General features: G+C 39.4%; 4 protein-coding genes across 5 annotated transcripts; 1 reads left to right on the top strand and 3 right to left on the bottom strand.

Annotated features, from left to right (window-relative positions):
- Window positions 1-2936: 2936 nt before the first annotated feature.
- Window positions 2937-27397, bottom strand: SCG3 (secretogranin III; the record flags this gene model as incomplete). Of its 2 annotated transcripts, none has more annotated exons than XM_079541105.1 (12): window positions 2937-3055; window positions 7114-7194; window positions 9024-9152; window positions 9768-9851; window positions 20743-20859; window positions 22661-22838; window positions 23141-23302; window positions 24442-24584; window positions 25574-25789; window positions 25872-25917; window positions 26487-26539; window positions 27145-27397. In XM_079541105.1, 12 exons carry the CDS (start codon window positions 27227-27229, stop codon window positions 2937-2939), a joined length of 1413 nt encoding a protein of 470 aa, XP_079397231.1. The 2 variants fall into 2 exon arrangements, with proteins under 2 accessions (XP_079397231.1, XP_079397230.1); XM_079541104.1 differs by having other exon boundaries at window positions 7126-7194; window positions 27145-27229.
- Window positions 27398-30937: 3540 nt separating this feature from the next.
- On the top strand, window positions 30938-46935 carry AP4E1 (adaptor related protein complex 4 subunit epsilon 1; the record flags this gene model as incomplete). Its single annotated transcript, XM_079540886.1, has 21 exons — window positions 30938-31099; window positions 31543-31614; window positions 32138-32261; window positions 34048-34121; window positions 35445-35566; window positions 36410-36569; window positions 36975-37141; window positions 37678-37751; window positions 38833-38955; window positions 39043-39152; window positions 39432-39571; window positions 40169-40281; window positions 40403-40521; window positions 41866-42168; window positions 42750-42864; window positions 43735-43870; window positions 44071-44326; window positions 44746-45306; window positions 45678-45862; window positions 46277-46434; window positions 46775-46935. 21 exons carry the CDS (start codon window positions 30938-30940, stop codon window positions 46933-46935), a joined length of 3435 nt encoding a protein of 1144 aa, XP_079397012.1.
- Window positions 46936-52974: 6039 nt separating this feature from the next.
- Window positions 52975-92437, bottom strand: TNFAIP8L3 (TNF alpha induced protein 8 like 3; the record flags this gene model as incomplete). The annotated part of the gene is made up of 2 exons (XM_079540838.1): window positions 92236-92437; window positions 52975-53537 (listed from the first exon to the last, which is right to left on the bottom strand). Exons 1-2 carry the CDS (start codon window positions 92285-92287, stop codon window positions 52975-52977), a joined length of 615 nt encoding a protein of 204 aa, XP_079396964.1. The 5' UTR covers window positions 92288-92437.
- A 23975-nt stretch (window positions 92438-116412) lies between these two features.
- CYP19A1 (cytochrome P450 family 19 subfamily A member 1) lies at window positions 116413-128878 on the bottom strand (the record flags this gene model as incomplete). Its single annotated transcript, XM_079541126.1, has 9 exons — window positions 116413-116661; window positions 119272-119513; window positions 120816-120978; window positions 121586-121700; window positions 122652-122766; window positions 123434-123610; window positions 124820-124974; window positions 127431-127581; window positions 128737-128878. 9 exons carry the CDS (start codon window positions 128876-128878, stop codon window positions 116413-116415), a joined length of 1509 nt encoding a protein of 502 aa, XP_079397252.1.
- Window positions 128879-135969: the final 7091 nt, after the last annotated feature.

Here is a 135969-nt window from a genome sequence, read left to right as displayed (position 1 = left end):
TGCACAGTGCAGATTATATTCCTTGTTTTGCAGCTGCTCAACTGGACAAACCTGCACATCTGTAGCTTTGATAAATTTCTTGAGTTAAAGCCTGAGAAGTCTTGGGCAGATTTGAACTAAACGTTTTTAAAGAAATGCGGGACATACTTGATAAAACATTTTCATTTGAAATCCATTAGCAATGTGGCTGGAGCCTATTAAGCCCCTCTGTCCAACTGACTCAGCTATCAGGTTCCGCAGTTCCCCTCAGTGTTCTCAGAAAGGGCTTTCCCCTTCCTGCAGCCATTAGTGAGCAGCTCCTGTTGCTCTGTACTCGAGGCCTCATCCAAAGGCTGGGCACTGGATAGAAAAGATGCACTCTCCTTAACGCACAAAAGCAGCCTTATACTACTATGGCTTGTAGTAAAGTGTTTAATAAAGTACAATATCAGACACAGTAGTTTAATAGAAAAACTTAAAACGTGAATACCATATATGTTGTTACATTTTCAGTGATAATTTTGAGGCTGACGGTTTTCTGAAGGATCCGGCAGAGATACAAACAACATAGAAACTGTTTTTTCTCGTTTTAGAGCCAGGGTTGTGCAAGTATTGAACATACCTTTCTCACCAGGAAAAAGGAAAGCACTGACAGAATATGATTCATGGTTTATGTATTAAATACCCAACAGCAGATGTCCAGTGTTAGCATGCCTTCAAAATAAGGACTAATAAGGGCTGTAGTGCAAGCTGAAACTCAAGTCACTACATTTGATTTTATTTAGCGTAAATCAAAGCCTTTCAGAAATGCAAGGTGGTTTGTCAGGCTGGCTGTACATTTACTTTCCAGTTCTGAAAGGTGAGTAACTGATAGATATTCATTTGATGTACAATCAAACCAGTATTTGAGGCATTCAAATAACAAGTTAAATGTTTGGGGTTGGCAGAATGGGAAGTGAATCTTGTGTGAAGAACCACTGCTGGGATTGCTTACCTAAACATCAGAGGGCTTGATCAGTTCTCAGCTAGACACTGTGTTGGTGGAATCGTGTCTACATATGTTTTAAGTTTACAGAGCAGCAGGGTAAGCACTAAACAGGTTCAGGAATATGGATACTCTGAATTGGGATTGGTCATACACATTGTGTGGATTTTTTTTGGTAAATGATGTCATACGCATTTTGTTGAAGTTGTAACATTTGGCAAATTGAGAGGTTAAAAATATTGGGCCAGACTTTGTAGACACAAACAGTTTCATAATCACAGGTTGATGTTACATAACATCTTTCTGTTAGTTCCAGACTCCTGCATTGACGCCTCAGAGGCCAAAGAGAGAAACAAACTTCTAACAAAACTAAAATATTATACTACACATTATATCGATGGGAAAAGAAACCTTGCATTTTACAAACTATCCATAAGGTTGCTTTGGCTACACTTCTGAATACTGTTTTAACAAAAATATCACAGGTAGTGACTGATGCTATAATTTGGTGATCCATACCAAGATGTACTTTTTGGATGTTAGGAAGCGTTCATTAGCTTACATGCCATCTGCTCTCAAAGAGCTATGTTGTTTCGCCTCATTGCTATCACATTCATTCAATGTTTGTTACCAATAATGTTCTATTGATGATGCTCAGTTGATGATTTATGTTTTGCAAGGACGCCAAAGTTTACTTAAGTTGGCTGTGAAACGTTGTTCCAATCTTCCTCTCAGCCTCAGTGTCCAATTGTGCTGAGGGAATAGGAAAGGAACTGGTCTGCCTATTTAGTGCTTACTGAACGTTGTGCTATGCAGCAGTACTCTGTCTTCCTTCACTGCTCTTACTTTATGAGTTCTTCAGGAATAGAATCATCCATTCACTTAAATGTGAAAAGATTTCTTACGCCATTCTTCACAAACTCTGCAAGTTGAGGAAGAGTGGAATTCTTGTTTCCCTTTTTTACCCTTTGGGTACCAACTAATTGCCTAGTGACAGCAAGTATGTGACAAAATATAGTTTTTCAGCATGATAGGTACTACTAAAAACAGAGCCAAGTCAGTAAGCAGACCGTGGACTTGATATTCAGAGATGCTGAGATCTGATGGGTTCATCCAGTCCTTCAGAAAAACAGGGCTCATGTTTCTAAAAGCACCTCCAGTTGCAAACTACTTCCCTGCAAAATGGCTTTAATTGCTTTCCTTTTTTTTTTTTTTTTTTTTAAATAAGAAAGTAATGGTTATTTACACTTGTTATCAGACTACTGACATAGGAATCCAGCTAATGCATGCAAAGTGACAAAATGGTGCACTAAAGAGAACTTTAACACATGCTGAATGAAGCCACTGGGGAGAACAGAGCTCTTTAAAAAGAAAGGCAGTTGTAGGGTCAGAGATGAGTCCATTAGCTCATGACACTGTGCTCCAAGTTAGAGAATACTACACAAAAGAAACAAAAAAAGTCAACAAAAGATATGCTATTAGGATTTTAAAACAAGATCTCTGGATGTGAAATATTAAGATTGATAAAAACTTTAATAGGTAAATTATTTTCAAATATTTTATTTAAAGATCTATGAACTATTTCCTAATAATGCCCTTTACATAGTTGCATCTATAGAAAGCTAGGGAATGAGAGCAAAAAGGTGTAGCATTAAAAGACTTCTCCATCAGAAACGGTAGGCTTATCTACCAAGTAAACCAAACACAAATCAAAGAGAGCGTTACGTAAATATTTACCCTGTCAAATAGAAAGTCGGTGTCAGAAGTTGGTGTTTAGATTTGATTTGCTAGTGTAGGAAAATACAGTATGCAGTCAGTGTACAGAGCACTATAGCTCTCCTTTCCTAAAAAGTTATCAGTACAATGTAAAGGAATTTCTAATGATACCTTCAAAACAACAGACCATAAGTCATTGAGCTGGGACGGGGGAAAGCTACACTAGTTTTCTACATGGTGGGCAGCCACCAGCTTTTTACAGGCTGCCATATATGCGCTTAATTACATCCGCTTCTTCCTTGTCCAGGATGCCCTTGTCCACATATGCATCTGCTTGCTGATCAATGAAATCCCTCAGCTTTGAAAGATCATAATCTGAAAAATAAGAATTAATTTACACAATGTTATACCCATAATATTGCTCCACTTAAGAACAGTGCCATTGCAAAGTCAGTCCCACAAAGGCACTTATCTAACGCAAAGGGAATTCACCACAAGTACAACTTGTGAAGCAGTAAAAAAGAGAACCACCCACACAAAGTCTTCTTCCACCTCTTGGCGGTTTTACTACTCAAGAGTAATAGTCATCTCTTGCTCTTGCTTGTTTGATGGTAAATGCCCAAGTAAGAATATTTTCTGGTTCAGAGCTCTGGTGCTCTAGTGTGCATGTGAAAGCTGGTGTTAAAGCTCTATTATTTTCACAGTTGTCATGGATTCAATCAGAAGTATTACACGGACTGTTTCCAGTAAAATCCTCACTTATTGCAGACACCTGCACCAAATATGGGCTTTTTAGAAAACTCAGGAAATTAACTGCCTGAAACTAAATGGAAACAACATAAATATTTACATCGATACAGAATATACCATCCTGATTTGAAAAGTATTGCAGAGTAGACTTTACGACAGTGTTACTGTCAAAGAAGTCTTAGAGAGTCTGTATGTCAATCTGCAGTACAGCACAGGAAAATTCTTTCTGCTTTTCTGACAGATGGTTGCATCTGTGCAGCATGATTCAACATCTATACATCAAATGTGTTTTCCTATGGTAGAAAACATCCCTGTTTCCCGTGAACAGAATATAAAGCTTCATTTGTTAGAATCATAACTTAGTAGTCTGGAAAACATTGATGTCTTAGGGCTTTATACCAAGTTAAATGAATTAATATCTTTCACAAAACCAGATTCATCCTGAATATTTCAGTATATATTATGTTAGTACTGATTTTGTAATGCAACCCAGTGCATTTCACCGTATAACAATACATGGAAGGACTTGCTTTCAAACTCAGTGTTGTTATCAAAACAGAACATTATTTTTCTGACTTTTTATAGCTAAGTGGCCAAGAACGTGTAGAAGTAGAAAAATATTAAATAAGTGAATTTATGCTTGTGGTCTTTTTAAAAACAGCATAAGGCAATTACAAGTGACTAATTCAGAAAACACATTCAAAGCTCCCCATTGCTTCAGGGATATCTTCTCCATATCTGAGCTAGCAGGAATTGCGCCATTTGCTGTACTGAGGCCAGGATTTCACTTTCACTTTGTTATGGGCTTAAGAAAATTTAACTCATTTGTGACTTCATCTTATCTCAGTAATATGGCATGAAATAGCAATTTAGGAACAAGGTTGTGAGATTTGATCCAGGTTGATAAAATGAGACAGTAAAAAGCACCATAGAATTGTGGAATGGAAATGAATAGAATGACAAATACTGAATTAATATAACATCCAAATTACCCACATTACAATTCCTAGGCTTTTTTTTTTTCTATAGTAGTATTAACAACTCCATCATTAAAGAGATATACGAAGGTTGAATTTCAAATACAATCTGCATGAGATTACAACCATTAAGATACCAAATTCTGGCTAATTTGTGTATTTCATGGCAATTTAATCTGATTATTTTTTTTTAAGTCTGTTAATTTCTAACGCTTATTTACAGGCTATTAATGTGTGCAAGTCATTAGATAAATAACAACAGCTGCAGCATTACACTGAGTTGTTGAAACGGCTACAGTATATAAAGTGAGGTCTTATTTGCACATTCAAATCAAGCCGTTTGCTGTGCATCCTGCAATGAATTGCAGAGTTTACTTTTATTCCCATGGCGACTCTTAGTGTGGTGGAACTCCCTCAGTATTCTGTGAAAAACCCCATCGTGCTATGTGCACGAGTGAGGTGAGTCACAGCTGCGCTCTTTGGAGACAACCACGTAACAGCACACACAGCGGCCCACACCCAGCGCTGGGAGAGATGTTATTTCCACACCAGCGCGGAGCTGCGCTTTAAAGAGCACAGGTTTCACAGGTCAAGCTAGCTCTGGGAGACAGTAAGGACAAACCCAGAGCATCAGAGGGACAGGGTTCTGTTCTGTCTGTATATGCAGACAAACTCTGGACGCAAAAGACAGGCCAAAATTTGGGCCTGTGGCACATTTCTCTTTCACGCAGCCAGGCCACTGAAGATAACTTGATTTCTAATGAGACAACTGATGTTTTCAAACTGGGAAACTGCAAATAAATGTTTCCTAAGGTCATCAGCCATTGAATGAATTCTAACTTCCACTGAAATTCATGTAATGGTCTACTTGCCTGAAAAAAAACTAAACCTCTTTAAATATATGCAGGAAGTAAAACAATCCATGCGTAAAATAGAGAAGCGTGGCTCTTTTAATACATGAATTACTTTGTAAATCATTCTCCTGCCAGCTCCCAGATGGTAGATGGTAGTAGAGAAGTGATTGATGGGCACATAAATAACACCTAATCTTGTAATGAAGGAACACAACAATGCATGCACTGACTGTACTTCCCTTATCATCACTGCAGGAGAACTGAATTAGCATTTTACAAAAATGACAATTATGGAAAAAATACAATAACTATGATGTATGGGAAGACTAAGGAGTGCTTTCTGATTTGGTCATAACTTACACTCACTTTAAGGCTCATTTCCATTGCCAGAGGACAGTAGAGATATTTTAGTGTAGATGAAAATCCATTTACACAGAAAGCCATGCATTCAGCACTAACCCAATGGATCCATTTTCTGGAAGTATTAACATCATTTCCAAGCAGATAAAACGCTATCGATCTGCACAGCCATTTTCAGGCTGCAGCAGCACAAGATGAAAGGAAACTGACGAGCAGTGGTTAGGGGCTGCCCTGTCAGTACGTGTGATACAGAGAAATAATGACGTGTGACTGAGAGCTGATCATTATATTATCATTTTTTTAAAACAGACATATATATTTGAAGTGGCAGGAAATCTTGAGCAAAAAAGCACAACTGTAGTTGTTGCCATTGTGTGGAAATGGTTTTAAGATGGGAAAAAATAACTGTAGCCTTGAAAGAAAAAGTCCCTCCTAGTACAGAGTTTCTGTACAGGAAAATGAATGTGCTGGGCTGTAGGCATGCCCTTGTCTCTGAAATGTGATTTATATACACTATGGCTCACAGAGGGGGAGGCTAGATTACCCAGGGCTAATCTTATCTCAGATCCCCTTCTGCTCAGCTGGCACATGAAGGATTTTTTTCACCAGGCTCCGCTCATACCCGAGGGATGGATCCCTTAGCTAGGAACCGTCACTTACAGAGCGGGTGACAGCAGAAGTCCTGGCAACAGCAGAAAGAGAGGGTAAGAGGCTGGTTTCACAAAGGATCTTGAGGGAAAACATGATATAGATAAATAAAGGCCTATGAAAAATAAGCTAGAAATCCTGCTGCTGTTGGACTCCTCCCTCCAGCTCTCACACAGCCATGTCTCCAAGGAAGAGTCAAATGGTGGAGCAGCTGGTGAGCAGACCCTGTGCAGCTGCTTCAGCCAGTGCTCCCCTTCTACACAGCTTTGCATGTGAGAGACACAAGTCATTAGCTTAGATTTGGGCTGCAATCCAATGTAATACAGTGCTAGTGACATAGGTTTGTATTTTAACTATTTAATTCACAATTATAAATCAAATCTCACTGCTATTTGTGATGGCATGCACAGTGCTAGCCAGATGCACCAAGCTTTTCTAGACATATGCAGGCATTTAAACAGATGTTTATCTCCTGTACAAAGTCATAATTAAAAGATATGTTGAACTAACAAATGAAACGATGTAATTAACGTACTGTTGGCTGGTGACAGGTAGACAGCAGTATCTATCTGGGTGGTATGTGAATACCTTCCAGAGTAGTCACTGTACTTTTTGTGGGCAATGGCAGTTCAAGACAGTTTCCAAGAGTTTGCCTTAGTCTGCTATTTTCATTTATTGATATAAATAATACAGGTCATGTTATGAGTTAACTCGTAAGGTAACCCACTATCACTGCAGCAGACATGCAGTTTTATGTTACTATTATTTAACTGGTAATACAATGCTAAGTTATACAATTTAAGTTATATGTTTTGCAATGTACACGCTACATTTTACTTCATACCTTCTTTGTTACCTTGTTTGTTGTGCTTTTTTAGCCATTCTATGTTCTTCTTGATTGCTTCCAAATATGCCTCAGCTTTTCCTAGAGGAAAGGATAAGAGAAGTTAAGCACTTACTTCAATGATTGATGCACCCTGTTTAACTGAGTGAAGGTGGTTACAGCAAAGGCAGATTAAAACTATTCTTAGTTTCTGTTTAAAAGCTGTGTCCTGTCAACCTTAGTCACTGAGAATTCCCGCAGACGCTACGGGGTTTTATCTGGCCAAAATTAGTCACTAACAAACGTAGAATCAGGTCTTTTTTTTTCCTATCTCTATGCATAAGTTTTGGCGGCATCCCCAGCTATCATGTATGAGAATTGTAGGCAAGCTTTATCTTTTGGATCATAACAACTGTTCAGCAAAAATGAAGCTGTTAAGACAGTAGGGGTTGATTTAATAAGACTGAAAGCATTGGCTGTCTCTTGTATACAAAGTGTCAGAAATCTTCATTCATCAGTATTAACAGCATATCAGGGATATAACACTGTGAATGTTTTGGAAAGACAAGCTGAAATACAGCTACTTACACCTGCTGAGAGAAGGGAAGCACTAAAAGCATTAAAATGATCATAAGTCCTTTTTATAGCCAAAATTTTAAAGTATGGCTATTTTTGGACCAGAAAGCGCACACGATAGAATTAGTTCCAGGATTACCTAATAAAGCCCCTAAGGAAATATTCCAGCTAATGGATTTTGAATTCTTAACTTGGCTGGAGCTGCATTGATGTAATGCTCTAACATTCGTCAGGGAAAAAAACCTACTGTGATTAACCTGTAGAAAGTTACACCGTTAGTAACGGGGTACAGTACCAGATAGACTGCAAAATTTGAGCTGAGAGTGCAGAGCTAGTTTTATAGAAGTTATTCTATGAAAGAGCATAGAATATTGCATGAGACAAAGAACCAAATATTGATTTAACTTCAATGTCTAAAAAGGCTGGATTTTTTTTTTTCTGAAGGTAAAATAAAATAACCTGAACCAAACTGCACAGATAAATCTTCGATAGACAAGGTAAACATGTTATTTATCACTTCCCATGGGTACTGAGACAATTTCTCTTTACTGTGAAACTGGACAGCCACCTTCAGATATTTTTCTCTTCTGCTCATCTTCACCACTGTCAGAAAAAATGTTTTCTACCATCCGTGACTGGCTAATAATTTGTAAGTTTACACTGCCCATGGGGTGGAACCATGCAATGTGGACAATAATCTGTAGCCTTGAGAACTGTGATTCGTCACTGAACAACTTGCAGTGGAAACATGCAAACCATGAAAGGAGCAGTTCAAAGCAGGTTACACTGCTCTTTTGTTTTTAAACAAAAATAAATCTTGATGCTGGATACTTAGCAATAAGAACCCACTGAAAGGCCTCTGCCCTAACATACACAGCTCTTTCACAAGTTCAGCCTGACAAATCTCCTCTCTGTACTTCCCTTCTTAAGGAAGCCCTCCAAGTCTGGTCAATAAGTTTCTCATGAAGGTTTTTGAGTACATAAGCAAGAGCTTACTCTGTAGGTGCATCCAGACTATGGAACCCACCCTGTCAAAAGATACGGCTGAGTTTGAAGCTACACTCTGTACTTGCCAAACTAATTTCTCCAACTTCACCTTCCCTCAGTAAGCCCTTCATCCACACACAGACATAGAATGAACGACCTCTTTTCTTATAAGCTTACACACAAACCACTTCTAAAGATTATTTCTACTACATACTGAGAGAGACACAAAAAAAAGCATGTAGGTATTTGAGAGCTGTGCTGGATGCCACAGAAACTGAATATATTTTTAATGGAAAAGTAATACCAAAGATAAGAAAAGATTCCAATCACTTCAGGCACGTATAGCAAAAACAATGGCTATTTTGTACCTCTGGGCTCTTCACTGTTTCCTGCTGGGTTTTGTTCTTCATTTTTTGTGGAATCCTTTGAGATTTCATATTCCTTCTCCATTTTAGCTGCTTCTTCCTTCGTACTGTCTGCTTCTTCACTACTCTTGTCTAAGAAAACAAAAATAAGATTAATTTTGTATCCTACATTCCAAAAGCATTTCTACATTATGTCAGTATGATCTCTAGGAAGTAAAACATTATGACTGGTGATTGAGGAATAAATCTATTGGACACCGTCTCAAATCAGTTTCTAAAGATCAAATCTACCCCATCCCTCCAGAATGTCTGTGTCTGCTCTTAAAAAAGCAGCTGAATACAGGCAATTAAAATACAATAATATGTAGTTCATGAGGGCACATTCTTTGTGAATGAATGAAAAAAAAAGAAAATTTGTCATTCACCAGATCCAAAGTTGACAAAGAATTTTTTTTTACCTGACTCTTTAAAAGCATCGTATGGCTTGTTTTTGTATATGAGTAACATTTGGACTTCACTGAAGAAAAGGGAGTTCATGTGAATGTACTTCCCAAAGTGAACAATTAAGCAAAAACTCTTCTCTTCTTGTCTTTTAGACATCAACACTGTGGCTACAGGCCCTTGAGAGACAATATCTCTAATTAACAGTCTATATTCTGATGTAATTTACCAGTTTTTAATTGAATGGATTAAACAATGTGTTGTTAAACAGCAATTTTTCAGGAGAGAAAATTGTAGAATTAGTACCTGCTGGTTGCTTTGGTTTGCTTTTAGTGGAAGGATTCTCGAGTTTCTTCTTTGTCTGCACAGCTATCATTGTATCTAAGTTTTCTAGAAATGGAGGCAAAAGGAAACCAAACTCCAGTCATTTTTCATCAGATATGATACAGAAACTATACTATGTTCTCTACTACACCAGTTTGAATGGTGAGTAGAACTCCGTAAGAACAGTCTTCATTCTGTTCTCTGATGAATTAATGCAGAGCTGACACTAAATCTTGATTAATATTTAGCGAGGAAAAGTACTAAACCATGACAATAGGAGTACCAAATATGGCCAGTATGCATAAATAGAGTAAAAGTGTGGATATGAGTTACTTTTTAAATCACATCAGTCACAAAATGGATATAGCAATGTCTGTTAGCAATTTACTCAGGTAAAAGCAACGAAAGGGCTTAGCACCCAGACTGTGAAATATGTAGCTCATCCTGCTAGCATAATATTCTCCTATTCTCCCATACTGCATCTCTAATAAAAGGTTTAAAATGATATTTAGATTAAATAAATGCTTAAACTGAACTGATTTTCAGACTTCCCAAGGTCAAGCATTTAAGTGAAAACCCAGTGGATGGCAGTGGCCACATCCAAAATTTAGCAAATCTAAAAACCTAAAATCACCTAAAATCTAGCAAATATTTTTCTATGCTAGTTTTAGGGCTGAACTCAAGTAAAAGCGCTTTTCCATCAACATGTATTTTTCAGATACAATAATCAAATGCCTATGCAACACAATAAATATCCACAGTATGGATAACCTCACAACCTGTCATATTTTCTCAGTCAATATTCCCTTTATGTAAGTGGCTGAAGTATTCAGTATTAGATGTGGTAACAGAATAGATATTACAGGGGTAGTAAATATTTTAGATTGCCTTAGGTATTGGGCCAACCATTTTATCCATCAGCTAGAAATGGGTTTTTCTATCAGAGATTGCTCAGCACTGAAATGTAAGGATTTGTTTCCTCAGTAAGTACAGTTCTCATGGCAGCTCACCATGAGCAATTCTGCCTGGCATTTGATGAGAAGCAACATAATCCTGTCTGCCTGCATCATCTGTTTTGTTGTTTACATAAAACTGAAATGTAAGCAGTTTTTGCAGGCAAGCTGCCCAATTGCAACCTGTCAATTCTACATCACATTGGATTGGTGGTGGTTTTCTTTGTTTGTTTGTTTTTTTGTGTGTGTGCATGTGAAAACTATTTTGATCTGATTTGTGACCTTGTCTTATGACCTAAGCAGGTCTGGGCAGGGTTACAAACTGCCTCAGACACGGTGATAAAGAGAAAAAACAAACTGGTGTTATAGTGGTGGCACTGATGCCTTACTATCACTGGATCCAGAACTTATTGTGAAGGCTGTAAACATTTCTTTCAGCTGAACTTAAGATTCTGTTTATCAACTTGAATCAGTACCATACTAATATTCTGGCAGGAATATAAAGATTTCTCTGTTGCAAAAAGCACAGCTTTTAGGGTAAGATTACATAGCTAAGAACATTGTGCTTCATTAAAACATCTTAATGAAAGCAGAACATTAACCTGGTATTCATCTTGTAAATATATTCACTAAAAAGCCCTTTCTAAATCCAAATGAATACATTATTCTCCACTAATTCACACAACTGCATAAATGTCCAGCAAAATCTATCAAATCAGGCAAAATCTAGTAAATTAGGCTTACAAGTAGATGTTAAAATATGAAGGAGTATTCAAATGTTTAAAATGGCACACATATGTAAGCACACTGATTTGTGAATGCCTGTCAGGCTCTGTCCCCAGGGTAGTCACATTTGGGTGCTGATGCATTAAACCTGTGTTAGCAGGAAAAAAAGAACCACTTTCCACAACTAAAGTCACAGCGAGGCTCTACTACAAGAAGGATTTATAACCCACTTACATGTCTTCAAATATCTGCATAATGATAGTTTGATGATTGATGGACTATGGTGTCCACATCCAAGAGGTACTTCTGAAGGGAATGGGATTCATTTGATTACTCCTACAGACCCCACCAGAAATTCTACAGTTTCCCTGTGCTTTTTGATCTGGCTAACAATCTTCTTTTAGTTCAACATATGACTGCTAATATACAGGACTGTCTTGTCACGTACAGTAAGATGGCAATACGCATTGTGTTCCAGCCACATCCCTTGAACAGCTACATCTGTGTATGAAGTGTAATACAGCACTAATTGTCCAAGCTTTGTAACTGAAGCTGGACTGAATATGATAACAAAAGTATTATATTTACAAAGTTTCATGTTAACAGCAAAGGTATGGGCAGATTTATATGAACAGCCTTTTAATGAGGACTACATTTTACAGGAGAAATATTGAAGCTGTCCTACCAGCTGGATGGCACGCCAACCTCAATCTCAAGATCTCACAAGCAGCTGTATTTCCTGTGTAACAGCGTTCTCTCTGTAAGCCTGTTCATGTTTATGGAGATTTACATATATAATTAAGAAAATTTTACCAGATAATCCCAATTTTTCTTGAAGAGGATGTATTCCTATTTTTCCCCTTTAGAATTAGTGTCTTTTACAGCTGGTATTGCTCCAAAATGTGTTTGTACTTATCATATGGGGCTCGGCCATGGCTGAACAGTGTTTGCTCTCAGTTCCACTAATGGTGTGAGTCATCTTCTGAGCCAAGATGTGCCTGGCCAGCAGCTAAGCAACTGAATGCAGTGTCTGGAGGCCTAACAGGAACCGACTGATTAATTTTCTGGTATCATCTCCGTAGCAACGTAATTTTTACAGAGTAAAAGTTCAGAAAGGTAATGACCTTTCTATAGAGCCAGCCACTTACTTGAGATGGCACTAATTAAAACAACAGAACAATAACAACGGAGCTAATGGAAGCAAACTACGTCAGTAAATAGGTCACGGCTGCGGCGGCTGGCTTTCTGAGGAGCAGATCATCTCATCACTGGAACCAGACAGCAGCAGTCAGAAGATCTGGTTTCCGCCTCACCTCCCTTTCTGCCTGCTGCTTTGATCTCAAGTGACTCACTCAAGCATCCATTTTTCACGAGGGCTCCTATTTTGGGGAGGCACCGTGAGGCAGCTGAGGCCCAGTTTCTGGAGGCACTGCATGCCGACTGATCTCGGCTGAATCTGAAAATGCAAATACTCAGCGCTTTCAAAGCTCTGTGCTGAAGCTTTTCAAGTGGGGGATCCAAAAAATCTGGATCACATAAAAACAGAACGCTTAACTTTACTTTTACTCTGGGAGAATGTACTGTGACAACACCCTTCAAACCTGTTGAAAAAGATACTTTATGGAAAAAAAATAGTACAAATTAAATGACTTTTTTCCTCATTAGAGAGACAGAAATTGATGCACTAGTTTCTGAGTATTACCATTTGAGTATTTAATGGAATTGGTAATGGAACACTGACACAGACTCCTCTCTGCAGACAGATTCATGGTGTTTTCTGGACTACTGGTAATTTTCCAGCAGAGACTTTTTATCTGCATAATTTTCTTGTGCCCAGGAGGCAGTTTCACATTCTATCCTTGTCAAACTGACTGATGCTGAGACTTCAAGTCATTAGACTTGCACAGAAAGACCTGTTAAAAGGCTGTATTTATTAAAGGGCCAAAAAGGATGGCGGTGGAACCCAAGATCAATCTTAACGATAGCTACAAAATGAGTTTACTTGATGAGTTCACACACTGCAGCAGCTTCAGATGGAAAGCTTTGTGCTGATGACTGCTTATATATGAGATGCACATATTTCAGGCATCAATTCTGTCTCCTACAGTATGTGATCCTTGAGAGTCTGCCTTTTTTCAGCAGTGACGAAACTCAGGATATCAGTGTCTGCTTCTGACTGTTCCATGGCAAATAGCATACCAGCTTAATTCTGAGGCCAAATTCCCCTTTTACCATATGTGAGTGTTGGTACTGTCAATATCCGGCGGATTACCACTACTGTAGCAAAAAGCAATCCAACCTTCAATCATCTCCTGTCTTAATCCATCTCATGCCTAGTCAGAAAATAGGGGAGTTGCTGCACTGGATGAGGCCTACGGTTCATTTGATCAATATATTTTCATATGCCATGATGGCTCCTTACAGAATTGCTAAGAAGCACAGAAAGACAATCATATATCAAACCCTATAAATTTGTCTTGCAAACCTCCTGTTCTTTTCCAGCTTCATGCCTTACATGTCAAGATACGGCATTTTCATCTTGAATCCTTCCGTTTGACTGATTTGTCACAATGGTGTGCCTTAAGGAACAACATGCCAGATGACAATCCTCAGGTAACAGCATCACTTGTAAATGGATTACAGGAAGATGGTTGGAGTGATTAGAAATAAAACAGCAGCAGTATCACTTGAAAATCAGATGAAAGGCAATTTAAACAATGAAGCACAATATAGATAGGGATGTTTTGAAGTAAACAAAGCTCTGGCCAAGTCTTCTTAATTGTCCTCATTTATTTCCCTACTTTACAGACCATTTCTCAGATTTCTCTCTTCAGGATTCTAGAGACATTTCCTTTACGCTGCTTCAGGTCTCCTAGAGCTCTGTGGTACAGTCCTTCCTTAATCCTTTCCCCATCTGAGATTGCCACGAGACCTGTGCACCCTCCTTAAATGCTTTGATGTCACGCACTTTATAAACTTCATGGCTTGTGACTACAGCAGCTCACAGATGTCTGCATTGCAGGAGTGGGCTGGAGTTTAATTTCGAGAGTTCAGTGGCAACTTATTCACCATACACAAATATAATCATCTCAAATCATAACTTAAGGTCTCAATGATCAGCTGTCAAAGAGATAGTAAATGCAGAAATTAATTTTTAAAATGTAGATATTAAATACAGTAAGAAAAAAACCAAAGCTTCAACCTCTTTTCTTTAGAAACTGGGTGATACACTTACTTATCAACAGACATCACCAGGAAACCATGATTTCTAACAAAGCTGGAGAAGAACAGAGGATACAGTAAAGGGAAACAAAAGAAGCTGCAAAATATTCCCAGGAACTAATTGCAGATTTAAAGTGTGAGTATTGATTAAGAAAAGAAATGAACCATAATATACTATTTTTGGTTTGCAGACTTTTACACATGATTTGATAGTCATGCAATGCAGTGGGAGAAAAAAAAATCAGTAATATTAAAACTACTGAATATCCCTCAAAAAAGTGGCTGAGAAAATTTATATCCCTTGGATATTGGAAAGTCTCTGCTATCATGTATGTTGTCCTGCTTAAGTAATGCCCACAGTAACTTACTATAGTGACTAGTGGTCCCATCTATTAGTAACTCTGAGGTTAGCAGACTTTGCATATCATAGATGTCCTTTTTTTTTTTTCTATGCAGTCTGAATGAGGGAAAACAGGAGATGACCAAAACAACAGGGGCCAGAAAATCGTTCATGCTTTTGTGCAAATGCAGCAGTAGCACAGGAAAGATATGGATGAGGCATGGGATGAAGCTACAGAAAGAAAAGCTTTACAGCTGGAACGGTGTCTGTGGTCAACGTACTTGCTAGATTCCAGTCTTTTCAGAGACCTTTGCACACTCTTTCTACATTCATCTTGGGTTCAACTATTCACATATACTTTATATTACCACTGCTGCTGCTCAGTATTTGGCCCACTGCCCTCACCTGAGGTGCCCCTGATTTCTGTTTCTCAAATATGTGATGTCCTTGATTTTTCTAGGAACAGTACAGTGTGCTGAAATCACACAGTACAGTGTGCTGTCACTTCAGTGCGTCACAAAATAAATAGCAGAGAAAAGAGCTACCTGAAATTAAACGACTCCCACTAGTAGTTGTGTATGGGTAATCATATGATAAAGTCATACTGGGCAAGGAAAACCACCAAAGGGAAATTCAGATAAAGACAATAAATTAGGGGTTTAAATGCTTATAAAGAAAGCTTACGGTATGAACAAAGGTCTTTGATAAAAACGATATTACAAAAAAAGGAAGAAAAAAAAGGAAGAAAGTATGATTATGCATGGACCTGCACTTCATCTTCCATGTCAAATTGAAGGAAAGAACAGAAATTCCACCTGACACTGTCCATATATCAAGTGCACCCTCTGGCACTGGACTAGCCACACCTTCTTTCACCCCTTTCAAAATCACACACTCTGTATCAGGAAGCATTTGCTTTTGGAGACTGAGTAGGGGAGGCATGATGCCACAGATCTGCTCTTTGCCTCATACTCTTGGCTCAGTGCCTGATCTTGCCCAATTAAACAAATATCAGGATCAGACCTTTGGCCTGGAGCATCTGTGCTGATGAGAACTCCAGGGATTAGTCACAGTATTGAAATGAATACTCCCATCTCCCAGGAAAAGTCCAGAATGTGTCTGCTGTGCACTGCTCTACGCTGGAGAAACTGAGGAGCTGTGCCTTTCTCAGAGATGAAGCTGTGAAAGGTACCAGGCATGAATGTGAGACAGAACACCTATTCCATGCGCCTCAGCACAGAGGGGCAGGGGCATGTTAAATCAACATGGGGACTGTCTGTCTCTTCTATTTCCCTTAGAATTTTGTCACGCAGCCTCAGCCTGGCTGAAAGGGAGTATGCCTATGGAAAAATATCCCAACAGTATCTTTAAAAAAGGACCAAACTAATGAGTGCATGTATACCCAGGCAACAGCTCACCACTGAGCCTTCTCTCTGGCACTAGTGTGTCCTCTTCATTGTACTCTTCTTTTCAATTGCCCATGGAAAAATGGGTAGAAGAGGTAAACAGAGACATCTGTCCACGTCCATTTCTAACCAACACAATCTCCTACTCAGTGGTGGGGGAGAGAATGGCTCCTGACAGTGAATCAGAGCTCAGGGGAGGCAGACAAGAGGTGGCTTTGGTCTAGGGAAGGAGGCGGCTGTGACTCAAACACTGCGTACTGATGAGCTGCAGCACTTCCCAACCTAATTAAAGGGGATTTTGCTCCCAAACCAGTTTGCTGTGGTCCATGTGGTGCACACTGGCTACACTAAGCTAAACAAGGAGGTAAGAAGTGGGATCTCCCCTCAGAGACAGCAAATTTTCAGAATGCTTAAACTTAATTTCCTTCCCACAATATTTTTCAGTTGTAGATTTAGAAATTGGAAAAAAATCCAACCCAAAATGGCCAACATCAATCATAAGATGCAATAAAATATTCATTATATACAATATCACGGTGAAGCCTCAACATGCCTGTGAGACCATAAAGTACCAAGGGCAACAGTTTGTGCTACATGCACTAGTAAGTAAATGAGAACTCCACACAAGAATAAAAGGTTGCACACAGCTGATTTACATTTCTAGGGTAACAGTTCATTGGGTAATAAAACTTTCAATTGGAATGGGGTGGCAGTGGATAAACTTGCAGCAAACCTTGTAAGCAGTGTACAGCAGCACAATGTAATCACTGTACTGTGTAAAAAGAATTCATACATACCCACTGGTGCCTCTTAAGAATCTGTCTGTCATGTCTGAAAGACGTACTTTTGTTTTGATTTACCAGGGTCTAATATTGCCTACAATAGTTCTAAAGTTCACTCACTATTTTGGTCTGATCAGTGGGAGATGATTTACAGATGTATCTAAACAAATTGGCAGAAAACATTTGTTTCTGTTTCAAAGCTGACAACAATGTTATTAACATTAGTGTATTACAAAACTAGTTTACTTGATGCATTTAGAATAAATGGAGCTTTTACTAGGAGGGTAGTGGACTGATACAACTTCATTTTTAAAATCAGCCACAAAACAGCCTGGCATGAAGGAAAACTCAGCACACAAAGTTCCTCTTCTCTCTGCAGTGTAGATGGAGCATTTCATTAACACTTATCTGTCCGGGTATAATTCTGACAGGAAAGCTAGGAGTGAAGCTCCACCATGACACTAGTACAGAGTACAAAAACAAAGGAAAGTGCCATATTATTCACAAACTAATATTCTAACAGTGTAAGTATGCTTGCAGTGCATTTCTTACTCTGCTCTACTGAAATCCAAGAGAGTTTTCCTATTGGCTTGAGCAGCATTGCCTTTTCCCTCAAGGCACTCAGCACCATGAAGGATATAGATCTTCTCAGTTCTGCACGGGAAATTCAGCATCAGCCATTTATACAAAAGTAACAGCATGAACACCATAAATAGTGAAATAATTTATGCTATCAGTCAACTTCCCTGAGAGCTTCTTGCTGCTTTCTGCTGGTCATTATGTGGAGAGATTTCACCTCTTTCAGTCCATTCACTCCCTGCACCCTTGCCAACAACAATCATTGTTTCAGTAACTGACATCCTCTCAACCTGTGCAGCAATATCCTGTCCATCCAGCAGGTTGGGGCAAACTAGAAGGATTCAGCTGCTTGGGCAGTGTTTTCTCGATGCTGAGAAGCAGCCCAAGCATAAATAAATTGATTGGGTGTAATCTACAGGCTACCGGTGTAACTGTGATCCCATGTCATATGACCTTATAACTTCAGAACCAACTGTGTTTGTCCGCTTTTATTAATGCAAAAAGACTGTGAAGCAGATTTCAATCTTCAGAGGGAAGACAGGCTTTCTAGAAAGATTTATGAAACCCTCTGAATAGAGTAAAAACGTATCATGGGGCTTTCATTCCACAGACTTTGCTCCCAGTATATCAAAATATATCACCCAAACTTAAGAAAGTGATAGAAGGCATCAGCATTATGCCATCAGCAGGGCAGTTAACAAATGTGTGATGCAATTTGGCTGCATGTACAGTTTTGTCTGTTTGTTACAGTCTCTCTTTAATACTCCCAGAGCTATACTTTCTGAATACATGCTGTAAAAGACAAGTAGTATTTTTTCTCATTTCATATAAATTAATACTTTGGTTTCTGCTCTTTGGCTATATTTAGCATTTGGAAAGCTTTTAAATATGTATTACATGATACTGAGTGTGTATATTAAAACATCAGCTTCCTTTCCCTTACATTTGTATGAGTGCTTGCGTGTTTTTCTTGTGAACCACATTGCAGCTAGAGCCTTTGTAACTTGAAGCTAAACCTAGTAACATCATTCACTGCAGCAGCAAAATATTTTCCCTGTAGAGTAGGATACAATGATGATGACATAATGCTGTGGTTCCCAAATCTCAAGCCAGCTGTTACTAGTATATGCATTCAAATTCACTGTCCTCGTGTAAAAGGAACAAAAGCCTGGGACTTGATATATAATTCTGGGACTGAGCTTATGCATGGCTTCACCCATAGAGTGAGGAAATGTAATTCAGACAGTTTCCTACTGGAATGTAACTGAGAGTGTACTTCCACTCGCCCAGAAACAGTAGTTATTTTCTGCCAAGTAACATGGGATCTGCTAACTAATTTCGGACTGAAGGAGCAAATAACAGCTGCCAACTTTTGGTAATTACTTATTCTCCCTGTCAGATATTCATACTAATTCTTTCATCTGCTGCAGATGAACATAGCAGAGCATCACTCCCATAACCTAGACTGCACTGAGCAACACAGTACGTATACAAGTACTACTAGGTGTATTATATTGGGAATTGTAGATAAATAAGGGTAATAAAATGCTGAAATGCCTGCAGATCCTGCAAGAAGCTAAATTCCTTCTGTGTTTTCTTCTCATGAATATTTGAGAATATTAACTCAATAAATGAAGGTCAAAGTCATTTCTCAACATCAAGTTGAAAGCAAAGAATACCACAGAAGCAACTTGAGACCTACGAGAAAGCTTTTTCCTCTACAGTAAGTTGCTTTGATGGAGTACAAAATCCACCTCTCCTTAAATCACTAATTTGCAAGCCAGCATCTGTCTACATCAGTTGATAGCCTTGCTTTAAATCCAGACTAAGTCAGATCTCTCAAATTCTTAAACTAATCCCCACCTTCTGTATTATGTTATCGCAGCAATTTGATTCCACCGTTACAGTATTCATTTACCCAGAGCAAAGCTAAAGTGAATAAATATCCTGAATTTTAGCAGGCAAAAATACTTCCCCAGTGTAATGCCATTATCCTGATACATCAGGAATGAATTTAACCGACTAAAGTCTTGCACAACACTATCAGTGAAAGCAATATCTACTCAAGTTATGTTGTCTTCCTTTGTAGATTGACGTCACTTGTAATCAAGCATTTAATTATGTGCCACTTTCCTTAAGCATACAGGTAGGCAGAGAAATAAAGAAATGAACTGCAGAATAAAATGTCCAAATCTTTCAAAATTCAAGGACTTCTCAAAAAAATGAAGAGAAACTTGAATTCTTTAGAGGGGAGATACATCCTTGCATTGAACGTGAATCATGAATCACTGCATATGTTGCAGCCAATTGCTAATCAATCCATACAGTTAGAGTAACATCAAACAATCCTGCATCTGCAACCATCCATATGAAACAAGCCTACAGAAGTCATGAAAGATCATTGCCAGTCCTACTGCTGTGACAGGCTGATTTATTAAGCTTTGAAATTGCCTTGATGTAAACAAAAAATTTATCAGGCTAACCCAGAACAGGAATACCTTAGAAAAATAAAAGGGTTGTACAGAGCTTATGCAGATGTGCCCTTCTTCTGTAGCTCTGCTTCTTTGACTAGAAAGGCTACCAACAGTCACTATAGGCATTTGTAGAAGCCAGAAAGAGAGGTTGGTGAGAAAAAAAAACAATGAAAAAACAAACCACAGGCTATTCCAAAATGTATCTTTAGGAAATTACAACAATTCTATAAAGTCTGCTTAACCACAGACCCTATCAGATCCAGGAAAGCTCCTCCTATGCCAAGATGCTTTCCACACATGGAGGGAGTTTTACTTGGTACAATCTGGTCAATTATTTAGAAGTAGAGCTTTAACATTTTAAATGAATAAGTCTGAAACAACAATCATAAGAGCAAGGAAGATGACAATATAACGATTGTTGGTAGAATAAGAACATAGCATTAATAACGCTGCTGCAAAAAGTATGTACTCTCACCCAGATAGGAAACTCCTTCTTCTGGTGTGATTGTTCCATATTTAACCATCATCTTCACAAAATCAATCAGGGTTTTCATGATGGTTATTAAAGTCTCTTTCTCTTTTGTCTCTGTCTCTGCATGAGGGGATAAAGCAGAAGTAGTTCAGAAAGCAGGTGGGCAGATAAAAGCTACTTAGACTGGTCTGGCTCTGTATCACAAACAGTTCAGAGATCTTTTGGTTCACTAGCAAACATCTCAAATGACAGTGCACAAGATCATGACTAAGGTACTGGGAAAACAGGTAATATTACATGTTTGGGAAGACTGTGACTTCAGAATAGGACATAAACAACTTTTTACATGATAAAAATTGATGTTTGTTGAACATACTATTTCTGACTATCCTCCTGATCATAGATTCTTAGCTTTCTGTTTCTACTGCATCTGTTGAGCAACATTACTGCCATTTCTGCATTAGCAGCATAACACTCTCCCAACACATTGTTATACAAGCAGCTTCTGCATCTTAGGTTGTCACTGAAAGATCCAACAGAGCCAGGCGCTCTGTTAGACAGAGATAGTCAGAAACATACTCTCAGACTTGGCAGAGGACCAATTTCATTGGAGAGCTACTGAACAGGTCTTCATATTGGTCTCTGCAATTCAACACAAGTCTGTAGGTTGCAACTGAATCTCCTCACCTCCAGCTTGTTAAAAGTTGGCATGTGAATAGGATAAAGCAGGAGACAAGGCAGAGATGTGTAGTCAGTGGAACCCAGTTCTGTTTGCTTGATAACCTTTTAAACTCAACATGCCTTTCTGCTTTGTGAATAGAAAAAGGGGAAGGAAAAGCATGCAAAACTACTAAGGGAAAATAAAAAGAACAAGGAGAATATGAGGTTTCTAGACTGGATTTCAGCAAAATATGCCTTTGGGTTTTTCATTCTACTTCTCCATTCAAGCGTTTTTAGGGACAGTCTCAGGAAAGACTACTGACTGTGCCGAAGGTATGCTGGCTAAGAGAGTAAGGGCTGGTGTGTGGTGGAGCATGCTGACAAAGCGACTGTGGCAGAGTGCCACAATCTTGCCTGCACTAATTGGAAGGCAATAATGCCTAGCACCGGAATATGAAGAGACATGCAGAGCTTTCATCGCAATAAACATCAAACCTGTGGTTTGTGAAAAGGCTGGGAGGCTCAGACTTATTTACTGGTAGCATGACTGCAAGAATTCTACCCTGACTTGCTTGTATTTCTGTTGGCATAGAAGACAAGGGCATTACGGGAAAGATCAAAGGAGAAGACAGTTTTCCAGTTTTTCATCATGCCATTACAAGAATTGAAAGAGTTTAGGATTCCTGAATCGCATGTCTCAAGACAGGATGGAATACACAGGTATCTTGTCATGCAGTTTGAGTACTATTGCTCCTGATGTTTTGCCATACAAAACGAGTTTCTGGTATGTAACTTAGAGAACATTCTTAATAATGTGGTCTCTTGCAACTAGGGGAGTCGTGGATAATACAGGGTAGAAGTACAGGAGAAAACAGGAAATCTAAGCGTTCCAATGGGATGATAATAGTGGGGCGGCAAAGTCTTTAGCTACAGCAGATGAGAATGAGCTCAAATACAGCTGTCACAGATGCAGAAATGAAGGAAAAGACCTGCTTATCTTAGGTAGGCAGGGATTTCCAGCAAGAGAGGCTCTTGCTTCTAACGACAACCCTTAAATGTGGTGCGGGAAGGGGTGAATCCTGGCTGCACCCCTTCCAGTCATTCAGGTGCACTGAATTGCATGCACCTGAGTTCCCCTGGGTTGGCTCTTCTTTTCCACCAGGGGTTCAATCATTGGATCAAACTGTTTACGTAGCATTTCCACTACACTCAGTTTCCTAGTTTTTCCCCAGATATGACTGTAAACACATGACAAACTCACCTGAGTTAAGACTTTTTAATAGTGCATAGAAGTTTGGAAAGTACTGGAGGTCTTCAAAATCATCTTCAGAAGGCAGCTCATTTCTTCTCTCCAAGATATTGGATGATGACCATGTGTTATCCAGGGTATCATCAATTTCCCCATTGATGAAACTATCCTGATCAGATTTGCTTGATGTCTCCACAACACACATAAAAATAAATAAATCTGTAAGCACATTGCTTTAAGTGATAGAGTTAATGGAGTAATGAATAGCATCATAATTATATACTGACGTTTCCCAGGTGAAAATGAGATTTTTTTCCTCAAACTTATTTCAATTTGGGATTCGGCTTTACAATTCAATGTAATTCACTATTTGTTTTTGTCTCATATTATTTCTTTCTGAACATTCCGCTATTTATCGGCTAAAGCAAAGCAGTCTGTTGGACAATTTGTATTGTTTGGTGAGCGAGTCCATATTATTAGCTAAGTAATTACCAATTTTTCCTGTTGCTTTTCCTTTGAATCACTGTCTGCTCTGCTTGGAGGGTAATCAAAATCTTCAGGCTCATTCTCACGATCCTTTGCTTCATTTGCAATTAGCTGTTGTAAAACCTCTGCCACTTCATCTTCCAGAGTATAGGCCTGACTCTCCGTGATCTGTTAAAACATTTGTGCAGAGCACTTATAGAGCATTGCAGTTTTCTTAGAATTAAGGTCAACACGAAACCCGAACTTTTAAAACAAGTTGCCTTGAATCTGTTTGTTTCAAAGCTGAGCATAGCCAAATTAGGTGTAATAACTTCTCTGTTGTACATGTATGTATACATACATGCAATATAAAGGCATGGGCATATGCCTATATATAAACGTATCTATATGTATGCATACACAAACACATATCGAATATATGTGCATACATACAAACTCCTACCTACACATACAGCCTCCAAGAGGAAAACGTAACCCTATAGGAGTTAGAGCAGTGGAGTCCAGCTTGAAGAACTGCCTGTTTAGTATACCAAAGTATATACGTACAGAGCTCTGCAACTGAGTATGTATTTTTGAATAACAACAACAGAATATGGTAATATAGAAAGGAAAAATGCAAATAGCTTTCTAGGTCATCTTCAAAACGTTTTTTTTTCTGTGCTTTGTAACAGCTGTCACTTGAAAGACAACATTTTAATGTAGCTGTCCCTACATGCCTTCCTTTGTAATCAATAATCAGCAATAGCTGATTGCAGAATCTCATGCAGAAAGTATAAGAAAATATAAGTAGATTAAAATATAAGGATTTCATATCACAGTGGCTAAAACCATACAGACATCCAGAAATTAAAGTCAAAGTTAGCCTTGGTACAAATCAGCAACAATGAGAAATGTACCCTCAGCTAATCAGCATGGTCACATGTCCACTGATTGAAATAATTAGTAGGTGGGCAGGAATGAGCTCAGACCTTTCTCCATAAATATCCAAAAGTAACAGAAAATAATGAGAAGAGATATTTTACAAGGAAAACATTAGGGTGGATATGGGAGGAGTAGAACTGGTGTTTTCACCTCATCAGAAACATTCTGCAGTTTGGCATATTGTGTTGCAAAGCCAACCCAAGAATATCAGTGATGTTGCAGACATAAACTGATGTGCCCAAATAGTCAAAGAGCTTGCCTTGAGTCTAAACCTCATTAGTTTTCTCTCAGGTTCACAGGACACAGAGTTTGTGCCAACTGTTTTTTCAAAAGAGCACCAAAGCATCCCACAAGACAGCTACGTGAAACATGAACAAGACACTTACAAGCCCCAGATTGAGAAGTTTGGAAACGATCTTGTCAAACACTCCTCTATCGTTTTCCTCATAAATCCTTGTAGCAATTTTTTGAACAATGTCTTCAGCAGTCAAGGGAGTGCCATCTAATTGATGAAGGCCATCTGGATCATCTAAAAGGATTACAGTTTAACTGTGTGCTAACTGTCCTAACTCATTTGGATTAGACTTCTTTCAAAAATGTTTCCCTGTATTTTTTTTTCCTTCTTCAGAACAAAGCCATGTTCATTAAAACGCATTAGGAATACTCTTTGCTACACACTTTGCAATGCATTACATCAGTATTAAAGAAATGTTCAGTTCTATTTAGTACAGCTGGAAAGTACCTTTAAGACTGGCTCTTTTGAAAGAGCACAGAAAAAAGTCAGGAACAAACCATAAGAAAATTTGTAAGAATGAGAGAATACTGTTCACCCATAGATACCAAATAATATGCATAATAAGCAGCATATTACAGTCTTATTTGATTTAAGCAAGTTAAATTTTAATCATTTAATCATTACTTATGGAAAATAATATCATCATGACCACTGAGAAAGTGAATGCGATGAGTAAGCTTTGACCTGTGATTAACACACCTTGATATAATTAAAAACACTTGAACTAAACGCTTCTCCCAACTCTCAGAGGACTCACTTAAACTACAAGTTAATTATCTACTCCTATAGTAAAGGCACATTTCTTTGGCCTTCCCTAGCTGCTTTTAGCTATGTTGAGGAGAATCATTTAGCAGACTTAACATTTGTAATGAGTGTATACAGTTTAGCTCTATATAACAGTGGTTTTCCCTTTCAAACCAGAATAATTATATTTTCATTTAAAAATACGTCCCATTTTCCCCCCCATCAGATCTAAAGCTCTAAAAAATTTAATGTGAATTACATTTGGATTTGGAAGACTGTAATAATCAACAGTAGCAATTCTTTTGTATTGGGTTTCAAAGCTAAATTGCAATATGACAAGCTTCTACAACTGGAAATAACTGCAATTTCACTGCTGCAATGAATAGAACTTATAGTTAGTGATGAACACAATACCTCTGACTGTAATCAGTTTGCAAGAGAAATCTAACCAAAAAATTACTTAAAGATTTACAGAATACCTTGGAATTTATAATCCAGCCCACTTTTAGTAGAGTCGTAGTCATCCACGAGCCTGCGGTTCTTGGTGGAGTCTGCATCATCAATGGCCAATTGCTGTTCGTACAAAGAGCTTCTAATTGACTCCCTCTCTTTTTCATTCCTCTCTCTTTCTGCTACTGACTTTAGCAGGTTCAAGTCATCAACAAAGGAATAATTCCTGAACTCTGGCTTATTTTCTGGAAAATACATACAACATGGAATCTTATACCTCTTTGAATACCATTATGAAGAACAACAAAGGATAGAGAGGTGTTTTACCTGTGGGAGCTATCTTCCTATTCTTGTCTGCCTCGGCTTCAGCAATCTGATATTGAAAAAAAAAAAATAAATTAAAAAGCAGGCAGAAGGAGTCAAATAGACTAAAATGTATGATATCTTACTTTATCAATAGCAGCCAAAGCCTTAATGCCTGATCTTCATTCTTACTATGAATTTGGCTTAATGCATTGTACACATTTAAGCTCTCGGCATTTCTTAGCAGTACCAACACAGCCCCTGACTAGAATCAGATAAAGCAAGAGACTGCACAGACTTTCAACTTTAGGGCAAATACCAGTCATGTTTTCCATTTTTAACCCAAGCTCTGAGTGTGCTCCCCTAGCATTTGAACACCAGGGAGTTCCTCACATGTGAGCTGTTGGAGCTGATGACCTGCTTTTTATATATATACGTATATATTATTATTTCTTAAAATTCTCAAAAATTATTGAAAATCTAATTTGTACCTAAAATACAGCAGTGTTTACTGATGAATCTACTTGTTTGTCATTTGCTAAGCCAGCAGGATATTCATGCATATTTCATCTGAGTGCTCAAAAGGTTATGAGAATACAAAGAACATAAAACAATTAGAATATTTTTAATATTACATACCTGTTCCTCCAAAGGTCTTTCTACACTTAATTGCCTGTTGTGCATAGCTTTATCTAGAATAAACAAGTATATTCAGTTACATGATGCACATGAATACAAGGAGGCAGCACAGTTTTTTCTTGATTTCTACTTTTCTCACATGAAACCTGGTATGTTAAATACGATGCCAACTGCAAGTTCTCATAAAAATGTCTTGGAGAGCAAGAATAATAAAAGTCAAACATTTAAAGAAAGCATAATTGATTGGGGCAGAGGGAGAGGTTCTGAAAATGAGGTAACAGAAACACAGTAACCCCCTTCTGATGAGAAAACATAAGGAAACTGGGGGAGGAACGCAGTAAGAGATTGACTAAAATAGCAATAATCGGATTGGCACAAGCAAGAGCTTAGAAATCTGATAATCCAGAGCGTCGGGAGGACGGCGAGCGAGAGCTGGGCACAGCCGCGAGCAGAGCGCCTCAACTCCACGCCGCTCCACCTCTCTCCCCGCTTCGGTATCACACCGCAACTCCAGCGACACACTGCTTTGCGCCTCCAAAGATATTCCTTAGGATCTAACCGCTTTTAGACAGGCGAGGGGAAAGTTTCTGCTTTCCTCCACCGATACCCCGCAAAACTTTCCTCATCTCGGAGACAACGGGTTCGCAAAGAGGCTTACCTCTGCCCGCGGGCTTCGGGAAGCCGTGCGCCCGGCTCGCCAACAGCGACAGCACCTGCAGCGTGACCGCCAGCTTGAGGAGCATCCTGCAGCCGCCCAGCCCCGGGGCCAGCCCGGCTGGGGTCCCGCCCGCACCGCACCGCACCGCACCGCACCGCACCGCACCGCGCCGCACCGCACCGCCCAGCCCCGGCAGCCGCTCAGCGCCGCGGAGCCGCCGCTCTCCGGGCGCTGTCCAGCGCCGCGGTGCTGAAGCCGCAGGAGCCGCTCCGGCAGAACTCAGCCCCGCTTTCTCCTCGCCCCGCGCCCGCGGAAATGGTGGAGGCCGCCCCGCAGCCCGCCCGGCCGGGGGAGGAGACGGGGGAGGGCTGCGCCGGCGGAGCATGCGCGGCCCGCAACGCGCTTGGGGGGCGGCAGCCGCAGTCACTGGCTGCCCCTGCCCGCTGCTGGCGCGGGGTTGGAGGCCTCCGAGTGGGGCGGCGTGCCGAACACCGGGGTACGCGAGCCAGAGAATGGGGTGGGGTGGGGTGGCCTGCCCTGCCCGCCTTTTGAACAGTTGAAGGCTTCGGAACAGGCCACCGGCAAACCCGATCAGCTGGGCCACAGAGATGGGGAGGTTTTGATGTGTCAAACGGGAAATGCTGAGCTGCAAAGCATGAAAGGTAAACCTGGTCCTGTGCTGAAGGACAAGGAATCACATACATACCAACCCTTTCCAAGGGCTCAGCGGCAGAGAAAACGCACAGCCATCAATGAATCTTCACTACAAAGACAACATCAGAAGTTTAAATGTAGCACATCTAGTTCTGTCAAATTTAAAATTAAAAAAACAGATGGCAATAAGCACATAGGCTAATTCTGAACATTTCCATAAATGAAAATGTATCCCTCTGAGGCACAGAGGAGCAGCAAATCCCCAGAGACCTGGGGAAGACATTTTCCCATTTCACAGAACAAAGGATCACAGCGATGCTTTTTAGAACTGCAGGATCTGCTTCCAGCATGGAAGATAAACAACGGCAGTCTTCCTTTAAAAAAGATCTTTTCACTTTGTAGTCATAAAGGGGTCAGCTGAAAACATTTTAACTGAGGAATCTCAGAGTACCACAGTACTTAGTGCAGTGACTGCTAAAAAATAGCTAAAACTGGCTATGAGAAGACATGAAGGGGATCAGTGCACATATAACTGGAATCCAAGACCATTCAGTCTCTTATGATATTATCATAGTGTAAGCTGGGAAAAACAATGGTTAGGAGAATGACCAGTAGTTGTACAAAAGAAAAACAAAACAAAACAAAACAAAACTAGAAAACATTGCAATTTCTTTATTTTCCTGCTAGCAACCACTATGCTTAATACTCCTGTCTTTCCATATTTACATTAAATACTGGCAAGATCTGATGCTCTAGGTTATGTCAGGATTGCTTCATTAAATTGATGATCCACAGAGGAAAGAAAGTAACTTTCAATCCTCAACTATAATATAGCTTCTATCTGTGAAGCTGTTCCAGAGTTAGAAATTATAGGGAATTTTAGATAAAAACATTTCAAGCATGGTTGTATATAAAAATAATTTTAAAAAAGCCTAATGTAGACATTGCCTGACAACTTACAGGGAAAATTATTACATTAAACAGATTCTTTTTCTTCCTTTTAGGAGCACAGAACACAAGCAGAATCCAGAAGAAAGTAGTGTCTTCATACTCTGCCATCTTAATCATGTTTACATACATCAGCAGAAATCCTGAATAACTGAAAAATGAAAACATCATTTCTCATTTCTTTTAATGTGGTTTGACTTTCTATCTCAGCTTTGTATTAATTCAGTAGTTCATTGCCTATCAGATGGTCTCAAGAGTTTAAAAAAAAAAAAGAAAAAAAAAGTACTTTCTCTTCGTTTACTCTTTCTGACATTTATTTCTATCCCACTTCCAACATTTCCCACCACACATTGAAAATACACATCCATTTATAGGACCATAAACCTTCAGTCATTCAGAGAAACGTCACCATGCAATACCAAAGCAGTAAATGTACTTTAAATACACAGCAATCAAGATAGCTGTAAATACATGAAGTCAGAAAAGGAACTCTAGTTGATGATAATACTGCAAAAAACTTGGTGGTTAAAAATATACCTATTTGTGTCATATGTCTACAGTGACATGTCTATAGTGATATGTCCAAATGCATCTCAATGCATGTTTTACATTATACACTTCTGTTTATAAGATGTTTCTATTTCTATAATGTAGATTTTTTTTTAATGTTATCTCCCAATTCTACAATGTCTGTTATTTCCCTAGAGCTAAATCACCTTCTGCTTCACTGAGCCTCTCTAACAAGAACCAGTGCAGAACTCCGCAGCAGCTGAGAGTGACAGTGGGGTAGAGAAAGGAATTCCAAACCTGCCTTCATCGAAGCCAAGCCTAAGACTTGAGACACTCACTCATCATTTCTGCTTCAGCCAGGCAACACAGATGGTGCATAGAGGTGCACGCAGACATGCAAACACTGAGTGCATCTGCAATGCCATGCTCTACATTTGCATATTTGACTCCTTGCTAGTGCCTTGGTGAGCTTGTATGGCATGGGACAGCAAATGATCGCTGCTAATTACAAGAAAATGCATTTAATCATCATAGAAAAATGACAAGTTAAAAGTGCTATCTTTAACTCTCGCTATATTTCTGTTTTTATTTGGCATTTACATCACGTACTGTTACACACTCCACAGTGCAGAGAAAATCCAGTGAAGCACGTAAGCTCTTCTATTTTTTGGATTCTATTTTGGCTCAAGCGGAACCAGCTCATTTTCTACTCTAGATCTATTTATTTCCAGTAATGATTCATGAGCCAGAAAGAATACTACTTGCCTATCAGATGCCAAGGAGAAATTACAAGGAATGGCAATTAGAATGTTTTTATTGTGGTGAACACAGTTGATACAGAGCCTTGAGAAATAGCTGAAATGCAGCTGCTCAGTGCTATTTTTACTGTTGTTTTATAACCACACTTCAAGGCTTTCCATCTAGCTGATGAAAACAGAAAGGAGATGAAAGAAGAAAAAGCCAACAAGCACTGCCAGCCCACCTTGCCAACACGGTAATATTTCCATGCTTCAGTGGATGTGCTTTCTCTGCTTTATCTCATATTATGGCAAATGATGTTTCAAGGACTCTATTGCCCAAAAGAAAAAAAAAATGGAAAAGGGCTGCTGGTGATTTTTCTGCAAGGCATCAGGAAAATCTGTAACTTCTAACAGTAAGTCATGTATTTTGCACGATGTCTGCACTATGAATAGAAGGTTTTGTGTGGGAAAGGATATCCTCAGCCACCGCACTGCTTACAGGAGAAAAGCTTTACAAAATGCCAGCATTTCAGCTTCGCCTCGTGGTAATGCCAGCTTCCAGTATCTTCACATGTGCGGAGCTCTGTTTGTTCCCGTCTGGCTTTTTTCTGGCATGAAACCATCGTATGGCTTCTCACTCCAGCGTGACTTTCTGACCAGACGTGTTTTGGGAATAGCGAAACCGTTTTTACTTGCGAGAAAGACAAATCCCGTAGTTTCCCCGCCGGTTTTAGGAGGCACTGACACAACACCAGATCCCAGCTCGCACCGCTTCCACGCTACTGATTTCCACGTCCCATCCCGCCTCAGCGGCCGGCGCAGCGCCCCCTACTGGCCGGCGGCGGTGTCCCACTGCGGGCGCCCCGGAAATGCGCACTGAGGTGGGCGGGGCCGCGCCCTTCGCTTCCGGTTGGGGGCTCGCGGGCCGCGGCGGCGCTGCTATGAGCGACGTTGTGGAGCGCACGCTGGGCGCGCTGCCTGCGCTGCTGGGGCAGCACGAGCCGGGCGCGGGGCCGGGGGGTGCGGGCGGCCCCCACAGGCCGTCGGCTTCCTCTCGGCTCGGGAGCCTTATCCGGAACGTCACGGCGCTCACCTCCAAGCATGTACGGGCCTCTTGCTCCTCCCGGGGTCTGCGGGCCGGGCCTCTGTCTCTTTCTGAGAGCCCGAAGCGCCGCGGGCCGCTGAGGTGAGGCGGGGGGTCGCGCTGTTCGCCTCCCTCCCGCCAGACCGCCCCGGGGGCGCCTCAGGGAGAGGGGCGGGCGGTGCCCCGAGCCCGGGGCTGCGGAACCGCTGGTGACTCGGTGCAGCGAGTGCCCGGCGTCGTGCTGTTGCGTGGGGCACGGTGTGTGGGAGCGGGAACGTGGGCGATAAGAGCTGAGGCTGAAACGCCTTGTGTGGCGTTACTGCCGTGAATCAGATACGCGCTGTTTTTGAGAATATTGAGTCCTACTATGTGAATATGCGTCCTTTGACTTTATTTTTTTAAATCGTATCTTGTCTCAAAAGATTACACAGAATTAAGGCAAGTTTAATTCTTTTTTTCTAGGAGGAAGAAAAATTAATCCAGCAGGAAATAACCAGTTTGAAAGCAATGGTTTCTGCCCCCACAACCCCGCTTGTAAGTTGTGCCCGTGGTTGCTTTTGTCCCACTGTTTCCCCAGCCTCCTCTTATTGCCCAGTGGAGTGACAGTTTTTTACTGCATAGCTGCTCAGTTGTTGAGATGAGATAGGGCTGCTGTCTGGGTTTGCACTGTGGTTGAACATTTAGGGCACTGTGATTTTGTTCTTTTGCCTCAAGTATAATAATAACTTAAGTTGATGTAGTGAGTGGTTAAAAAATGTGTTAGTGAGATTGTCTAACGCTTCAGATAACTCAGTAACTAGTTTGGTGTTTGTTATATGGATGGCAGTCAAAACTAGATAACGTCTTTGAGGGAGTTATCTGGAGAATTCTGCTGTTGTGCTCAGAAATCAATGTTGAGTCACATAAATGCATTCATAATGGAAAAATGAGAAATAATCTGGTGTTAAGGAACTTACTGAAATGTTTGTATGTTCCTGTTGATGGCTTGAACATTGTTAGAGCAGCAACGTATGAAGCAAGACTGAAGATCTTCAATAATTTATTTTTGTTCTTTTAGAGACTGATGAAAGAATGTATGGTGAGGCTCATCTATTGTGAAATGCTGGGATATGAGTCTTCCTTTGGATATATCCATGCAATCAAGCTTGCACAGCAAGGGAATCTTTTGGAGAAAAGAGTTGGTATGTGTACATGGCTGTAGCCTTAATATTTTCAAATCATGTTGTGAAGATTTCTTAGAAGAATTTGTAATTCATGTAGAAAAACAACTTATTTAAAGTATTCTTTCGGCTTTGTTGCCTTGTTTCATAGTCTGTCCTCTTTCTGAAAGTAACTAAATCCCTGGTTTGTGAGTTTGGAGAGCAGGAGGCAAGAGAAATAACTTTCAGGCATCAGTTCTTTCAGTATTTTGAGTTGCAGCAGTAATAAACAAGTCATTTACCACAAATATGGTTAAAAACCAACTTCAAACTAAATACGAGTTTTTCTCAGGGTCTGCCTTTGTTTTTTTTAAGAATTCTAATAGAAAATAAGAGGAAAGCTGTGAATGGCACAATTTCCACAAACATGGTACTGCCTGCCCAGCATTTCAGTTACAGATAACTTTTTCGTTTTTATAAGGAGCTTGGGGCCTCTTTGCTAATGGCAGTAAGGTGTTCTATTGTCTGTTTATTGTCTGAGGATGGTATTCTGTACTTTAGAAACAGCTGTAGGAAATGAGTCAAGCTGGGAGATCCTTAGAATGTAGGTGCACAAGTTCATGAGGAAATCTGAAAGGCTATTTCAGATTTCTTTGAAACTTCCTGGGACTTGTTTCCTTGCCCTGCCAGTTTAGCTATAGAACTTCTTCCATTAGATGTTGTTTGAAGTAGCAGTCAGCCTGTCTTGCTGGAGAATTTTCTTGCAGTTGCTGATTCAGCTGCCTAGTGAAGACATTTCTTCTTGTTTGCAGAGAAAATGGTTTAACTCCAAGCAATGCTATGTCAGCATACACAGAAGGAAGGCAGTGTCTTGTGAGATATGCTTGTTTGATATCCTTTGTTTGAATTCGGTTGGTTGTTTATTTTATCCTGCAGTTAAATGTGATACATAAGGTTGCTCTTACCTGTTCTTGTTGCCATATGCCAAAGTCTTTATTGAAGAATCGTTGTCAGCTGATCCAATCAAGATACATTACTCTCTTTCCCTGTATTAGCCTGAATAAATTTCTACAGGGGTGCTGACCTGCTTGTGAAACTACACTTGATCAGATAGATTCAGGTATCTGATAGTCCAGACGGTGCAGTTTGGCCTAAGTTGCTCATTTTGATCTTTAAGTTCTAAATGAATCAAGCCCTGAACAAGACCCATCCCTGAGACAAATAGTTGCACTGTATTTCTGAGTAGTGGCATGCTCCTCAAGCCTCTGCTTTTACTCCTGTAGTTTAAAATGAAGAAGGATTTATTTTTCTGAAGAAAAGGTTTCTGGCATGTTTCTTATCTGGAGTTTGAAGTTTTTCTTCTGTATTGTTAAGTAACGAGGGAGTTTTGGCATAGGGAAGGAAAATAATTTTATATTCAACACTGAGTATTACATTTGAAACTCTAATTTTTGAAGAAAGAGAAACAAATGTAAGTGCATTTGCAGTGTAGGAACGTGATTTTATCAACAGAGAAGACATTCACTTTCCAGGAATTGCTTTCTCCTGAATTTCTTGGCTGCTCTTTAGCTCTTAACAGCATCGTATTTTTCACAGGGTGTGGTTTCTTGGCTATTATTTATTGAGCTTTATTGCAACTTAAAAATGTTTGCTTGGAAATAAAAGAAAGTCCTGATGTTTAAAACATGAGCTACTGTCATCCAGCAATGGCTTTGTTGTTTTTTTAAATTGTTTGAATTAACTCATCTTGTATTACAGACAAGATTCAGTTTTCTATCTTGAAGTTCCTTACTTATTGAGTAGTAATGGAGGCTGCTTTCTTTTATAGGTTACTTGGCAGTTTCTTTATTTCTCCATGAAAATCATGAACTGCTACTTCTGCTTGTGAACACAGTTGTGAAGGTACAGTGTTTTTGAAGGTTTGGGGGTAATCTAACCTTGGACCACTTTTTCCTAATTTATTTCATACAATATCTGAGCTGTGTACTCACGAGTTACATCTCAAGCTGTTAAAGTTCCTGTTTCTTTGGTTATATTAGAATTTGAAGTGGCTTTCCCCTAGCTTTTTTTGTTTAATTTCAGTGCCTCTTTTGTTGAAGCCATATTTTTTAAATTGTAAACAGGTGATACACCATAAAAAATCCACGTATAAGATATACTGCTTGTATATATTGTAAACTTCAAAAGGAACTATGCGTGCGTATTTCAGTGTAAAAGTTTGCTTTTAGCTGACAGCAGGTATCTGTTAGCTTTTTTGCGTTCTCTTAGAGTTCTTTTGATAGAAACTGGAAATATGCTTTGTGACACTGAGAATCTGTCACAAAGTGATGGTTCATACTTTTGTTACAGTGCTGCCTCTCAGTTATCAGTTCTGACTTTTTATGTAAGGATTACTTTTGTGTTGCAGTAAGCTCAACTGTAGACTGAAAATGGTGCTCATTCTACTGTTGTGGTAGAGAACTTTTATAATCTTAAAAATATAGTTTGAAACTGGTGTTGTGGGAGGAAGTGAGAAATGAGAGTCCACAAGGAGCTAAACCAAAATGAGCACCAGAACTATCTGTGGCAAACAGCCCAAATGAATAATGCTGTGAGCTGGACGTCTGAAATGTGTGTGCTTTGTTTTGAAAAAGGGTTCTGATCTTATTTCATGACTGTGTTTGTATGGTGTGGGTGTTTTTTTTTGGTGTTAGGTTACAATGAGCTGTACCTTCTGGTTTTAGTTGTACTGGGGACAGACTGTGAATTGGCATTCTCTTCTGAGGCGTAGATAATAAGTTAGTGTAAAAATATGTAACTGCCAATATAATTGGGCTTTTAAATTCTTTGAGCTAGATGAAAGGCAATGGACAGAATACTGTTGACTTCAGTATGAAGTGTGACTCATCTCACTGATTCAGGTGGGAGCTTGGCATAGTTTTGTAATGATCGGACTGTTTCAGCAAGCGAACGTTGATTGTAGTCTGTTGAAATCATGTACATTTAAAATATGAATGTAGCTTCATAAGGTGAGTGTGAGCAGCTCCTGATTTGTGTATGAAAGAAGAGCTTGGTTAGTTCAGTGAGAGCTGACATTTCTCAAACACAAATAGACAACAGGCTGGTTACCAGCAGGTTGCTTGCTGTGGTGGGCTAGATCCAGCCTGCTGGCAAAAGGGGGGGGGTGTCTGTGCAGAACTGAAGTCTACATGAAAAATGATGGTCTTATTTCAATGATTACAATAGGACTTACAGAGCACTAATCTAGTAGAGGTGAGCATGGCGTTAACCGTTGTCAGCCAGATCTTTCCACGGGAGATGATTCCAGCTGTTCTTCCCTTGATAGAAGACAAACTCCAGCATTCTAAGTACGTATATGTTTACAGAATTGCACGTGGCCTTGTAAGGTTGAATGACTTAATTTTGTAGGAGGTTTTTGTGAACTGATGTTTTTTTTCTCTAATTTGACCTTTTTAGTCATTACTTTCAGAAGTGGTTCCTCTCCATTTTTCTCTTTTATTCTTATCTCATTTATTTGTACTCTTTGCAGAGTACTGGACAAGTCATTTCTTTTATAACTGCTTTGAGTAGCTCAATGTAATTTAACTTGTCTGCTGGACTCCTTTTAGTAAATATGTCAGTGAAGACGTATTTGTAGAGTCTATGGAGAATCAGATGGGGATTCTTGTAGAACTTCAGTGTTGCTTCTTTTCTATGAAACTCTTTATTGAAGCTTTCTTGGTAAAAGAGTATCTGAAGAGTTCCAAAACCTTTATTTGAGTTATTTTTCATTCCCCGTACCCCGAAGATGGAACATTCTAAGCGTTGTACTAATTAGAGAGCTGTAAGAAACAACAGAGTCACTCAGTAACTCCTAGACTTTGGAGCTGCACGTGTGACCACAGGGGATTTGTAGTTGTGAATTTCACAGCTTATCGAGTGGCTGCTTTGGAGAATTGTCAATCTGACAGTAGACACCACTCAGTTCTTAAGTTAGCTGTGTCACTTCTTCGCTGAGGTGGTATTTACAGAGTCATTCGGTCACAAAACTGTAAAACAGGGATTCCCCTCTCTCCCTATGTCACGCTGTTCTGATGGCTGATCCTGTAATTTTACTTTGCTGTAGAAATGAGAACAAGTTTTCTATTTTTCTGAGTCAGGTTCCTGAAATACACAATGTCTTGGTTTGTAAAAATCTCTTTTTTCTTCAGGGAAATTATCCGAAGAAAAGCTGTTCAGGCTTTATACAAATTCTATCTCATTGCTCCTAACCAAGTACAGCATATTCATGATAAGTTCCGGAAAGCCTTATGTGACAGAGATGTTGGAGTCATGGCTGCTTCTTTGCATATTTATCTCGAAATGATTAAGGTAGGCAAGAGTCGTCTCTCGGAGCTACTTGTATCTTTTATTTTAAGCATTAGTGTACTGTAGCTGTGTAGCAAAATATTACTCCTAATTGTTAGAAGAGTTAACTTAGTGATGATGGATGTGTTATGTTTGCACTGGCATCCTTAGCTGGCAGCGAAGTTTATCTTCTACAGAACATTAAAGAATTCAGTATGATTTTTTCCCATTGCTTTGAAGTTACATCCACTCTTTGTTGCAAATGTACAAGAAACCAGCGTAGGTTTAAGGAAGAGATGCTGTGGGAAGAGTGTAGAAGTTGGATTTAAAGAAATGAAGTGGTGGCTGCTTTAACTGCATTCAGTCTGTAGATCGTGCTTTTGAGGTGCTGTATTTAAAGTATTTCTGTTGTGTTTCTTTATTACGCAGGAAAGCTCGTCTGGGTATAAAGACTTGACAGAGAGCTTTGTAATCATCCTAAAGCAGGTAGTGGGAGGGAAGCTCCCTATTGACTTCAATTATCACAGCGTGCCAGCACCATGGTTACAAATTCAGCTTTTAAGAATACTGGGGCTGTTAGGAAAAGATGATCCAAGGTAATCAGTTCTTTGTCTGTAATTAGTATTCTGAAAGTGCAAAGGATGCAGCTGTGACTGTTATCTCATGAACAGCTTGTCTGCCTTTTTTATAAGAGGATTTTAGAGTTGGACTTCTTATACATTTTTATTATCAACCAATACACTGAGCAGGTACCTTCTAAATTGAAAAATTAGGTTCTCAGCTTCTGAATTGTCTAGGCAATTAATGGAATTATGGAATATGCTTGAAATACGTTTTTGCTGGAGTTTCTGTTACTGGGTTACCAAACGACATGGTGAAAAGCCACATAAAGGAGTACCTAGTTGGTGTTTTTTCCTGCTTAGATGCTTTTATTCTTATGGCAGTTGTTTCTTCTGAAAGCCATAAACATTTAGATGTCATTTAGAGATGGACTGTTGAACTCTAGCATGTTAAATTGAATCTGTGGGTATGAATAATTTGTGTTAGGTTTTTTTGATATTGTTATGTAGATTGCTTGGAAATTTAGACTACATGCTGTAAATAAGAATTGTAAATATTTGTTGTTAAACAGGACAAGTGAGCTGATGTATGATGTTTTGGAGGAGTCTCTAAGAAGAGCAGAGATAAATCATAATATTACCTATGGTAGGTGAGAGTCTTTATCAGTATTTGGGAAGGCTGAGTGGGTGAGCATTTTATGCATGTGAAAATGTATATGCAGCACTTCTGAAAATCTAGCTGTGTTCTTAGGTGTCTGACTAGTAAATGGTGAAACAAGTGATATATTTCTGTACAGCAGTGTTTCCCCAAGCAGCCACGTCTGATTTCCTGGTGCCCTAAGAGCTGTTTCACAGTATGTTAAGGACATAGCCATCCTGTTATTTTATCTTTTAAAGACACATGGATGTTGCCAAATAACCTGTGCTAATGGAACAGAGGGGGAATTTAGGTTTGTTTTCAATGTTTTTATCCTTTGAAAAGGAACATGGTCCAGAGCTCTAGATCTGGTGTAATGCCTGCTTCTGCTTTCTAAAACATCGTGTAAGTTCTTCTCCCGCTGAAAAGGGAAGTTAGAGAGAGGCACTAACTTTCAGTAGTACATGAGGAAGTCTCTGCCAGATGTTCAGTTTATTCAGTTTAATTGCTTCTGTTAGACAGGAACAGCAACAAAAAATGAAGTCAACTTGCAACAGAACTGGTCCCCATGTACTTTTCTATTTTATCTTGTTCTCAGTTCATTCGTTTTTATGTTGAGCTGTGACAAATTGTCTCATTCCCTGCTGTAGTGCACTTTTGTGGCAGTATTTATCTGTACTGCGTTTTAAACCACCCGAACCAGAATAATCATAGTTTGTTCTTTCACATTTTTCCCATGATAATGGATGGTAACAAAAGGAGTGGTTCTGCTAGGCTGTGTAATTAAAGCTTTATCACAGTGGTAGCTGTATATTTCCAAGTTTCAATTGAATTGAATACCTTGAGGATATCATTTGTTTGCAAAAAGGAAATGTTTTTGTATACAAAATATCTGCTTGAAAGCCGAAATACAGATACTCAGCTCTTTAGAAGTAGATGCTTCAGTAGCAGGGTATAAGACTGCTTTGAAATATTAACTGAACAGTGTTCAGTCTCAGTTTTATCATACTAGCACGTATACTTGTGTGCTTGTTTAATTTTGCATAATATAATTATTTAATACCTACTTATTATGTTTCTTTTCTCCTAGCCATCTTGTTTGAGTGTGTCCAAACAATTTACACAATTTACCCCAAATCTGAGTTACTGGAAAAGGCTGCCAAGTGCATTGGAAAATTTGTTTTGTCACCCCAAATTAATTTGAAATACTTAGGTAAGGACACTGGATTTCATTAAAGACTTTTTAATTTTGTTGTATTGGCGCATACTCTTAGGTAACTTCCAATTGCTTATATTCTAGGTTTAAAGGCTCTGACCTGTGTTATTCAGCAGGATCCTAATCTGGCACTTGAGCACCAGATGACAATTATTGAGTGTCTGGACCATCCTGATCCCATTATTAAAAGAGAGGTCAGTGAATTTTTAAGCAGTGCAAATTAAGTTATTTTTAGAGTGGGTAGTAAGTTTTCTAAAATGAGAGTGTGAAAGGCATACAGTATCTCAGGTATTGAGAGAGTACAGTTATGAACAATAGTGACAGACTTTGTAGATAAGCAGAATGTTTCAATTAAGCCTCATTAAGTCAAGACAGTTGCTCTCACTCTGGTATCACCCTCAAGTGTTTCTATTTGCCTGATTGCTGTTTTGAGTCAGTAGAGCTGTTTACATGTACCTTGCTTTCCCTTTCAGACTTTAGAAATTCTTTATAGAATTACAAATGGACATAATGTGATTGTCATTGTTCAGAAGATGCTTGACTACTTAAAAGAAACCAAGGAAGAGTATGCTATCATCACCTTAGCTGGCAAAATAGCAGAACTAGCTGAAAAATATCCTTTTATTGTTCAGATGCCTTTTGGTACCTTTCGAAGCACCTTTCATAATCTTTTGAAATATGAAGTGTTACAGTTGTGCTTTTTGCTCTTTAAAATGCAAACAAGGAAGTGTGTATTCTTTTTTCTGTACTGTTGAAAGTGTCCATTCAGTAAAGTGCATTGTGATTTATTTGAGGAAAGGCAGAAACGAACGTTTTTCAATCCCCAGAGTTAGCAAAGGCTGTTCACATTTTATATATATGAAAACAACATTGCTTTCTCTTGAGTACTTAACAACAGTTGTTATTCTTTAGTAAAACAGCTGCAGAACTGCTGAAAAGAGCTGATCTATCATTCATTAAGTGAGGCTGGATGAACAGATTAAAAAGAATACACCAGATAGTTAGCATGGAGCAAGTGTGAGCTCCAAGTATTGTAAGCAGATTTCCAGATCGAAGTCTTGTGAACTGATCTCTTTCTATTGTGTGAAGCCTCATCAAAGCATTTTTTCACACTACCATTTGTGCATTCATTCACAGTTTAAAATGTAGTGATTAGCAAACTAAAAAGTGAAGTTAGGCCTTAGCACTTCATTCCTTAACGTGTGGACAGGTATGCTCCTAACAACGAGTGGTTCATCCAAACCATGAATGCAGTGTTTTCAGTTGGAGGCGACGTTTTGTATCCTGATATCCCTAACAACTTTCTGAGGCTTTTGGCTGAAGGTAACTCACCACGTGATTTGAATAATTAAACGTTATTTAATCATCTGGCTTTCTGAAAACGTGCTTTGATGCAGCGAGTGGCGTTTGTGTTACAAGTGAAGTATGCTTTTTTCCTTTCCAGGGTTTGATGATGGAAAAGAAGATAAACAGCTGCGAACGTATGCAGTGCGGTCTTATTTAGCATTACTTGAAGAGGAAAATGTGTTCTATCCACAGAAGTTCCTTCAAGTCATGAGTTGGGTAAGGTGGATGCATGGTCAAAATTGAAAACGCAGTTGTGAGTTTAGCAGCAGCATCGACCTGCCTGCGTGCTGAAAGCTTTTCCATCTTTATCAGTTAGGCCGGTTGTGGTTATTAAATGCAGTGTTAGCCTTGCTGGTAACTGCCCCTGTGCTGGTTGTGCTGCTTTTTTTAGCACCTAGTTGAGCTGCGATTACCATCTGAAGAAGAGGCTGTGGTTTAAGCAAATTGTGCTTTTGTAAGGCCTTAATTACTATGTGTAGCTTTCTTTTCAGACAACTCTTTGATTTTTGTAAAGCTAAGTTGGAATTTACAAAGACAAACAAGAAGATCATTTCAAGCATTTGCCAGGAAAAAATAATAAGTCTTGTTGAAGCACATTGGAAGTAGTTTAATTGCGTAGTTTTGGTAGAGCAGTCTTCCATCAGTAATACTGGGAATGCCTTCTTGATATGCAGTTGGATGTTCAGATTATTTTTCTGACATTCACGACTGCTTGTAGTACCTTCATACAGCATCAGTTAAACCAGCAGCATTTTGGAGCAGTTGGAGCCAGCACAGTGGTGCTGACTGTTGTAGCAGTTATTAGTTGGTTGGTCAGCTTTAAACTGAAAAAATTAAAAAAGCTGGAGCTCAAATCCAGTAGAGAGATGTTACTTCATACAGGATCTCTTCATTTTATTTGTGTGGAAGGTCCTTTCAAGAGGACCTATCTTAGTTTCAGCTGGAAGGAATTCTTCTCTTCAGTGTTCTGGTATGATGCTAGGAGGAAAACAATGTTGATAACTGATGTTTGTAACTGCTGCTAAGCAGTGCTGTACAGAGTCAAAGCCATTCTTAGCAAATGGCTCAGGAAGCTGAGAGGGATCAGAATTGGGACAGCTGAATTAAACTGGGCAAAGTGGTATTCCATACAGCATGGCATCATGCAGAAGGAATTCTGAAGGGGCTGGGAGTCCATCTCTTGTTCTCTTCCACTGCTGGATGGGCCAGCTGGGCACTTACTGAAGGGTGGTGAGCAATTACAACACGTGATTTTTTGTGTGTGTGTACATGTATTTGCCATAATAATTATCCTTTCCTTTATCTTAGTAAATAACTTCATCTCAACCCACAAGTTCTGCTTTGCTTTCCAATTCTCTTCCCACTGGGAAGAAGGGGAGTGAGCAAACGACTGTGTGGTGCTCAGCTGCCTTCCAGGTTAAACCACAACAGTTATTTAGCATCAGTGATGGTCTGCAGAATGCATTTAATTTTGTTACTATTTGATACTACACACTAATTTAAAAACTGAAAGCACTGCTATGTGTGACTGTGTGTATTTTCTCTGTTGCTTGTGCATAGGTTTTGGGGGAATATTCCAGCCTTGCTACAGATGTTGATCCAGAAATTATTTTGACAAGGCTGCACAACTTACTGAGGAAGACTTTTGTTACCTCTGAAACTAAAGCGTGGATTATGGCTGCAGTCACCAAGATAGCATCGCGTGCCTCTTTCTCTAAAACAGTTGACAAGTTAATCCAAGAATTCAGTAGCTCTCTAGATACCTGCATGAGACAACATACCTTTGAATTGAAGCATCTGTGTGAAGACAAAGTATTGATGAAGGGCTTGCTTCCGTTTGATGCTAGTTGTAATGACATGGTGGTAAGAAGTCTGCAGTGTGTGTTCTTGAACCTTCCTGTAGTTCTGAGAAGTTAAATATTTTGCTAAAAGACATCTCCAGAATGAATTATATTTGATAGTTCTGATTGGTGTCAGTCTTTAGTCTGCTTAAAGTGAGTTTTGAGGTGCACTTTTTCAGATTTGGCACATCCCCATGTTTATGATAAAGTGCCATGGTACCAAGTAAGCTGAAGTGGCTTTAACAAACTATGGATGGTATTCTTCAGATTTCTTTCCTTTGGTATTTTCATACAATTGCAGAATCCACTGCTTTAGGGAACATCCACTCTGCTTTTTGGTGTTCATATAAAAAAGTTAATATTGGAGGAGTCGATTTAAGTTACAAATCTGTAGCTCAAAGTTTGTTTCAGTGTACTTGAATAACAATTTCTGTATGTAAAACCATTTTAATGGATGTGAGGAATACAGCAGCCTTACCGATAGATATGGCGTATGAGACAAAAGATCCTAATCTTGCTGATAAGAGAAGATATTCTGATAATATCAGGCTTTTGAATAGAAATTGTATTTGTTACTTACTCATTTTCCTTAATTCTTTGTAGGTAGATGCTTCCTTATCTTTTCTGGATGAGTTTGTGGCTGAAGGACTTGGCCGGGGTGCAGCACCATATAAGCCCCATCACCAGAGACAAGAGGAAAAACTTTCTCAGGAAAAAGGTGACTACAGAACATCTATTTCACAGTCTAGTGAAATTTATTAATTTGAAGTGGTGTTTTTTTTTTTTTTTTTTTAGGTAACTGATTGTTATGTGGTTTGTGTTTGAATCTGAATATGACACAGGGTCTTTGAGAAACACCATCCATATTTAAAAAAAAAAAAAAAAAAAAAAAAAGACAAGAAGGAACAGACATTTTATTAGCTCTGTCTCCTCCTGCATCAGGAGGCCTCTTTCTTCTCAGATCTCCAGCACTTCTGTCCTCCGTCTTAGGAAGAAGAAAGCATAAGACTGAGTGGAAGTGAGAGAAAGGAGCTATACCCTGTATAGCTTCATGGCTGTAATGGAGTGTCTGTGCTCTGCTTCTTGCCCAACAATGACTGCTTTATGTTGAAGTACTGTCTAAAACAACTTTTAGTAGTTACTCAAACTACATCTTGTTTCAGAAACCATAGATAAGGTGGGTGGCCTGAATCCTGATTTGCCTGTCTTGTTGAAAATAAATTTATAGCCCAAAGTGTCAAGAATGTTCGTAAAGCAGATGGTGGTATATGGACATGTTGCTGTGAACTCAGAATGTGTTATGTAGGTGCATGAGCAAACAGAACAGCATAGATCTGATACAATATTTTGCTCTGCAGATATTAAGAATTGGCAGATATTTTAGTGATGCCCTATAAAATCATTTATGCTGTTTATCTTTCATGTCTAAATGAAACTTAAGTGGACAGATTTGCTTTTAATTCAGGATAGGATCCTGAATAGGATAGCATCAGAAGTGTTGTAATACAACATATTGATTTTTCAGAAAGAGTTCCTTCCTACTTGTTTGAGCCTTTACTGTAACTCTAAAAGGTTGTCTGTATTGCAGCTCTGAATTTTGAACCTTATGGATTGTCCTTTGCTTCAAGTGTGTCCTCGGCTGGTATGGCTGGCAGACAGTCTCCCACTGGCTTATCGTTTGGTTCTGATACGTCTGGTAACAGTGCTGAGATGGGGCATAAAGAGTGAGTTAATTTGTTTCTAAAATGAAGTATGTTCTTCATGAACTTCCACAGATTGGAAAGCATTCTCTTGTACTCCATTATTCACTATGTAAATTAAAGTGCCAAAGTGGCAAATGGTGTTTAAAGCAGAGTGTTGGCATGCTTTTATGAGCACGATGTTCACATAGCTTATCCTGTTTGGTTTTTTTCCCCTCTTTTAGGACAAATACTCTGAAACTGGAAGGAGTAAGGAAGCTCTGGGGCAAAGAAGGTTATCTTCCGAAAAAAGAAAGCAAAGTAGGGAAAGAAGATGAGCCACAGACTGTGTCGTGTAGCAGCTTATTAGCAGGACGGGTGGCTGAATGTCCCGTGTCACAGTCTGATCAAGTTTCCAGCCTCTCTGAGGAAGAAAAAGAAAAGCAACAGCTGGCATCAACGCTGTTTGTTGGGCTGGGATCAAACACTGGTGTCAGCCTGGTAAGTGGTTCTGCTGTGACTTGCCAGTTAAAAGTTTGTATATAACCTTATTTACAATTAGAAATATTTATATGGAAATGGAGAGCAAATGGACATTTTTTGGTAGAACTAGACAGATGACACTAGGACACTGGAAAACTATTGGAAGGTACCATTGTAGTCTGATATTTGTTAAGCATGAAACAGATTGGATATTGATCAAGCAATTTCAAAAGTAGATTCCATTCAGTAGAACTTCCTTCTTCTTACCTACTGTGTTTCAGGTTTTGTTACCAGTTTGTTACACTTCCCTAAGAGTTGTTCTTTGATTAATTTTGTTGGTCGTTACTTGTCCTTGTTCCTTCTGTTTCGGTGTTGACATTTACAGAGCTTATTGGTAGAAGCTCCTTCCATGTTCAATTTTCCTTCTTTCTTTTCAGATGGGGAAAGTGGATTTATCTACTCAGAAGTTCAAAAGAAAATCAAAGATAGATGAAACCCAAAGTAATGAGGAGGCATTGGATATGCAAAATAGGGCTGCCTCAGATTTTGGTCCCTTACTTGATACTGTCCCTGTTACTAAAGAAGAGTGTGATGGAGATAAACGCACAACATTAAGGAAACCTTCCCTTTGTTCTCCAGATACTGTGGAAGAAACTCTTCAGTCTGTAAAAAAGCATGGGCTGGATGACAAGCTTTCAGATAGTAGACTGTCCCCATTGTCTTTGTTTGCTGATAGTAATATTGAAATTCTTCAGCCTTCTCAGAGTTCTCAGTGTGAAAATGCCAATGAAACTGTGCTGCTCCCTTCCTTAGCAGAAGAACTGGAAGAACTCCCTCACTCTGAAGTAGCAGAACTTTGTCAGAGTGATGCCTTAGCCCTGTATTTATGTAAGGTGTGGAAAGCTGACTCTTTGCTGCTCGTTGTGTTTGTTTCAAATAAAAACACATCTGCACTTAAGGCTGTGAATGTAGTGTTTGAAAAAGAAGAACATTTTCAGGTAAGAAACTTTCCATCATGTTTCAGATTTACTTGCAAGTTTTTGTTTCATGTGCGTTTAAGTTTGTGGTATTTAGTTCAATATAGTAGACATTCTTTTTTCTCTAAGCATTTCCTTCAAGCCTGTGATATGACTATTAGGCTTCTAAAAGATAATGACAAATCTCTGTACTAAAGTTAAAATGTGAGTTGATATGTACATGTTGCATCTCATTTCTCTTATTCATCTTGATTTGATTTCCTGCTGTGTGCCTCTGTAAGAAATATGTATGAATTTTTCACTTCTGAATTCACTTTCTTCCTTTAATTTGAAAGTGAATGCAAGTCTAATCAGTGACACTGAGATTCTGTTTCTTTTGAAAAATGATGCAGATTCTGGAGAGCCCTGCCTGCCAGTTTTCTGTGATTGAAGCTCAGAGCATGGGATGTTGTCAGAGGTGTGTGTGCATGGACAAAGTCTGTACACAGGGAGTTATTTCTGGCTTTGTTAATTACCAGTCAGAAATGGAAACTCGCCTTGAATTTTCAGTACCTTTATCATTGCTGGATTTCATCAGGTAAGCAAAACTGCAGTTTTAAAGATGTGTATATTCAATTGAATACTGGACAGTGCAGGATTGTCTTAAGTATTGGTTGTGAAAGCACAAGGCTTCATCTTGAGTTGACTGGTTTTAATGTAATTGGACTTTTAATAATAGTAATTTGTTAATTTCATGCTTAAAAAGCAACAACAACAACAAAACTAGGGAGATCTTTTGCATAAATAGAATCTGTATTTTAATTTAGAAACCCAAAGCAAGATACAGAAGCTTTAATGATAAGTTGTGAAGAGCAGGGGTTTACTTAAACTACTCTGCACTTATTTGATGTTTGCTCTATTCAGAAAGTTTTGTATATAGAATCTTTTTTAGGACACCAGATTTATTCTGATTAATGTACCATATCCTACTGTGATCTGTGGTGAACTTTAGGCCAATGGAAATGACTACAGAAGACTTTGGGAAGCTGTGGTTGTCTCTTTCCAATGATGTGAAACAGAATATTAAAATTCCATCCTCTCAGGATTCCTTCTCAGCAGCTCTGAGTGTACTGCATCAAAAGCTGAAACTCCACATTGTTGATATTATAGGTGAGTGAAGGTATGCTGTAAGATTGTTTACTGACTTATTTTTCTAGAGAAATAAATACATGGAAACAGGTACCTTACACTTCAAAACTGAACATCTGGGAGCATGGTAAACACAGGGACATATAAGGATTTTATTGGCCTTACTCAGCTCTGTGCAAAGGTTGCTGTATAATTGTGAAACAAACAGTACATTTTATAAGGGGGCAAACTTGTGAGCATACTGAAGAGGTCTGGAAAGGATATAAATGTTTGTGGAAAAAAATCAGAGGTTTGTGAATGATGCCATAGCTGTATCTAATTCTTACTTCACTTTTTATCCTGTGGCTTCTGTTATTTTAAGGTAATGAGGGAATACTGGCATGCCAGCTGCTTCCATCTGTGCCATGTCTGCTGCACTGTCGTACTCACTCAGGGATGCTGGCTTTGTGGTTCAGATCACCTTGTTCTGCTCTTCCAGATGGTTTGCTCTATCAGTGTCAAAAGGTGATGGAAGAATCCTGATAACAATAGTACCTGCCTTAATCTATTTGGGGTGCAAAAAAGGAAGTGAAGGATTTATAGAGTTACGCTGGTAATTACCAAAGTGAATTTAAGGTATGCTTCTCAGAAGTATTCACAACTTTCTTCCAGCCGGCACTGGTCTTGGACTTGAGAGGAAAGGATGATGACCTAAAATATGCCTGCAAAAACGTGCTCAGGACTGTACAGTGACTACCAAATAATCCATAAAGTACTGTTATCTGTTCAACTGAAATGTAAATTTCTTTTGTTGTAAATGACTGAAAGTACTTACTTTCATTATGCGGCTTTTGTAGGTGTCAACAGTCATTCTTCGTAGCAATTACCTAAATATGGTTTTAAAGCAAACAGATCTCTTTTATGCACTCAGACTTGAACACTTGCCAGGTCCATTTGATTATCTTAAATTTTTCTAAAATTGTTTTATAAGCACTGCTGGTGGCAACGAGTCCCACATTGGTGGTTGTACAGAGTAACCTATGTAGCAACAAAAGCTATTAAATATTTTAAAAATGGGAGTTTTAATGAGTAATGCACCTGCCATGATCTTGGCTTAGCAGTGAAGTATGTAAGCGGAAACATCTTAGTAGGATCTTGGTAGGAGACAGGCATGTGAAATTGTGTTGAAAGCATCTCATGGGATGGGATGTAAGACTCTTCAGTGACTTCCTGTCTGCAGTTCTTTGTCCATGTTTCAGTCCCATTCCTTTTCCTTAGGGGTCAGCAGCACCCCAGTGTTTGAGCCACATCTGAGATGTTTCATGTGGATCAAGTCTGAGATCATGGAGGTGCCTTTCAGACACCTTATATTTAATATGGCTAGATTTTCTGTCCAAGAAAATTCATGTGATGAAAACTTCATTTACATTTTCTAATTATGAATAGCTTCAATATGACAGATGTGGCTGTACTGTGTGTGCGTGCCTGGGAGCTGCAGTAAGGCATACGAGCTCTGAGTTGGTCCAGTGTTTACGATGAATGTGTTTGTATCGCTTCCTCTTCTTCCAGTAATAACTTAACAGCCTTGAAAACCCAACATTCTCAATTTATATAGACAATATATGAAATCTTTAATACTATAAAAATTATATCTTCTGTGGTTTTATTTAAGAACACGAAAATTGTCTGGATGGCTCAGAAGTTATGTAAATGATGTCTGTGGTAGGATTCTCTCTTTCGTGAATGTTAATATGAAATTGAATATTAACAAGGAAGTTTTAACTTTTAGTTCTGTTGATTCTTACCCAATAAGCACTGGTTGGAAAGGAAAATAAAGCACTGTTTGCTGTGTTTTGGTAAATGTTTGTGAAATCACCGTAACAATGTCAATGTGCTGATGGTTCCTTTTTTTCTTTAAGTCATGCTGTTTGTATTGTCAAAGTGAAGCTCCTTCCCTTTTATATTGCTGTTTCAGTACCTTGTTGAGAAATCTAAGTGCACTGAACCTGTAAATATATTTAATGTTCTGCGTACTTTAATGTTTACTTGTCACTTCAAGGAAGTTTATATAGATGGAAATGGATTGATAGTGGGTTAATCTCCAGCAAATGATTTTTCTGCTGGTAAATCTGACTTCTGTTATGCAGTTGAACTTTTCTAATTATGTGAAATGTAATGAAAGTATGTTTTTGGCCTATGCATTTAAACCATGTCAGCATTTCAGTTATTTGGTCTAGTGTTTAAAAAAGAGAAAAAGCAATGCCTTCTATAACTTGTGTAAATGCTCTCTGACCTTTTCCACTGTATGATAATGTATGGTAAGCTATAAATATGCAGTTCTAAGAGAATTGTGCTTATATCACATAAAGGGTTTTGCAGAATTTGTACCTATTAGTCTTTATTTCTAGAATGCCCAGCTATAATTTTCTTAATCTCTCACAGTCTTTGTTTTTTGTAGTTTAATTAAGAAGTAATCAGTTTGTTTGGTGCCCTGCAAATATCACCAGAATGCAGCAGTGCGAAGCCTTGTTCATAGTTGAAGTGGTATTTTCTGTCCTTAACCTTCACCCCCAGTGCATGACTGGGCAAAGCAGTGATGCTGTCCACTTCTGGAGTTATTAATGATGGTAGGTGTGAAAAATGCAGGGATTTTTTACTTAGGGAGTGTGTGTGACTTGGTTTCCTTTCTTTCTTGAAGGATTAATGTGATTTCTGGGAAAGTGAAATAAGATGTGTAGAAGTGGGCTAGAAGGAACTGTGAGCTTGTGATCTAATTAGCATGAAGACTTTTACTTTCAAGGACAACTGGTGGCTGCTCTGAGTGTATTGACTTTCTGAACAGGTGGATTAACAGCATTTTGGAGAGCCTGAGGTACCAGGAGGTTTCACTGTTTCACTGTGGTGTGCTGCAGGCATCTTAGAGTTCAGGACATTTTTGGAGTCAACAGAGAAGTTGTATGGGAACAGTATTTTTCCTGTTTTTATCAGCTTCTCCTGTTGCTAAAGTATTTTCAAGTATTTTTAATGACAGAGTCAAAATTGGTGAAAGTACTTTGGTAGGTATTCCCAGCCCCTCCGGTGAGGAACTAGGATAAATTTGTGTAAGGAATAGCACTGTCTTCAGGGCCTTCTGTGTTTGCAAGTAGCTTGGAAATGATATTGCCTGATGTTTTTTACATATTGGGAAGATAGAAATTTCCTCCTAGTGAGTGCTGTCCATCCACCATCCAGCCCTCAGGCTGTATTATCTGTGTGACAAGGAGGTGTCTTTTTCTGGATCTGAGGTGTGTATCATAGCTGGTAAAAATAGAAGCAGGCCTGCTGAGGTCATGCAGGGTAAGGCTTGCTTTCGCAGTTCTCTTGCTGTGGTAGGAGGAAGTTGTGTTTTACCTCTTGGTCTTTTCAGGGTCAGTCATTTAATATGCTTTTCTATGAGAGTGTTTCTTCAACACAAATAAGATTTCACGTTCAGTGCAATGTCCTGTTCTGTGGTACATCTGCAACTTCATTAGGATGCCAAATGCAGTCACTCTTGAGGATTTCTTCAGTATTAATGTTTCTGTGTTATAAAGTTGGCAGTGATGAAGCAGAGAATATCGAGTCCTGCCATGGTATGACTAATAAAATTAACCTAAGAGCAGTGTTTTACTGGAATTTGAATTGTGCCAGGAATGTCTTCTAACTTAAATCACAGGTAGCTAAATAGGAACTAAATCAAATAATGAAACAGTTGCAAGGCACGCTTGCTAAAGAGCTAGGCCTTAGGCATGTTACAGCTGCTGTGGGCCTTGCACAGGGGTACCTTCTTGGCACCTTCAGGCTCTGACTGAGGAGAGGCTGGGCCCTGAAGGCAGGTCCTCCATGTGGTTTGCAGGGAGGTTCTTAGGCTGAAAGCCCCTGAGCCATACTGCAGAATGGATGGAGCAGTGTCATAGTTAGCTCAAGTGCTAACGATGTAGGAGTCTGAAAAATGGGGATTTCCTTTGTCCTGCTTTTCGGTTTTCTTTTAAACACCTAATTTGTCCATGTTCCTTCCTCCTACATTCACAAAATGTGGTCTTCAAAGAGTTGCAAACATTGAAGATGACAAGATTAAACTAATTCCTTCCTCTTAGGAAGGAACTAATTTCAATTTCAGTTTGCTTTGGGTAGTAGAACAAAGAAATCAAGTGAAAGAAAAAAGGGCAGTAATCACACATTTTTTAATCCACGAATATGATAATACATCATATACTTAAGATGACCATTGCCAGTATTTAGCAATGTTGTTACAGAGCAAGCTACTAGTACAAAAGTAAACAATGAATATACTGGATATGCAAGTATGATAAATACTAAAAAACATCTTCTTTCCTTAAGGCTACTCTGATTCATAAATAAGATGACAGGTGTTCAGCTGGCTCGTCTAAAATATCAGAATCTGGAACATCGGCACTTGCAACACACAGAAATAAAGTCACGTATACAGGATATCCCTTTTGCTTTGGACACCTTCAGTGTTGAATAATCTTTTGCTCTGGCTTAAAAAAAAAAAAATCCAAACAACCAACCAAACTTACATATTTGCTACAGGAGAAACAAACACACAGATGTGACCTGTGCACTGGAACAGGAGTTCTGGATATAATAACTGTGGTTCAGAAGCATTGGTTGACAGGTACGTGCTCTGAGAAAGAAAGCAGCTGATGGTGTGTGTAAATATGACTCTGCAAATGTTGAAACTTGCAACCTTGTAAGGCAAATCTTAATAGACTTTCAGTCCCAAAAGTTCATATCTCATTCCCATGCTGAGTTGTAAAGGAATAGTCTGTATTCACTGCTACTGAATATACTCTTCATAGTTGAAGGAAACATGACGGAGAATTACATCGATACCAAATTGCTCTAGTAATGTTTTGTGCTGCCATTTTCATTTGCTTCAAAATGCATTCTTTTGGGAATGGATGCTTCTAGCACAACTGCAGAGAATACACATAGTTGAGGTATGTGTATTCTCAGCTGTATGTAGGGAAGTACAGCAATTATTCTCAGAGTGAGAAAAGGCAGAAGAACAGAATTTACCTCTGTATTTAAGATTTTAAATGGGAAAACAATTTTTTTTGATGTTGTGAAGTAATAGGTGACAGTGCTTGGAAGTTCTCCTTAGGGAGGGATGGCTTTCAAATATATGGGAGTGTCTGCTGTGCCATGAGAATGGAGAAACCCCATGACACTGAATGTCTTGGCAGACTGAGGTGAGTCTGAGAGGTATGAGGCAGGGGGCTAGGAGAGATTTCTGCACATGCTTCCTTTACGTATGGTCAGCCAGCATCAACCCAGCTGTAAGATTCTGCAAGCAGCAAGCTGGCTTATCTGCTCTGGTTCTCTTCCTTAATGATAGCAAAACTTGACAGAAACCAGTATTTCTTTGCAAAACATCTTTTGTTTCAGGACAGCGGTGCGTTTTGCTTAAAAACAAAAAAAGCAGAACACTCTGAACCAATGGGTTGTTTACAAAGCTCACCAGAGTTAGTAGCGTTCTCTTCAAAGGGCTGTGGACATACTGCACTCAGATGGCACTGTGAGCAAAGCAGGTGGGGTTCTTTTTTTGTCATTGTTGGCACAAATTGATACTATGGACACATTAAAATGAGAGCTTTACTGAGGCTGAATGTTATCTATTGAGGATATGAGATGTCAATGTTGCTTTGTACAGCAAGTGGTTACTTAATTGTGTTCCTCTTCAAAAGTTAAAAATGTTCGCAAGGAATATTTTGCTCTGACAGAACAGTGTGAATGCAAAGAGCAGCAGCATCTCCAGCCTGAATTCATCCAATGTTATCAAATACGCAGCACCTGAGACTGGGAGAATTCAGGAACTACTTTATATGTTTTTTCTTGATTGCCTTTGAGCTTCAATCACTGAGCTGTTCTTCAAAATTCATATGAAGCTTTTTTTGAGTATAAGTCAAAAATTTCTAATGGAAATATTGTTTCATAGAGCAGCTCTTAAAATTTTATTCTGATTTACTTGTTTGTATTATTTATTATCCCTAAATAGACTTAAATACCATGTGAATTCAGAGATGCAGTCTCACACTGATTCCTGATCATTTTAAAAGGAAAGAGCTTAACGCATCATAGCCTTACCTTCTAAGCCTTTTCACTTGCTGTTGGAATAGTAAAAACGCACACACCAAGGGCAGTCTGGGTAAATTCCATGCATTGCTCTTTTGCCATCACCTATTTTAACACAGCCATGCTTTTGAGCTTACTTTCTTTTCATGTGTTCAGCCTTGACCACAAAGCTAGTAAGATCATGATGTACAGCAATCTATTTCTGAACAATATATATCAGCAGTTTTTTTTTTTCATGCCACACCTTGGAAAAGACTCGGTTATCTGTGAACAAAACATTAAAACTGATAGCTTTCTGGTTTAGGTTTTTCCCTTCATCGTGTGCCAAGTGAGCACCTTCTGGCTCCTGCTGGAGACTGCAGTAAGAAGAGCAGGAAGGATGCTCTCATGCTCACCGTGGCTCATGAAGGGTGGCCAGTTCTAGGCAGAAGTTTTTTGGCTGGTTTCTTGCTTCCGAGCACAGTTTCAGAGGATCTTCTCATCAAGTAGTTTGTTGATGCCATCGCAGATCTTTTTGAGGTATGGCCGACAATCCCCATCCAGGCTGTACAGGGCAGTTAGAAATTCCACATCTGCAAAGTGATTGAAGACGTGGTTGATGCGCCCGTGGGATTTCGGTGTCAGGTGCCGATCTACCAGTTCATGCACAAGGTCTTTACACTCATTCAGGAGTTCTGCAAGAACATTTCTGTCAAAAGTGTATTCTACCTCATAGAAACTGACAATTGTCATGGCAGTTTGATTCAGCTTCTTCCTGAACTTGTCTACAATTTCCATCTCTTCGTGGTTGAACTGATTATTTCGATAGAGGATCCCAATTTTTATCGCCACTTTAATCAGGTCTTTCATAATTTTATGGGCTTCCTTTTTGTTTCTGGTGTGTTCCTTTGTTACCTTGTACAGCTCATCAAAGATTTCACTGCTTGTGTCATCGATGAGCATGTTAGCCATGGTTTTGGTTGCCATTTTACTCAGGATCTTTTTCTGGGCTTGCAGTGCAAGATTCTTGGAACTGAAACAATCGGGACCTGTTTCAGGATAGCAGAAAAGAGGGAAAATGTTAATTTTACTTGGTGAATTGTTTTTACCATCAGGTAAGAAAAGCAGTGCCCGTGTGTTTAAGTGTTAACCATGTTTCAGGTCTTGCTGTCAGTGAAGTTTTTTTCTTACGAATGGAGGACTGGATGTCCTGGTGGGGGATCCCCAGGCCAGGTCATTGCTAGCCACTGGTTCACTAGCAGCAGAGCTTTTTCTGGTCAGTAGTTCTGTGTTAAAGCTTTCTTGGTAGAGAGATCTCTTGATGTGCCTATATATGTAAATAAGAAAAACAAAATATTTGCAAATATTTACTCAAACTTGAAGGAATTATACCTCTTGCCATTGGGAGGCACTGTTGCTCCGCGGTCAGTCTGAGCACCCTCAGTGCGGGCTACTACAGCAGTCATAGATGTGCTTTTATTTTGCTTCGTCTCCAGTAACTATGCCTTTCTCATTTGCTATCGGCTTGCAAAACTCTAGGATACGGTTTCGTTTGCCTCAATACATGTGATTCTGCTAGCTGAAAATACCTCAGCTACTTTCTGTACATTCATCAATAAATACAAATATCTTGCATTTTTCTTTTACCTGTCTGTGCAGGTTTCACTCAGGACAGTGTCAGAGCATGCAGTTCATGTGCAGCACGTGGCTATTGCTGTTGGACTTGATCCAGTAAAGGGGAGGGGAGGACCACAAGCACAACCCAGAGGGCTGGAGCACCTCTCCTACAGAGACAGGCTGAGGGAGCTGGGCTCAGTCCAGAGAAGAGAAGGTTCTGAGGAGACCTGAGAGTGGCCCTCCAGTATTTAAAGGGAGCTCATAAACAGGAGGGAAACCAACCTTTAACATGGGTAGGTAGTGGCTTTAAACTACAGGAGAGGAGATCTAGAATAGCTGTTGGAGAAGTTTTTCATGGTGAGGCTGTGGATGCCCCATCCCTACAGCTGTTCAAGGCTGAGCTGGGTGGGGCTATGGGCAACCTGATCTAGTGCTGATCTGGTGTTAGCAACCCTCCCCATACAGGGGTTGGAACTAGATGATACTTGACGTTCCTTCTAATCTAAGCCATCCTATGATAACTACTGGTAGTGATTAATTTTACCTTCCTCTGCTTTTCACCTTAAAGTTGTTTGTTTTTCATGGACTTTGTGTGGACAAAATAAAGGAAATGGAAAGATTTCATCTGAAATGGGCTCCAGTTTAGAACTATGTAGCAGGATCCCCATTGGCTCCAAGGGTACTTCGTCACCGATGAGCATGTGTGCAGCTTGGGGACCCTGGTGTGAAGTGAGGAACAGAGCACTTGGGCCCTTTGCCAGCTGCTGGGGAACCTAAATGCTAAGAGATTTTTAAAAAGTCCCAGTGCTGATTTGATTTTGGAGCCTGAGTGGGTTTTTGGCTGAGCTCATTAGGCCTTTTCCAGCCATTAGCATATAAATAGTGCCTGCAACAGCCTGCTGTAATTCAGTTGTGCAGCAGGGATCTGTCAGTGGCTGGGGGTGCAGATTTCTATATCTCTGTACCGTGTTCCACATGGCCTTCGCTCACAACTGTTGTGCTTCACCACAGCCTCTTGGTGCTTTCTTCTTTATTCCACGAGGCAGCAGTAGATACGGGAATTTGAGTCACAGAATTATCTGAGTTGGAAGGGACCCGCAGAGACCATCCAGCTCAACTCCCCTGCAATGAACAGGGACACCTACAGCTGATAAAGTCCTTCCAGCCTGATGTGGGCTGTCTCCAGGGCCGGGGCACCCACCACCTCTCTGGGCAACCTGTGCCACCTCCTCACCACTCTTATTGTAGAAGACTTCTTCCTTATATCCAATGTAAATCTCCACTCTCTTAGTTTGAAACCGTTCCCCCTTATCTTAGCCCCTTATCCTTCTGTTTAAATTGTTTTCCAAGTTCTCTAGAATGTCACATTGAAGTTGTCATCATTCCTTGTGCACTATAGCTGTACTAGTGAGCTGTACAAAAGAATGCCCTTTAATTTCAGCTGAGCCACCACCTGGAAAACATGATTCAATGCGCTTAAAAGAATTGGCTGTCATTGGGAGAGCAAACTGTGGGCCTGGTCTGCTGACTGGAAGGAATAGAAAAACGGTGATTTAATCTAGAAATGATAAAACCAGGATGAGAGCATTCTTTCACTTTGCAGTGTGTTGGAATATAAATAGTACCTGTGATGAATAATTATGTGCATTTGACAAAGGAAAATGGAAGATGAATATTAGTGTCTGTTTCTGTAATAAGCCTTTGCTATTAATTAAGTGGATGTGTGTGCTCAGTATCTGTTTTCATCAGAACTTGCAAATAATTGGAGGGGAGTTCTGGGATATTAATTTACTTGCATTATGACAATCCCACTGCTCTGTTGTCTCTACTGGCTGCCAGTCCAGTCATCTGTCCCTGTGCTGACAAGGACATAAAACTGTTTGAGAGTGGCCAAAGAGCTAGGAGAACGTTTAAGGTCTGAGGGCGTGCTGTGTGAGCAGTGGCTGAGTCCCTGGGTTTGCTCAGCCCAGAGCCGAGGAGCTGAGGGGAGGCCTCTGGAGGCTGCAGCTCCTGCCAGGGAGCTCTGCTGTCCAGGGCAGCAACAGGGCCTGAGGGAACAGCGTGGAGCTGTGCTGCAGAGGGGTGGGTGGAGGGGAGGGAAGGTCTGCACCAGAGGCTGGTGGGCACGGAACAGCTCCCCAGGGCAGTGAGCACGGCCCTGAGCTGCTGGAGCTCGAGGAGAATTTGGACGCTGCTCTTTGCACAACATGAGGTGAGCCGCGTGAAATTCTGGCTCTTCTGATCACGGCAGGTTTACAGTGGAAGTCTTCCTGCAATATATTTCTCTTTAAACATCTTCGCCTCCTACAGCCAGCGCTTCTATTTTCTGCTTTCTTTCACACAGCAAAACAAATCAGAAACAGCGTTACAGAAGCTATTAGCATTCAACAATGTTACACCAAACCTAAAAAAGAAAACCCAACCTCCCAGCACAGTGCTTTGCAAGGTAATGGTTAGTCCCCGTTATAGAAATTCAGATGTCTTAGTTTTCATTGAAGTACAGACCAGTTCTGCCTCAAGTCTTTTTTCCTCTCTTTAAGTCACCCAATGAGTCGTGCATGATGAAAACTCTTCCAAAAGGCTGTGCAAAGGCATTTGACCCCTCAGCACCATTCTGCATAGCTCCACAGACCTCGTATTTTCATGGTGGGGTCACCACAGCCTGACCAGTGCTAGTCTGGGGACTGCCTGCATCCAGCTCTGCAGAGCAGTGCTGAGCACAACTTGCCACCTCACCATCTGCCCCTTGCAGCAATGCCTCGTATGCACGAACCCTAATAACAGGGATGCTGGATAACAGGACTGCCTCATGACAGAAGTGTGAAAAGAGTTCGGCAGCTCTAGGGAGGGGAAATAAGATTTTTGTAAGAATTTTAGGAGTTTTTTGAGCCTAAAAGGCAAGAGCATCTGTAATATTCTCAAAATAATATGATTCCAGATGGCTGTACCAAGTACAAAATGGCTAGAATCAAATGCTCAGTGACTGCATTTTTTGGTAAATATCCATTCAATCGTTACATAAGTGACAGCAGACGTAGTACATGCCCCCACTATGCATGGGAGAGAACATAACTGACTTTCTGGAAATAAGGACGTGGAAACAACCACCCTGAGCAGATGAATCCAATTAGCCACTTAGCCAAAGCCTTAATAAAGTTTTGCAGCTAAGATATTTTCACCGCTGGCAAAAGGCTCAAGTGGCATTTCCTTGAACTCTGAAGGGAGTGTTCATTTGCAGGTAAAAATGTATGGAGTAGAGCTGGTCTGCAGAAGTGGAGTTTGCCAAGTGCTATTTAAAAAATTATGTTGGCTTGCTTGAAGAGAAGGGATATGAAGCAATCAATCTGGTTTTGCCCCACCTGTGAAGATCAGATTGGGTATCTGACGCTGGGAGCTGTTACTATAGTGCCTGTTAGAGCTTTTGTGCTAATCCATCAATTAGCTGAATGCCTCCTCTGCCTCACCTGAGGCAATGCCACCTGCAGCTGTGTGTTACCTCTCTTTGAAACTGAGAGTACCTGAATCTGAGCTAAAATGCTGGCTGCCCTGTGCTGCGCTGCTCTGTGCTGCTGGATCCCTGCTGAGCCCACACCAGCCCCATAGAGGTGAGCAGGGCTCTGAAGGTACTGAGGTCTGCAGGGCTGGGAGATGATGCGAGTCCAGACGGGTCCTTGCAGCTGTGCTGCATGTTACTGAAGGGCTGCATCTTGAACTGAAAAAGAGGGAAGTGTGCAGGAGAATGAAGATGATGAGGAAGCTAAATTATTTTTAATACTCCTGAATCCTCATTTTTTTAAATGCAGTGCAGCCTCTGCAGCAAGAGGCAGCCTTCAAGGAGTCAGCAAAGCTGCCGGAAATGTGGGCACCCATCCAGCGGCTGGCAGTGCTCCCATCTGGAGGAGGGGGACAGAGCCAAGGGACAGGCATGTCCTCTCATCTGCCACTGTCTGAGAGCTGCACCGCGGAAAGTGCTCTGGGGTTGGGCACTGCTGCGCACAAAAGGAATTTACTGTTTTCATGACTTTAATGCTTCATGTGCAATCTATATATATTCGTGTTGTATTGTGCACCTGCCCCAGAAGCTGTAGAGTTTGGGTATGAACAAACGGGGCAGTAGCACCAAAAGCTGTGCCATTGCATGGAGTGTATCAGAAGTTGTGGCACGATGGGATGTGGCTCAGTGATTCATTAGGTCAGGATGACGGTTGGACTTTTGCAGCCTGGATGGCTCCATAATGCTCCTACCAGGAGTTAAATAAGCAGCAGGTATCTATATGGCTGCTCAAACCTGCTGCTGTTGTCGACAGCTCGGGCTGACAGCTTGTTTTGGTACAACACGGCTAACCGTAATGTCTCTTTATCTTGAGATAAATAGCTTATAAAGCATAAGTAACCTCTGATGAAAATAAGAGTAGGATTCATTAAGCTTCTATGGACAAGAAAAAGCTAGCACGGATTTAGAAAGGAGAACGTGTAAAAACAGCAAAAAAACTCAGTTGCTTAATTTGCAGCCATCATAAAAAAAGTTTAGTGATATAAAATGGTAGCTAGAGGCAAATGCATGTATTGCACTTCTCCTTCGTGTATCATTCACGCTATGGAACAGATGAGCAGAAGTGAAGGCAGAACTCAGGATTTCAAAATAGCTCTCAGGCCAGGCAGAAAAAAATGTGGGAGAAGAAGTTCTCTCACAGCACTTTGGTACGGAGCGACCCGCGAGCTGCTGTAAGCACACACACACACACACACACACACACACTGCTCCTGGACAGCCGCAGGATCGCTGCAGGAGAAACATCCCGTGCTTCCAGTGACTTTAAGCCAAGAAATCCAATAGACCAGATGGAATATATCAGCATTCAGGGAGGGCCAATTTAAACACGTGTAAGCACAGGGGGCCCGGCACTCAAACTTTTAACACTTCCAAATGGTTACTGTGTACATAAGAAGGCTGCTCATTTCTGCAGGGGGAACTGGAGGTGGGGGACTGGTAATTGCACAACCCCAGGGGGAAGTACTGGTGTCCAAACCTCAGAAGTCAGGCTGAAAATGGCAGCAACAGCTCCAGCCAGAGGGAACGTGACTGAATGGAGGGGAAAAAAAAACAAAACAACTCTACTTTTTCATCTTGATACATCATGCAAGCAGCAATCACTGCAAAGAAACACTTTCTGGGAGCCTAGGGATTGGAGATGCCCAAAGATGATCTTATTTCAGCAGCTGGCTTATATTTTGAAAATACTTCTTTAACCCAAAGTTGCAACAGTGCCTTCAGCACCTGGCATAGGAGCTGAGGAGCTCCTTCAGTGGATTAGAGCTGCTGCAGTGCCCCAGCCCTGCTCCCAGCTGCAGCTGGGGAGGAGCAGCTCAGCTGCTGCTTCCTTCAACTGTTTATAAGGATAGGCAGTGATAGGACAAGGGGGAATGGTTTTCAGCTCAGGGAGAGAAGGTTTAGATTGGGTGTCAGGGGAAGTTCTTCACAGAGAGCGGTGAGGTGCTGGAACACTCTGCCCAGAGAGGTGGGTGCTCTGTCCCTGGAGGTATTCAAGACCAGGCAGGATGGGGCCCTGGGACACCTGGTGTAGAACTGGATCTGGAGGTTGGTGGCCCTGCATGGGATAAGGGGGTTGGAACTCGATGATCCTGCGGATCCCTTCCAACCCAAGCCATTCTATGATCAGCTCTGACAGCACTGCTGAGCACTCCTCCTGCTGCCCTCATAGGGTGTGAACTGAAACACGTCCTGTGTCTAAAAACAGCTGGCAAAGGAAGTCCTTTCTGTGTGTGTGGGTGACCAGGTCACAGCTCTGAAAGCAGCCACCTGAATTTTGTTAATCTGGTAACCTGCATCAGAAGCAAGGTCTAGGACTGGCTGCTAACATCTAGTTGCCACATCAGTATCCTTGTAGACTGGCTTTCAGATGCTTAGTTTAAATTTTGTACCTCCTGTTTTGTAACATGCTCACAGCTGTGCCGAAGTAGCAAACACCTGGCTGGCTTCTGGCAGTTGGTGTAAGCAAGGCAGAGTGCTCATGCAGCACCACTGCTACACAAACAGGCAGCAAACACGGCTCTCCTCTTATCTAGAATTGCTCAGGTCTTGTGCTGATGAGTAAGTCTGTCTGCCAGCAGCGATAATAAAGTATTGGTTTTTAAGAACCAATTTTGCTATACAACTGAAAAAGGTTTTGATACATCAATCACTGTATTTTATAAACAGACTTCAAGTCTTCCAGTGTTACTGCTGTTTGATAGCAAGTGCAAAATACATCAAAAGTAGTGAACATCATTACCCAAGAAAATGCCCCTGTAACTCTGGCTGATGCTGTGAGACAAAACGCTCGCACAGTGACTGCGAGCTGAGCCAGGGGAGGTATTTGCAGTAGCAGGAGCCATAATAGCCCATACATTTGTTACTGGGAATGAGCTTCAGGCAGTGAGACTGCAGGGGGAGGCTCTCTTTAATGTGAAACTACAGCCCTGCACGCAAGCAGCTCAAGTCTAGCTGTGTAATGCTGTGGGAAATGTGGCAGCTGGCAACTGCTCTTGATGCTGTCCCTGCATTTTGAGATGGAAATAGTTTATAATTCTAATAGCTGTGTTTCTCTTTAAATTGTAAGTTTGATCAAGAAAACCTTCTAGATAAGAAAGGTGTGCTGATATATGTACAGCATTACAGCAGGAGCTGTGGTATATATGGGCAGTTCATAGAAACAAGTGAGGAGCCCTGTGCAGGCAAATGGGGACATCTTAAATTGCTTATGAACCAATTCTTTTGCCTTCAAACTGTTAGTGATTTTTCAGTGTGCTTTACAGCAAATCCTGGGCATTAACTCAGAGTTTAATTTCAGTCTTTGAAATATTTTGTTCTTAACTTCCTTTGTCTTCTCCACGTTCATCACACTTCTTACACCTTCTCCCTAAAGATGAGGAACCTTTACAAGTAAGGTATTTTGGTGACTGTGTAACAGTCCAGTTACACAAATCATTATCTCTATAGAAAATTATTCTTGTTTGCATGTTAAGCTGTGTGATTTTCCCAACAGGACAGTGGTAAGTTCTTTGATACACGCTAAGTAACTGCCTTATGCATAGGCAGAATATAGGCACGCAATGAACAGCAAGTCGATTTTCTTGTGAGGGGGAAAAATGTCTCATCCTTCATAAGGATGCAACCCTCATATTCTTCTACACATGTCATTATTATCAAGAAAGGAAGATTTTCTTGCCAAGGTATTTGTCATAGAATTTCACAAGCCCTGACAAACCTCGCAAGGTCTCCTAGCTCTCCAGTTTTTACACAGACACAATTACTGTAGCAGTGTCTTGCAGATGACCTGCAGAACTTGCTGTTGGTGCTGCTTCGTGAGCAGTTTCCAAGCTGGTAGACTCTGTTTTGTGCAAAAACAGGGAAAGCTGTAATTGTGAGCACTGCCTGTATTCCATAGGGAATACAGCCAGGCACCCTGACATGCAACAGGCAGAACCACCTCACTGACAGCTGTTGCAGTTTTCTGTTCAGTGCACACCATCATTCCTGCTGCCCCTTCCACACAAATTACATGTGCGTCCACAGGGGGGGAAAGAAAACAAATCCAAAAATGAAAAGAAGCAGCAGAGCCTGGATGGTGGCAGGTGCTTCGTGCCCCACAGGCCTGTGCTTTGAGCAGCTGCTTGCAAATGCCCAGAAATGGATCTGCTGGTCCAATCTGTGCCTGCTCTCGTGTGGGTTTGGAGCCAGGGAACAGCTACACCCTGCTCCCATGTCTGAGTGCTTGCAGCAGGTCTTAGGGGACCTCACTCCCATTTCAGGAATTGTTTAGATTCTTTCCCTTTGCACACCCTGCTGTTAGTGAATGGGAAGATGAGGGCTGTGGAGGTATTTGGGCTTTTGTGAGATCTGTGCTTAGTAATTACCGCATTTATAACTCCTGGCTAATGGGAGGCATAAGTCTTGCTGTGCATCCGTGGCTCAGATGCTTTGTAGTCCTTCCCCAGCAGTCGCACAGAAGCCAGCAATTCTCAGTAGGAGTATGGTCATATGTTGTAGAGCAAGGCTTGGCAGTATCATCACTAAGTATAAACATGGCCTCCGTGCAGCACATGTGTGCTTCACTTCTGATACTGGTTCATTGATTTCTCTTTTTCCCTCTTTCTTATGCACTCAGGAAGAAAATTCTGTATGTTTATTTCAGAGCTTGAAGTTTTCTTCTTGCAGTAACTGCTCCTTCTCCAGAGATGCACCCCTCTGCCTTTTACATAGAGTACTTCTATTTCTGACTGTGATATATTGAGATTAGCATGAAAAATAACCACATCCATGCTCTGGGGATGTACAAAATTCCGTGAGAAAGCAAGGAGTTGGGACAGCTGGTCCAAGGATGCCATGAAACTAAAGATGGCATTACTCTGCAGCACAGTACAAGGCCGAAGGAAAGTGTGGGGGAGGGAAAGCATTTTTGCTAAACAAGGTCAAGGTGAACAAAGATCCAAGAACAATGAGCTGTGAGTGCAGAAGGTGGGGGGCTGCTGCTGACCAGCTGGGCTCCCTGGGGAGAGGACTGAACCAGCAGTTCCGTCCTCCACCACACCATTCAGATCTGCAGTTTATCCTATGGCTTTTCATTTAGAAAAAGTACTTCTCATACAGAAGACTCTGCAGGTGTGTAAGTCAGTTATGTCAGAAATATTCTTTTAAACCTTCATCTCCAGCAATGCTTAGTGATAACACTTTCTATGCTTCAGAGCTGCTGCTTATAAGGTGTGTGGGTGCTGCTTATGCCTGTGTATTTACTAAAGCTTTCCAACAGGAACATGAAGGCCTAAGTTTGTTAAAGCACCTAAGCACAGTCCAGAACTTTTATTCCTAGTGTGGGAATACTCAAGTTCAGAGGTTAATTTGCCCATTCCCACGTGCAGGACCCCTTTGCTCTCTGCCGTTTCCCAGGACGCAGCACTCACAGCACGCTCCCATGCTGCCTGCACGACGCGGTGCTTTGCTCCGCTCCTCCAACCTTTACCATAATAGGTGACAGGACATCAGCCCCTGCTCTGCCCTCATAAACAGCATGGAACTTCATTGCCATTTGAAGCAGAAAGTTTTATTTCGCTCAGCTCCAGTAAGCTGGGGTTCTGTGCTGTAGCTTTTTAACACAGGCACAACACCAGATGGGAATGTTGCCTTTGCGAGTCCTCGAGGCCTGAGGGCGTCCTTCCTTTCCAAGTAAGAACTGCTGATATTATCAGTGTCTGAATGGGGCCTGGTTTGCTTTATTGTAACTCATTTTAAGTGCTTTTTTTTCTCCCTTCCACTGAAAGTTTAAGGATTCCTCGAGAGATTTGTGCCACACAGCCCCCTGTGAAGAAACCAAACCTATTTGCTGTTTAATTATGATCTCAGTACTGGTAGCACAGGGTCCATCTTTAATGAGTTAGTTCAGTGGAACAGTGACAAATGAACCAATGGGCTTGCAGTTAAAAAAAAAAAAAAAAGAGAAGTCCTCTGCTTATCCCAGCTGAGGAGCCCATGGGTGAATTCCTTTTAGCTCAGTTTTCTTCCTCAGCTGAGAGCAGATGAAGGCCATAACACTGAAGCAGCTGCCCACGCACACACTGCCTCTATGTATACCTTTACGTGCAAAATCCAAACTGAATACGTCAGTGCTGTCAATCCAGGGATAAAGCAATGGCTTGTTCTCAGGCTGAAAGTGCTAGAGAAGTATTTAACAGCAAAGCTGAAATTGAAAAGGCGGAAGATGTGAGTACTTAAAAAAGGAAAGAGAAGCTTTTTCCCAAAGGAGAGCAATGAAACTAGAAGATTCTCCATCTACTCAGGGTTTAAAACAATGCTCTACTGTTTGCCTGGTTGTATTAAATAAGAAAAAAATAAAGATTTTACAGTTACAGAACGTTAGGCTGTGCGAAAGCCTTTATTTCTTTTTAAGATGTCTCTGGAGGAGACCAGCTACTGGGGAGATGGCCAACCCAGATTCTGGATGGAAAACTCCTGCCTGAAGGAAAAAATGAATGCTGGTCAGCACTGCACAGCTGGGATTCATCACGCTCCCCATTTCTTACAAGTCTTTGTGCATCTGATCGGGGGCTTACTGGTGGGAAGAAGCACATGTTGCTGCATGCCTCAGATGTGATCTATGACTCCTTTCCTTTAAGATGAAGCCTGATCTGGACTTCAGTGTGTCCTCTGGGCGATCTGCTCTGCACGGCTCACCTGTGGCATGAGGCCAAGCACCCAGGCAGGATGTGCACAGCACTAAAATGGTACAGGAGATGGAAAAAAGACGTATGCTGTTAGGCATCCATCCACGTGAACAGGGCCACCTGCTGAGTTCCCTGAAATGCTGTCATAACAAGTGACCAGTGTTTATCCAGCCTTTTCTTTAACCTAGAGAATTGTTATATCACAAAGCCATCAGTGTACCCTAGTAAAAATTAATGAAAATATGTGCCAAATCTCACAACAAGGAGAGCAAAAGAAGACAATTTTTTGTGGAAATATACAGAGTCTAACCAGGTGGATTTTTACTTTGATTCTCTTTCTCCTCGGTATGAGATCTGCATGAATATTACCTGCCAAAAGTCAGTGTCCTGCTATCCTGTACTAATGAGAGAAAAGTCCTGAAGATGTTCTGGAAAGAAAGGGAGGAGAGCCTAGATTAAGCACGATGTTTTTCTTGTTCTAGCCTTAAACTGAAAGGATAAGCATGACAATAAGCATGTAATGCTTTCACAGCGATGTAAATCACTCAAGAAACACACAGGGTGCCTTTACAATCAGAGCTCCTTTAGGGGATAATGCTAAAGGCGATCATCTGGTTTCATGCTTTTATCTCATTCGTTGTCTCTATGTATTGTGAAATTTATCATATCAAGAGGAACATCCTGATTAAGGGGACGCTTCCTCTGTCACGAAGGTGTCCGTCATACAAGTTTAAGGGCAGTAGCAATGACTGCCTGTAGTGGAGAAGTTCACTCCAAGTGCAACCTTTTATTTCAGGAAAGCAGAAATGGAAAAGAGGTTGGAAAAAATCTTGCAGTGGTCAAGATGGTTCTCAGGAGGTCTGTTTTATTATTCTGGCGAAGGATGCGAGTAACAGTGATGATTTCCTTCTATGTACCCTTATACAAAAACACAGCCATTTGGATTCAGAACTGAATTTGGAGAGGGAAAAATGGAAAAATCCCCTGACTATATGCAACCCGAAGAAAATCCATGGATAAGCTTCAGTGATAAACACAGATATGCAGAATGTGCCGTCCTCGTGAGGCTTCAGGCCTGTGAAATCTGAATACACGTGTCCAGAGCTTATTCCTGCTGATACCTACGCACGTAATACAGGCATCCAGCTGAATGTTGGTATAATGCAGAAATGTTACCTCTGAGTACAGCAGTCATAACAGTCTCTAGAGAGACTCCACACAGCCTGAATCAGGCCCAGCTTAATAATAAGATTAAAACGTGCGCAGCCCCCGTGCTGTTCTCATCTCGCTGTTTCAGATGCCAGCAGAGCTGCTGCCTCTGTATCTGTTAAGCAATGGCAATTGAATAAAAGACAATTTCAGCTCTCCTGAAAGTATTTGTGCTTACTGAAATAATGAATTCCACCAAAACAACTGCTGCCTCTAGAGCTATTTGCTCTGTTTTGCTGTTTCTAATCTCAGGCATGAATTTTTAGTGCCTCCAGTACATGCTAAATAACAGAGCCCAGGATGCACTGCTTTTGCTTTGGAGGCAATTCTATGAGGAGAGCCTGGCAGTCTGCAAGATATGCTTGTCTAGAGAAAGAAGAATACCAGGCTCATGTGTCCTTATATGTTTCAGATTTTCCTGAAACAGCATCTATCTGTATTCTTGCACTTGCCATGCAATGATCCAGGGCCATTCAACTCTAATGATATAAACAAGGAGCAGAAGGCAGTGACTGCCACAAGAAGCCCTCAATCAAACCATGTTTTTGTATTCTTTTTAGTGATGACAGGAGCATGAAGAAGGAGTGACCGTATGCTTGTCATTCTTTAGCAGTAACTTTTATACCAAAATAATCTCAAGTGTTTGCTAGAGGTTTGCACCACAAAGCCTAATAAACACAATAAACCAGTATTTGTGCTCCAAATACAAATATTGCTATGCTGCTCACAGAGAATGGAATATTAGCAATAACATTTAGATTATTATCACCTAGTAGTCTGGCTCCGTGATATTCTGAAATAGATCTAAATCATTTACCTTAGTTAACAGTCATCATTTAATGAAACTTCCTGGAATGACTTAGACCAAAAGACAGAAAGTTTGCAGCCTTGCTCGTGCAGGCATCGCACATCATATATTCAACATTATGAATTAACTGTCCTTTTTCAGATCTGGAATAGGAACCTTTCTGTTTATTCTCCTTGCTTCATTTCAATTACTGCTAATTTGAGCTGCTGATGTTGTTATTGAGCCCTGCACTGCCATAGATTCGAAACTTCCTTTGGCAAAGCACTGCACAGAATGTAACTCAGCTCCATGACAGGGAGGTCAGCTACACTTGCTGCCAAACTTGCTGCTGGCATGGTTTATTATTACTCCACCCCCTCCAAGTCTATTCAATGGTTCTTTTCTGTAGCAATCTGTTCTCTTCCTCTGAGCCTGATGGTGCCATTGGGGATCTCTGCCTTTGCGGTGGGCAAAGATCCTCAGCTGCTGGCAGTGCTGGACCCTTCCTAGCTCCAGGCATCTCCATGACCTATGGAGGAGTGATGCTACCAGCATCTCCTCATCATCTGGGGAGCCTGTCTACCCTTTCTTCAAACCTAAAGCCTGAAACTGATTTACACTACCTGCTTTCAATGCCCTGTCCTCAAATATTAAATATTCTCATTCTCACAGACAAAGTGCAAGCTTTCTGACTGCTTTACCCTTCCAGCATGCCTAATAGCCAGTCCTTCTATGAGAAAGATGATAAAATCACATTTTCTTCCAGCAATGGGCACCCCGGTGAGCCTCTCAGCCCAGCTCCCTGCTTTGTGAGCTCATTAAACGCAGCCCAGTGGTGCTGGTATAATGTTGCATCAGATGACACTTATTTGATTTTAATATACATGGAAATCACTTGTGGAAAGCTTTTATTAAAAAAATAAAACTCAGTGCCACAACCTGATCTTATATAGAGAGACACTGCCTAGAAATGTGAGCAGTGTGTGAGAGCATGTGTGATTTCTGACAAATGGAGGCAGTGGGTGAAGAACCTAACAAATGTCATCTGTCATTGCCAACGTTTTGGCCTCATCTTTGTGCTCAGAATCAGCTAAGACTTCTTTTTTTCCCCCCTGTGAATTGCATGTAGGATCCGAATCTCTCTGCAGTTGCTGTCTTAGAATGTAGCCAGTGAGTTCTGGGTAACAGAATATCAGTGCTGTTAGAGTGAATCTTTAGATGTGACTCTGCACAAGAAGTTATTCAGGGCAGCACTGGCTATGTTACCAACATACAGGGTGTGCTTGAGAATTCTAGAGCTGTGTATTTCATCCCAGAATAAAACACAGACCAAAAATTGTTAAAGTAATTTGGCATATTTCAGTATTGCAGGAATATACAGCTGAATTGCAGAGTTTGCATATGGCTGTATGACTGTGTTGTTTCATTACTTTCCTCTTCTACGTTTACCTGTTTAGGATCATATATTTAAAAACAAAAGCAGCATTATCTATTAGCTGTATATTGATAAACAAAGAAACTGTGTGTGCCTTGAAGTGGTTCACTCTTTCACTTCCCATATAAAGACAACTACAGAAATGTGACTAGATGGCCAAGATATGGTAAGAAAAGGTTGTCCCTATGCCTGCCTAGCACAGAAGGAAAAATGTTTAAAGAAAACGTTTGCTCTTACTCTCTTTACGGAGTTCCTTTGTACCCTAGGCAGTACTTATGCGGTTCTATTTATTTATTTGTATACATGTATGCATTTTGAAAGCAGAGTACCATGTTTCATTGGCTCTGTACAGGATGTTTGGTGATAGCACTCTAATTTCCTGCTGCGGATGGAGGACAACCATGCATTGCACGGTGGCTGTGGCCTGAAACAATGTCCTGAATTCCAAAATCTTGTCATTGTCATCTTCAAGGTCTGATCTTCTAAGTAAGTGCAGAAGAATACTTTCTGGTTTCTTTTAGTTATGTTTATTTTTTACTATGACAACTTGACAAACAGAGCAAGTTTGAATCTTACCAGGTCTGTTTTTGCTTAATTCCTCCTTGCTTTAATAAAATAATAAGTGATTTATATTTCTGTATTCCAGATGAATTGTGTTATGTCAATGGCTGCATTAGGAGTGACTTTCAGTACTGTTATCCTTGCTTTAGTTTTAAAAGTGGAAGGACAAAAGGAGACCTGTGGGTCATGAAAGCAGCAGATGAACAGCTTCAGAGATAGGAATGATGAAATGTGTGCAGTGGATCATGTTCTAAAAACCACAACCAACCAATCAAAGCACAAAATGAAAAGAATCCACCCAGCCAACCAAACCAACAACATTCTGAAGTGCTGTATCTAATTCTGCCAAGCTCTTATGACTTATAAGATCTCTGGAACTCTTAGTTCTGTGTCATTTGTTGGCTGTCATTCTTACTCCATATGCTAGCTCATGTGTTTTAGTTAAATATGGGCAACTATAATCACATTCTGTTCTTAAAGTGTGCAATCTCCTCCTCTCTGTTATAAAAGAAAAATGGACTTTCCTTTACCAAAAAGTGCCCAAACCAGTTTAGACTTCTGACAGTGTCTGCATTTCCAAATGATAAGGACATATTTCTATGAAATGCAGTATTTTGCTGGGATTTAAATGTGACATTAAATTTTCCCCATTGATTGTAGGACCACAAAGTTATTTATCTGAGTATCTACTCAAATAGATATGATCTGGGAAATGTATAACACATCCCTACTTGGATGAGGAAAGACCAGACAGAGTACTGAACGATATCCAGTGCGTCAGCTTGCTTGTTGTTTAACAGACATTCTGTATTGCATTAATAGCAGCATGGGAAAAAGCAGGTTTACAGCTGCAGCCTCCACCCTCGGGATAACGAAAGTACAGTGCTGAATTTGGAAGGGTCATCACTTCCCTTCTTCCCTTTTTGTTCCTTGTCAAGTACAGAGTGTATGACGCTTTCTCTCAGAACTGTTTTGTAATTCTAACAATTCCAAAAGTGTGTATTACCTCTTGTTCTGGCCTTCTGCTGTATTTCTGGAGTTACAGTTTAAGATGGCCACTGTTGCCTGAGTGCGTCAGGCTTGGTGCTAACTTGGGGAGGGGAAAACAGTTCAGTTTTATGGTAACAGATGTATTTGCACAGAGCTTTTATAGGATTCAGTGGAAAAAGTCTCCTCTCTGAATCCTTGCAGAATGTGCAGCACTGGGTAGCAGCACGTAGCTAATGAATGAGTTCCGCAGAGTAAAGCTGTTTGGCTTGCTTTTCCTAATTGAGATGTGCAGCACTGAATGGCATGAGCTAAGTGGTGAGTGGAACGGCCCAAAGCCCCGATAGCTGCAAGACGTTACGAACACTAGCAATGCCGCCTCCACTTGAAAATACACAATCCTCATCCTTGTACAATAACAAACCTGTTCTGCTCTGCCAGTCCCCATAACCCCACTGCAGTGAGAAGAAAAAGAAAGAAGGCACTGCAATTTCCTTGTGCAGTGCCAGAGAGCACTCAGAGCAGCGCTGTGCCTGGGAAGGCTCAGGGGAGGCCAGCTTGCCAGCCCTGGCACCTCGTAGATTCTCAGCACTATTTGTTGCTTTTTTTAACTGAAAGTGAGTTGAAACTAATCAAAACTCGCTACTTTGGCAGCCAGGGATTTCACAGCCAAGCCCTGCTTAAACTTACTGCATAGCTTTGTTACAGGACACTTTCTGAGTAAACTGAGTGGAATTTAGTGTAAAAACAGAGTAAAGAATCTTGATTTTTTTCCCCTATATTTTCTGATGCATCCTAATTTTTTGCCTGTACAAAGATAACCCTGTTCATGCAAACTATTGTTTAATGGCCATATTGAATAATAGCCCAATGATGAGTCAGAGCCTTGCTGAAAGTTGTGCTAAAGCTGTAGGAGAACATAAACGTTGAACTAAAATGGAATTGCAGCCTTTTCTCCTCCTGCCCTGAGGTACAGTTTCAGCCTCTGAAACTCTTGTTTGCTCTTTCTAAAATATGAAGCCAAATTCTCTGGTGTGAAATGCTGTACTTGCACATATGCTGATAAACCAGTGTGGTTCTGCAGCAAGAGAAGGAGCTCTGACCTCATCACTGCTTTTTTTTTCATAGATGATTGACTGAAAAACAGTATTTACTCTGGTCTGAAAGGGCCTTCAGACTGGTTATAGCTGTATTCACTTCTTCAACTGTGGAGAGGGAAATTCATGAATTATAAGAAATACCAATCTTTAATATATGCTGAGAGCTTTCTTATTAAACTGCTTTGATTGAAAATGTTGAAGGGCTGAAATATTATTTGAAATGCATTTATTTTTGATAAAATTCCATAGGATTTCTTGTCAATATTTCAAGCTGTCAGACAGCTCTTACTTCCTGCGTTTATTGTTTCCATTAGTTTGTTGCATACAATATTGCTTGAAAAACTGAGTTTGTGCTGTGCAATAGCAAATCCAGCTTTTTGCTCCTCTTCAGACTAATAGAGCTGATACTGGTGTCCATTTTGTAGACTCAACATCCCTTCTACACACAAAAGATGTGTGTACATATACATATGTGTGTGCATAGCACCATTAGATTTTGCTTATTTTTGAGAAATGAGACTTTGCCTTTTAACCAGGTCTCATCTAGCAAACACTCATGTAGGTTTCCACAATGAAATTCTGTAATTTCATCTCTGTGACTCCACAGGACAGTAATAATTGCTTCAGGTTTTATTATCTTCTGTCTAAGGCCTTTGTCATTTCACAGGCTACCACGTGCATTTATTGGGATATCCCGCTTCTAAGATAAACAGTGGTTAAATCTTGTTATCATAAAGTGTAAATGGCTGAAATGAAGCGAGCAGTCCTATTTCTCAAACACTGCAGGATGAAATCACATACATTGGGGAACTGCTGCTTATTGAGAAATTATTTATGAGTTGAATTATATCACTTCCAAATACATAAAGAGTTGGGCTGGCTTCCAACAATTACTAAAGAAGTGAGCCAAGTGATGGTTTCCAATTAAATCAGATGGGCTTTTTTTCATTAAGTTCTGAGTGTTTTGTGTTTGTTCTTCTGCTGCTCATGATTTGAGCAGATAACGCATTAACCTTGTACAACAGAAGTCTCACACATCCCCTCTTTGGTATCCTTTCATGCAGTGGTGATCCGTAGGAGTCTCTGTAGGTGCTTTCTACATGAAAGGTTTCTTTCTTGTCCGTCTAAATGCTGCTGGTGATGCTTAAGCTCTTGCTTTTTTTTTAGGACGAGTTGTTATACGGAGCTTCAAAGCTTCTGACTTCTGATGGCTCATTTAGATCTCTATAGTTTAGTCTTTGATAATGGCTGTGATCAAAAAATTGCAGAAAACAGAGCAGTGCAGCAAACACTGACCTCTGCAGTAGTGCATACACTGCCTAGGCTATGGAAGGAAATAGGCATAACTCCCTGACTTCATGTATTAGAAGGGGAATAAAGATGAATTAATTAAAAACAAAAGTGCTAAAGAAAAGACAAATCCATCAAACCACAAAGCACTCACTTTCCCACTTGTACTGGAAGAAATTCAGAAGCTTACAGAGAGTTTATGAACCACCTATGCACTACAGTTCAGTGTATAGCACTTGTACCAGCTCTCTATAGAGTGAAAAAATGTCACAACACTCAACAGACGTTAGGCTCTATTTTCAAGGTAAAAATCTTATAGAAAGTTACTGGTTTAGGCTGAATCCTAGGCTGTGTAGACCTGAATGGACATAATCAGACCAAAGCAGCTCATGACCTTTTTTCAAAGTATCGATTAAAAAGGTAATTAAGAAAACTTAGTCAATTAACTATAAGCTTAAATTTACTATAAAAATGCTCTCAACTGAAGAAATGTGAACTAATCTACAAAGTGAAGCAAAACAGTGAAAGTTGCTGCAGTAACTACTGGAGTGTGAGAGGTCAGTCTTCCCATTGCTGCCTACATTCATTGCTGCTGCAGAGTTGCCTTTGTTCCATGATGAAGGAGTTTTTTTCCTCTGGAGTTCATACGGATTGTCATGATTGTGAGGTTTGCCTATTTTACCTATTTGAAGTTTGCCACTCAAAAAAGAATATTTTTTCCCCAGTACTTTGGAGTAGACAGCAGGCTCCTGTGTCTCTGGCAGATCTACTTAGCTGTGTTACTGGTTCATCTAGTCACTGATTGATCTTTCACAAGATTAAAATAAAGGTTTCTCCTCCACTTAGCTGGAAAATGAAACCAGATTGTGTTACTTGGAAAAACGATTTAAAATGATGGAAACAATTCTTGTACAAGAAAGACAGAAATAACTCATCACAAGGGTATTCCTCAGTTGCCCATTGAAACAGCAACTTATTGTGCTTTGCTTTTCACTGACGCACTTCTGGAGCAGTTCTCTAAAAAGAATCTACAGTTGGTGGGTCTGAACTGCTGCTTTCTGTCTGGAAATGGAGCGGCTATTCCATAGCCTTTATCCAAAAGCTCCTTTTGAAAGATGAAACACTGGACCACAGAGATCTGCCAGAAAACGCCAGTGGGAATGTAGGAAGGCGGTCCTTCGGTCCTTGCCTAGTGTCTGTACATCCTGCCAGCTCCTCCCTTCCTGTATGACAATTCATATGCTGTAATAGTGGCTATCATTGCTCACACCACATATAGGAGCTTCAGCCAGTGGATTCATGAAGCCAAATCCATCTGTCACACTTCCACACCTCCACCAGCCTTCATGAGAACTTCCCTGAAACAATGTTCAGCAGTTACTCAGGCTTGCAGGCAGAACACAGCTTTACCCAAACTGCTCTCCTTCCTACAGAATGGAATTATCCATGGGATCATATAACTGAACAATCTACAGTTTTCAATAAAACCTTTTTTAGAACCTCAAGTTTTCAGGGCACAGAACTACCGTCTAAACGGATGCTTCTACAGGTTTGCAGCTGTCTTCCTGGGAGATGGTACATCCTTACAGAGACAGACAGAATTAAGATAATGAGTGATGCACCTTTAGCAGGGGGAGGACAGTTTCTGGCCATGTGAAAAGTATCTCTGCTTTTCCTTTATGTTGTATATGGATAGCAAAAACTGTGTCTGTTCCCCATGGTTACGCCTGTCAGTCCCTTAGATAATATTGCTTACAATCAAACGGTACTTTAAATCAGATCAGGAACAAAATCCACCATCCTGGAGTTACACACCTCCCTACATCTTCACAATGACATTCAGAGGGCAGTAGCACATAAAAATACATCTTTCTGTACTTTAAACACATGCCCTTGAACAAATTTTTATGGAATATCTGCTTGCACTCTCACAAGCCATTAACTTCTTTAGAACACTTACCAAACAAGACCAGCCATGAACAGTCATTTACAGGCAGAATTTAAGGTGATTTTTTTTTTTTTAAATGCTGTATTATCTGGGGTAGTGGAACATATAGAGAATTGCTACAAGGCCAATGTAAAACCTTACAAGCATATGGACCATAGGTCCTTACTGAAGTATATCAAATGGAGAAATTTTTTACCAGAGCTGGAATAGGATAGAGGAAGGAGTGGGAGAAGGCAAAGCCTTATCCCCCTCTCACCCACAGTTCAGCTCAATCCATTCGTTCTGTTATGTTACTGGAGCTGTGCAGTGTGTGCTCCTCTCCCAGATCAGGACTGCAGCCACCCCTCCTAATCGTAAAGTTTAACCTTCTCAGCCCCTTTAGCAGCAGCTCACATCCAAAATAGCACTTAGCTGCTCCAAAAATTATCATAGCTTCTCTTTTTGAGTCACTGCCAATGCAGATTCTGTCAAATTGGTTATTTACAATACATCCTAAGAGCCCTTTGACATCCCAATCAGTAGCAAAATGAAATAATCATTGATTTCTTACAAGATGTATCAATCTTTATGCCTTTATGGAGAGGAAAGAAAACAGAGGCTTCAGAGATAATCAGAGTAATAATAATTTATAAATCCCCATCTGCAAATAGCAACACATACTTGCATACATTCAACGAATAAGGATTTTAAACGTTTTCTACATTTTATAATTTGAAAGCTCTCCTCTTAAATCATACTGAACCACAGAATGGTTTGGGTTGGAAGAAACATCAAAGATGATTTAGCTTCAACCCTTCTGATATCGGTAGAGATGCCACAACTGAAAGACTTATTTTCAATTCCCAGTTGTAGAATAAGTCTCACTTAACGAGCCATCACCATGTAGTGTGTTGCTACTAGTAAACAGCCATTAAAATGAAGGCTACCTGACAGAGTGCAGCCCTAGCCAGTTATTAATGATAACACTTAGCACCTAGCTGATCTAAGAGTCTCTTTCTGCTCAATGAGAACTGAGAAGTCTATTGCATTTGTGCCAGAAATGTCATTCTGCAACATTCCTGTTTGGGAATGGAAAGTGAAAAGAAACAGATGCATATCCCACCCCTTCCCTTCCAGGCAGGAGTTAGGAAAATCATATCAAATTGTATAGAGAAGAATTTCTTGGTTGAAAAGAAAAGGTTGAAAGTAGAAAGCTGGGATTAGAACTACCTGCCTCTTCAATATTGCAATTTCTTAATCATTGAAAAGGTAATGTCCTCACTGAAATATTTCCTGTAGGACAGTGCTTACATAACATCTAAGATGAAGAGGCTCAGCCCTATATTTGGACTCCTACCACATTCAATTTAGAAAGTATCTGAGAGAGTAATCTGTCTCTGTGTAACCTAAACATTTGTATCCTCATATAGTTAGTACAAAATTCCTTTTTTAACTTCCATACAAAAATGTTACCTTCAAATCTTCTGAAAAAATACCAGCAGTATCTTCTTCTCTTAAACTGCAAATATCTTTGTCCATTTATGCTATCCACCTCAGAGAACACCACCATTATTTTTTAATTTATCCAATCACCTAATCCTTGTCCTTGTAGCCAGCAGATTTCACACTCAAGCTGAGAATTTTCATTAAGGTTTGAAAAAGGAGAGATTTTGGGACACAGCTGATCATGATTCCTTTATTACACACAAGTATTAAAAAGCATTTTGGTAAATGTGAACTTTCCAAAGCTTTATGCCATTTGAAACCGTGTACTTAGCATGAAACCTTGGTTTTCCAGTTCTATTGTTTTCTGTATTTGAACGTAAACTTTGCTGTGCTGGGAAGCCAGCTTCACACATAGGCCAATTAACCATCATTCAGAATGGGGGAGGAAAGATTACTGTACTGGAATGCTGCTGTTTCTTAGCAACCATGAAAGACAGAGTGAAGGATATTCAAGAGAAACCCAAATAACATCTCCAGATTGAGAACTTCCACCTAGAATACCTGCTAGCATGGTAGTAAATTAATTTTAAATTTCCATTTTCCTACTCTGGTGCTATGTTCCTTGCAGGCTTGAAAAGCTTGACTTGCACAGTCTGAGATGGCATTTCAGCATTTAATTTCCACAGAGCTGATTTCTACCAGCTACTTGTTGCTACTTTGGAAAAACTGTAACATTTGATTAGAAAAATATTTTTCTGTTTCCTTCCAAAATAATGTCTGACTTACATCCATCTCCTCACCTTGTGGGTGTTTTACCAGTGTAAAGCTGCAAGGTTATGCCCTGTTCCAATGCTACACAAAAAAGGAACTGATTTTATTAATAGCAAGGTGGGAAATTATGATGATTCCTCATAATTCTAATCAAGTATTTTGAGCACTTAAATTACGGTGTTCTGAAGATGCTTATTTCACATTACCAATTTTACACTGCAAGACAAACAATAGAATTGCTGGTTTTCAACAATCTGAACAGAATCTAAAACACTCTGGCAGCTGAAAACTCCATTTATGTGGGAAACGCATCTGGCACAGAAAGGGAAGAACAGTGGGACCAATATATAACATTGGCACCCCCAGGCAGAGGGCTCCCTTTGAGCAGGGAGACCATCTTAAGAGGAAGCCTGCCCCACATGGCACAGGGTGCTCCTCAGCAGCCAATCAAGGGCATTGCTGAGCACCTGCACCTGGTGCTTGAAATGGAAGAGAGGTGGTGGGAAGGCATCTGCCTTGCTGCAGGGAGTACAGAGAAGAAGGTGCTTGTGGAAGGCTTGGGCACAACTTGTCAGGTGAGTGCTTGGTGCTACTGAGAGGTCTTGAAGCTGTTGGTTGTTGGAGGCTGCGTGAATTTTTCTCTGCTGGTATCGTAGTGTTCTTGTTTTTTCTGGTCCTGTGTGGCCATTTGTGGCTGAGCAGTGTGAGAGGTTGTGTTCTGGGCTGGAGGGAGCATTCATCTGTTTCAGGGCATACTTTGGGCAGCCCAAGTAGCTGTCTTGAAATGTCTACAAACAAAAGTGGTTTTTCACAGAGCTGTAGGAAGAAGCAAGCGTGTATAGGGTTTCTGCAGTCTGTGTTATCCTGGCTCTTGAGGATATGAAGGGAAGCTAAAAGCTACAGGTGAAGTTAGTGTTTGTCTGGGTGGTCGGTGTACTCTGGTCTGTTATCCCATGGAACTGAGAATGGATCTAAGTGGTAATGCAGGCTGATGCTTTTGCTGAAACAAAAAACAAAAAAAACTCTAAACATATAAATATCTGAAGCTGCAATTCTTCAGCCACAAATTGATAGTGGCATCTGGAAGGACGTTCTGCAGGGTCCCACGTGAACCAACACGTCATCTCTGCAGACATCGTGTGTGCTTGACAATCTATCAGATTATGTGTTTAAAGGACTCTCTAGCAACGGCAGGGAGGCGGGGAAAGAGAAGAACCAGTTGGGTTAATCAGTAGAAACAAGTATATGCTCCATGCTCAAGTGGTGCTTGCTGAAAGAGCATGGAGCCTTACCCTGTAAGCTAAAAGGTGCCCTGGAAATAATGTCATATTATAATTTAATTGCTTTCTGTTGAGGTACTTCATTTTAACGTAAAAGGTAGATGAATGTTTAACCATCCTAGTATTCAAATAAGTATCATCAAGGCTTGATTAGTTTATTTCTGGCAGCGGAATAGCTGAACATTATGCCGATTGCTTTCTGCAGTAGTCTTGTTCATGCATTGTATTTCAATAAGTGTTCTCTGATGAATTCATCTTGCACAGCCCAATTGACTTTGTAGCCTGCTGACTTTGGAAGAATAAATGCCTTTCTCTATGTTCACTTGTTGGTCAGGATGAGGCTGGCATTTGCAGCAGGACTCTGGAATGCTGCATCTGTTAAGGCTTAACCTAAAACCTACCAGACCTCCTTTCTTTCACCTGTTCTTGCACATATCAAAGCCTCATTTTAATGCCCTTTGGTCTGCTTAGACTTTTCTAGGGAAACTTATAGCACTATGACAAAGGATTAAGGCAACTCATAATTCTTAAGTTCTAACATTCCTTTTTGTTTGCCTGTTTGTAAAAAATCACATTTCTACAATAGACTAAACAGACCATCTATCTTGAGTCACTTTAGGAACAGTTCTACTTTTCTAAGACTTTTTCCTTCCATATATGGCTTTGTTGTAACAAGACAAAAACTGCAAAGACCCCAGATGTTTAATGTCTGACACGACATTCTCAGGTTTGCCAGAAAGTGGATCTGCTCCTCAGCAACTGCACTCGGTATTAATTTGCCTCTTGGCCTCACTGTAGTACTGAGCTGTAAAACAACATGTAATTGGTCTCTAGGCTTGGATGGTGTATTCCTAACTGCGCAGAAATTTGCCTTTTTCTTCTGCAGGTGTGATTTACACTCACAGCTTCTAGGCAATAGCCAGGTTTCATGTACGACTACCTACAGGAGATAGAGGTCTCACTTAAAAGCACATGTGTGTGTTCATTTAGCTGTCAGTAATAACTTGTGCTTGAGGCTACATAATATGAAAATACAAGATATGAGTGACAGACCTTCAGGTGCAGTTTGCTGATGACTTAGGCGATACTTTCAGAGCCAGCTGGCACAGAAGGTGGCTGCACCTGGCTTTCTGAAGGAACATGAGCTTCTGCACAGGTGAGAGCAGTCTGTGGGGCAGTACCTTCTGTATCTGCTATGGATCAGCAGTACCTGAGGTGTGCTGAGGGAGAGAAGGGGGAACAATTTGAACTGAGTCTAGTGAGGCAAGAAGGGGCTATGTATTTAAAAACCTCATGTAGCCTGATGGCATAAAATACAAGTGGTGCACACTTGATCTCAAAACATATTCTATAATCTTCCAGCTAGAAGCAGAGAAGTTTCTGATTTTGTTTTGGGGATAAGAATAATCAATACTGAGCTGTAGTTATATTTTGGAAATCAACGTGTTAATCACCAATTTGCAGGTGATTTTTAGGTAACTGACCGATCAACAAGGCTTGGAAGTTCTGAGGTTACAGCCAGTAAAGGTTGCTTGGCCGTTGCTGGGACTGGTGGGCTATCCATACAGATACTAACTGGGGTTGTGATCTTCCTTCATAAAGATTAAAGCTTGTCTCTAACAGTCTGTCTGTTTTGAAAATCGGAGAGAGTCAAGGATATATTTGGCAAAGGCTGTTCTGTTTGCTTGTATGGAAAGTGAAGTTAGAATAAGTTTGGTTCGGTGTCGAAAATCTTGCATTGTTGAACTATGCTTTAAATCACTGTGTCTTGAGTTTCAGTATCAATTTCAGATAATTTTTTTTAACCTCATATTTTTTATCTATCATCTAATGCATTCTTTTATGGGATAGGACAGGTAGGCTAGAGGAGGTGCTTCTTTTCTAAGACAGTATACCTTCAGAGCCTAATGCAGTGCTTGCAGCTCTTGCAGTTAGTCTGACAGTACAAAAAATCATTTCATGGGCTACAAATAAGTGGAGTGCTTCTTGTTCTGTCTCCAGCAGACATTAATCTCTGTGTGCCTTAGTGAGCTTTACAGAATCACAGGGTTGGAAGGGACCTCAAGGATCATGAATCTCCAACCCCCCTGCCACAGGCAGGGCCATCAACCTCTCCATTTAATACCAGACCAGGCTGCCCAAGGCCCCACGCAGTCTGGCCTTGAACACCTCCAAGGATGAGGCATCCACAACCTCTTTGGACAGCCTGTTCCAGCACCTCACCACTCTCTCTGTAAAGAATTTTAGCAGACTTCCAGTGTGGGGAGTGGGGAGGTTGTCCTGTTGTGATCTCATTTCTAAGTGAAACAAACAGACTGCGCAGTAAGAGAAGGAAGGTAACACTCACTAAAGCTGTTAAATAGCAAGATTTCAACTTAGGTTTATGTAAGTAAGACTACTGTTGCAGCTCTGTTAATATCTAAGATTAAAGAGGTTTTGGAGACTTCTATAGGTTAGGCTTCAGCATGCGTCCTAGAACAAGAGGTCTGGTGCCAGGTTACTAGAGCTTATCACCTTACATCGTCACTTATTATTCCTTCCACTAAGGCTTTATCTGAGTTTAAGAGACAGAAGGTAGACTGTTCTGAAGCACCTATCACACTATAGGAACCAGCTTCCTGCAGGGAAGTCTTACCAGACAGGTTCAGAAATCCTCTATATCTCCTGACCTGCATACTAGTGAGCTTGGCACCATGCAGACTGACTTGAGAAGACAGTGCTGTAGGGTTTCATATGGGAAGCCCACACAAACTGTTCACATGGAAATACAGAAACTCGAGTTATGAAGAAAACTGATGAATTCAGGTGGTCTGGGGAATGCTTGTCACTCCAATTTACAGTGGGCTTCTTGGGGACAATGTGGACTCAAGCCATGGTGCGTGCACTGCAGCCGTGGAAAGTAGCCTGCATCCCTCCACTGCTGACAGTGCTCTTTTCTGATTGATCCCACCCTGTGTTTTAAAAGACTTATAATGGAGATTATGCCAGCAGTCATGAGCACGTTAGTTCTGGCAGACTTCTTTTGTTCTCATAAATTCTGGGTGAAAGGCTTTCTTTATTTCAGTAAGCAGCTCATGTATTAAAGGGGAAGGAAAAAAAAACATACAAAAAACCCCTCCCAATAGAAACTGTAATTTGGAACTATTTTTGACACATGCTTTCACTGCCAGAGAGCTGGACAGCCTAAATCGGAAGCAAATGGAAAGATGGAGAAGCACGAGAGATTTTTTTTTTTCCCAGCTGAATTCCCAAAAACGTAGTAAAACATTTTCTACTTCTGTCTGTAACATTCCTTTATTGCCTCATGACAAGCAGTAGCACTAGTTAATTAAAACGAAGCTGCAGAGTCATCTGCTTAACGTAACAGAAAGCCAAGCGTGGCTAAGGAGCAAGTTCTCAACCTGCAGCCTTTTATGAGACTTCTGAAAGAGCATGAAATGCCACCAGTGTATTTTTCATTCTCCATATGAAGTCAGCTGCAGAGGTGTCCTCAGGGATTGAAGCTTTCTCAGACCTGTAAATGTACCTGCAGCAATGATGCACTGGTGTTAGTATTTATTGGTATCCTTACTGCACAGACTCACAGTGAAAGATATGACCTTAAAAGAGTAGAGGTGAATGGACAAAGCAGACCAGAAGTGGGAGGAGAAATAGACACAACTGAAATACTTGCTTAAGGCTGTGATTAAGACCCTGCTGTCAGTCCAGCACGTTATCCCTCAGATTGCACAGCCTCCCATGAGATCTTTTCAAGAAGAAATTGGGCTGTCTTCACAATGTGGTTAATACATGTCCTTAAATTTCAAGTCCTGTTCACTTTGAAATTCAGGAAAGCATTACTTAAAAAGACTAAAGCAGCAAATTTTGTTTTAGAAGATATACAGATGACAGTTACCTCCCCCAGTGTATAACAGTGATGGCCAAACAGTTACTATTTTCTCAAAGCACATGTTTAATATGAGTATGGTATCACTTGTTCACAACTACTGGAATATCACATGAGGAAAGGAATCCTGGCACAGTGCTGATGATGAAAACCAAAAATACGTATGGCACATGTGGGTGAATGTGTATTGTGAATGTGTATTGCAGAACCAGCCAATGTGCTTTGACTGGCTCAGGTAGTAATTTCCTGAGGTGAATTTTTTTTTTTAAGCTTGTAAAAAGCCTTGTTTTGGGCAAGGTGGCCCTTGATTACCTCTTCTCATTGCAGAAGATGTGTATACAGGTATTTCCTAAATGAAAGTAATTTCAAATAACAGTGTTGTATGTATGCATGCGTATATTTCTCGTGGATCTGCTTTAAAAACAAAGAAGGCATAACCACACCAAATACTGAGAGAAACCACTGCAACTCCTGGCACAATCTAGGCTCTCCAGCTCCGGAAAGTATTTGCAGAGGGTCGAGGTGCAGGATTTCTGCAGCACTGTGTGCAGTTCTCTCACGGCAGTTTCCCAGCCATGATGTTCCTTAGGGGCAAGAAAGGGAAGCAGGAAATCTCCAACAGCAGGCTGCAAATTGGATTGCATGAAATGGCCAGTAATGCTCTATTCCTCAGAGCTGCTGCTCTGCACTGCACCTCTTGAGATGAAGAGCCTCCCCTTAGTAAGGTCTTAAGACTGATGTGCCTGTCTACCAGGGTATGATCAGTACCAGAGTGGAAAAAATGTGAACCAACAGGTAATACCTTACATTGTCTTTAATTACTAAGCTGTTTCTGATGCTGTCTGTATTCTTATGAAGGAAGTCACTTCTTAATATTTTTTGCTGTAATTCTTTCTCTAGGCATTAATGCTTACAGAAAAACAAACCAAGTAACTGTTAAGTCTGAGTTGAAAGCATTTAGCTTCTCTTCTATATATAGTGTTTCCATAGCTGAAGAAAACTATTTTTATCTGCTCTTTTAGGGGAGGGGGGAAAGGTCTAGCTATATTCAGTCATATGCTGTTCATATAAAATGTTTTCAGCCTCAAAAAATTTTAGACCAAGCCAAGTTTCAAACCAAGTGAATTCAAGCAGATAGCTGTAAAGCTTTCAACAACCAAACTATTGAGAGTTTTGTGAGTTCTGTGATGTCATATGTGTTTTTATGGCTTTCATGGTAAAGAACTGCTTATGTAAGGATTCATTTCCAAACTCTTTAATAACATAGGATCTGTAGAGGAGGCAGAACTTATGTGTCACTGATAGTGACTAAGAATAAGTGTCAACTGTTCCTAAATTATAAGCCCTGTTAGAAAGCATAACTATTTCTTTAACCTCTACAGAAATGAGGGAAGAAACAAAGTATTCTAGTACTAGTTGTTTAATAGAACAGCACACATGCTATCTAAATTTCCTTCATATGTGGCTATGAGGAAAAAGGAACTCTATAAATGTAGAAGAGCTGTTTAAGGAACGAGTATGTAATTAAAAAAAAAAAAAAAAACCTCAAGTAATTGTGGCTGCCTGCATTGGTTTTTTGGTATGTCTAGCTGTGTTTAACAGTGTGCAGCCCAAAGTATTTCACGTGTAGCTTTCTACCTCCTTGTCACTGACTGTAGCAACTCTAAGGAAATTAAGCTCTAGTCAATACTGTTCATAATTTCATTGAACAGTGGTTCCTCAGACCCTCTAAACTCCCTTCCTGCACATCACTTGTCTCTGTCTTAACACTACTCAGCTGTTGCTAAGGCAGTGCATTCCTACAGAAGTTCTAAAAGGTGAATACACAGAGCTCTAAGCAAAGCAACAGCAACTGCTACTTCCCTTCCATATATGGACAGGCAACTGTGGACAAAACTCTTGTGGGGATGTGGAAGCTGAACAGATGAGTTGGCTGCAAAATCATAATAGATGTGTGTCATTTCTGTTGTGATGTGCATGAGAATGGAGGAGGGATGCTGTGTGGGGCTGTGCCTGGGCAGAGCTGTTATCTCCCTACCTGCTGGATGTCTACTCCAAATTCAGTTTCAATCAGGCAAGGCAAAACCACAAAGCTAAGGCAGTCTCTAAAAGAAAAGTGAGTTTCCTCTGATGAAAATAAAACCCAAGTGTCAGGGTGGCTGCTGGCCCTGCAAGGGGTGGATTTGCCTGTGGTGTTGGCTGGGTTCAGCTTAGCTGTGTCAGGGGGGCAGTGGCAAGGTGGGTGTACATGTTCACAGAATCACAGAATCACAGAATCACCCGGGTTGGAAGGGACCTCAAGGATCATGTAGTTCCAACCCCCCTGCCTAGCAGGGCCACCAAACATACACATTTAGATCAGGAATGATGTTCAGATGTTGAGTTGGTGTTGTGGGGAACCTGCAACTCCTTTGCTTCATGTTCTTTTCCTTCTGCCTCCTTTGTTCCTCTCTGCTCTCATCTTGCTGACATGAGTTTTGCTTCCACAAACATCTCTCACGTTCTTTGTTGTGGACGAAAGCTTCTGCTTGCTTTCCGGAGGCAATCCTGTGAATCCTACAGTGTCTTTTCATTCTGATTTATTAAAACGTTTAAGAACATATTGGCAAGCTTGGGAGGGGTTTTGCATACAGTGGTTCATCTGAACGCTCTTAAAGGGCCAGGCTCCATTTTCCTTTTAATTAAGCTATCTTTATATAAAGTAGTGTCCTCTTCTGATCTCATTTGATCAGTAATGGTCACATTACTGTTCAATATGTGGGTGCTGTCTGGAGAGAAATGCAATTTTGCCCCTGGACCTGCTGTTCAGACCCAAGGATTTTAACTTAGGAGGTGAGGATATGCTGTTTCTTCAAGCAGGTGTTCAGAAATGCACTCTGGAAATAAGAGAGAAGCTTCTGTTACCTGTAGAAGTAGCACATTCTCCTTTTGGGGCAGGTACCTGTTTTGGAGTTTGAAGATCGAACTTTCTTTTTTTAGATATGCCCTAATAACGAGGTTGACATCCTTCTCATCTGTAAACACGCTGTTGGGATTGTTTGTTTGCCAGGGTCTAATTCCTCTAAGATGACAGTATCTTACTCCCAAGTTTCCCTTTTGAAGGGAACAGCATTTGCTTTTCACAACAGTAGAAGTTGCAAACTCAAGAGTATTTGAAAAGAAATGAGTTAAGAACAAGAAATCAGACCAAGATTGAAAGAGTTGAGGCTTGCAAAAGAGTAGTGCAGGCTTGCCCAACCTATGGGCCATGTGCACCCAGCACAGTGCAGTGTGGCCCTGCCCTGTGCCACCATACAGCACTGAAACTCTTCCCCACCTCCCTGGGTGTGCACCCATCACTCAGCAACAACCAAACATCAGTGTGAGATCAGCATGATTTTCTTTTGACCTTGGGCTAGATACTAACTGGTTAGAAAGAACCCTAGTTCTGTTTGGAAATAGTCCTCAAAGCTGCAAGAGGTATCTTGGTCTGGAGGATAAACTGACACCGGCTGATGACCAGCCGTGAGCTGGGAGTGTTCTAAGTTCTCAGGAATCTTATTCAATCCAAAATGTAACATTTGAATCATGGAATTATGGTGAGCACTGGTATTCATCTGTCTTTAAAAAGATGATTTGTTCTTGGCTTTTCTTCAATTCTGTATGACTTGTGTAAAGGAAGTACTTTTTGTGGAGCAATACCAGCAGTGCTGTTTTTTTTTTTTTGTTTTTTTGTTTTGTTTTGTTTTTTAGTGGGGGAAAGCAGGGGATTGGCAAGAGTGAAACCTCAGCTGTGTCTGCTCTGGAGGTGCGAAGTGCTGTCATTTCTTTCTTATGCAGGATGGTGTCTGACACCAACCTTTAAGAACTGATGTGGGAATACACTCTTTAAGAACAAATACTCCTGGCTAGGAGTTCTCTCTGGCTAGACTTGCACCTTAAAAGTTAGCTTCTGATAGAGACCAGGTACAAACACTGATCAAAAATGGCTCTTATTTATCTTTAGTGTGTGCTAGTGAGCCTGATATATTTAAAGGTTATCCATTAGTACAAGTTGTTAAGAAGTGTCATACTGGCATTCTGTGAGGTCTTTACATTATTATTATTATACTTATGAACTGTTTTATTCCATTCCCAGATTTGTAACTGAAGTGTTTTTTCCTCATTCTTTCTTTACTTTCTAAGAAATCCAGCAGCTGTGAGTCATGACTGTACTGATAATTTTGGATCTATGGTTAAACATTTTCCTTAACGATGGAGATCATTAATGAAAAGATGCCTCACTATTTTGATACTTATAGCTGATGCATCAAAATAGTTATAACTTGCTTTGAAGTGAACATGAAGGTTGTTCTTGATACCTCTTTCCTATCTCCTTCTGCTTTGAGTGAAAGGGGAAGTCGTGCACAAATACACAAAGTTTAAAATTAAACATGAGTAAACAAAAAGCACTGACATGTGCCTGGCATAATGCTACGTGGTACCGAGTTTTTACTGGAAACGTCGTCTGAAAAATGGTTATGCTGAAATAAATAACCTCCTCAAAATCTTCACTTTTCAAAGTCCAGGAAACTTGGATTTCTTTGATCTGCATTTGTCATTGATTTGACAGTGTAAATTAAGTGCTCTGGAAGTAAACAGAAAACTCCTTGGAGAGGAAACAGTGACACAGTAATAGTGTTAATAAATCTCTTCAAAGAGAGGAAAACTTAAGCTGCTTGGATAAACAAAGTTAATGCCAGAAATAAAATGGTCATTGGTGGTAGAGGTGTTCTGAAACACAAATATTATAAATTAGCAGAAGATTACCTTTCATATTAAACTAGCACTGGCAAGAAGACCAAATGTCTTCATGGTGAAGTAATCTGCAATCTGTTATTCCGCTGGCAGATGTTAGTGAAACCTGTATCTATCCTGAGACCGCTCACTTGGCTTCTCTGTAGGAAGGAGAACTGTAGGCAGCACAGACTGACAACAGAATCTTCACTGGGAAGGAATTCATGGGAAGGACTGAGAAGTGACTTGCTGTTCCTCAGTCTTTTTCAGTAACGATGGCTTCTGTAAAGAGCAGAAAACCACTGACTACCGAGCAGCTCCTGAGCTCAGCTTGGCTTCTCAAGTGAAAGTTTGGGACTTGAGTATGAAATTGTGATTATTGCAGAAACTGTGTACCAGCTTTCCATACGGTTCCTAGAACTGGACTTCTGTCAGCTTATAAGATTCCCCTCTCATGAGCTAATTGGAACGAAATTTCTGCAGGTAAGCAGCAAAGAACTTCACTTTATTTGGGTAAGGCTCCAAACCCAGGTCTTGGCCCAGCGTAGCTGCTCTGAGTGCCGTAATATTGCCATCTGGATACAAACTGAATTTTTTCCCACACTCCAAATGTTGTTTAACTCACACAGGCCACTGTTATCCTCAGTCATGCCAGGACATTTTGTGGGAGGCTATCTTGCGTGGGCTCAAACAGTGCCAAAATAGATATTAATAGATAAACAGTTCAGTTACCGCTGCTAGGGCCCACAGCCAAGCTCTGTTTAGTTCATTAGAAAAAACAGTAAATGCTCTTAAGAATTTAAAAGGTTCTCTTACTTCATGAGATCGGGGAGGGCTGTCACACCAGGTGATACTGTAGGTAAAAGGAACATAGAAAAGGCTTCTCAAGCAGGCCAGGTCTTCAAGAACTTTCTCACTCAGCTGATGTAATCAGGAATCGAGCTGATTTACTGTTTTCCTTTTTACCTAAGGTTCGCGGCTTTATTCTTCCAACTTTCCTCTACCAAGAAAATTCAGGAGGCCTGCTTTTCCTGCTATGACTTCTTTAGTCTTTGGTGCAGATGTGAAGAAAGATTTTAAAAAACAAAAGCATTTATACAAAAAAAGGCATGACGGTTTTTGAGGGGAAGTGTGTGTAGCTTTATATAGGGCATATGCTGTGGCCAACATGTCATATCAAATGGTATCCACTGTCATTCCAGGCTTATGTAAGGCAGACAGAAATGATCACTGACTGTGACCAGTTGCAACTTTATATTCCTATGCATAAGCAGGCAAGGTTTGTCTTTATCCACGGATTTTTCTAAATTCTGATTAAGAATAGCAAATTTTTATGCACAACAATAAGCCTGCCCACTATCCCCACCTGAGAGTCAGAATCTGCTTCATCCATGATGACTAGCTCTTCAGAGACCACATGATTCAATATGCCATCCTCTCAACAGTGGATCCTCAACAGGGATCCTCAACAGGGAAGAAAATCTTGATGACATCTGCCTTTTATTTCTGATGTGTGCAGGAGGGATGTGTTTTACTACGGTACAAATTTCTTACTGGAGCGCATCAAAGCTGCTGAGAAAGGGTATTACTTCATAATAACTTCATATACTACCCACGATTGCTGCTCAGCAGTCTGGTCCGCAGATGCACAAACAGGCGGGCTTAGGTTTCAATCAACTGCTTTATGAACATTGTATTTCCACTTGATTTATATAAGAACAGAAGCCTGAACAGGTTGACCTGCTCAAACAAATAGTCTACTCAGCTTCACAAGGATGAGATTACTTATGGTCTGTACAACCAACACAGCATGACTGGGTTCTTGCCCTTCAGAGATTTACTTTTTTCAGTTGGATGAGGCTCCTAATCTGACAGTCCCTATGCTAAAGAGGGGTCTGTATGCCAGTCAGCAGCCCATGTGTTCTCTGGAGGGAAGAGTGAGGCGGTCCAAGAGAACTCACCCAGGCGGGCTCTCAGCTCATGGCCTGCCCTGCAGCTGCTGCCCTTTCATCTGAGGTGTCTTTCACCTGCTCTGTCCTGGCAGAGAACTTGGGTACATGCTTGCCACAGCCTGCGTTTTCACCCATGGAGCCCTGTAAGAGGGTTTGGAGTATGGGATTCTGAGACATGCTACTTCTTGTCTATCCTTCTCATTTAAACCAGCTTTCCTTTTTTTTTTGTTTGTTTTTCAGCAGAAGGGAGAGTACTATGTTAAAAAGGTATTAGTAAGCACTTAATTACAGAAGCATTTTGGTGAGTCTGCAGCTTCCATTAAAAATAGTCTTCTTTCCATGCTTACGGCATGCTATTACCTACTGCTTCTGCCTGCTTTCCTGAAGCCCAGCAGATATTGTTCCATATGTGACTTGTTTTTTTCCATGTAAAAGCAAAACGTTCTTTTCTTAAATTGAAACCCTTCCTATTCAAAGACACAGGAGTTCCCTGGGGCAAAGTATACTTTGTCATGATTTAATAAATATTTGTTCAAATGTCCAGCAGGATATTGCAAAAAAACTACAATGTGCCTGCTCAAGCATGTTACCAACGCCACCAATAATTTTGTATGTTGCTAAATATCTCACAGTACACTGTCAAATTAACTTTCTATTTACAAGACTATATTGGCTTTCAAACGGCACTGAGCTTTTTAAAACAATGTTAAAATATGCAAAAGGATCAAGAGATGAATATCACAAAAGTACAGGCAGTTCACACAGCGTGGTAAATAATTTTCAGGGAAAAAAAAATTGCTAAGCATTTGTGATTCAAATAACATTACAGCTCTGGAAAAAATATTCATGTCTGTCGGGGCTATTTTACAGCACTAAATAATGTTTAAATCTGTTGTTTTTACTAAGCACGTGTTTTTTCCTCAGGGTAGAGTTCAGAGAAATTATCAAATATTTTAGAATGCATCGATGTTTTTGTGCCAGCAGTCACAGGGTGAGATCTTGGCCCTATTGAAGACTATAAGACTCCCACTGTCTTTATGGACGCGAGCCTGGCGTAAGGGTGTTTTCATCTTCTTCTCCTTGGCATCACACAAAGCTGTAGCCTTCACAGGGCTAATGTTCCAAGAAATCCTATCACCAATTTAAAGCTCTACTTGGAGCACAAGCTGCTCTCTTTCCTAGGCCAAATTTCTCTTGACTTCAGTGGGAGGAAAGCCGCAGAAGGCACCAGCAACAGTCTACTCTGCAGGATATGTTAAGCCTAATGAAAATAATCGGTATTGTTTCAAAGACCAAGCTTCTAGTTACCATATGTTAATGGTGTAGCGTAACAGTTCTATTAAACAAACACAGAAACCTCTGTTCTGACCTGGTAGCTTGTAGAAAGGCTTAAATCAATATTCTATTAAAAAAAACCTATTTGGCTGAATTCCTGCTGTTTCAGCTGAGGGACCTAGGGCGATGCGCACCAAATGAAGGTCTGCTGCCTTTCCCTTGCAAGGAAAATTCCTAAATCCACTGCTAAAGAATTGCTATTGGAGATGACCTGGATTTTTGTGAAACGCTGGTCTGAAAGGTGACACAGCAGATCATACCTTCATATGGTAGGCTGCTGGGAGAGAACTGGGGGAAAAATACATTATTCTCCTGAAGGACTTCAAAAGAAAAATGAGAGGGGGAAAAAAAAAAAAAGAAAAAACCCAACAAACAAAACCCCCACACCTCTCAATAGGTGGACAGGAAAAAAATGGGAACAATGTTCTATTTTAAGATTACTTGCTCAGCTTCCAGAAGCTTATCTATAGGACAAGAAAAGGAGTATGACTTGTAGTGTATATAATAAAATTCAAGAAACTTCACTGAACGTAGTGCTAAATGCACTTTTTTTTTTTTTTCAAAACTGCAAAGACCTGTTCAGTGCTTTCAGCAGGGTTCTATCTTGTATGTGTGTACAAGTATGTGTATATATATAAAATGTATATAATTCCTGACTATATGAACAACTCAGTGCAAAGCAGTGATGGATGAGTATGAGCAGGCTGGGCTGGTGGAAGCTGAGGCTGTGGAGTTGGATGCTCTGGTGTGCTGAGCTGTGGTTTCTGTTGTTTTAAAGTAGAGCTAACATCTTGAGCTACTAGCATATAAAAAGCTTTTTGCCTGCACCAAAGAAATATAAAGATGCTATCATGACAACACATTTAGAATACAGAAAAACTACTTCTGCTTCCTTGGAGATTCGGCTTTAAATGAGCTATTAAAGGAAATGAGGCTGCTGGGATCTCAGTGCAAGCCTCCAGCTGGCTCTTGGATGCTGAGCACGTGTGGCAGATGGTGGGGGCACACAAAGAAGACCCCTGCTCTGCTCACACCCAAGTCTCAGTGATGGGAGCAATGCTGCTCCCCCAGGACAGAGCAAAGGGCCAAGTACTGTACGAGGAGCAGACCCTGAACAAGGTTTAAACATCTGTGTTGCACCAGCGTCTAAGATGTTAGTGATGTATTGCATTGGGTTTGAACAAGTGAACAACTTGAAAACTGGACAGTGGCCATAAGAGATTGCAGCTGTGCAAGCTGAAGTTACTGCTGTTTGTACTTGGAGTGCAAGGGCTGCTAAAGGAGAACAAGCTAAATGGGCCCTTTTGGCATGAAACCCTACCTGTCCTGAGATCAGTGGCCACAACTGGGATATTCTTGGGGCTTCAACCCAAATATTTCTCCATAGCACTCTGCTTGCCCTGCAATCCACAGGTAGAATGCCCCTGGTCACTGGGTGTGTGGGGTATGGTACAGGGACTGAAAGCTGTGCTGCAACCTCTCTGCTTCTGTGCCTGCAGCAGTGACTGACAGCAGGACACCCACGGCCAGCGAGGTACTGCACTGCACATATGGCACTGTACAGAGAAAGACCAAATGAGATGCGGGGGGGGAAATCAGGAGAGGATGAGGGATACAAACAGCAAGCAATAACACTTCCATTTAGGGAAACCTGATTGCAGCTGGTTAAGACAAAAACAGTTTTCACTCTGTTCCAATTTTATTCTATAGGCATCTACCATGTTCAGTCAAAATGCCAGGTTCTTCTTCCCTCATCTAGCACTAAGAAGGAAAAGTGCAGAGGAGCATGATGAACATCAGCTCTTGGCAGCTAGTAAGTGATGACATAAAATACACTTATGGCAGTCTCTAAGTATAGTTACTTTTAATTTATTTAAAAGAAAAATCTTTTTACTGCAGGAGTATGATGTTGGCATGTGGGGCTATACTATGTTAATTCCTTTATAAATGTAACGCTTGTAACTTCAGGCACTGCTTTGTGTATCTGGATGACAAACTGCAACTGTCGGTGATCTCTGTTGATAACTTCAGCTTAACAGAGCTTTATGTCTGTAAGGAGCTGTAGCACCTGTTACCAGTCTTACTAAAAATCTAGAGAAAGAAATAAGAAAATAGAAAGCAAGTTGTTGCAAGTAGATGCCTCTAATAGATAAAACTGGATCAGACTGAAGACTGTAAAGGTTAGATGAGATGACGCCTATTTATCTTATGGCTTCCTAAAGTTGTTCATCCCGTCTGTGCTAACAGAATTACTATGAGATTTCAGAGATCCTTGTAGTCCAAAGTAGATGGAGGTGAAAATATGTTTCTCGCAGACTACTTCATAACATAACATGGTAACTTCCTGTCTGTTTATGGTGATCTTTACTCCAATTGCACTTGCTAGTCTCACACTGGTTTAATGCTCTCATGGGAGGTGCCAGCACGGTGGGCAGCTGGAGGGGACGTGGATCTGCCTGCACTTCGGTCAGCCCTTGCCAGTGCCCCCACCACAGCCCACACCGCCGGGCAGCTGGCCCTGAGCCTACGGCTGTGCACCAGCCGCAGGGGTAGAGCCGGTTCCCTCTGTAGCGTTGGACTTCATGCAAGTTTGTCTCCATTTCATTGCTTGCAGAGGGCACCGTTTCATTACGCCCTTTTTGTTGTTCTGCACAGGACGTGAGAATGTGGAGATTTGGAAAAGCAGGAGGGATTATTATTATTTTCCTCTTCCTTCTGCCTCATCTAAGAACTACGCAGGCTGCAGCGCAGCAGCAGCATTTGTACGCTCTTTTGGTGAAAAGTTAGGGCTCGCAAACCGAAGCCGTCCGGGGGCCTGAGGGCGAGCTAACCGCCTGCAAGCGGCCGCCAGCCGAGGTCCTGCAGCGGGAGCCCGAGCAGCCTTAGAAACTTTTCCCCCTCTGGATATAAAGCACAATGGCTCAGATTAGCGCCAGCGCTGCTCATGTAACCGGCTGTCACGTCACGCGTGGCTGTAACTCTCTCCGTTCCCTGGCGGGCAACGGCCGGGACAGAGAGCGGCCGCGCTCCTCCTGCTCCTTGCAGCCTGTGTGCGGCACGCGGAGCTCCCGCCACCCCGAGAGCTGACCGAGCCCCGCGAGCCGCTCCCTCAGGCGGGACGGCGGCGGTCCTTCCCCGCGCCGAGCATCGGCGGCTTTCAGTCAGCCCCAGCATCACCGCGGTCCTCTTACCTGCAGGTGAGACCAGCTCGCCTTCGCTGAGCTCCCCGGAGTCCGAGTCCATGCTGCAGGTATCGGCGGGGCAGGGAACCGAGGGCGCGGCTCAGGAGCGCCCGGAGCCGGGGAGCGAGCGACGAGCAGCGCCTGCCGCCTCCTCCTCCTCCTTCTCTGCTCCCCGCCCGGCCGCCGCAGGCAGCACCTCGCTCCGTGCCATTGGCTGCCGGGGCGAGGGGACGGGCGGGCTCCGGGGAGGGGAGGGGGTGGGAGGAGGCAGCGGTCTGCCTCAGCGTTACGCGAGTCCGGCCATCCGGATGGGCTTCAGGGAGGAGGGCCGGGGGCTGCCCGAGAGCTGCGGCCTCCCCCTCAGCTGGGGCCCTGGGCTCAAAATGGGACCGAACTGACAGCGCTCTGCCCCCCTTCTTTCCCCTTTTTGTTCTTGTGGGCATCCCCCGACTTTCAGTTACCACTTTCCCTTCACTGCTCCTTCCCTGCAGTGATCCGTGTTTCATCTTCTTCGCCATCGGTGAAAGGATAACAGAGGCCAACAGAGATGTGCCACTTCTTGTTGCTTAGTGAGTGCCCGGCAGAGTACTGGAGAGATGAATGTGGCAGCCGTTGGTGGGCTGTTTGCCAGCACCATTTGGTGAATGAAGGCTATGTTGGAAGATTGCTTTTGACTCTGAGCATGGAAACTGTAGTTCAGACGTGGTGCACTTTGCATATGGCTCACAGCCTGCTGTAGCCTTCTACCATCTCAAAGGCCAGGTGATTGAGGCTGCAAGTTTGGTGCTGGTGAGTCTGGGACTCCAGCAGATCTCTCCCTGGTCACTCTTCTCTCCTTGCTTTCCTGCAATTAGAAGCCAAACGTATCTTTAATTCTCATATGGAAGTCACAGCAAGGCTACTTTTATAACTGAGAACCAAATTGTGCCCTAAAACAGACTTGGTATATCTATTTGGGCTGTAGATAAGTTGCATCATGAGGGCCGGTGCCATCTTTACAGGCCACTGCAATCTCCAGCCAGACGCTTATTCTTATAGCTATAGAACACAAATCTATCTTTCTTTGTTCTGTAATTCATAGAAGTATATGAGTTGGAAGGGACCTTTAAAGGTCATCCAGTCCAACCCCCTGTAATGAACAGGGACACCCACAGATCTGTCAGGTGCTCAGAGCCTGTTTCTGCTTGATCTCAAACGTCTCCAGGGATGGGGCACCCACTGCTTCTCTCCCAGAACCATGTGGATCTTTGTGTTGCTGGGGATAGTAATACCCAAATGCTGCCTTCAATCTGCATGTGTGAGGTTACCTGTTGTCATCAGGCTGTGCCTGATGTTCTTGAAAAACATGAAGGCTTTTCTCTATTTTGTGTGCACTGTGACAAAAGGTTTTCTAGGCTGAACCAAGAGGCCCTGCCAACTTTGTTTCAGTGTTGTACGATTATTCTGTGCTGTGCAGGTGTAAGAATGGCAGTTTAGTTTTCATGAAATGAGAACCTTTTAGTGGAGCCAGACTTTGCCTTATAGCTGCAGGTGAATCCTAGTATGTTCCTTGGCCATCTCATCTGTCTGAGCTTGAAGAAGCAACAGACCTGGAACTTCCTGGCCGTGGAATACACACACGTTAGAATCCTAGAATTTCACACATTCGAATTAGAATTTCAGTGGTTTGCAGGGTTTAACTGTATGAAAGGCTGATTTCTTTCTGTTTATTATTTTGCAAATTTTGAAGATGATCTTCAATGTTTAGAGTGAGAAGTAGATGTAAAACAATTTGGCAAGTTGCTGTCAGATTCTGGGCCTGTGATATTATGAGAGTGCCTTTGTTTTCAGTTCCATGGAAACAAATTTTGACTTTTGTTTGTAATTGCTTTCATTAAACCGTAAGTGGTATTGCAAACACTGCTGATTATAGTGCAGTGAGTTAGTATAAGGAAAAACATTGAAATTTTAGTGATTCTGTGATTGCACTGTGAGGAGCAAATGCAAAATCTGAAGTGTGTGCACATCACATCGATTACAGGGAATCTACTAGCATGATGTAAATGACATAGCAATAGGAAAACGCTGAGATTAAGTCAAAAGATAATCAGAGACATCACAGCAAGACCAGAATCTGAGAGCTGGGAAGAGTTTAATCTGTGTATCTCTCTTGTTTTATTTATTTGCTTTTTACCGGTAGGAGTGGGAATTAAAAGCGCTCCCCCAATGAAATAGTACAATAATTTAAGGCTAATGGGAAGAGTAGGCTTGCATTTAAAATCACTTTATTTTCCGGACTGTTTTTGATTAAGTGATGTTCCAGCAGTAATTTCCAATCCTCACAAATTCTGGGTGAGGTAAAGCAAAGCAGGGCAGAAAAAGCAAAATACCAAAATGATTTTTGCAGGGGCGTGCGATAGTAGAACACATCCTGCCCAAGGAGGGTGTGTGTACTGCCTGGTACAGCGTGCTCTGAGTCATGGAATGAGACTGATGCAATGCAGCTGTCTGTGCTTCCGAGGTATGCTAGGCTTTACCCAGCTTGGTGTGGATATTTGTTACCATCGCACTTAGATGTTAAGCTTTGAATTTTCACACTTCTCTGCCCCTGGTCATCGTTCAGCTGGTAAAGGGACAGATCAGTTTTTGTGATCCTATGAAATGCACAAGTGCTTCTGTGTTTGCCTGGAGTATTTCATATGGCAACTGAATCCCACTTGTTTTAATTCTTGTCCTTTAAAAGAAAGTCCTAATAAATATTGTGATGGAAATGATATAACTTAATATTGTCGTGCGTCAGACTTGTGATATATACATTGGGCATTCTCATTTCTATGCTGTAATTACTTTCTATTCCATGGCAAATGTTATTTCAATATTACTTTCCCTTTTTATTGCTGCTGACTGTAAAGCGGTTATTGAAGTCTTCAGCTATAACAGAAGAGCATATTGTTTCATTTCAAAACATATGGTTAGAATTCAGTTTCTCCCTCTGCCTGCCCAGCGGAGTCCAGTGCTTGGCTTCACATGTGACCTGGAAAATTCCATATGCTTCGAGCTCCGAGCCTCACAGTTTCCACTCATTGCAATACTGGTGCAGAAAAGAACACACAAGCTTTACTGACAGCAATATATGTACTAGTTAGATGTGTATTAAACTAAACCTCACATAGAGGATGTTGATGTCTTGTGTTTTTGGTTTTTTTTTTTGTATTTAGTACAAATTATGTATATTCATAATAATATTTAGTGTTATAAAGTACTGCCCGTAGCTCTGCGTCTTCCCTTTATTACCAGGGTACACACAGAAGTTTTCAGGATGTTTAGGAACTACAGTGTCTTTTCTCAAGGCTCATTTAATACGCTTATCAGCAAATCCCTACAAACACAAGTGACCAGGGGAGCTGGCAGCAGAGCTGATGGGAGCTGCCCCAGGTGTTACAGGTACTCCCAGTGACACCATGCTGTCTGTTGTGGCTGTGTTGCTGTACGGCCCCTCCATTCATATTTCTGTTCCATCTGGTTTTGATCTTCACTCCATATGGAACTTATCTGAAATCCTTCTCATTGATCTGAGTGCTGGAGATCTGCCTGAAAAAAAACACAGATCCTAAAAGCTTCCTCACTGCAAATCTGCAAATCATGCTTACATGCTCATACAATTTTACTGTATTCTAAATACCTGTGTAGCCCAGCTACAGTAGCATCTATGTATGTATCTTACAGGACTGTTGTGAAATATGGAGAATGGTATAATAATATGGTTTTTAAAGTCATATGTGATGCACAGGGTTCTACCTTTATTTTTTTGAGCCCTACCTGAACTCTTAGATTTTCAGTTTCTGCACAGTAGAAAGCTGGCAAGCTGCCTCTGTTCCTTCCTGCCTAACATTTCCTCTTGCAAACTGAGCCTTACATCCTATCCCATCAAGCAGACTCTCATTTCTCTTCATCATTAAATCACAGGCCCCCCTGTACATCACCGTTATGTTTCACTTACCTGTAGTAGGCTGTGAAGACACAAGGGTAGGATTAAATCTTTTTGGCTCTACATTAGAAATGTAAGATTGTATGCTCTGATCTCACAGATCGCTTTAGTAGTATTTAGGTATATAGCATCAAGGATGCAGTATTTGTAGCATTGATTCCTAAAGCTTTCCTTCACAACTTGTGATAATGCCTTTTAAGTGCTCTTTCTACAGAGTGTATTCAACAGAGCAGCATCTCCCCCAGTCTGATATGCTCATGGAATATTCTGTGTAATGGTTCACCTTCGTTAAATGGGAAACTTGTAGGTCGACATCACAGGGAAATCAGAAACAACCTGAAATCTATCTGCATAATTACTGGCGAAGTGTAATTACCAGTACCAAAGGCTGGTAGTTCCTTTGTCAGTACTTCTGTCATCTCATGAACTACCAGATTCTTACTGATGTCTAGAAGCCAGCCAGCACATGTATACATGTATATGTAGGTTGCTCCAAAAGTAATGCCTCTTATTTATTACCATGGAAACTAAAACAGATACAAAAAGGACAATAACATTATTTGATAGAACGGATTCTCAGCTACAATACACTGTTTCTACATAGATACCATCATTAGCCGTGCATTTTCACAGGCAGTGAATAAGAGTCTGCATGTCACACTCATTTAAAAAAAAAAAACAAAAACAAAAACAAAAATTGCACAGCTGTGTGGAGCATGGCTTGTCTTTCATATTGTTATCACCACTGCTGAAATGCACCACCTCACTGTGCTCACATTCTCTGTTTGGTCTCCATAAATGGGCAATAGGTGCTGATGAATGTCGATGGATGCAGCTTTCTTCCCCATTAAGGAATTAAATTCCATCCCTTTGCTTCATTGCACTCTCATGTCAGATGCCATTTTGTCAAACTCGCCCCTCAGCTGCCTTTTGTCACACGTCAACAAAATGTAATGGAACATTTTTGGGAAGGTTCAGCCTCTACTGCCATACCACCAACATCTGCCTCTGCCACGATGAGTTACATAATTAAATAGGAGGCTTTACTTTTGGAGCAGCTCTCATACATTTGTGTGCATTTGTAATAAATTGTAGTTGCAAAATGCATCCATGGGTGATTTGCAAATCAAATTGTAAACTTAGAATTCAAATATTGAACAAGGGGTCTGTATTACTTCAATTTTTGTGTGCCATTAGACACTCAGAGATCCAGAGTTTTGACTCTTCTTGTTTAGACAGCATGCATGTGTCCTATGTTGGGGAGAGAAATTCCAAAGAGTGCAGTATTTTTTGCCTGTATATATTGCTATAGTAAGAGATGCAGGGCATCAGTTCTGAATACTTAATGTTGTACAGACATTTTTAGTAATTGGATTTGAATTGTGTTCTACCTTGGTGGTGTGGTGTGATCTGAGGGAGCAGTCACAGCCAGACTGCATCCTGGTACTGGTGTAAAGCTATGCTGTGGCATTTCTTGGTGCATTGGATTTAAAGCTGGGGCTGAAGCTTAGCTTCAGTGTGAAAAGAAGTAAGGTAGATGTTGGAAGAATAATAATTTTTTCTGGTTTTGTATGCACTGAAATGCATTGCTCTTGGTAGGTTATCAGAAAGAATAATTCTGTCAGTTGACCTGCTTAAAAATAGACTCATCAACTAGTGGTTGATGAGCATAAGAGGAGTTTAGTAGAAACAGTAAGAGGTTGATCAGATCCGAGTATCTTCCTCTTCTCTAAAACTGTAGGCTATTCTTCTTCTCTCATCTTATAAAAAGAAGATTTCCATCAAAGCTGAATGACGTAAACGTTCATGTCCAATCTTTTGGCTGTTAGATTTGTTGCTTTTCTATTTCCTTAAAAAGTAGGAATTTGCTTGTAGATTATGGCTTTCAGTATTGAACCTTAGTTTGAATTTCCTGAGCATTTTGGATTTTTGTACTCCTTTAGTGATTATTATTATTAAGATCCTTTGCCATTGTTTTGAGGGATGGTAATTCTTTCTGTGCTTACAAGGATGCCCAGCTGGCAAATCATCTCTGCCGTTTGCTGTAGATTAACAAATTCTTTCATTCATTACATTCCATTCTAAGTAATGAAAGAAAGGAAAGCTATTTTCTGGAAGTGAAAATGCACCTGTTAGCTCTGCTGGTGGAAAAAGTTCTGATGAAACAATGAGCAAATCACATTGGTTAGGCCATGATTTCTCTGTTTTCATGGCCAGGAAGTGGCCTATTATTATTTCAAAGGTCTAATAAATTAGATGCTTATTTAGCTTGTGATTTTAAATTTTGTTATTATTGATCTTACAGGATTAAATTGACTAGCCAGAATATGAATCCTCTTTCTGCTTTCTCTCTTCTAGGTTGGGAAAATAAAGACACTATTTTAAGGGAATCATTTGAAAATACTGGAGGGAATGGGCTTTGCTTTGACCTCATTCAGGTCAATTGGTATTGCTATCTAGAGAAAGCCAGTGGAGAGCTCCCAGTTAAAATCAGTTTTCCCTCTACTACCATACATTAATTTTAATTTTTGATGTGGCTGCTGAAGTTATTTTAATGTCACATTCCTCTTTTTTCCACGTTTTGTTGGGTTTTGTTGTTATTACCTGGGTTGCTTCTCTGATTGCTACATTTAACTATTGATTATGGCTAAGTTGCAAGTAAAATTGAGTTAAGGCAGCAACAGATGCTGCTTGTTGCTGATCTGTGTTTCAGCAGGCTGTGAAAGTGTTTTCAGCTTCTAGCCAGTAAGGTGGGTCATTCTTGTGTTTTCATCCTTGATTTCAAATTATGTGTGGGAGGAGGATTCCACAACTTCATGATACTCTGAGAAAGCAGAGAAAATTTTGTTGCTAAGAGACTGTGGAGGACCTATTCTCTACTCTCTTCAGAATGGTTTTATATACCATTATTTTGTCAAGGTTTTTTTTTTTGTTTTATACATTAGCAAATAACAAAGTTATTCCTTTTTCTGTACTGCTTTCCTCTATTCAACAAAAATAAAAGAAACCATCAGACGTTTGATTTCAAAACCGTTGTGTTTTGGAGGCTAATGTTTTTTCGTGTCACAGTATTGCCTAGACCTCTTCAATTACTACAATCTGCTATATGTGCTTTCTCACACACACACACACACAAAAATAAATAAATAAAAAAATCCAAGATCTGCAAAGGATTGCACATTTAATTTCACTTCTCAAGTTAGATATTATCAGAAGTCTTAAAGTATGCAGTGATTTGCAGCTGACCAGATGTGGTGCTCCTTTGTGCTGGGTGCTGTCATTCTTGTTTTATAGCCATCTGACTTTTCTATGCATTGGGAAGATAACAGAATCAATGCTGGGGATTTCAGTCCAGGAATGATACACCTGTGACTGAAACAGCAAAATAATAGTTGAGATCAGTCTTCGTATAGAACTTCTGATGAACGCTGTGGTATCCTTCCAACTAAAGGTTATCATAGGTGATGTTTGTGCATGTGGAACAGCTCACAGACGTCCATGGGATTTACTGCAAATGGTACAGTGTTAATAGACTTGTTTGTGGTTTCTGATGAGCTTGATGTGACTTAAAGGGCAGTATGGAAACATCTTCATCTGACAGTGTGTGGATGTTACTTCACAACCATTTCTAAGAGCATGGCAGAAGGCGTTCTGCTAGCCACCTATCTATAAATAACTAAATATTATCAACCCAGACTTAAAATTGCATTTTATGGGTTGTTTTAGGAGCATGCAATGTAAACAATTAGATTACATGTAGTTCTACAACATTCCCAGTAAAGAGAATGAAATTACATAGAAACTTGCTGTCCAGACCGCTTCCAGGTGAATTATTTCTCTTGCGTACGCATTTGAGGGATGCAGTGTACCTTTAAAATAATATATGAATGTGTTGAATTCAACTCGTACAGTAGTGGAGTGTGTGGATAGACAGCACCTCGCTGGGAGTACTCAGCATGTAAGCAAAACCTGAAGAGATGATGCTGCGTTTCAAACTGTGAGAATGCGAGCCCTCTTTCTCTGTGCAAGGCTACAAAGCCCACTTCATTCCTGAGATCAGAAGTAAAGCAACAGATTTCGGGTAGCATCCAGGAGCTGGTTATATAACCACACTTTCAGTTCTGTGTCCATGGTTAAAATGAGTAGCAAGCTTAGTCATTGTGGATTCACTGTGGATATCAGAAGCCTACGGGCAGATCAACTGCTGCAACAGGTGTTATAATGAAAGAATATGAAGCATGATGGGAAGACATCAAAAAGTCTACAAACATAAATGCTGCAGGAGAATATCAGGGACCAAAGCAAGCATGATAGTTGATTAGCTTAAAAAATAATATTCCCACTGCTTTAAAGAACAGTTGTTCACAAGAATTCACACATAACAAAACTCAGCTCAGATAATGACCTCTAAACTGCCTCTACAGAACCTTGTTAAAGCCAGGTGCCACGCAGCTCTTTGTACCATGTATTTCAAGAGAAGGATCTATAGTACGTGATGTTGTACAGGAGTTAAAGATGTTTTATGTGGGGTAAAACTGGACCTGTGTTATCTTGGTTGTTTGTTAATTTTTTTAAATGAAGGATTAATGAGTGAACTCTAATGAGTTCTTGAGTATGTGAGTTCTAAAAAGCAGCGTTCAGCACAGTCAGAGAGATGTGGATCCTGTGGTGGTGCTGCTGTTGCCTCACAGCATCACAGGGAGGAGTGAGGACTGATTCTGAGTTTGCTGTTAGCAGCTCAGTTTGCTGGCACTGTCGCAGTCAAATGATGTGAACTTCAGGATCCAGCAGGGAGATGTTCTCCTTGGTTAAGTGGTTATGCAGCTTGAATTTTTTTTTTTTCAAAATTTTAAGGATTGATTTTAGAAATGAAAGCAGATGTAGGAAATGTACAAGCACGGACAGTTAGTGCTGTAGATAATGCAAGACTACATTGAACACCAGCAAGGCTTACTCTAGGATAGCAAATTCAGTTTCAAAAGTAGACTTCTGTTTAAAGTGAGATTGTCTTAATGCGGAGAAAAGTACATGCTGTGTGAAAAGGCAACCTTATGAAGTGCTGGACAAAGAACACATGGGCTTGACTTAAGCAGTCCATTTGTTATATCTGTGCCACGTGCTATGGTAAAAATCCTGAAATACCTTATGCAATGACTCATTTGATATTAAGATGTGTCAGTGTTCATAAACAATGCTGTTCATCTTGTGTTTGTGCAAGTGTAGGTGGAAACTGGAGTTCTGGTTGTGATGACTCAGCCTTTATTCACTGTTTCTCTTATTTCTGGTTTATAGAGAATGTCTCTCCTTTCCTGTGCACTTAGGTAGGTCAAGTCCTGGGGTGGAGCAAGGGCTGGAATATGGAATAATTGGAATATTGGAATAATCTCAAGACTGTTTCAGATATTTGGTTATTAAAACCTCAACCTCCTGTTGTAGGTGGTGATGTTTTTGTTTGGCTCATGTTTCTTCACTCCCTTTATTGGTAATCAAGATAATTACAAAGTTTTATCTGCTCCTTTTTCAGATTTTGCCTGTTATTATTAACCCGCCTCTATAGGTATAGCTAAGAGGAGTATGCCTTCATTAACTTAATATTCTGAAAAAAGGATTCTCATTTATCTCCCCAGAGTACTTTGATAAGCTGATGACCAGTTGAGATGCAGTGCAGAGTGTTTATATAAAAACTATGGGGAAGTTAGTACCTCAGGCCTTGGTTTCTAAATTGGTATCTATCTAAATTTCCAGCATTTCTTTTTCTTACTGTAGAGCTGTAGCTGTATCATTTATAATCTTGAGACTGTAATTTCAGTAACCTCTCAGCTGACACAGTCTCCTATTGTGAGGTATGAACACGGTGTGTTACCTTGTAATAATACCGAGTTTGGACTTTGCCAGTGCAGAATCTAAATCGTTGACTGTTGACTTGCAGGCTGCAGGCACTAAGTATAGCCAGCAGGTGGAGGGCTGAAATATTTGCTTTAAAATGAATTTCAGCCATCCATTGCAGACACAATATGCCAAGTGTGTTGGTATGTGAATGGAGTAGGGCTGCTTTTTGTCTTTTGCCAGTTTCCATTTTGTTCTGATATCTTGCAGTCCAAACAGGAGCAAAAGAAGAAAGATGTGTATGATACCCCTCAAGTTTTCCCCTTCTCTCCACCATGAGAGAGTCTTCTGGATCCATTCTTGTTCTTTTTAGCTGGTCGGCTATCCCAGCTTGACTTTTCCCTGACTGATTACAGCCTACCTGTAGACTCTTCTTCTGTGCCTCTTTAAAAAACTTGTTATTCAAGGCACTAAGAATCTGCAGTGAAATCCTGAGCATTCACATGACCTCCTGATGTTCAGGACAAAGGATTGCTCAGAATCAGTTGAGAGGGCATCTAGAGAGAAGGTGTCATGACTTGTAATACGGCCATGCCAGCAGCGCGAGCTCGGTTTGACCATGTTTTTCATAGCTTTGTAATGGTGTCCTAATGAATATTTATCATTATTTGTGAGACCCTATTTTCAGCAGTTGTGTATTATAGTAACAGATGACAAAATGTGCATTTTAGTTTGTAATAGAATTGTCTCTATTTTAGCTGTTTATTATGATGGGGATGTCACTCCCATTGCATTGTCTGCCATAGTAACACAGCTGGGGTATCGGCAGGCTAGCAAGTTTCAAAGCATATTTGATTAGTTTGTTTCTTGTCCAGATGAAGGTCTCTCAGTGGAAATATTAAGTCTTTGGACTGTACGTTTGTCTTATAGAAGAGGTGAACAAAGTCTGCCATGCTTTTCCTTTTAGCACTAGCAGCTAAAATAAAATTCCTTCAGTAACAAAACAATGCAAAAATATTTTGTGAAGAAGTATTAAATTGTACTAGACCTATATCTATTTTAAATCAGTTCAGATATTCTGTAAGTGTTGCTTTAAGGAATGCTTGTTAGATGTATGCCCCATAAGAAAGCCATATGTGCTCCTTGTATAATAAAGTAGTAACTTATTTTGAATGATAACAAAGCCCTTTGCTCATGGGTCAGATTGTTCTTCACCTTCCCTGTATCATTACAACATTGGATTGATCAGAGAATTAGTGGAGATGGTTAATGCTCATTATGCATGCATATGGCCTGAAGTTCTCAGCTGTTCTTCAGCTTTAGCCTCTTCTTTCAACCCTAGTCAGTGTATTAATTCAGTATACTTACAGGACCTCGAATACATTTTCTGTTCTAAGTATTCTTTCACTTGTATTGGACACTTAAAAAAACAACCAAACAAAAAATCCTAACCCAACCCCCCAAAACCCAAATTAAAAAAAAAAAAAAAAAAAACACCAAAAACACTACAGACCCATAAAACAAGGCAGAATGGAAATGTTAATTAAAGTAAAGGCTTCAACCTAAGTTTCTGCCAACAGAAAGAACAGCTTTAAATAATCCCATTTTACTTCTGGGATTACTATTTCCCTTCTGCCAAATAGCGCCATTGGCCTGAGGATACATTTTTGGAAGAAAAAAACTTTTGGGGAAGGTGTTCAGTTTCAGCAAATGACATTTTCAGATGAGAAGATATTTTATTAGAAATTCAACAATCAGCTCTACTACAAGTACAATTGACTTAATGCTGTTTGATGGATGAAGCCGTAACTTTGCCTCTGCAGTGTTGATTTTGAAGCTTCAAACAAGAGCTTCAAAGTTACATAAACTCATTGAAATTTGAATGGAAAAGGAATGATTGATTCCACCTTTTTCCAGTCTTTCTCTTGTTCTAGCTTTTCCTCCCTTCCCTCCCCCCCCCCCCCCTTTTTTCCCTTTTTTTTTCTTTTCACAAGTGTTGATTTTGCTTTAGGAAAGTGTTCTGCAAATGCATTTTGGCTCTTAAAAGATATCTGGAATTATTTAGAGCTGGATCTCATTTATCACTTACACATTCCATAGGGTTAACAAGGAACAAGTATTTCCCTTTTGTTCTGTATAACACAGACCATTAAGTTTGTCACTAAGTGACTAAGTTTCACTGCAGTGCATGTTGCATTACATCTGGTTTCATCTTACATTCTCTATTTAGAAATAGAAATCCATCTGTTGCCATAATGAAGAAAGAGGGCTGTGCTGACATTCTCATTTTTAAAAAGCACATTGTAGAGTATTTAAAGTGGGGACATCATTTCAGAATGATTGTCCTGGAAGAGCATGCAGAAAGTGTCAATAATATAACATTGCACACAAGACCAGATGTCCCAGAGGAAAGACTAACTGAAGTTGGAAGAAATTAACGCCTAGTTTTCTAATGTGCATCAGTGGCAACTTCTCCACATATGGGGGCTCAAGCTTGGATGCTTACATCCATTCCCCTTCACTACTGAACAGAAAGGGAAAGTATACAATAAAAATAGAAACAGACTTTTTAAAAAAGAAACAATCATATTGCTGTGTTCATTTCTATCCTTTAGCATTTTAATTTGCTGATCTGTATTCTTTGCATAATTGCCAGTGAGTTGAGCTCACCTTTAATCTCTGCAGCACATCTGTCATTTGCATAAATGCAGCATGTAAATGGATGCAACGTAATCCCAGTGCCAATTCTTGTTACTTTTGATCTTTCCCTCATCATCGTGTTAACATTTCATTTCAGTTAAATTGTTTTAACGCAGTAAGGTTTGGAAAACTAGGAAGATTAGATAAGTGATGTCAGGTTTGGTCTGTTCTGCTTTAAAAAGAGATTAAGAAAATTTGGAATCAAGTCAAGGCCACTGGATCCAGTCCCTGAATTATTGTGAGTAGTTTTGCATGTACTAACTTTGTGGAGCTATGGGTTTTCAGCTCCTCACAGCTCAGAAAGAAATCCACGTTACGTGATTATCATCCAGATCTCTTGAACTATCCCAAGCCAAGCCAGCAATGTCAAACAGAGTTGCAAAAGAAGAGTTGATAAATTAAATCCTCCTCCCTCCCTCTCTTCCCCTCCCCTTTTTTTAATGTGTAGATCTTTACCAACTGATTGATTTGGTGTGTTTGTGTGTCAGGAATGTAATTTAAAGATCATGTATTTCTGAACTAACCTGAGATTTTGTTCTTGGAACAAGGCTTATTGAAGAGACTTTTCAGTCTCTCAAAAATTACGATTCCTTTGGTGAGTGCCATGCATTAGTTATGGTTCTTTCTCATCCAGAAAACAATGGATCAATTATATCAATTATTTTTGTCCTGTGCTTCTGCTTCCCAATTTCTAATAAAATGTAATTACCAGAAGATGCAATGCTCCTTTTTTAAAAAGTTAATTAATTTAGTCTTCATCTGGATTTAATCATTCTGAGCCCTTAATTGCTTTCAGTTTGATAATTCAAAATCATACAGTCAAGCAGAGATTATGAACTATGTTAGCATCATTATATACATTTTATGTTGTTACAGAGAAGTTTTGAATTTTACCCTTTCAGCACCTTTGAACACTTGCTGGAGGAAGAAAGTAAAAGCACAGAAAAACAGAATTCCCTGTTTGATCTGTTGATTGTTTGTTTGTTTGTTTGTTTGTGTTATCTCATTTTCACTTGGCCAAAGAGTACTCAGAAATTTCCATTTGTGTGCCTGGTTATAAGAAATCGATTCAAATCCCTCTTTTTAACCATGTTTGACTTTTAAGGGAAGCACTATTGAATGGGGCGTGGGAAAGGACAGGTTCAGACTACCTAAGATACAGTTATTACTGAGCTGTGTGTGTCTATCCCCATGTGATCTACCTTGAGCCTTGGAGAAAAGGGGCGCTTCTGGCAATCAGTTGGTGCTATCACTGTTTTCTGTAGCGTATGCCATAATGATAATCAAGAAAAGAATTAATTTTTCATGAGTGGAATGCAGGCTTCCATTGCCAAATCATTCTTCAAAAGTAGGTTTTATTCAGAGATCCTATTACCATCTCCCTGACTTCAGAAGTGCAAAAGCAGGCAGTTACTCTGTGAGCATAACCCTGAGTCAAGAACACACTTCTGTATAAAATATCCTACTGTTCAAGTCCTATTCAATATTATTTTGCATTGTATTGTAGATTAATTTACAAGATGATTGAATATGAACATGCATTATTCAATGCCTTCAACAAGGAAAATCTCCTTTTTACTCCCAGAAGACTTAGTTAAATATTAGTTTGCTCAGTGTATCATGCTTAACTTCAGCTGCACTGTGTACTGCTGCAGTACTTTGTCATATTGATCTGCTGTCTAGCCCTTAGAAACAATCTTAATATAATCTTAATAGATTAAAACATAATATAATTGTGTCAGATTATGCTGAAAGGAAATAAAAGCAAAAGTATTATGGAACAATGGGAAGAAAACAATATTTTACTGACTTTTAGTGTCTGTCACTTGTATGCAGTACAGGGTCTGAGCTTTTTTTGTTTTTTTTTTTTTTAAATAAGAGGTGGTATTTGATAGAAGGTTTATATTCCCTGCTACAGAAGCTCCCTTAGACTTTAAGGCAAAATACTTGATGTTATGACAAATACTTTAGTAGAGGTGACAGAGTTCGTATTGACTGCTGTCTATTTGTTTCAGCAATGTTTTCCATAGTCCAGTCAACCAATTCACTGTATATGTATTTGTCTTGTCTTCTGGATTCTGTAGAATTTTATCAGGTATCATGAGTGAAAAACTGTTGAGAATTATGTGAAATGTAATCAAGTAATGCTTGCTGCTCTGATGGAGCAAGTATCTGAGGTTTAATCTTAGACAAAATATTTATGAGTGGTCAAATAGCAGCTTAAATGAAAAGCAAGGGGAAGGAGCACATTTTGTGTTTTTTTGTTTTTTTGTTTTTTTACTGTTCAAGTAGGGCTATTTGGTCACATTTTTCCAACAGGACACCAATAGCAATATCTTTAATTTTGATAAAAGAGCCTCTCACAGTTCACAACTTGCTGTGGTGATAAGAACTCCAGGTGCCATCCAACTTCAAAATCAGTACAGTATGTCCTATATAATACCTACTTCTAAGAGCTACAGTGTCTGAAATATCTTCGTGGCAAGAGGATTAAGAGGAAAGAGAACACTCAACAGGACTTCCTAGCACCGTTAAATGCCAGCCATTGTGCCCAGGCAGCTAACCTGGACACATAATATAGCTGGGACGTAATATATTAGACTTTCACATTTCTGTGTGACAACAGTATGTGTTAAATAGCAAAAGATCCTGATGGCAATCAGACTGCTGGTTGTTCAGGCTGAAAGCTGAAGAAGAGAGCAGCCTGGAGTAAATTACATTCAGGTGCCTGCTTCTGCAGGTGATGTGGTAGTGATGGAACTTTTTAGAAAGCACTTAGTGCAGGAAGGATTCAGATTTCTAAATGTCTTCAACATAAGATTTTTCCATCATTTCTCTACTTTTCACTTCTCAGTCTTTTAAGAAAATTTTCATAATTCATAAAGAGCTTGAGCTGAAGTGCATAAAGGAAAAACCTCCCTGTGCCTTCGGGGGCTTCTTGTAGTCAGCAGTATTTGATTGCAAAGAACAAAAATCATTAGGGTTGGATATGATCTCTGCTTTTACTAAAGCTATTTTCTAGTGAGCTTTTGTTTCTTCATAGGGTTATGTTTCAGGGAGTGTTTTTTTTCTTTTTTTCCAGCCAAAAGCATAGCTAGTTCTCCTGTCTTTGCTGTGAATGTACAGCTTGCGTAGGTGTGGGGATGACATGCTAATTTGGTGTAAGAATTATATAAAGTGGAAGTGAAGTAACTTTTTTTTGTTGAAGTGTTTTCCACTTTTGTTTTTTGTGAAATGCAAAAGAATTTATTGTCCTCGATGGAAAACATTTTGGAAAGCATGAAAGTGATTACTGCTCAGCTGAATGGCTTCCAGTTGTCATGCTCGCTGCATTCTGTGACAGCGGAGGAGAAGCAAATTGCGATCTGCTGATGCTACTATATCTGTTCTTTAGCTTGGAAAGTTTCTCATATTTTAATGTCTTTGGAATATTGCATGGGTTGAGGTTTGGTGTTTTAATTGATATTTTTCTGAACCATTTTGTGCAAGACCATAATTATAGATTGGTATTGGTCTGGGCTCTATAATGATGAGGATAAGAGTTTCCCTTTTCTAATATTCTTTTGAAACACCTCTTACTATGGATTGGCTTGAAATCAGGATGCAGAGAGGCTGGGAGAAAATAACTTAAAAAATGTCAGTCTAACTATTAGCAAAGCAATTTCTTAAGTACAGAAGAAGAGTTGTGGCTAACACCTACTTACTCAACAGTTGAGAAAGAGGTAACAGGTCAGACGTGGTAGCGTGGTAGTTTGTAGTAATGAGAAATGCAGTCCAACAGTTATTTGAGAGACCTTTATTTCTGGAGAGCGTCGAACTACTTTCACTTCTAGCCAGCAAGATGTGATACTCTACAATATTATTTTTTACCAGTACTCTATCTATCCTGTAGTGGCTTTAACAAGCTGACCAGACAACATGAAATAAACAAACTAATATTGGGGGAATGCGTTTTGCAGGAAATCTTGCTGAGTGTCTCTTTGCTATTCTGCAAAAAAAAGAGAATAATTCAGAACCATATGGGAGCCTGATAAAATTGAGTGTAAAGAATCTTCTCACATCCATTCCAGATGGTTGAGACTTTCCTTGGAACTGGATGTCTCATGTAAAATTAGCTCCCTGCTTATTCTCAGCTAATAACAGTCACAGAGGTGAAGAGAAGACTAATCTAGCAGAAAGGACATGAGAACAGCAAGATGTCTTTCTTGTAAAATAATTAATAGTGAGAGATACAATTCTGGTGCATGAGCAGAAGGAGATGACTACAAATAAACAGTTTGATCTATTATATGTATTGGAATAATGAGAAAAATCATATTTTCCAATAAGAAAAAACTGAAGCTGTTAATGAATGATGTGCTCTGAAAAATAGTTTTGAGAGGAACAGATTCTCTTTCAGTGTACTGATATCTTTCAACTTTAGGAAATACTCAAGAAATACTAACCTTGAGGCAAACATTAATACTCCCCTACTATGTGTACCGTATGTATGGGTCTTTATTCTGCATGTATGATTAATATTCTGTAAATACATTATGCCAAACAGATTCCTCTTGAATACATAGAGACAGGTGCACAGCTGGCACAGAATGCTCTACATGTTACAGAGCATATTCCTATAAAACAACTGCCCGTCCTCAACATTAATTAGTTCAGAGTTTAATGACGCTAGCAGATTTTCTTTGCTCGGCTGTGTTTTTGTCATGATGTCTTGATCAAGCATCCTGTGCAGTCTGTCAGTATTTTGTCATTGACTGCAATGACTATGTGAAAAGTGTGCACCTTCTTTTGTGGGTGCAAGTACACACTTAGTATTGTTACTGCCTTAAAACAATAATTCCTGAGGTATTCTTTAACAATAACAACAACAGTTGTTACAGTTGTTATCAGCTGTTTATCTAGTGCACAAACATTATTTTTGTGAGTCATTGCTATGGGCCTGAAGATGTTATAAAGAGTTGGCAAAAACATGTTGCTATTAATACATGAAACCTGCTCTGTCAATTAATTGAAAACACTTTGCAATGATTGTTTTGTTCTTGTTGCTTGACTTTAGAAGACCTTTAATTCTAAAGAGATACTGAAGGCTGGGGATTTAAAGTAGATCTGATGGCACTTGTTCCCCAGTTCATTTAAAAAATCCTGATGTGGCTTTTTTTGTATTGCTAATATTGAATGCACAATCAGATTTATTATCTGACATTTTTACTATTGTGGGATTATTAAACTGAAGATTCTTTGGGAAGATTTTTGTCTAAGCATCACTCCTCATTGTTTTATCTCACGTGTCTGGCTTCGGCCTGCCTTCTGAGTGTGACAGATGTGTTTAGGTGTACATCCAATTTGATCCCAGTAGAAGCAATTCTTTTTGTTCAATAAATGTAGTGGTTTGGGTTTAGTTGTCTAGTTATCTTAGACTTGCTCTGGGATTTATGTCGTGTATAGGCGCTGTTGTTTCTTGCAAATTAAATAGAAGAGTATTGTACATTTGTTATTTAAAATTTTTAAAATAATTTAAAACAATATGTTTAGAATTATTTTTTCCACGTTCTCAGAAGAAAACTTAAGACTTGTGCAAAATTGGTGGGGTTTATTTCATTATATTTGCTCAGAATATGGAAATCAATTCCTATAAACCACACTTTGTAAGTTCTGTGTAAAAAGTCTTGTTGAATAAATGTCACACTTCAATTTATTTTTTGACTCTTCTAATGGTGGACTAACATATAAATATCACTGGACTTTCAAAAGCTCGATGGCAGAAATATTCATTACATTCCTTTACTCTGATCCATTCTGCCTGTGGTATTTCTTTTGAAAGAGTGCAGTTACACAAAAACACCATGCTAATTTTATTTATCAGCCTCTTCAGAAGTCAGTTGCTGAAACAGTTTTTGGGTTGGTTTAATCTTCTATTGCTCTGTTCATGCTCTATCCCTGCGCCCATCTTCTACAGAGATGGGTACTCAAAGATGGTAAACTCTTCCCTCTCTACTCCTCACCTTCCCGTCAATAAAGAAATAGATTTATGTTAGCAGACTTCAACTCAAATTCAATAAATGGTTTCTAAATTTAAGGATGCTCAGTAGTATGCTTTGAGATATTCGCAAACTGCTTTATAACTTCAAGAGCATAGCAGACTTAGGCTTTAAATATATTATAATATTTGTATGTTAATACCACATCATTACTCAAATATGAATATATACAAATATGGCTCCATGATTACCTGGACACAGATCTTGACTCAGATTTCAGTAAAATTTAGAAGTCTGTGCTATATTATAGGTGACAATTTTCTCCTATTGCAAAGTGCCCTAGTAATAGCTAGAACTGACAATGGGGAGCAGTAATTCCTTGATACAATCTTGAGCAAATATTAAAATAAAATTGAGGTTCTAGCACTAGAGATGCTAAGCAGTATACTTTCCAGCAGTGAAAGAATATGCATGGCATGAGCCAAAAATTCACTGGTAATCTACCTAATAACAATATGTAAACAATAACCTTTCTGCTATCCCTGAGTCTTACAATATGTTTTGCCCGAAGTACTGCTACGTATTACGTGTTTCCTGCTCTACCAACCTTTGGCTATGTTGTTTGATCATACAGTTTAGGTGGTACTAGACAAATGTTTACTGTATACCCCATCTTATTTACTCATAGTATTCACAGAATGTCACAGATACAGAGCAGACTCTGGCCATATATACTGACAACTTGGCAAAGGTGTTTGAATTGGATTATGCTCCGAGTGCCCTGGGGTTTTGACCAAACGTTGTCTGTTAAGGTGCTCTCAGACATTTAGCTACTGAGCTAACCAGTTAATTGTTTTTTAGTTGTTTTTTTTCTTACCATAACCTCTCTATGGGACCTGAGTTTACCAAGTCAGTTCTGCCTTCAAATCTTGATTGATACTTACAGAGAGCTCTGGGATCCTTAGGTGAAGTAATATAAGAGAATGATAACATTTCTGTAATACGACTTTGCATTATCCTTTATGCAAGAAGGAAGATGAAATCAATATATAGCTTCATTTTTATTTATACATCTGAGCTAGTGAAATTTCATTTGAAAACATTTCACTTTCCATCAAACACAAAATATATATATATATATATATATATATATATATATAAAAGCACCATTTGCAGCTGCTTTTGTTCAGTAGCTGGATCTAATCCTTTTACAGAATTTAATAATGTGCTTTCTGAAATGGAAGTAAGTGGCAATTTTCTTAATGCGGTTAGCACCATATTTAATGTTATAATAATACTGATTTATAATCTTCTCATGTCTCCGTTATATTTTTCAGTGTTGAATAATAGTTTCTTCTAATGTTTGTTGGAACGAATATGAGGACAAATAAGCTTAAAGGTGTTAGAAGGTGAAGTTTCTGAATATAGATGTTCTGATCTGTAATTACTTGCCAAGAATCTTTCAATGGCTGCTAAATGGAGAATGAAATTCAGCTCTATCTCTATGTCATTACAAGGTAGGGATAACTTTATAAAGCATTGAGTGAGATGCTAATTAGCTCTTCTAGAACTAAGGAAGAATGAAACTGCTGAAATCCTATGGGAGGTATTTTCATCTTTAATCAGGCATCTTAATGGTTTTGTGCATGTTGTATCAAATCTATCTTTCTTTGCAGTGGAGTTAACCGGTCTTGATTCTGCCCAGCAATTATTTAAAGAATAAAGAATTATTATGGAAGTTCTTGGACTGATGAGCTTATAATTACTTGTGATGGTGTGGCAAGGCCACATGAAGTACTAGGACTTGAATTATTCATTGAAGGATCACTTAATACACAAAAATCAACTTCCTTCAATAACTGATATTTCATTACAGATTCCTGTTATACTATGAGCTGTGGAAGAATGCCACAGACACACTAAATTAAATTAACCAAGCAATGGAGTAAAATAGCATATAAAAATGTCAAATTGAGGGAAAGAGAGATAGTGTAAAGACATCAAAATAATAAAGTTTAGATGAATTATACTTAAAATCCCAACAGACCTTCACAATTTTTCAGAAATCATTTTGGGACTTACTAAGGTTCTATCAACCTCGATGCCAAATAATATGTATATATATTTATATATAGATTCCACTTGGTAGACTGGGAGAACAGTTTCAGTATGTGAAGATAATTTTCTAATGCCAGTACCAGTCAGAATAATGCTAGTAAGGTCTGTCCATTGGTGGTTAGATTTGTCTCCAGCTGTACATTTTCAGTGACTTTGGAGTGACTCCATCTCTAACAGTATTTAGTAATTACGATGGTGGAAGTCTGGCTCTTTTAGCTTTTGTGGGTCAAGAGGGACTTTGCTAACAGGTGAAGTTGCTCTAAGTGCACAAATAAATTTTGTGTGTGCCATCTGCTGGACCCTGCTAGCAGTGCAATCTTGACTTGTAGATCCTTTAATTGTATTTGTACCTCGCTAAAGTTATCAATATCTGATGAAATGATAGATGAATATGAATAGCATAATATCATCTCACCTTATGAAAGCAGTAGTTTTATTTAAGTGTGGCTAGTTGTTCACAAAATATACTTCTGCAAAGGTAAGTTCTTTTTTTTAACCCACTGATGCATTGTAATTTTATTATTTCTGGATTGGTGTAGCATTGTTGAGATCTTGTTTACATTATAAGGTTCAAGTTCTGTGTTTGAAAACACTGGACTTATAAAAGCAGGCTTTTTTGTTTTTGTATTAAAGTTTAGAATAATGGTAGACAGATATTTTGAGCTCTAGCATTCTTAGCAAACTGAGGGTAACTCACTTGAAAACTAGTATGTCACAGCAACTTTCAGTCATAGAGCAGGATTTATGATCCATTTATGATCCATGGATCAGAGCAGATTTGGCTCTTTTTTCATTGCTTTGCTTTATCCGTCAATAATACAATCTGTTTAAATTGGGATTTTTATTTTGAAGTTAAAAATGAATTTAATGATTTATTAACTCAGCTGTGTTGGAAAATACAAAGAGTTGACAATCTAATAAATTGACAATTGTTTATTCCTGTTTAAATTCATTTTCACTCCTAGTGCTTGTAAAATTCCGGGATAAATGTTTTTGAGAGTGTCTCATGGTGTCTGAAAGTGAATAGATTTTTTTGAAGAAGTAACATTGGAGAGTTCTCATGAGTTCCAGTGTATGCCATTTGCTCCCTGTATCTAGTATTTTAATATTATTTTAATATCAGTTTGATTTCATACACATTCATACATTTAAACCTTTTTGTCATCTATTTTGTATTAAGATTAGGAAAACATGATGAAACATAATTTAAAGCATGTTTTTGTGCATACAGACTTTATTTGATGATCACTTATTTTCTAACAATGTATTACATCTATGTGCTGTGAGCAGCCCATAATCACAGTGATGTATTAAACAGTCTTCAGGTTTGATCTGTGTTAATAAACTGAACGCCAATGGAATAGTCACTTGATAATAGATTTGATACAGCTGTAAAGGTCACCTATGCTTTTACAGTATCTGGTAATAAAACACTGTTTAAAATTAGTTATATACAATGGCATATATGCATCTAGAAGATTTAGATTGTTTATATCCACATGGCAAGCTTTGAATGCTGTTTCATCAATTACCATTCTCAAAGATGTGGTGAAATAGGTCTCGTCATGCAAATATTCATGCAAATAGACCACTGTATGACAGCCATAAAAGAGATATGGAGAACTGGGCTCAGGTTATGTAGCAGCTCAGGTTAACTAACGGGTCCATTGTCAAAATACGGGCAAAAATAAGTACTACAGGAAACTTGAGGACCAGAATCACTATCTGCAAAGCATATGAGAAAGAGTGCACCTGAATTACAATGCAAAATAATTCTGCATCCTTTGCTGACAAAAAGTAAAAAATGAAACTGCTTTTCTTTCATAGAATAATAACAGTAACCACATGTCTGAAATTCCAGCCTTTAAATTTAACAGTATATATTAAAGAAATCAGAGCAGAGTGCATTTTTCAACTATCTACATGATTTCATGTAATTATTTTAAAATTTTAGTGATAAAAGTTGTTTAAGGAGTTCATTATTTTCAACCTTGAGAATAAATTTATTCTGAACCTATAACTGAGATAGAAACCACAGAGTAAATGATCGCTGTTCAAAATGTTAGTGTGTGAAATAAATGAAGATGCACAATGTGTAAAATTATAGGTTATTCCCAAGCAAAACAAGGTTCAGTGGATTTTTTTCTTTTCCCCAGCTGACTCAATTTCTTAGTTTAAAAGCTACAAAGGATATAGAATGAAGTTATATGGGATATTCAAAATGTTCACATCACTTTGCCTCTTAATGACTGAAAAGATGGAAATTCTACTTATGTGCATCTTCAGATACACAGACTTGTCTGTATTCACAGGCTGTAAGAGGCTGCGCGTTTCTGGTGTCACTTTTGGGCACTGTGCCAATCCCATGGAGAAGGTATAAAAGTAACCTAGCTGCAATAAATCATTCTTCTTTCAAGTCTGATATATATGTTTTCAAATTCCTGTAGGCCACTTCTATGCTGTTTTGACCTAAATGTGCAGCTCTTATCCATCAACAATTCCATTCTGACCTAATTCATTACCCTTGACTGGAACAAACAGTTATTTATTGGTTGTGAGTAGTTTTTGTATGCTACTTGAATAAATCTTTGTCTGCCGGACCTGTACCTGAGAGCAGTGGTCCAAAGGACCAGATTAATTAACATAATTAAGTTTTCTAAACAAGTATATAAACTATAAACAGAAAAAAAATATTTAAATGACTTTGGAGGAAAAGCTGAATATAAACTTTTTGTTCCTTAGTTAGTTTTATCAAGGCACTTTATCCTGAAAGCCTCTTTCTTTAGTTTGTGTGGTAAGGACACTGAAGCTTACTGAAAATGGAAAATCTTTGCCAGAGAATGCTGGCACTAAACCCAGAAAGTTTTTTCTTCTTGACCAAAGAAGAGACTCATCATTAGGCTAGTAGAGATGCCAACAAATATCTAACTATGCTCTACAAATTTCCATATATTTTCCATTTGCAGCAAGAAACTTGGGTAGTAACGTAGCTCTGCTGTAAAGGACCAAGTCTAAACCTGAGGCTGGAGGAAATCAGTATTAGTACCATACTACTACTACTGTAGTTAAATTAGTACATGTATTTTTTTTTTAGCATGATAGCTTTCTGTATTTTAAATCATTTCATAGTCTTGAAGTCAAATTTAGCATTCTTCAGATGTTTTCGAAAGCAGATGATTAGAACTTTCACACCAAGTACTGCTGTGTCCAACTGGAGGGGTGGGAGGATGAAACGAAATTCCAGGATGAGTCCTAGAATTTAGCACAAACAGGCAGGTGATTTTGACCCTCAAATGTCTGACCTTGCGCCATTTGAAAAGCAAGGCTGAACTTCATCTGAACTTGATGGTTTAAAAAGTAGTCAGGAATCCTTTGTATGGTGTGGCATCACCTGACAACAGGACTATTTTGAGAATTTGGACTTACTGCATTGCAGTGGAATTTATGGCCAGAACACGTGTTGTGCAGGCAAATAAGTGGATGCTTGGTGTAGTGGTTTAGTTGCAGCAAAATGTTTTATGTTATATCTTTACCTGGAAATGAAGAGCATTTCTTAAAGTAGCTGAGAACACCCTGTAATGTTAATGCTGATCCCCTTTAATCACTGTGATTCTTGTCTGGGCTTCTTGGTGTAAAAACCATCTCCAGCAGAGGCTGCCTTTCTATTGGGTGCATGGATAAGTCATTGTTTTTCTGGATGTTGTTAAGTCCACTTCCTTTCATTGTCTGCACTCTGCACCGTCTCAGGAGAGTCACCAGAATTGCTTTCATCATTACCATGGCAATAAACTTTCCTACACAGCCCCGGGGGCCAAATCCAAATGGCTGGAAATAGCGTGATGGAACCTGTGCAGAATAACATGAGGAATAAACTTTAAGGCAAAATTTTCTTGATAAAATCAGGTAGAAAAATGCTGGAAATCTGTAGTACGGATAGGGAAGAAGCATGGAAAGAATCTTTTAAGGAAAATTGCTTCCTTCCTTATTTCTAAGCTATGTCTTGACTTCACACTGCTGCTGCTGTTACTGAATGGTCTTCCCACACAAGTCAGGCCAAAACATGGAAATAAATACAGGAAATAACTGTGCCTTTTCAAATGCAAAGGTAGCAGGAAAGGTAAAGTTGAAGCAGTTGAATTCTGCCACGTGTTTCATTTTGCTTATCCCCTGAGAACTACAGGGATTTTATCACAGGCTGTGAATAGAGTGAAGGTTTCACTTTAATATGTGCTAAAGTACATTTAAAAACTTCTGAAAGTTTTCAAAATGTGATTCTGAGAAATGAGCAATTTTCTCATAAAATGCAATGTTGAAAATCTTTTTTTAAAATGTTTATAAAATGATTATCTCTTGTTCTGTCAACTAAAATGTGAAATGTAAGATTTGCAGAACTACTGAAGAATGCATAGAAAACTTCTCCTACCTTTGTCAACACTGAATAGATCAACTATCCAAACAGTCCCCTGAAACATGAATGTTACTGCTTATGATGTACCAAGGCACTTGGTATGAATATAGAAAAGCAATTAGGTAATTTTTTTCTTCATTAATGTATTAAAAAGAATGTTAGCTGTGTGCTTTTGATTTCCTTTTGAATCCGGAATTAGAATACAGAAGGATGCTTCATATTAAATTTTCTAGAGAAATTATCCTTTCCCCTCATTTTTCACCTGTTCAAATCATTTCAAATAAACTGAGATATATACTTTTTCAAAAATGATAGATAAATACAAATGCTTATAATAAAAAGCAAGTGCAGCAGCTGGCAGTATAGCTCAATGGCAAGCACGCAGCCTGTGAAAATGGAAAAATATTTAGATTCTAACAATGTCATCTTATAAATAATGGTGTGGATTGCTACTTGCTTAGAGAACTGTGAGAGAATTGTGCTTGCTAGAATAATTATGTGGCAAACATCATACATCAAATCAGTTAGAAAATGTGTGGTTAAATATTTGGTCAAGGGGAAATATTTTTAGAAGCTAAGCGTGCTTATAAAATAAGCAAGAAATCCATTTTTATAGAAATGTCTAGAATGAAAACAATGGGTGGCAAAATGGAATTACATTGAGTAGTTCAGTAAACTTAATCAGTTACTCTATCTTTGATTTTTCTACATGTTTCTGGCTTGAGCATACATAACCTTTTCTCCCTCATTTCTTAATTGTCTTCATGTGTTTTATTATTTCTCAAGTATCACAGTGGCTCTTCTCTTTATTTCTTTAGAACTGAAGTTTCTTGTTGTGAGCACTTCTGTGTGCATCTTCTAACATCTTAGGGGAAAAAAAAGTTTTGCCTGGTAGTAAAATGAATTCAGATTTGTTATTCAGTTGGTCAAAATGAGTTATGACAGCTGTAGAAAGGATTAACCCTTTAGCTTTAGCCCCATACAACTTTTATACCTGACAGGCCGCTAGATCATATAAAGAGGATGCTTATATACCATGAAAATCTGTTCATCTGTGAAAAAAGGCTAACATTGCACAGCTGAGATTCCCTTAACAGGGAAATTGGTAATGCCTTCCATTCTTGCATGGCTGGCTGTTTTTTCTAGAGATGTAGCTAACTGCCTCCTAGCTGTGCTTGCTAGCACTTAATATTTCATATTTTGTGTCCTCTCTTTCTTGGATAGCAGCATCTTTCATTTCCACCTGCACTGGTTAACAGTCAAATTTGCCATGGAACTGGTCTGTCTTTTTTCAGTGCACTTCTAATTTCTCCATATGATTACTGCTGAACAAGTATATTTTTGGTAGACAATTCATTTGATCAGTAATCAGAAGAGCAAAGTTCTGAATGAAAAGAATCTCAAGAATAATTTACAGTAGTAGGGGGTTACAAATAGAAAAAATTCTTTTGGGAGTTGGAGTGAAACTTAGATTAAATGCTGTGTTGCACTGGGACAATATTACCCAGCATGTGCATTACTGAGCTGATCAAAATTTAGGATTGCCAATTCAGTCTATAAAAGATGAGTATTTTTACTTAATGTTTGTTTGTATTTATTAATACATAAAACGGGTGCCAGAGTCTGTCTCTTGGGAATTACTGTGCTGCTTCACTTCACCAGCGGTTCCTTGCACTGCCTCAGATCTTTATGTACTGCTTGCATGGCTGTGGCTCCCTAAAGCCTCTCTATTTTGCCTAGCATCAGAGATGGTGGTAAAGGTGTGTGTCTTGGACAGTCTTCAGTGGCATTTTTAAATTGAGATGCCTGCAAAAATTCTTGTTTTCAATGATGTTGTTATTTTTGAATGATAAGACACTTCGATGGGAAAATGCCCACCTAGCTCTAATTAAAACAATAGTAATAAGCAGGATGTACACCTGGCTAGATAGGCAGTTAGTCAAGGGGAAAACAGCTTTGGTCACAAAGGTCTTGATCAAAATAGGAGGAACATACATTGTCAACAAATAATATCCAATATCCTGTAGGAAATAAGGTGGAAAACTTACATTCTTCTCAAAGTTTTCAAGAGAAAACTCATTCGGTTTTGGGAAGAATTCAAGCTTGTGCATACGTCCAATGTTAAGAATAATGTTTGTCCCCTTTTTCACAGGATAGCCATCAATTACATCATCTTGCAAAGCTTTTCTCATGATTAAGTCCACAACTGGCTGGTATCTCATGCTCTCATAAATAAAATTCTCCACAATTTTGAGGTTTGGCATGTCATCACTCTGTACATCTCTGTCACCTTCAGGAATAAAACAAATGGTGAAGCAGTTGGTTATGAATTTATTAGATGCATCATACAAATTCCAAAATATTTTGGGAAGATTTTCAGTTCCTGAAATGGCAGGAAGTACCCATCAGCTTCTGTGTAATTTCATGTATCCTTTCCATTTGGAAACCCACCCCCCACCTAGTGAGCAATACAGGACAAGGAGAAGGCTGAGGTACTCAACACATTTTGCCTCAGTCTTCACTGGCAAAGCACAGTTTATTTTAGTGGACTTCACGATAGTTGTACTCTGATATATAAGGATTTTATAGCAGTTTTATGTAGTGATGAATATGAGGCTAACCTCTGATACTATATTCCAAGTACAGGAAGAAAAACCCTTTGTGCTATGTTGTGGTGGAAGATTTTGCTGCTGTTATGCCGAACAGGATTCAAAGTGTTTGCAGGAGCCGGTAAAGTGACAAGAAGGGTCACTATTTGGATTTCCCACATATTCCTGGATTTCCTTCAGTTGCAACACTTTGGATCACTCAGAAAAATTTCCATAAGAAGACAAAGGGAAAGGCAGTCTCCTAACTCAAGTAGGAAAAAGAGGCTGAAACAATGACAAGAAGTTTGAAGTAACATCATAGCCCTTCCTTTGTATTTGAGACTGAAAGTATCTTAGAGAAAGAGGAAAGGATTTTTTAATATGCTTGCCAGTGCTTAACTGACCACAGGATTGGATGAAGTTAGTTTCTATGTAGTTTGGTGGAGTTCAAACTTTGAATGAAGGCTAGAGAAAGGGAGAATACAACCTTAAAATATTTTGATTGTTTTGAGTAGTTCATCATTAGTATTTAAAGAGGAGACCAGTTTGAGATCAAAATGGATGACAGCAGAATGATATAATAATTGTAGTTTTCTTTAACGTTACCGTTCTGTGGTCATAGTGAAACTTCGGTTCTGTGCGAGAGAAATGTTGATGTTTAGAAATATTTGAAATGAGTGTCCCCTTTTACTATTGCTAGGTAAATTGAAAATAATTTCATTGGAACTTCTGAGGTGATTTGTACTGCTGTTTTTATGGGATAAGTATTTTTTTCTCAAAATTGTCAATTCTGATGAATCCTGATAGAATTTATCTTAAAAATGGTTCATCTTTCTCTTGATCTTGAATAAATTTGTCCACATAAAGTGGTAGCTCATATATGTTAGAGCAAACAATTATGTTAGAAGAAAATCATTAGAATTTTCAGATGTTGAGTGAGAAACTAGATCACTGCACAAGCAAAATTATATTCCCGCACCACTGACTTTGCAACCCCTACTTACCCATAACAGTTTCAATCTCTCTCATCATCATTTCCTCCACTGTGGGGTGCTCTGCAATCAGTATTAGCATAAAGAAGAGAGTCACAGACAGAGTGTCAGGAGCAGCGATCATCATCTCCAGCACACACTGGTTCACGTTCTCAGCAGTCAGATCGCCTCTGTTCTAGAAAAATTGGGGAAAAAATTGGGGAAAATGTTGATTGCCAACCTGATGCCAAACATCCCATAGCAGTAGTATGGAATGGACCTAGAATACATTTAAATGAAAATCAAGATTTTGATTTTCACAAGTCTCATCCTTTATCTTTTAAGAAGGATTCTTTTTTCTTTTGATATAAATATGTTTCAATAGGTGCATATGATTTTACAAAAAAGTGAGGCTTTGTTCTTATCTCAAATTCTTACTGATTTATTACCTTTCCCCACACAGTATGTGAGCTGTCAGAGATTATGCAAGATAGGATTTACACAGTACTTGGGGCCTTTGCAAGTAAAAGGCAATGCATCGAGATAAAACATGGGAGTTAGAGAGAGAGCATATCCCTGGATGCTCGTCACTCAATGGTTTTCAGGATGCCGTTTAAGGTGTGAATAACCAGGATGCTGTTTAAGCCACCTGACTGAGGGACTCCTTCAAACTCACTAACTTGTATCCCTTCTTGATGATCTGAATTTGATACGTGATCTCTAAATTGTAAGTTCTCTATTGCTATTGAAAGAAAATGGACAGAAAAATCAAACTTGGCAAAATTTTAGTATATTGCCAATACCTGTGCAAAAATCAGCTGAGATGCAAAATCCATGTGCTCATCCAACTTTTCAACAGAGGAAAGCTTTTGTCGTTTCTGTTCTATTAAGATTTCCATTGCTCCTTTCAAATCTTTGCTGAAAGTGGATAAAATCCAATATATTAATATTTGAAGCCTTTTAGTGTATGGTTAAGTATAGATAATGTTCAGAAACATGAAGGTTATACCCATGAAAACATCTAAGGATAGAATTTCAGTATTCTTTAGAATGGCTACATGGTAACTTGCCAAAGCAGCCATACTGAGGGTTTTTATATTTCTGATAAAATAATTTCTTCTTAGATTGGACTGAAATCTTATCTTATTTTTTGGAATTAAAGGGTTGAAACCTCTCTATACATCTACACAAAATAAAAAAATATATATTAGCTTGATGGTAGAGTTTTTTATTTTTTTTTTAGAATTATATGATGAGACATACTGTCAATAGTATGCATTTTGATTTTGGAAAATGACATCGAATAGCTTTTATTTTGCATTTTCAATTAGCTACAGATTTGAAGGCCACGTTCTCGTAGAAAGATTGTGCTTATAGGGGGGTAAATACACTTAAAATTCAAGCTTGGTAAGCTTCTCTTTATATACAGTATAAAACAGCAAATCAGAGCGTCAAAACAGAAGAGGAAGTTTGTACATTTACAAACAGGAAGATGGCAAAACCTATTTATTCCTTACTTAAAGAAAAAAAATGTTGAAATGCATTGTCATGCTAAACACCAAGTTTTAGCTCAAAACTCAGCCACTCCCCCCAAAAAATGCACATTGCAGACACCAGTAAGTAGAATTAGATGGAGGGATTATGGAATTATTTTGGTAAGAAAATTAGAACTGTGTAGACAAGGACTTTAAATGGCCCCCTGAGATCAGCCTCTTCATAGCATTTTTCTTTCCTGGGTTTGTAGAAAGTTGGCTTCAGTCAGTCACCATTGAAATTTTTACAATTTACTTTCTAAGAGAATGATTTGAAGAAAGACCTTTCTAGAAAGTAAGAATCTTAGGAAAATCTGTAGAAATTGTTGATACTTACGCTGCCTCTTCGTACTTCTTGCAAAGCCAAGAAATCTTAAAAAATATGTCGGGCTTTAATAGAAGAGCTTGCCAAGCATCAAAGTAGTTCTGAATCTTAAGAACAATGGCACTTTCTGAAAATAGATGTAAATAAACAGCAGTATAAAATCTAAACTTCAATAATCAAACAGCAGAAATGCTTCAGGGAAATTAATAAGTAGGCCCTGCTCCTGCTAAGTTGACAGGATAAACATTTTTTAGTAGATGCCGTTAGGAAACAGTTGTAGCACATTGCAGATGAGGTATATTTCTTTGTAGAAACTCTTGGTAGGTAGGGAAAAGGAGATGGTGTGTCAACTAGAAATGTTCTCCCATGGGAGAACAGAAGCAGAACTCTCTTGCAGTGTGTTGAAATGTGTAAATTTATGTATCATGGTAATATTATTTTGGTCAAATGGACTTGGGGGTGAAAGAATCAGAGAGAAGATTGGGTTAATTTTCATTGCAATAATTTCATTTGGTGGGAAGGTTTTTGATTCTTACATGGCGATAATGTTGGGATTGAAGCATAAAAACTTCTTTAGATGTGAAAATATATATATATATATATATATATATATATATATATATATATATATATTTGATCCAAAAAATATTCTCATGATTAGAATTATTTACCAATTTCAGCAAATCATTTAGGGATGTAAAAGTGTGTCCTTGTTCTGTTCTCTGAAACAATAAGTGATGTCAACAAACATTTCTTGTTTATGCACATGAAGTATAAAATAAAGCTGTTGGTACCATCCAAAGGGACCCCTAAAAAGAGCTTGTTAGATGTGTCAAGCATGATCCGTCTCATGAGGTTCAACACATTGACGTTTCCTACTTCAGTGGTCACTTCTTCTAGTTTGTCCAGGTGAACAATTGTTGATTCAACACAAATGGCTATCATGCGCACAAGACCGGGACCAGACAGGGCTGTAAATACAAAGATGCAAGATGATCAAAAGCTTCATTAAATTTTATACTTTATTACTAATTTGCTAGCAATTACGATGTGAGCAAAAAGTTTTTTAAAAAAAACGTAGCCTAAGTGGCTGGAATAAAATCATTCTGCATTTTTAGTTAGAATGGCAAGAAACACAAAGACCAAACTTCACTTGCATCCATCCACTTTGTGTTTAGTGTTGGTTCACGCCATGTTAGGCGTTTGGCACTATTTGTGCTGCTTTTTGGTGCAGGAGGTATATATCCTCTGTAGAGGCACTGTGGGCAGCCTGTCTCGCTCACAAGTACGCTGAGCAGGGATGTTAGTTTGGGGGCTCATAGGGAGGACAGCCAGCTTTTCTGGGAATGCATCTCCTGGGTAAACAGCACGGAAGCTCTGCAATAAGCTGCTGGCAACCTATGGTGTTGCTGTGGACATATTGAAGCTTGCTCTAGTAGAACACTGTGCATTAGCCTGTATTAGTCTGTTCAGCTGTGGACGCTGGAGATAATGTCATGAGGGATATTTTCTGTCTTTTCATTTCAAGAAACCAAACATTCTTCTGCTGTGTAATTCAGTGGGATTTTATGACGAGCTTTAGCTGGAATGAACTCAGTGCTGAGTGCCCCAGGTACTCTAATTAAATTACTTTTCCATGTAAGAACTTCTGTAATTGCCTGAAGTACGTTATTTGATCAAATACATGTGGAGAGGGGTTGTACATTTGCAATTGAGAAGAGAGGCTGTCTGGCTCATAAATCGAGAGAGCTAGTACTTCTAGGAATATGTAGGAAAGATATTATTTTTTCCTGCTGTCTTCAGCCAGCATAGAGCAGCTGATAGTTTTCAATTGCAAAATCAAGTACGAAAGGCCTGGATATCATAGGAAGTATGGACAGAAACGTGGACAGAATCTGCTAAATACATTTATGGAAGTGCCAGCTGAGCTAATGTGAATATTGGACTTGTAGTTTCAATTATTTTTACACCTGATTTGTGGGCATTATTTTTTTTTTCTTTTCTTTTCAAATACCATAGCAAACACAGTAAATGTGAAAGAACATGTGTGAAAAAGTGTTTTGAGATCATAAACAGAGAACCGTTCCCTCTAGTTTAATTATGCAAAGGACACACAACGTTTCAGAAAGAAACAGACCATGTGATAGAGTGGCACGGTGTGTTAATGCGCACTGACCTACCTTTGGTGAAGAAGGGTCGAATTTCCTTCCAGTGTGCTGGGTTGTTATTAAATATAATCCCATTTTCATACATGCCAATGCACTGTAATCCAAGCTTGCTCCCAAATCGAGAAACGTAATTCCAGTGTTTCATTACGTGGAATACGCTTGAGGATCTGAGAAAGAGAAGTGGGGAGAAAAGAAAAGAATAAAATGCAGTTTCAAAGATTATACATAGAATGTTTTTCTGATACTCTCAGAAGGGCTGACTTGCATTCTTAGTTTATTCTTGACATTAAATGTTGCTCCTATTACATAATTAAAAAAACGACTGAATGGCTTCAGAGGTTATATTAGAGCAGCAGTGTATTCTATCTGGATTTAAACCCATTTTTTCAGTTAAAATACAAAGGTCACCAAGAGATTTTAATGTGAATAGTGTTTGTACTCTTATAACTTGTATTTCTGATAGGGATCTGTACATATACTCAGGCAATAACCAGTATCAGATATTTTAGAAAATTATGTAAAATAGTGACAGATTTATACATAGTGAAATTATATAGTGAAATTCTTCTTCTAACATTAGATCAGTGGTTTTAAATTGATTTCTTTTAAATTTGGTATTTGATTTATTTTTCCTTAATGTATTTTTGATGGACATATATAACTCAATCCTACTAACAGCTAATGTGTGCTTTTTAAAATCACTACAGGGGACTTGCTAAGACCCTCAGATGCTCATAACAGAGGCTAAGTAACACTGCCCTAGAAAACTGCAGGTTATATATTGAGCAAAAATAAGAGGAATGACACACCATGAATAAATGAAGCAGTGGATCTGAAGAAGATGTGTTTTACATCCATGTACATTTCTATTCCTTTTATGGTAACGTTCACTGCAGTTGATTGTCTGCGTTTCCAGAAGTACCATCCATTGTATTCTACCAATTTCTGTAGTCCTTGGCCAATATTTTGGGAAGAATGGTATATCTCTGTCTGTTAGTCAATCAATCTATCTATTCATCTACCCTTCTAATTCGTATGTAGGGGTTTGCCGTGAACAGCTTAACTCCAGCTGACTCCAATTCTGATATCTATTACTTCCTTGAGTAAGAAAAAGGCAGTAATATGGCAGATTTAAGGGAGTATGATTACTACTTTCATTCAAGGGCATTAAAGAGTATAAATTCTGTTTATTTTAATGCATTTAGTATTTGTGTTGTGAGGCATCAGTTTCTCTGTGATGAATAAAATTAACCAGACAGTTGATAACTTCAACTATGATTCTGTAGCTATTTGGCCATTCCTGGACATGCACAGAAAGCCTAAATGTAGTTGGAACTTTTGGTTATGCGGCATCATAATATTATCAAGAGGAATTATTCATACAAAAGTATATTAAATTGAAAATTTTCTGAAGCCAAATATGTAGGATGAATGTTCCTAAATAGAAATATAGGTGAATCCAGTACATCTGTTCTTCTGTTTTTACACTTAACAAGGTTTGTTTTCACATATGTTGGCCAACAGGTTGTGACTAGCCTTATCGCTTTGAGATATTTCCTTTAGAGGGAGATAGCATTTTAGCAATGCCAACATGATGAAAATCTGATGAAATGGAAGCTAACCAAAGAGAAGTAAAGCAGTGCTGTAAAGATTATATGTTATGTGGTACAAGTAAACAAATACGGACTAAGGAGGAGTGTACACTTGCAGAAGTTGGAATATTGTTTGGTTTTGGAGTGAATTTATGAAGCACTCCATAAAAAAGTGATGTTTTGTTGTTTTTTTGTTTTGTTTTGTTTTTAAAGTTAGATATTAGTTCTCCATGTGATGTCAGTGCTTTTAAGCAGAAGATGCCTGAAGAAAGGTGATGTATGGCCTGTAATGTCTGATGCATTTATAGCTTTTGTTTCTTAGCAGCACTCCTGAGAAATCCTGTTAGAGTTGTCTTTTCTGCATTGTCTTTCATAAAACTTTACATAATGAGAGCTGAATATGCATTGATTGATATTGCTAATATTTTTTTAATTAATTATGCATAGTAAATCTTTTACTACTGCTTTTTTTTTAGTGCTTTTTTTTCTTTTTCTTTTTCTTTTTTTTTTTAGTACTGTGTGCAATTGAATTCTAGGAGTAATCTCAGTAATTGGAGTGGAATTACTCATGATCCTGTAATGCTGCTTTCACTTAATTACTTCGCTGAATCGGAGCCATAATCTTCAAGAATTGTTCTCATTTTAAGGAGAGTCTTAACACGGGAAACTAAAATTAGGCTTAAAGCTGTGTGGCAGTCAATCAGTCAGCATTCAAGAAATGTGTCATCCCAATATTAAATGGAATAGTAACTTGTAAGTATCTTTTAGGATTGGGTCATAATTCTTTATGTTCTTTTCCACTTAGAAAACGAGACTCCATCCAGTGGTAGTCTTGAGTAGAGACCTCAATAATCGAGTCTCTAAAGAAACAAAAGATTAGAAAAAGGTCTGTGAACAGTAGGAAATAAGAGGATTATGTTATGATAATTTTGTAAAGCAATTATTTCAATTCTATCTCAGAAAGTAGGAAAAATGTTGTAAATCTATGAAACAACTTTTTCATTTTCTTGAAGATAGAAAATAAGGTTTACTTGCTAATTATAAATGTTTCTTCACCGCTGATCCAAACTCTCACGAATTCTCCATATGTCTTGTTGTAGTAGTTGCAGGCATTACCTAATCCCATCCAGAGAAATCTCCCATGTGAAATGAGGGGCCCAATTCCCATGCAGTATCCTGGCCCTAAGGGAAAAATAAGAAAAGTTTTCTCTTGTCAGCGTTCACAGACTAGAATATGTCACCAAAAATCACCCCTTTGGAGACTGCCCTTTTTGCATTATGGTCAAGGTTTGCACTGGGCAAACGACATAAAATCCCTTTGTGAAGTTTTGTCTTACAGAAACTTGCACCTGTATTGCTGGAATCTGATTTATTATATCTGAAAACCTACAAGCCATTCAGTGTGAATACAGCAAATAAAGTTCAGTATTTCTTTATGTGACTTCAAACCATTGCTTTGAGATTGCTTACAACCAGATGAACAATGGCTAGACACCAGAAATAAGTGGTGTAGAACAAATGCTCAATTTATTTATTTGTGATTTTAATGAATCATTTGAGTGATCTTGGCAATAGCACCTATAAAGCTGAATATCCTTGTTATATAATTAAGTATAATTATTTTAATCTCTCTTAATGTAATTATATTTGTCTTAGTCAATAATACTAGAGTGAGAAAATAGATATTTAGAGGAAAGAGTATTTTAGTGCTGTACATTTTTGAAAACAACATGCTGAAATAGGAGCTAAGAAAGGATTCATAAGCACTTAAAGTTATCAGCTAGAACCTACAGTAACTCAGCACTGAATGTCCTTACAACAAAAAGGAGAAAGGGGAGAGAGCATTACAGAATTAGCATGGCTACTGAATCATTTTTAAAGGAGGATTTTCTTCTTCACAGGATGCATACCTTGCCTCTACAATGCCTGTAAAAGACAAAAATCTGCTAAAATCCAAGTAATTTGCCAGATAGTACTTCTTGCTTCCAGTGCAGATAATTCAGTGAGCTTTAAGCATGCGACACATAAAAAGTAGGAATTTATAATGCACATGAAAATATGAACATATAGAATTTGTCAGATGACATTGTATCTTTCTAGCATATACACAACAGAAGCAAAACAAAATGATGTATTTATATGGCTAGGCCAGGTTTGTTAGGGAAGTGGTAAGGTTAAATAGAGCCTGATTTCTTTCATCAGTTACTTTAATGTCTGCATTATTATTAGAAAGCTTTGCTGTGTGCAATTATTATTCAGCATTCCCTTCTCATTTAAATTTGAAAAACTCTAGAAATACTTTGGCAGCTGTTAGGTGATATCGTGGAGTTACCTTACCTGGTATTGATGATGTTTCTTCGTGGTTCCATATTAGAAACAGAAGGCAGATGACAATGATGATAGGCACTGTGGCAGCTGGCATCAAGTCTGGTACCAGGCTGGTGAAGTAGTTCAGTGGATTCAGAGTTTCTGGTATCATCTTTTCCAAATGATTCTGCTTTGCTTTAGAGAGAGAGGGAGGGAGGGAGAGAGAGAGAAGGGGAAAGAAAAGAGGCAGAGTTTTTTTTAAAGCTCAAAGCTCTATTCAGATCTGCTCGGTACCTTTCAACCTGCTGGAGGCCCTGTAAATGAGCAAATTACCTCTGAGGTAGCTGTGTTTTATAATGAGACTGACCTGGACTGCTTGCCAGGACAGGCTACGTCACAAGTTGAAAGAGACATACTGCAGATACTCTCTTTGGCTGGAAAATAACAAAGCTTCTCTGACCTTGATATGAAAGCACACTTTTGGATGCTTTGGCTGTCAAACCTTTCATCTCCAGCATTGGCTTTGTTGGCCAGTACTGAGGGTTACTCCTTACAAATTGCTAACCAAAACACAAGAAATTAAACTCTCAGCACACATGGAAGCATTGAATGAGTTCACCCATGGACTTTTATCTCTTTTTCATAGCCTCCTTCCTTCCTGCATGTCTGTAGTGTTAGTCCTTAATTTCCAGAAAGCTTACATTAGTTTTTCACATTGTGCTTACAGCAGTTTGTTTGAAGGAATATATATGTATATGTATAATAGTCAACCTTTGAGTGGGGTACAAAGTATTGTGTTTCTTTATGGCAACTGGTGAACACTTTGAGAAAATTAGTTTCTGCTGTAACAAACATGACCATGGATTATCTGGTCATTCAGGTTGTAGCCAACACTTTGAGCAGCATGGAAAAGCAAGCAGGTGGACAGCTCTGGATGTACGGCAGGAGCAGAAGGATTCTTTGAAAATGTTTTGCCTATTTTTGATTTTAAATCATAACATACAAGAAGGAGGATGTGATGATATGAGTGAGAAAATCAATCTTGCATAACCACAGAAAGATGCAGCTTACATCTGCTCTGTAATAAGGCAAAACATTTTCTTAATTCTGCTCTAACAAGAAAAAGGAAAATGTTTTCTTTGTTCCTCCCACCAGCGATGTTGTTCCTTAATAGGAAGCTTTTTGTTGGGTTTACTTTCAGCAAGTGTTCTTTCTTTTATCTCATGATTTGGTCTTGCAGATGAAAGAACAGCTAACTTTGTAGTAACTTTGGGTGCTATCATCATATTAAACTATGCCAAATAAGTGATAGGTGCTTTCTAGACAGTGAGAAATTGGTGTTTTCAGGCAAAATGTTTACAGTACAGACCAAACCATGCTGAAGAGGGGAGCAGCAGTGGCTCAAAACCTTGCAGGTGTACGTAACGTTCCTGTATTCTGGGTAATTGCTATGAAAGTCTTTGTGATCCACACTGACCAAGACATGGTATGCCAGGTGACAGAAATGTGCACACAGTTTCTAGCTAGCAGTATCCCTCTTGTGATATGTACATATCCTGTATGCATTCAGCTGTCACGCATGTTCTGAAAAAGGATTTTGTAACCAGAAAAATTGTTTAAATCACGTAACAATATTTTACTTTCACCAATAAAAACTGCTACACACTAATGGTAATGTTTCCATAATGATACAAGTGAAAATGCTAGCTTTGAATTGCACTGAGTACTATTTATGTGTATGTGTAGATAGAATCATAGAGTGGTCTTATTTAATCCAGTTCCTTTCACTGAGCTTACAACACACAGATATGGCTACGCTTCATGCACATAAGTTCACTTCTTTATTACTTTCTCTCTGGATCTGACTTCATTTTACAGTTTTTTTTAGTGAGAGTCTTTTTTTTTCCCCCTCTATGATATGATAGCTACATCAGTGTGCACTTTACTGTTAGATTTATCATTCTTATATCCTGCACCTGACTGCCATGTAAATGAAAGGCAGTGAAAGTACTGTCTTTTATTTGGATCCATTTTGTACTCTGGAACCTGCCTGAAGCACACAAAGCATTAGGAAATGTGGCTCCTTTAGTATTTAAAACAAGAAATTGACACTACTTGTACTGAGAAATTCTTTGCCCCATTTTGATAAATACGATCCAAGAACACTTCCAGGTTTGGAATTTCTAAATATTTTTTTGTTGGAAAAGTCAGCTTGGCGATGGAAAAATCATTTTGCAAATACTTCAGCTGAACTACTTGTCCTGCTTATGCTCATTTTCTGTGAAGAAAATCTCTCAAGAAAAACTAAAAATTCAGTAAGTAAACTTTATAGATATACAGTAAGCAGAAATGGAACACAGCTGAGGTGCATGGAAGAAGTTTTCACTATTCTTGGCTATTTGATCTTGAAATCTTCTGTGGATGGTTTTCTTTTCCTTGCATCTGAGTGAGGCATGTGTCTGATAAGAGGGTTTTGTTGGTTCTGATTGTTGCTTATCTAGGGGGAAGGGGATGGAAGGAAGCTTTTAAAGTCAGAGAGTGGGAGAGTTGGGAAAGAAGCTCATAAGGAAATGCTTTTGTGACATAAATTAATTGGATATGCATACAGGTAATTTTAGAGCTTAGCAGCTGTGAAGCACCTGCCAGCAGGGGGACCTATAGATCGTGGATCTTTAACACTTGATTGAAACACTGTGAGAAAATTCTGGGTACTGTTATGCACTCTTCTCTGCAAAAGGTGTTTCAGTGAGTGATAAGAGGGTTCAACAGAAAAGAATTCCATGTATCTAAGTGAAAACTGTATTAATCCCCATCCTTAAAACTGCAACTTGATGCTTAATGGCTATGTTTAATAGAAGGGCAAGCTGTGCATGTAGTTCATAGAAAAATAGAACATAGAATATTTTACAGAATCAGTGGCTGAAATTTACTGATAATTTTGAGGAGCTTGTAAGAGTAGTAGAAAACTGTTGGAGACTCATTCTTGAGTCTTAGAATCCTTTCCTCAGCAGTATTTCAGCAGTATTTCAGGAAGGATATAGGGAAGAATCTGCTGCTTGTTATGAATCTCCAAATATGAGTGCCCCGTAACAGCATCTGAAGCAGTTTTACTAAAGTTTAACTCAACAGTTTGTAAAAGTGAAATTTTAAATAGACTAACTTCGCACAAAAATAACTGTTGGATTATGCAGTTCTGGTAAGTCTTCATTTTTCCACGTAAAACATTGTAGCCTCCCTCTCTTACTAGTAGCTGATTCTAGATATTGTCAGTTTACACCCAGTTAAGACCGACAATTTCATACAGACTATAACGCTTCAGACTTAATTTCCTTGCAAGTAATTGCTTGTAGTGGTTTGCTTGTATTTGTTCTGCAGGTGTTTCCTCAGTGTGAAACAGTCAGCAGGACGGCGGCTCAAAGTCTCTCTGCACTGGTGTTTCAGTTCATTTCAGCTGTTTGCTTTGATAGCAAACCATGCTACGCTTCTCTTCCTATTACAGAGCAACTTAAGAGCATGCAAACTGGGGTCATCTTTGATGCAAATAAATCAGGCAGTGTATTCAAGATCTGTGTCTCATGCATACCAACTTTAAGTGGGATTTCAAATAGCATAAAGTACTTAGATCTAAAGTGAATGCTTTTGAAATGTATGTAGTGTGGATCAACTCTACCAATTACTTTTCTTTTTGTAATAACTGCTTCTGTTTTCTGATGTTGGCATGGCCTAAAAGGAACACAGAACCTTTTGACAAATAAAATAGTTGTATTTGCTTTTTTTAAACATGAGAGTATCTTTGCTGGACAGGGACTAAAGCACTTAAAATAGGATGAGAGCTGTCTCTGACTGCACATCAGATTCCTTTAATAGATCTCACGCTGAAGGAATTCATATGACTATTTCAACACTGCTTTCAAATGGTGGACTTTATTGTGAAATAATAAATTAACATCTGAGCTGTAGAATAAGAAGTCATTTGTAACACTATTGTAAAAGTGGTCACCTTTGTGTAGAACTTATTCTAAGAACCACAAAAATGAATGCACCTTTTTTGTTCCTCAGTTACATTCCTTTTGAAGAATTAATCCAAAGTAGGTAGATATTACTGAATGTACTACATACATGGCATGGACAAACCTTGATACAGAGAGTTGTCTTGTTCCCTTGAAAGTCCATCAATTCTTTTTCACAACAGCAGAAGTACAAATATGCTAAAATATGCACTGCCTATAGTTACCTTTTTCAGCCATTTCTAGGGTTTGAGTCAGTAGGTGGAGGATTGGTGTGGCGGGGAAGTTCCATCACACCTAGCATGTAGATGTCATGGAGGAGCCATTTGGAGCTTCTACAGTGGGCTTTTGGTGTTGTGATTTCAGCAAAGATGTGGTCAACTCATATCCAGCTCAGGAGTTCTCTCCCTATTTGTGGACAGTATGTACTATTTTCTTGTAGCTATTTATACAATGTGAACGTGTGAGGCAAGGTACTCTCTGTGCTGCCCAATTGACTGTACAATAAGGGTTTCTGCTTCCTGAATAATCTATAATTATTTAAATTGGGATTTTTCTTTCAGAAGAATAATGATCTGAAATTAAATCTTGGACCATGTCCTGCTCTGGGCTTTTAATTGCAGTCTGACATGATTTGGAAAAATAACTTGCTAGTTCTTGTACCTTTCAAAAAGGGTCTCGTTGTTGCTTAGGAACTAACATAATGTCTATGAAAAGTACTATCCACATTAGACAGTAAAAGAGTTTCATTTGGAACATACACCTTCTGAAGCAGAATGTCAGTGCATCTACACCATCTAAAAGAAGTACAGAGAGAAACAAACTTCTGCAGTGTTGGTAAGGCTCTGTATTACTGCCTCTCTACCTCAGAAGTTCCCTTAGAACAGCAGAAGCTCTGATTGTACTCGAAACCCGAAAATGAGTTGTAGTTAGACAAGAGAATGTTTTCGCCAGCATGCTTTCCATCAGATTTGTTTTGAGAGTGCAAAAGTAGACCTATATAGAGTTGCTTTGGTTTTGGATATATATATATATTTTGCATATAACTCTTATCAATTTGCTGTCACTGCTAGGCAGGTATCTTTGTTTGTCATTTGGCAGATTGAAGGCAGCTCTTTGTGCCACAGTTACATCTCTGCTGTGATACTTCTGTTGCTAGCATGTACTTTAACCCACATAAGCAGAAAGTTAACACAGAAGGGATTTCTGTGTAAGGAAAGTAACTCTTCAGTTCTTGACTTTTGGCTAGAAATTTCAACTATTCTCTCAAAGTATGTAAATTAACCTGGAAGAAAATTTCTCTATGTTTCTGAGGAAAAAGCAGGATTAAGAAGAATGTAGGAATACTTTCAAACCATTTACCTTTCAGATAACTTTCAGATAGCACTTCCCCACAGCAAAAGCTAACAAAGCTAGAGCAAGTCATGAGAGAACAAACCATTTCCAGACTTGTTTCACTTCACGATTTTTTTTAACTTCTCTAATAAATTCAGTTTTTCCCTCCTGTGACAATGAAACCTGGAAATGCTGGTTTTTCCAAATTTGCTGACAAACGTTAGCTCCAGCTGTTAACTTGCTATTTGTCTTTAACAGTTTGTCAGTATCCATTCTCTTCTGTGTATCATGCCTTAACTTTGTCATGCTTCGCATCTTTATGTGAGGTGTAGTGAATGGAGCAAAATTCAATCCACTCTGAAGTGAAATCAGAGACCACAGAGGCAATGGATGTGTTTTCTTTTTTCTTTTAGAAATCACCAGAGTTTGTATTTAAAAGAACTAAAAAGTTATAATACTTGATGCGGTAGAAGCACTGGAGGTTTGAATGAAGTGGAAAGTTTCTAAGGATTACTATTCAGCAAGAATGTTGTACTTGCTTTTTTAAAAAGAAACTTTGTAGGAAAATGTCCGTATATTTAACAGTTTATTCTTTTAATGCTAAGAATTTGGTTTAAAATCTGCAGATCTTCCAATCAAAAAATCTATTTAGATACTGACAATGTATCATCCATACAAAGCTAATTACAGAAAGTAATTACAGAAAGTAATCAGCTGAAAGTATACTTACTCCACAAAAACAAAATTAAAAATTGCACACACGTTTCTGTAATGTCCTATTCACACAGTCTGAAGAAAATACAGCATATGAATTAAAAAATTACCTGTGTCCTCCTCTGGATTTTGAGTGAAGAGTGCTATCTTTCTTACTGATGTTCTTCTTTTAAAGATCTGAGTAGGTTTTCTGGTGATCCCTCTCTGTGGCATCTTTTATGCAGGTGCTTCTTGTTGCTAAGAGATCAGTTGCTTAGAGATGGAAGTTTGTTTTTTGTAATAGATCAGGGGCCATTGCTATTGAAAAGAGAATTTTGTAATTTTACCTCTAGAGCTCAGTGTATCAGCTGCCAGCAGTAGAGATACACGTGTCTAGAACTGATTAGAATTGTGACTGGATCGCAAAGCAGAAAAGTAAAGTTTAATCATAATTGAAGACTTTAAATACCAAGGAAATAGATGTGGCATTTAAATGGAGATGTAACTATCAGAAATGATGCTAATTTTTTGCCTTGTGCATTTAAATCTATTAATGATTTCTAGCAGAAAGGAAAAGAAGTTTAAGTACTTCATTCTGATATTGAGGTGGCCATCACTGTAGATAACATTTCTTGAGATGCCATCCTGCATCAACACTACAAAGATTGTAATGGCTATCCTCCATATCTGTGTGTAGACTGTTTCCTTTATATTCCCAGCTGCCCTAGTAACACTTCAGAATTAATATGCATACTGAAGGCTGGATTCTCTGCTTTGTAGAGCTGTAGCTTTTGTCAGCTGGAATAAATGTAGTGTATGAAGATTAAATGTTTCTAAGAACTGCATTAAAGAGTTGCAGGAAGCAGAAATAAAGAACAGAGTTCAACAGAAAAGGATGGTGATGTGACTAAAAGATGAGACTAACTCAGAAGTATGAATAAGGTAGTTGTGTCTGATACTGGTTTGAAACGCCAACAGAAAGTTTGAATTGAGGGTCTCAATTTATGCTACAACAAATTCTTACTCAGCTGCCTCTTCTGTGAAGTTTACTTCTATGATTTCCAATGGAGTGTTTTGAGAAATAGGTCAAAATCATCTTTTTGCTCAGTGCTGCCAAGTTAAGAAAGCCCAGTTACTCAGGGCTGCTTTCAGCAAGACCGAGTCATGTCCTGTGGCGTGAAGATGTTATTCATCCTTGTCTCTTGCTGTCAGGCCAAGTAAACACTTC

This window comes from Tetrao urogallus, assembly GCF_951394365.1.
Source record: "Tetrao urogallus genome assembly, chromosome: 11".
NCBI lineage: Eukaryota > Metazoa > Chordata > Aves > Galliformes > Phasianidae > Tetrao > Tetrao urogallus.
The sequence above is the reverse complement of the archived record's forward strand: the minus strand, read 5'-3'. Positions and strand labels throughout refer to the sequence as shown.